Source organism: Camelus ferus, chromosome 3, assembly GCF_009834535.1.
Source record: "Camelus ferus isolate YT-003-E chromosome 3, BCGSAC_Cfer_1.0, whole genome shotgun sequence".
Taxonomy (NCBI): domain Eukaryota; kingdom Metazoa; phylum Chordata; class Mammalia; order Artiodactyla; family Camelidae; genus Camelus; species Camelus ferus.
The window spans coordinates 64932413-65076591 of record NC_045698.1 but is presented as its reverse complement, the minus strand read 5'-3'; the positions used below and the strand labels follow the sequence as shown (position 1 = coordinate 65076591).

Here is a 144179-nt window from a genome sequence, read left to right as displayed (position 1 = left end):
GGTGGGTTTTGTAAATTATCTTTTGATGACATTTTCAGTTTAAGATTTTTAACCAGCAGTCTCTTACATGTATATTTGTAAATAATATCATGTTTCTGTGAAAATGTATTATCAAATAAAATGGGAGGAAAATGCCTTCTCTAGCTAATAAAAAAAATACTGATCAACAGGAATCTCGTAAGTAATACTAACTTGAAACAATGGAAAAACAGGACTTTTCAAGCACAAAGCTGGTTTATTATGGCATGCTTCTAGAACCCTAAATACTGGGAAGCAGCTATAATTTTTAATTATTCTTTTGTGTTAAAAAAAAAAAAAAAAGGTCTGTCATGTCAGCTAATTTTCCATCATAAAATGTTTAGGAACTTCAGAGAGTATGCAGTGACACTGATAAAATTCTCTCCATTCACTCCATGATACTAGAGTTATTAGTGATTCTGCGTTGAACAATATCACTTGCTTTCCTGGTCTATATTGCATTATGCACATTCTAGATTTGCAATCATTTATAAAGAAACAGGAAAAAAATACCAGATCCTAACAAAACAGGAAATGAAATCTTAAGTCAATTAAAATTTAAATAAATTTTAAGTAGAAACTTCTGACTAATCTTAGAATCATCCAAGGTAACTACATTAAGTATCTCTCTTTCAAAAATAAAATGGGATACAAATATAGTAACAGTACAAGACTAGAGGACTGATCTATTTATAACCATTTTATCTTTTGAGATGTGCTACAAATCTGCTGCTTATTTTTATTAGCATTTATTCTTTTTTGCTTTCAGAGCCCTATCTAAAAAGAGAGAGAGAGAATATATCTAATTTCTGAGCAAGTATCAGCTTTTATTTGAGTCCAAAAAATCACATTATTTCTAACATGGGAGGCAATATATCATGGTGGTTAAAGCAACCAGACCTGGGTATAAATCCTAGTTTCAGTTGTCTGACTCCGCCAAATTAAACACTCTAGGCTTCAGCTTCTTCATATGTAAAATGGGGATAGTAATATCTTGCCCCCTGAGTCATTGTAATGGCAAATAAAGTTTTATACATATACATTTAAACACAAGTAACTATACAACACACCCACATAGCCATGTATACATAAAGTATTTCACATGTTCAAAAAATAGTAGATATCCTCCTAATTTAGAAATTGTCTTTACTCAAATTCATTACAGTTCTGTTCTAAGAAAATGTTTCTTGTTCAATATATTTTAAAACTAACATTTAAAAATGTCTATTTATGCTAATTATCACTGTGAAACATAAAACACAAAACTTTATTGTGTAGAAATTCTTGGGTTATAAGCAAAAGAAATGGACTAAAGTAGAAAATGAATTTCTGGAAAGGTGTGAGATACCCCTCAGAAGCCATGTGAAAGATCCAGAATCTGGCAGGTCTGGAGGTCTAGACAGCAGAAGCTAATGACTTTTCTTTTCTTCTTCAGGGCTGCTACAAAAATTTGGGCCAATAGTTTCAGTCATTTTGTCACTCAAGATTCAAATTCCAAGTGATAACATCTAAGAGGTCTAGATTGACTGAAGGAAAGTAGAACTCCCACAGTCCCACCTTTGCTTTGCCACCACAAAGCAGAGTCCAAGGGCTGTTACAGAGGAAGGACAAAGGGGTGACAATGAGAACAAATCATAATAAAATTTATATGGGAGCATCAAAGACCTAGAATTGCCAAAGCATTACTGAAGAGAAAGAAAGAGTCTGGAGGAATAACTCTCCAAGACTTCAGACAATACTATAGAGCTACAGTCATCAAGACAGCATGGTATTGGTATAAAAACAGACATATGGACCAATGGAACAGAATAGAGAGCCCAGAAATGGACCCACAAACTTTTGGTCAACTAATCTTCAACAAAGGAGGCAAGAATATACAATGGAATAAAGACAGTCTCTTCAGCAAATGGTGTTGGGAAAACTGGACAGCAGCATGTAAAGCAATGAAGCTAGAACACTCCCTTACATCATACACAAAAATAAACTCAAAATGGATCAAAGACTTAAACATAAGACAAGATACAATAAACCTCCTAGAAGAAAATATAGGCAAAACATTATCTGACATACATCTCAAAAATGTTCTCCTAAAACAGTCTACTCAAGCAATAGAAATAAAAGCAAGAATAAACAAATGGGACCTAATGAAACTTACAAGCTTCTGCACAGCAAAGGAAACCATAAGTAAAACAAAAAGACAACCTACGGAATGGGAGAAAATTTTTGCAAATGAAACCTACAAAGGCTTGATCTCCAGAATATATAAGCAGCTCAGACGACTTAATAAGAAACAACCAAACAACCCAATCCAAAAATGGGCAAAAGACCTAAACAAGCAATTCTCCAAGGAAGACATACAAATGATCAATAGGCACATGAAAAAATGCTCCATATCGCTAATTATCAGAGAAATGCAAATCAAAACTACAATGAGGTATCACCTCACACTAGTCAGAATGGCCATCATTCAAAAATCCACAAATGACAAATGCTGGAGAGGCTGTGGAGAAAGGGGAACCCTCCTACACTGCTGGTGGGAATGCAGTTTGGTGCAGTCACTGTGGAAAACAGTATGGCGATTCCTCAAACGACTAGGAATAGACTTACCGTATGACCCAGGAAACCCACTCCTGGGCATATATCCAAAAGGAGCCCTACTTCAGGATGACACCTGCATCCCAATGTTCATAGCAGCACTATTTACAATAGCCAAGACATGGAGACAGCCTAAATGTCCATCAATGGATGACTGGATAAAGAAGAGGTGGTATATTTATACAATGGAATACTACTCAGCCATAAAAACCGACAACATAACGCCATTTGCAGCAACATGGATGCTCCTGGAGAATGTCATTCTAAGTGAAGAAAGCCAGAAAGAGAAAGAAAAATACCATATGAGATTGCTCATATGTGGAATCTAAAAAAACAAAAACAAAAACAAACAAACAAAGCATAAAAAACAGAAACAGACTCATAGACATAGAATACAAACTTGTGGTTGCCAAGGGGGCGGAGGGTGGGAAGGGATAGACGGGATTTCCAAATTGTAGAATAGATAAACAAGATTATATATACCGTATGGTACAGGGAAATATACACAGATCTTATGGTAGCTCACAGAGAAAAAAATGTGACAATGAATATATATATGTTCATGTATAACTGAAAAATTGTGCTCTACACTGGAATTTGACATAACATTGTAAAATGATTATAAATCAATAAAAAATGTTAAAGAAAAAAAGGAAGAAAGGGGTGACAATGAGAAAACACATGCCCTATGTATACACAAGTATTGACTTACATTGTTTTTCAGAACTCATAAGCCCTTATAATTCACCATAATCACATGTATTGAACAGATAATAAGAGTCAGAAATTATGTTATTTCTTTAATGCCCAATGTACACAACACACTAACAATAATAGTGGAGAACCTGGGATTCTGAGTAACTGGGCCATATTCCCAAATAAGCTGATATCACCTGGAAGGGGTAATGATAAATTTCCATGTCCACGAGAACAACAGGAAAGCACTGGGAAAATCTACTGTCTGTCCCCACCCTCTTTTCTCCCCTTAACTGGTGCTTGCCACCTTGGTTTCTGAAAGTGGCAGGAGTGGTGGCAATATTTTCCAGTTCCAACTTTCAGTTTGGATGGGCTTGCAAGGCAGGGAATAATGGTAGGTCCCTGAAACTCCACAAGCACCCAGCCTCATTTGTTTACACTGGAAGTGTTCTAGTGATGCTGATCTCATACTTCTGATGGATGGCAAAACTGATGGAATATGAACACTATCCAATTTAGACTCTATTTAGCTTCTCAACTATAATAAAGCTGAAATGTTTCGTGACAGAGGGTAAGATAGGTTTCTTTCTTTAAAAAAAAATATCAGTAAGCTACTCAAGAAATACAGTAGCATACCTAACAAGTAGTCACTTACTTCAGGCTAATTTCTTTTAAGTTATCCTTAATTCTAACAAAACTGATTAGTACTTTCCAAAATTTGCAGCAGATTGAAAGCCATATATTAAGAGGTCAATGGGATTAGAAAGAAAATGTTGTCAAAAGCTCATTGATAATAGTAAATAGGTGACAGAGAAGAAAAATTGCCATAATTTTATGTAAAAATACACACACACAAAAACAAAAACATTACAGCAGATGCCCTACACACCTCAAAGTGTCCTGAACCACATCACATCACAGTATAATAATTGACATTTATAGTGATGGCTCTAGTCCTTGGGAAGTCTATAGCACACTACAGTATAATAATTTGCATTCATAATGATAGACCTAAGTCCCTAAGAACTCTATTTAAGGTAGAAAAGAATGTGATACTTTTTAGAAAGATAAGTCAGAAAAGTAATTCTTAAAAAGAGGCTGCATTTAAAGGGGATAAACTTTGAAGATTTTTAAATGTATAGTATCTTAGCCCTGAAGATTCTGGATAAAGATAATGAAAGTAAAAATAGCAGCCAACACTGATTGAGGATTTATCACTTGCCAGACACCGTGCTAAGTGTTTTAACTAGATAATTTCATTTAGTCCTCACGCTAACCACAAGGTGGGAACTATTACTATTCCTATCTTACAGATGAGAAAACTATCAGAGGTTAAGCGCTTACTCAAAGTCACTTTGTTAATAAGGATAGGTAGATGAGATTTGCAGCAGCAAAGATGTCCCTAGAGATTGTCATAATAAGTGAAGTAAGTCAGACAGAGAAAGACAAATATCACATGATAGCACTTATATGTGGAATCTAAAAAACAAACAAACAAAAATGACACAAATGAACATATTTACAAAACGTAGAGACACAGACATAGAAAACAAACTTATGGTTACCAAAAAGGAAAGGAGCAGAGAGGAGGGATAAATTAGGAGTTCAAGATTTGCAGATACTAACTACTATATGCAGAATAGATAAACAAGGCTTTGCTGGGTAACTGTAAGATTGCTTACTATGTCTGTAAGTCTGTTGCTGTTTTGTAGATGTGTTCATAGTGTCCTTTTTTTTCCCCTTTTTTTTTAGAATCGACATATGAGTCATACCATATGGTATTTTTCTTTCTCTTTCTGGCTTACTTCACTTAGAATGACAATCTCTAGGTCCAACCATGTTGCTGAACATGGCATTATTTTCTTCTATTTATGGTTGAGTAGTATTCCATTGTATAAATATACCATCCAGTCATCTGTCAATGGACATTTAGGTTTCTTCTGTGTCTTGGCTATTGGATATAGTGCTGCTATGAACATTGGGGTGCATATATCTTTTCGAATTAGAGTTCTCTCTGGATGTATACCCAGAAGTGGGATTGCTGGATCATTTGGCAGATTTATTTTTAGTTTCTGAGGAATCTCCATACTGTTTTCCCTAACAGCTGCACCAAACTACATTCCCACCAGCAATGTAGAAGGGTTCCCTTTTCTCTACACCCTCTCCAGCATTTATCACTCATGGACTTTTGAATGATGGCCATTCTGACTGGTGTAAGGTGATACTTCACTGTAGTTTTTGATTTGCATTTATCTGATAATTCATCATATTTCTCTGATAATTAGTGATACTATTTTTCATTCATGCTACCTATCCATGCAGGCTGGCGAGGCCTCTGCTCTTTGTAGTATGATGGAGCATCTGCTGTCTTAAATAAAGTTGGCTGCTATGCAGGGAGAAGAGAAAGATGGTGACTTACACCCTGACTCCTCCCTACAAGTCATGTGGTCATGACCTATTTCAAAGAGAAGTAGAAACCTACCATATGCCCAAAGGAGGAGACCAGAATATTAGTGAACAGAACTAATGACTGACAGGCACAAACACATAACTAGAAAGTACGGGAGCAGTATCCAAATTCTGACAGCCTAAAGAAATGAGTTTAGAGCAAGTACTAGAGAAGTCCCTTAAGTTTTGTGTACCTGCTGAGGAGAGTGATTAGGGAACACAGGAGTGGGCCATATCCTTTAGAGGGTTCCATTCTCTCCACAAAAGTTTTCTTTAACAGGTCTTGTTTAAATGCGATTATGTTGGGGGAATTACAGTTTCAAGGCAACCTTGCCCTTTGTACAAGTCATGAGGTTAGCAGTTATATCTAATACCATTGGGAGCAATGCAGAATAATCATTTTTATTTACTTTCTGGGGAGGAAATGTTCCTTTTACATTGTCTAGTGATAACACAAATGGAACCTCTTTAAGAAAAGAAATTGATTTTAGTGTTAATGAAGCATTCTATATTCCCGTATGCTTCGTATGCTTAACAGTAATTATCATTGACATCCCTGGCACATGTCTCTGCTTACTTAATCCAACCAAGTCTCTTTATCAAGCAATTTATGCTTGGAGGTAAACAAATGAGGTTTGATTTCTTTGTTCTTTTGCAGTCTGCATTGGATCGTACTGGTTCAGATCACAAAATAGTTTTTCTGTATACTTGCCTTGGTAGCCTATATAGAGAAAAGCTAAACATGCTCAATGTTATACTTTACAGATTTGCAAACGTGTGTTGGATGTTTACATATCGTCTGCATGACTCCAATGTAAGAAAATATTCCTTACAAAATTCTTGCAGAAGAAAAGAAAGATTAGCAATGGGATTAAGTACACAGATACCTACTTTTTCCACAGAGCAAAGTAAGGAATGCAACACAGTACAAGCAACAAAATTACCTGGAGCAAACTTAAATAAGCATCTCACCTTTTATACTGCCTGCAAGATTCTTCAAAACAAGATGTATGTGGTTTTGCTTTCTATATAAAATAAATATACCCAAATAAAATTTAATACAAATTTCTGTAAACTTAGGACAGTGAGACACATTCCACATTTTGTGGCTCATCTCACATCATCTATGATCCAACTAAGCAAATAAAATTAATGTTGTAATGTCTAATCAGAGTCAGGATTTTAAGCTCTAGTTGTTTGGTTTTTTTTTAGTCTTAATTCTATTATTATGATTGAAGTAAATGCTAAGAGGGCATCTACTATTTTTATATCTTGTTTTCTTAGTCTACGCAATAGCGACAGACATACAGATCTTTTTCTGGTACCCTGAAGCAAAGATTTATTGACTCATGATAATAACATCAAGTGCTATATAACCATCAATTGTTATTATTTTTAATATCAATCATATCTTTAAGAACTCTAAAAGAAATGTGACCATAGTACATAGACGTTAAACTGGAATTTACCACTGGAAATGGGCTGGCTAAGTTATAAGAAAGTCTGAGGGGAACCTCTTATTCTCTTAGCAAAGGATTTACTTCAAGCCTAATTGACAGGAGATGAGAAAATATTAAAGAAAGATCTTACTTAAGAAATAAAGTAGAAGTAGAAAAGAAGAAAAATAGAAAAGTGTTGTCTTTTAGGACCCATCACTTAATCAACTCTTAGGATCTGCTCTTTGATAACATTTTGACCTTGAAATTAGGACTCATCTATAGTAACGATCATGTTCCTCCCATTCCAACAGTATTCATTAGTGAACTGAAAACTTTTGAATTTTGCTTATCAATTTTTGTGAGAAGTCCAGCCCTGGAAGAACTGGAGCACAGGTTAAAACAGCTCAATCGAATCACCACCCAAAGCTCAGAGAATATCACCTCTTTCTCCCATTAAAGTTTTCCGTTACCTAGGGCAAACCCTAATAATTGATAAGACAGGGCACAGCTATATTCACTAAAGTTCTAAACTCCTTAAAGCTTGTAAGGTAATAATTAAAACAGAAAACTAAAGAAAAGCTAGAATAGGAACAATAACAACAGCCCCTAAATTTGAGAGTACAAAACTAAGAAGGCAAACGACATGGCTGTGTGCAGGCGTGACAGAAACCATTTTGACAACAGAGCTGTGCGTCTTGTGTGCATGATTTGCATATAGGAAGAAGAAGATAAGCAAAACCTTTATTCTACCTTCAAAATGCGTATCAAGCTAGAAGGTACAAATTTAAAAGCTAACAGTATGAGGTAGGGCATGACAAGTGTAATGAATGATTCAGATGCACAGCAGCACAAGCTCTGGACATGGGTTCAAATTCCTAATTCACTGTATACAAAGAATGAGCATAACATTCTGGTTAGTGCTTGAGCTTTGGATTTAGACAAACAAATCAGTCACAGTTCAACCAGAGAAAAAGAACCAGTAGGAAGTTTATATGAAGAGGTTTATTGCAAAGAATTGGGGCCTGGCTAGGGAAGTCTGAAATTCGTCAGGCAAGCCATCAGGAATGGTAGGTTGGAACCCTTAGGCAGATGAAGCTGCAGTCTGCAGGCAGAATTTCTTCTTCAGGAAAGCTTCAGCTCTGCTCTTAAGACCTTTCCATTGATTGAATCAGATCCACACAGATTATCTAGGCTCATTCTTACCCAAAGTCGCATGATTATGAACTTTAATCACATCGACAAAATGCCTTCATAGCAACGCCTAGACTAGTGTTTGAATGAATATCACTGTGGGTATTGTAGCCTAGCTAAATTGAAACACTAAACTGACCATGATAATAAACCTGGATTCCCAGCTAGAGGGCTTCGAGAAAGTTTCTAAATTTCTTTATAACCTTATTACCTGTAAAATGAGAAGAGTAAGAGTAACTATTGATAGAATTGTTATGAAGATTAAATAGGTCCTTATAAAGTCGGCCTAGCAATGCGCTTGGCATAGAGTAAATAAATATTCTGTAAATATTACCCGTCACCATAATCATCCTCACTACCTGAGCAAATCAACTCCTATCTCTGAACTTCAATTTTCTCATCTGTAAAATCAGAATATGAATGCCTTACCATTCACATAAGTGATGTGAATATTAAATGAATATATATTGGAGGTGATTTGTTTTCAACTGTGCCAAAGTTAAGTTAGCTATCTAGGAAACTATAGAAACTCACCTATACATTTTCCAAAACACATTTTAGAAAACTTATTTTCTAAAACTTCAACCAACAATTACAATCACAGAATTTTAAAAGTGAGTCCAGTTCATAGCAGTTTCTAATATACCTCAACATATCTTCAGTTTTATAAGTGGAAATCCCCCCAGAGTCCTATAGATATTGTAAAACAGCACCCAAACACACACACACACACACACATACACACACACACAAGCACATGCACATGACTTATGGATTACTTTTTCAAAGGTATTGCCAAAACAGGATATGTGAGAAAAAATATTTTAGGGTATTATAGTAATACTGGTTATTTATACCTTTATTTAGCTTAATCTAGAGTAAGTCTACGTAAGTTAGAAACCTAGCTCTACTGCTTTCTATCTGAGTGAACCCAAGCAAGTCACTCAGCTTTCTTACACAGAAATCTCCTTATCTTTAAGATGAGAGTAGTAACATTACCTCCTTCATAGGATATTGTGAGGATTTAAAGGGCTGATACCTGTAAAGTGCTGAGAACTTTCTGGTGTATAGGTGTCAGCTCTCTGAAAAGATCAATTCATGGCCTCCTAAAAGCTCAGAGGGATGCCTTCCTGGGTGAAATATTATACTCTTTCTTCAAGTTAAAGAAATAGGCTGTTAGATATTCACAATATCTCTTCCAAATTAAAATTCATTTGTTCTATAAAGGACAATTGGCAGTAACTATCAAAATTCCATATGCATACATCTTCTTTTTCCTGAGAATTTATCATACAGATACACTTGCATTGCAGTAAAAGAAAACAAACCAAGTGGCTGTCAAAAGAGGACTGCATTCTCTTTTATTACGGTATACAGTTATACCTTTTTAAATTGTGGTTCACAGGTAATGCCGTTTTTACAAATTGTAAGCCTGTGGCAACCCTGCTTAGAGCAAGTCTATCAGCATCATTTTTCCAACAGCCTTTGCTCACTTCATATCTCAGTGTCAACGTTTTGATAATTCTTGAAATATTTCAAACTTTTTCATTACTATTTTACTAGTTATGGTGATCAGTGACCAGTGAACTTTGATATTACTACTGTAATTGTTTTGGGGTGCCACAAGTCACACCCATGCAAGACAGTAAACTTAATAGAGAAATGTGTGTGTTCTGACTGCTCCACCGATAAGCCGGTCCCCCATCTTTCTCCCTCTCCTCTGGCCTCCCTATCCCCTAAGACACAATAATATTGAAATTAGGCCAATTAATAACCCTGCAATGGACTCTAACTGTTCAAGTGAAAGGAAGAGTTGCACATTAAATCAAAGCTATAGATGACAGGTCAAAAGCTGAGATAAGCTGAAAGCTAGGCCTCCTGTGCCAAACAGCCAAGCTGTGGAAGCAAAGGGAAATTTCTTAAAGGAAATGACAAGTGCTACTCCAATACATACACAAACGATAAGAGAACCAAACAGCCTTACTGCCGATATGGAGACAGTTTTAGTGGTCCGGATACAAGATCAAACCAACCACAACAGTCTCTTAGGCAAACCCTAATCCAGAGCAAGCTCCTAACTCTCAACTCTGTGAAAGCCAAGAGAGGTGAGGAAGCTGCTGGAGAAAAATTTCAAGCTAGCAGAGGTTGGTTCATGAGGTTTTAAAAAAGAAGCCATCTCCATAACAAGTGCAAGGTGAAGCAGCAAGTGCTGATGTAGAAGCTGCAGCAAATTGTCCAGAAAATCTAGTTAGGATCACTAGCTACACTAAACAATAGATTTTTCATGTGAACAAAATATCCTTCTATTGGAAGAAGATGCTATGCAGGACTTTGATAGCTAGAAAGAAGTCAATGCCTGGCTTCAAAGCTTCAAAGGACAGGCTGACTGTCTTGTTAGGGCTAATTCAGCTGGTGACCTGAAGATAAAAATGGTGCTCACTGACCATTCCAAAAATCCTAAGGCTCTTAAGAATTATGCTAAATCTACTCTACCTGTGCTCCATAAAATGGAAACAGCAAAGCCTGGATGAAAGCACATGTGCTGACAACATGGTTTACTGTATATTTAATGCCCAGTGTTGAGACCTACTACTCAGAAAAAAAAAAAAAAAAAAAAACAATTCCTTTCAAAGTATTACTGCTCATTGATATCTGGCCACCCCAGAGCTCTGATGTAGACAGATAAGGAGATTCATGTGGCTTTCAATATGTATTCTGCAGCCCAAGGATCAAGGAATAATTTTGACTTCCAAGTCTTATTGCTTAAGAAATACATCTCATAAGGCTATAGCTGGCATAGATACTGGTTCCTCTGATGGATCTGGGCAAAGTAAATTGAAAACCTTCAGAAAGGATTCACTATTCTAGATGCCATTAAGAACATTTGTAATTAATGGGAAAAGGTCAAAATATCAGCATTAATAGGAGTTTGGAAGAAGTTGACTCCAGGCCTCATGGATGACTGTGAGGGGTTTAAAATGTCACTGGAGGAAGTAACTGCAGATGTGATGAAAACTAGTAAGAAAACTAAAATCAGAAATGGAGCCTGAAAATGTGACAGAATTGCTGCAATCTCATTAAAAAACAAACAAACAAACAAAAAACACTTTAATGAGGAGTTGCTATGGATGAGCAAAGAAAGTGGCTTCTTGAGATGGATTCTACTCGTGGTAGAAGTAGATTCTGTGGTAAAAGTAGATCCTGGTAGAAAGATGCTGTGAAAATTGTTGAAATGACAACAAAGGATTTTGAATATGACATAAACTTAGTTGATAAAGCAGAGGCAGGGTTTGAGAGGACTGACTCCAATTTTGAAAAAAAATTCTACTCTAGGTAAAATGCTGTCACACAGGAATGCATTCTACAGAGAAATTTCTTATGAAATGGAGAGTCAATTGATGTGGCAAACTTCATTGTTGTCTTATTTTAAGAAACTGCCACAGCGACTCCCACCTTCAGCAAACACCACCGTGAAAGTCAGCAGTCATCAATATCTAGGTAAGACCTTCCACCAGCAAAAAGATTGTAAGTCGCTGAAGGCTCAGATGATGGTTAGTATTTTTTAGCAATAAAGTATTTTTAATTAAGGTATGCATGTTGTTTCTTAGACACGATGCTATTGCACACTTAACAAACTGAGTATAGTGTTAGCATAACTTTTACATGCACTGAAAAACCAAAAAATTTGTTATTTGCTTTATTGCAATAGTTGCTTTATTATAGTTGTCTGAAACCAAACTTACCGTATGTCTAAGGTATGCCTGTACAATGCAGTTGTAAAAAGGAATAAGGAAGCTTTCTATATACTGATGTGTAAATATACCCAAGATATATTAAATGAAAAAAGCAAAGCATAAAACAGTGTAAAAGGTGAGGATAGGGAACAAGATTATAAATTCATGTCTGTGTGTATTTACATAAACAAACTCCAGAAGGATGCAAAAGAAACAGATAAAATGTGCCTCGTGTGGTGGTAGGACATTGATGGGACCCAGGTGAATGTTTGCCCCAGGGTCTGGGGCAAACATTGCACTGTTCACCTTCCTATATTTTTACTTTTCAACCATATAAATATGTTTCATATACTAAAAGTACATTTTGATAGAAGTCAAGTAAATGGTCAATGGTGCCTGTTGTATGAGTTAGGAATCACAAAAATGCTGTGTCATAGACCATGCCAAGACCTAATAATTATTTATTCTTGAAGATCTACAGGTATCTGGGACTCAGCTGATCCAGACTAGGCTCAACTGAGAGGCTCTGTTTCAGGCTTCAGTGCCTGGGATAGCCTTGCTTCTTACTCATATCAGTAGGTCTGCCCCCCATGTCTCTCACCCTCCTTGAACCAGCAGAAATGGAAGCACCAGATGACTATCAAAATTATGCAAGGCCCTTAAATCCTAGGTTGAAAAGTGACACAGCTCCTGCCTACATGCCATTAGCCATAGCAAGTCAAGCATTGAGGAAGTATACTCTGCCCACAATGAAGCCATGGCAAGAGGGTGGATGCAGGGAAGGGCAAATGATTCAACATATCACCCTTGCTGGTAACTGCAGGCATCCTGAACATTCTAGAACTAGAACTGTGAATCACAGGTCTAAGGAGTAGCAAAGAGTGGCATAACTTTTCTGAAGCTTGAATTCTCTATGAAAGTCACATTATGTCTTGAAGATTGTCTCTTCACTGTCTATCTGGATCATAAATGAAATGGAATCAAATGGAAGGTAAACTTATGAACTCACAGGACTAGAAGGGACTTTGGACCATATTTTACCCAATACCTTTTACAGATAAGGTAATTGAGGCCAGGATACATTAAGTAAAACTAGGATCCACAAGAAACTGTAAGAAAAGTTAAGCAAAAACAGGACGCACTAAAAGACAGCTATAAGCCCTAAAGCATAAGTATTTATTTGGAGCCAAGAGCAGTATGAAAAGCTCAGGCGGTACAGCAAAGATGCATAATATAGGAGATTGATTAATTAAAATTTCCTTAAAGTCCACATGATTGGGTGACTGAAAGAAATAAAGAGGACAAACTGCCATGACATGAACTATAAACAGCGCTGACAGTCATAAATCAGGACAGATTTCATGCATACGAAGGAATTCTGATTTAGAGATAGATCTCAAAATCCATGAATAATAATGTATATTACATTTTTATTATGAAAAATTGTATTAGTTTTTTAAATTTAAAGGAGTTGAAGGGTATACAAAAAAGTAAGTTTCTCTTCTTTAGCGGACATCCACTCCACCCTCCCCCGACTCTAGCAGAGCAAAACACAGTAGCTTATGTATTACTCCATAAATGTCTATGCATTATAGGTTTATAGACATAAATACATAGGGCATTTGCATCTTATCCTAAGGATATATTTCTAAAGACCAGGCATAATGCAATACTCATTTTCCTAGGACTGTCAAAAAATAACAAATAATTTTTTTAATCAGCTACAGTGGCAACTGCATTGAAAACAATTTATAATTCACTAGGCCCACCAGCTTGAAAACCTATATAATTTTTACATAATTCATTTTAATTTGAGGAAGCTCACAATATTTCATTTATACTGAAATACAAAGGATATAGAATAGCCAACGATTTAGAAGAACAGAGTTGGCAGAGTTACACTGCCTGATTCTTGAGACGTACAATACAGCTGTGGTAACCAAGACAGAATGGTGCAGTGCGTTATGGGCACAAGGATCGGTGAACAGATAAATGGAACAGGATGCAACATATTCTTGGCAGTTTCATCATGTTAATTATTGTGATTGACCTGACTGTTTATTTCCCAAAGGCCCCACCTCCAAATACTATCACATTGGGTGGGGGTAAGGCTTCAACATATAAATTTTGAGGAACACACATTCAGAGTATAACAGCCAACAAAAGAGCCGTAACCAAGTTCAAAATTCAAAGGGATGACCAAGAGAATGAAGTTTATTTAGCCATATTCACAATAAAAACAGAATCAAAGATGGTCAATCCAGTCTTGCACCCAGAAATAGCATTACTCTTAAGGAAGCTTAATCTGCACATACAGTGAGAAAAATATTCTCTGTTCCACCTCTAAGATTTCCCACTTAGACCAGGAACAAGTATTAAAGTCAACAAATCAAGGGACAAGGCCTCAAAGGGTACTACTGAACTAAACTATATACCAAGCAACAAGAGATTACAGTTAATGGAAGCAAACTGGCCAATTAATTGAAGAATATGACATCAAAACCACCTTTTACAATCCACAGAATATCTGATAATTATGTAATTGAGAGAAACTGGAAGTACAAGATATAAAATGGGTGATGCCAAAAAAGAGAAGAAAATAACAGGCTATTATGCCAATTAGGGCTTTTAAAATGTTTTTAAAGCTTAGATATTTAGTTATTGCAGGACTGTCATTTTCAACTACTGGACCTACAGAGAGAAAACAAGGTATGAGAGGAGTTTCCTGCAATGTCTAGTTCTCAAAATATAAAAACGGATTTTAAAAGTATAGAAAGTAATAAGAAAATAAGTAAACCTGCCTTAACATTTGCTAGAGAGCCCAATCCAAGCACTGTATGTTCACCATGTTTTGCTTCAAAGTCAATCTCACCGTCCCGGAGTTTATGCTTTCAAGTTTAGTGACTGCTCTGATGACAGTAGCAATAAACACCACATAGCTTTGGTGCCCCAAGAAGTTATACTCCTGCTCCTGACATCAGAAGGCTTGACTTCTAAGCCCTAGTCTACCACTAGATCAGCAGATAAATCATTTAATTCCTATGAAACTGGTCTACCATTTAGCCAAACAGATGGAGAGGAACAGGGGAACAAAATGCTCAACAATATGTGATAGTGCCACATTTTGAAGATGTGGCCTAGCCACATATGCTCACTGACCACACACTATGCCATTCTATTACCTGTTTTACATGGCCTGGTCGTTCAGTGTTTTCTCTTTAAACCTAGGTGCTGAATTTTATGAAGACTTGTTTTATGAGGGTCTCTTTTCATTCACTGTGTAGGCCTCAGTGGGCCTTTTCAAACTGAAAACTCATGTTGTAGCATCTTACTCTGTTTTCTAACTTCTAAAATGGTGTTGAAATCTCTCACCTATTAATGACTCTATTTGCACATTTTATCAGAAGTCCTTTGAGGTAATATTTTAAATGTACAGTCAACTCAATTATTAACTCTAATGGCATGTATACTGACTTTGGAATATGGTCTAAAAATTTGTAATGTATAGCATTTCAAGGCAAATAATAAAACTACTTGAAGAAAAGCTTGAGTTGAAGTTTTCTCATCTGCTTCCACATGTAATTACCTACATAGGAGTGATAAAAATAAATTATGAAACATTTATATAACAGAACATCATGTTATTACTATTGTTGTTGTTGTAAGCCATTTGAGAACAAGTTGGAGACATCATGCCCTTTTCCACTAAATATTTCAGTATATATTTCCTAGGAACAAGTCACTCTATCATATAATGCTTCTAACTTTAAGACCAATAGATTGAAGGAAGAAGATATACTAACACTAAAATTAACCATATGCTTAGGAATTGTGCATATAATGTATCTACACTGGAAATAGTCCAAAGAGATTTAGTGATAACAATAAAAGCAGGGCCCTTTTGTAATGATTTCACTTCTTCTTTCTTCCTATGATGGAGGGCCCATGCCAAGCTCTAGAGTCTGGCAGCACAGCATGACCAGCCAACATCCAACATGTTTTCTAAAGCCAACATCAACTTACATTTTATTACTTGTTTTTGATATGCAAAGAATTCTAATGTGCTATATTTAAATGTTGGTTTCTTCTGTATGTATGCCACCCTTTCTTCTTACTCTATTTTAAAAGCTGGAGCTGTCCTAATTTATGAGTATGAAAAAAAAAAAAAGATTACTGTATTTGGACTTGCTATTTAAAATGCCTGAATATAATTCTTTCCTTCATATGTTTTTTGGAATTTTCCCCTATCAGAAAGTTTATCAGGGTCAAGATCTAAGAATTGAAAATGTCCTACACAAGGAAAATGGAGTTCACCTGAAGCTTGTAACTGTGGTCACTTAAAAACTATTTCCTAGTCTTTAGCAAAAATTTGAGACAAATTCTAGTCCAAAAAAATTTTTTTTAATTCTAGGTAAACAAACACCATCAACACATTTAAATGATCAACACGGAACTACTTTTTAAACGATCTCTCCCAACTGTACACTTGTGAAATAAACATAGGCTGTGCAAGCAATCACAATGAGAATATTTACAAAAACTTGATAAAATTCAAAAATTGATATTAAGAATTGACACTGAATGTTAATTCAGTGACAAGGTATTATATTACCATAAGGAAGATTAAGAGAGAATGAGTTTAAATAGATCTCTAGGATATTTGAGATGGTTTCAAAAAAAAATGTAGCAATATTATTAATAGCAGCTTTGCATTTTTGTGGCAAATGAAAGCCAGTGTTCCTTTCACTTACAAGTGCTTAATTAACACCTTAACAAATGTAGTGGACATCTGTTGTTTATGTCTGCCCGCCATCCACTAGGCACTTGCTCCTCTTTCACCCCATGTGGATCTGGAAAATTTGTCAGGCGGAAGGCCTTACTCAGCTCTGGCTTCATGAGCTGGGACAGTTCCTGGGCTAGTCAATCTTTATATCTTCTTCTACTGTTCACAGAGACTGGGGCAATGGGTGAGCATATGACTCAAGCAGGACCAATCAGAGTCCCCTGATGAGATCCAGTATATGGACCTCAAAGAGGCTCTCTCTCACTGATCTTGACTTACAAAGACCAGATCAGTCTGAGGTGCCGGTAGTCATCTTTAACTACCACACACATAGAATCTGAGAACAATGCCAATACCTGGAATAATGCTGAACTGAGTGACAGGGAGAGAGAGCCAGGAATTCTGCTGGGTCCCCGATACAGCTGTGTGTAAGTCAGCAGCACACCTGGACTTTTGGGTTAAAAGAGCCAATAAATTCTCTTTTTAAGAATTTGAGCTGAGCTTGCGTTAATTGGAGCTGGATTTCTGTCACTTGTAACAAAGCATCCTGACTACTAGACCAAGGCAAGGTGTTTCCAAAACACAATGTATAATTAAGGCATATATAAGTACACTTGAACAATGGTTGCTCCTAAATGGTACAAAAGCCGAATAAAGATTACAAAGTTAAATGAATGTAATGGCAGCTTAATTTTCTTATAACTTTGCAAATAGTTCCAACTATTCACATATAAGCAGCCCTAGACTGTCAGTTGTCAAGAAGAGAGAAGGAAGTGTGCGGACGTAAAGAGGAGCGATTCAGAGGGATCTCTGAGGGAACTCAAGACAAAGGAGCACAGACACCCTTGGTCTGAAAAGCTTTCGAAAGTCATAGCCTCAATGTCTGTACATTACATGAAAGAATATTAGGTTATTTAGGTTCAAGTCTGAAGGTGCTGTAGTTATAAAAGGAAATTCAGAAAATGTATTAGAGAATGTGACTCAGAATCTGAAAGACAGGTCTTGGGAATGGGGTCATGAAGTTGATTTCTACCAGATTCATATTCCTGCAATATATTAAAAACATACTTCTTAACCAAATGTTTCATCGTATAGGTTTGCTCTTTGGGAAAACTTAAAATATAAGATAATAGCCGTTATAAATTTCAGCAAAATAAAGAGAATTGGATAACCAGTATCTGCCAAGTTCTTTATATAGTCCCAAGTGTTGCATATCTTTCCCTTTTCGCTCTTGGGGAAATAAATATATCTTTTTCCCACAATATGAAAAAAAATCATTGTCCAAAGTTTGGTCACAGCTGTGTAGGCTGGAATTCCTGTCACACATCTCATGTGTGAATTCTCTCCTACAGGGCATGTTCTGTAAGCTGATCCTTGGGGTCATTTTCCTTTTTGCTTCACCCTCCCCAATTAACTCCTCAGTCAGAAGAGAGATGCATTTCTAGACCCAGGGAATCAAAGAACGACGCCAAATGTACAACATTATCTTTTAATGATTTGTATTCACATTCCTTCTAGAAAAGTATCTGGCAGCTTTGTCTTACCTTTGTTTGACAGTGCTCACCCTATCAATGCATGTACTCAATAAATGTTGACTGAATGAACAAATAGAACATTCTAAGGAAAAGACATTATACTGGAAGCAAAATTGAGGGTCTCAGATTTTAGATAATGGTCCAAAAACACAAAGCCATTAATAGTAGTCCCAAGTAGTCTCCTGATTCCTAATCTAATGGTCACCCACTAAGCCATTTTTAAATAATGTGTACATGAGAGACATGTTCTCGGTATAACCTGGGGTGTGGTCAATTCTAGACAACACTATAGCCCTCACTCTAAGTATATCAAGTGTTCTTTTTTTTATCATTAGCAAAAACCAGTATTTGAATTCTTTATTAAACACAAAATTTTTGAGATATGCCTTAAAACAGATGGTGACAAACTAGTGCGTTGAGATCAAACAAGCTGAAACAATTACACTAGACTAGCCTAAGATGTGCAGGGCTTTTCCCTGAGAATACCAAAGCCATCCACTTGATTTTACCTTACAGTCATTCTTCTTGAAGTCACAAGATCTTGAGTTGTTGTGTCCCTCTTTTATGCTCCTTGGTTAGAAACATATACCTCCCTAGATTGTACTTGAAGTTGGAAATTACATCATTCATCTTTGTATCACCAGAGCTTACCCCAAAGCCAAGATCTGACTCAACAGATGTCAGTTTGTAAGTGAGGACTATCAGATATTCACATGTAAGATGATGAACCTAGACCCCCACCTCAAACCATATACAAAAATTAACTCAAATGGATCAAAGACTTAAATGAAAGAGTTAAATAGAGAAAAATATAGGAGAAAATCTCTGAGGTATTAAATTAGGTAAAGATTTTTTTAGAAAGACACCAAAAACACATTCCATAAAGAAAAAGTTAAATTAGACCTCTTCAAACTTTAAAACTTCACACAACAAAAGACATGATTAAGAAAATAAAAAGATAAGCAACAGACTACGAGAAAATATTTGCAAACACATATCTGATGAGGGATTTACATCCAAAATATACAAATAACTCCTACAACTCAATAATAAAAAGACAAACGATGCAATTTAAAAATGGGCAAAATATATAAGCTGATTATTTCACTAAAGAAGATATGCAAATGGCTAATGGCTAATGGCTAATAAAGACATGAAAAGATGTTCAACATCTTTAGTCATTGAGGAAATGCAAATTAAAACAAGTATAAGATGTCATTTCTCTTCCACTAGAATGGTTATAATAAACAAGGCAGACGATAACACATGTTGGTGAGGTGTGGAGAAAGGGAACCCCTCATACATTGCTACTGGGAATACAAAATGGTGTAGGTACTCTGAAAAACATTTTAGCAGTTTCTTAAAAAGCTAAACATAAAACTACCAAAAGAACCCAGCAATTCCACTCCTAGATATCTACACAAGAGAAATAAAAACATATGTCTATACCAAGCCTGGCATAGAAATGTTCACAGCAGAATTATTTATAAGAGCCCTACACTGAAAACAACCTGAACGTCAAACAATGGGTGAACAGATATATTAAATGTGGTATACCCATATAATGGAATACTACTGGACAAGATAAAGGAAGGAACTACCAACACATGCTATATCACATACAAACTCAAAAACATCTGACAAAGAGAAAGCCAGATACAAGAGATCATATTGTATGCTTCTATTTATATAAAGTGTCCAGAAAAAGCAAATTTATAGACATAAAATAGATTAGTAGTTGCCTGGGAATGGGAATGGGGATAATTGTAAATGAGCATAAGGGATCTTGTTGGGAGGATGAACATGTTCAAGAACTGATTTATGGTGGATGGCTGCACCACTCAGTGAAGTTATTAATAATCACTGAATGGTACACTTGCAATGGATGAATTTTGTAATGTGTAAAATATATCTCACTATGTTGTTTTTCAAAAAGACAAGTGAATGAATCACAGCTTCACTTATATGCCTCGGAAAGATTATTCTCTTGTCATTTATATTCTTTTACATGGCTATACCACCCATTACCAGAAGCTCTCTACTCTCCTTAACCTTAAGATTCTCACCCTCCCCCAACCCCCACCAAAACTCTCTCAAAATTCTTTAGTATATTTTAGCCAACTGTCCTAGTCCTTCCATTAACAACAGGGAAACATGTGCCCTTTGACAATGGCTCACTCACATTTTTACAGAGTCTTTATTTAGTACAGGTACATGGCCCTCAGAATGCTGACAGTTTGACAGAAAAGATAGGATTCACAGAAAATAACTATGAGATAGAGGTTCTGAGGATGGCGAGATCCTACTGGCTGTGAATGGGAGAAAACTGAGAAAGTCTTTCTACACGAAGTGTCATCCAAACAAGACCCTGTATGACAGCGAGAATTCCCACACCTGGAAATGAGCAGTACCTCTATGACTAGGGCCATTGGGTGAGTACATCTATTCTGAGTGCTCTGAGCCATATAGATCTTTATTCTTGATCTTTCTCTTCTCATGTCAAACCATGTTCACCTTCTTTTGGTTCTGTTACAATGCCTAACTATTCAAAAAAACTCAGGCAGACAAAGAGCAAAAGCTGAAGAAATAATTGAGTTTTATTTGAGTTCTGTGATTGTTAAGTTATCCCCACATTCACAATACATAATTGTGTCTTAGAAGGTACTATTTCACAAATGTTGTTTTTCTCAAATTTAAGCTCCTGACACCCAGAGATAGTGTCACAGAGGGGAGGGCTAGAAAAGAAGTAGGAAGAGAAGTCCTGCCAGAACACAAGCCCTAAAGCTCTGGAAAAAGATACCTTCTTTAGTGATAAATTTGCCAGACATAGGTACAATTTTCCCTGATAAATGTGAATCAAAAATTACTATGTACTATCTTCTGTTCGACCATGCATGGAAAATGAACCCCGACTTTAGTGGGAAACCCACTGAACCAGAAGTTTGACCCTTAGAGAAGCTATTGAATCACTACATGGAAAAATATTGCCTAATTTGCTTCTTTGGTTCCAAAGCATTTTTATATTTTGAACAAAACATGTATAGGTAAAGTGTCACCGTTTTCAATATTTCTGTCCTTTACTATTTATCACACAATGAACTAATTCAATCATTAAGCCAATACTTACAGAGTACCTACCATGTGCCAGGCATTGGGCTAACATTGATGAATGAGATAAAACACAAAGTTCAAGTATAGTTCAATGTTTATAGAAGAATTTTAATAGGAAAAGAAAAACAAATCTGACTCCATAATAAATCTGTTCCTTTGGCTTTAACCCTGTGCTCTGTTTCCTAGACTTAGTCTTGCTGTTCTGCATCATTTGTAAAAGAATGCTGCCTATAGCCTGAAATATATAGGATAGCCCATTCTCAAGGCTCTGACCTTTAAGGGTATTAACACTTTTCCATTCATATAAAGACAAAAAGGTGCAGGATAGAAAATAACATTTGTTTTGTTGGAGGTGTACAGGGATACCATGACCTGACCCACATAGACAGCTGCAAGAACAAAGGATTCTGACATCAAGTTTGCAACAACTATACCTCCTTCCCTTTTTAATATAAAAGGAGCCTGAATTCTGATGTGGCAAAGATGGCTCTCTAAGATGTTAGTCTGCCATCTTCTCGGTCTGCCGGCTTTCTGAATAAAGTCGTTATTCCTTGCCCCAAAACCTCATCTCCCGATTTACTGGCATGTCATGAGGTGAGCAGAACAAATTTGGACTCAGTAACAGTATGGCCTACAATAGCCAAGATATGGGAGCAATCTAAATGTCCATCGACAGATGAATGAATAAAGAAGATGTGGTGTGTATATATATCTATGCAGGACTCAGATATGGGCAATGAGATTACTGGCCACAGTAGAAGCAGTATGGCAGAGTAGCTAAAAGCCTAGATTCTGGACTTAGACTCTGTGGGAGACATAAACATCATAGCAGCTCAAAATCTCTTGACTATTCACTCCATGTTTTGATAGTTCCTTCCGTTGTCAATTTCACCTTCCCAAGGTAGCATAAAAACAAAAACAAAAAGCTGCATTTCCCATTCTCCTCTGTAGTTAGTGTCTAGATATTAACTTAAATGATACAAATTTGCTGCACCAAGGAAGACCTTGATGTAGAAATGAGCTATGGAAGGAAACAGGCTGGTCACAAGGCATCATTCTACAGGCTCCAGAGTGGATGGCAGAAGCCAACACTTTTTAAGAATCAGCAGTGGTAACAACTTCTTGATTCATCCAGCTCTTGAGTATGATACCGAAAGAATCCTGACTAAGACAAAGCTTCAAAACTGGCTGCCCCAGCTAAAAGCCTGTGCTGTAACACCCAACACAGGTATTTCCTCTATGATACTTTTCCTAACTCTGGTAAATCAATCTCATCCTCCTTTCTGCCCTATTTTAACAGTGATAATTATTTTCAGGACATTGATAATTTTATAGTAGTTTCTTTGGAGACTGTTTATTCTGGAAGCTTATATGTAAAAATTGTCAGCACTGAGATAATTACACAAGGGGACTTTGGCACACAATTTCACTGAACCTAATGGAACTAACCTAATGAACTGAACCTAATGTTTGTGATGTGGTCCCTCTAGGACTCAGCACAGCAATTGATTCTCAGACCTTAGTATCCATAAAGATTATGTGTAGAGCTTGTTAAAATGTATATTCCTGGGCTTTACCCACAGAGATTCTGATTTATTTGGGCTGAGAGGGGGCCCAGGAATTGCAGGTTATGTAGATGGAGGTGTTCCATTGGCTATACTTTCTTTTTCAAATCAAAGTACAGTTGATTTACAACGTGTGTTAGTTTCAGATGTATAGCAATGTGATTCAGATATATATATTATATTCAGATTATATATATCTGTTCTTTTTCAGATTCCTTTTCATTATAGGTTATTACAAGCTACTGAATATAGTTCTCTGGGCTATACGGTAGGTCCTTGTTGATGATCTATTTTATATCTATTTTATATGTAGTAGTATGTATCTGCTAATACCAAACTCTTAATTTATCCCTCCCCTCACGTTTTCCCCTTTGGTAACCATAAGTTTGTTTTCCATGTCTATGAGTCTTTTTCTATTTTGTAAATAAATTCATTTGTATCTTTTTTTAGATTCCACATATAAGTGATATCATATGATATTTGTCTTTCTCTGTCTGACTTACTTCACTTAGTATAATAATCCCTAGGTCCATCTATGTTGCTGCAAATGGCAAATGATATTATTTCATTTTAATGGCTGAGTAATAGTCCATTTTATATATATTCTATATCCATAGAATATAGGAGGTTGTCTTAATATGTTCTGGTTTCTGTAACAAAAGTACTATAAACTGGATAGCTTATAAACAACAGAAATACTATTTTTCACAGTTCTGGATACTGAGACATCCAATATCAAGGCCCCAGAGATTTGGTGTCTAATGAGGGCCCACTTCTTGGTTCATAGACTGTATGTTTTCCCTGTGTCCTCACATGGCTGAGGGATCTGCCCTCATGAACTAATCATCTTTCAAAGTTGTTGCCTCCTAACACTATCACCTAGGGGACTAGGATTTCAACATATGAATTTTGGAAAGACATAAACATTCAGTCCATTGCAGAAGTGTTTGGAGTAGGAAGACATGAGCACTTCACAGAACATATTCTAACCCCAAAATGGACTTAATATAACTGTCTTTAAACCCCCTCTCCACTAATACCAAAGCAATCAGACCTAGCACAGTAAATGCGAAAGCAAAATTACTTCCATCTGCTAATGACCTAAGACCACAAGAAGTAACTGAATTTGTTGACCAACTGCTTCAGAAATTAATGATCCAATATTAAGTATGCCAAGGCCAAAATATTCATTTTCCACATACAAATTTCAGCAGCACTCAAATGGAAAATACTAAATAATTCAATAGGTCAACTAATGTAATTATCTGAGGTTATATCTTGAAGATAACTTGGCAGGCTTATCAGGCTGCAGACCAGGTCAAATTAAAACATTGCACATGATCCCTATTAAAGTTCCATACAAAAAGCTGGTAACTATTGATACTTACCAATGGAATACGTGTTCTTTGCTTGTGATATAAAATTTAGGAATTCAACAGAATGCTTGTCTAAACATTTAAGCACATAAAACACCCCGTGGGATAGATGTGTTCCACTGGGGTGGGTGTTCTATTTTCATAAAAATGTCATCATCTACAAGACTCATTTTTTAGATCATACCTCAGTCCTGCTCCATGAACTTCAACAGTTCCTCCTTTGTTCCTGAGCTCATATTAACTGTCTTGGTAAGGTTACTGACATCCAAAAAACTGCTCCAAGGGGTTTAACAATGGGAAACTATGTACTTTACTTTTGCTTCCAGAAAAAACATGGTTTCTTCATGGTCATTATAAGAGTCAACCTAAAAAAAAAAAAAAAGGAGTCAACCATATTAAGAATATTTCTGACTTTTTAAAGTCCTTTAGAAAATGTTGCCCAGTGTGGTGCTTAATGTTCCTATGTGAAAATTCTCACAGAAGACTACCCTCCTGCTTGTAAAAATGTGTAGTCTTCTGACAGGCAAATATTCTTCCATTTATGACATAATGAAAAGTATATAGCACATGCACTGTTCATTTTTATTTTATCTACCAGAAACCTTGAAGCCAAATTTAGTGCTCAATGACAATAATTATCTTTAGCTGTTTGGGGGTGATAATTAACTTTTTTCCTTTATTATTTGGTTCATAGTCTCTTAATAGTGTGTTATTAATTTCAAAGTCTCAAATTATTTTTTTCTACTGGTTAAATCTAACATAAAATTCACTCACTTTAAATGTACGGTTTGATGAGTTTTAATTGTACATAATCAACTGTGGATCATCACTACAGCCAAGTTATAGAATATTTCCAGTACCCTAAAAAATCTCCTCTTTGCAGTTGATCCCTTCCCTTGACACCGAGCCTCAGGCAACCACTGATCTACTTTCTGTCACTACAGTTTTACCTTTTTTAGAATTTCATGTGAATGAGATCATACAGAATATAATTTTGTGACTTCTTTCACTTAGCACAAGTATTTTGTTCCCTTTTTATTACCAAATAAAATTCCATTGTATGGTTATGCCACAAATTTATTCATTATTCAATTGATGGACAACTGGATTGTTTCATTTGAGGCTATTATGAATAATGCAGTTGTAAATTTTTCTATGGACATATGTTTTCATTTCTCTTGGGTCAATACCTAGGAAGCAGGACTGCTGGATCCTGTGGTAAGCATATGCTTACTGTATAAGGCAAAGCCAAGTTGTTTTCCAAAGTAGCTGAACCATTTTGCAATCCCACCATTAATGTATGAGCATTCCGACTTCTCCACATCTTTATCAACACTTTGTTGCCAGGCTTTTTAATTTTAGCCATTCTACTGAGTGTGCAGTGATTTTAATTTTCATTTCCCTGATGACTAGTGATATTGAGTATCTTTTCATGTGCTTATCGGCCATATGGCCTTATTTTTATATTCTTTTTTAAAGTATCTGTCCTTTATCTACTTTTATTAAGTTGTTTGTTTTCTTATTATTAACTATATGAGTTCTTTATATATGCTGAATCCAAGCCTTCTGTCACATATATGTTTTGCAAATACCTCCTCTTACTCTGAGATGCCTTTTCATTTTCTTAACTACATCATTCACAGAAAAATGTTTTAAATTTTCATAAGGTGATTTTATCAATTGATTCCTTTTATGATTCATGATTTTTATTATCTATTTGAGAAACCTTTGATTAACCCAGGCTTTTTCAACCTCTGTACTGTTGATAATTGGGATCAGATAATTCTTTGTTGTGGAGGCTATCCTGTGCATTGCAGAATGTTTATGAGCATGTCTTGTCTCTACTCATTAAACAGTATGCTCCCCACTGCAGTTGTGACAATCAAAAATTTTTTATTTTGGTTATCACAACTGACATTGCCAAATGTCCCTTGAAGGACAAATTACTCCTGGTTGGGAACCACTGGCCTAACTCAATGTCACAAAGATTTTTCTCTTAATTTTTTTAGACATTTTATAGCTTTAGCTTTTACATTTAGGTCTGCAGTCCATGCCAAGTTATTTCCTGTGCAAGGCTGATGTAAGAATCAAAGATCATTTTTTCCAGACAGATATTCAATTGTTCTAGCACCATTTGTTGAAAAGACTACCCTTTTCCTCATTGGACTACCTTGGCATGTTATTGGCAAATCATTTGATCTTATAAATTGGGATCTATTATTGAGTTCTCTATTCCATTCTGTTTCCATATGTCTATCCTTATGCCAATACCACACAGTCTTGATTATTGTAGCTTTAGAATAAGTCATGAAATTAGGTAGTCTATATATCTTATTCTTCTTTAGCAAAATTGTTTTGGCTAGTCTAGGTCCTTTGCTTTTCCATACATTTTAGAACAAGCTTTTCAATTTCTTTTTCTTTAATGAACTTTTTATTTTGTAGTAATTTTAGATTGGCAGAAAAGTTGCTGGGAAAATTGGATAGCTACAGATAAAACAATGATATTAGAATGTTTCCTCACACTATATACAAAAATAAACTCAAAATGGATTAAAGACCATGATGCATGAACTAAAACCATAAAACTCCTAGAAGAGAACATAGGCAGAACACTTTTTGGCATAAATCATAGCAATTTTTTCTTGGATCTTTCTTCTAAGGCAAAAAAAAATACAAGCAAAAATTTTTAAATGGGATCTAATTAAACTTAAAAGCTTTTGCACAGCAAAGGAAATCATCAACAAAACGAAAAGAACCTACAGAATGGGAGAAAATATTTGCAAATGATATAACCAACAAGGGGTTAATGTCCAAAACATATGAACAGCTCGTACAACTCAATGTTGAAAAAACAAACAACCCAGTCAAAAAAGGACCAGAAGACCTAAATAAGACATTTTTCCAAATAAGACATACAGATGGCTAATAGGCACATGAAAAGATACTCGACATTACTAATTATTAGAGAAAATGCAAATCAAAACAATGAGTTATCACCTCACACCTGTCATAATGGCTATTATTGAAAAGTCTACAAATAAATGTTGGAGAAGTGGAGAAAAGGGAACCCTTGTACATTGTTGGTGGGTATATAAACTGGCAGAGCCACTATGAAAAGCAGCATGGAGATTCCTCAAAAAACTAAAAATGGAACTAACATATGATCCAGCTATTTCACTCCTGGGTATATATCCAGAAAAAAAAAAACAAAAAAACTAATTTGAAAAGATATATGCACTCAGGGTTCATAGCAGCACTATTTACAATAGCCACAATACTGAAGCAACCCAAATGCCCAGCAACAGACAAATGAATAAAGAAGATGTGTGTGTGGGGGGTGTGTGTGTGTGTGTGTGTGTGTGTGTGTGTCTGTGTACACAGTGGAATATTACTCAGCCATATTAAAAGAATGAAAGCATGCCATGTGCAGCAATGTGGATAGAGCTAGAGAATATTTGGCTTAGAGAAATAAGTCAGACAGAAAGACAAATACTGTGATATCACTTACATGTGGAATCTAAAAAAATAAGACAAGTGAATGCATATGCAAAACAGAAATAGACACAGAGAACAAACTAGTAGTTACCAGTGGGGAGAGGGAAGGAGGTAGGAACAAATTAGGGGTATGGGATTAACAGATACAAACTATGTATAAACAGATAAGCAACAAAGATATATTGTATAGCATAGGGAATTATAGCCATTGTCTTGGAATAACATTTAATGGATCAAAACCTGCAAAAATACTGAATCAGTATGATGTACATCTGAAATTAATACAATACTGTAAATTAACTATACTTCAATAAAAATAAATAAAATGATTTTATGAAAAGCTTTCACTATTATAATATTAAGTATACATATATGCTGTATGAGTTCAACTCTAAGTTTTTTAAGTACAGAACAGAAGACTAGAAGCTACTATGCCATAATCTTAATGGTGGTTAGTGGGACTGTAGTTGTTTTCTTTTTCTTCTCCCTACTTGCTATTTTTTAACAGTGAGCCAAGAAAACAATAACATTTTTTATTTTTTATAAAAATATACCTTACTGTTGAATTTCTGACCTGGCAAAAAATTTAGAAAGTTAGTTCACTCTATGTACTTCATTGATAAGAAAATTTCCTTATCATAGGAGTCACAGAGAGTTTAAAAAATATTTATCTAAGTATACAAGGTGAGTTGATAGCCCTCTAAAAATTGACTGTCTCCTGACTCTTGATATATCACATTCTGATCATTTTCGTTGTGTTTCAGCTTTCATTTCTAGGGTTAAGGAAATGGCATGGTTCACATGAGCAATATTTAATTAAAACATTTTAAACTTTATTAAATAGAATACCTCAAACAAGCTTAATTTTAATATAAATGCTCTAGAACCTGAAAAATGGAAGGAAATTTAGAGTTGTTTTCCAATGAATATTTTAAATGTAAATAAAAGTGGAGTTTTATTCTAGAAAGCTTTCCAGTTTTGAGATTTAAGATGAGTAATAAAGAACCCTATAGTACATTTTATTTATTAAAAGCTCATTATTCCCTTGTTAGAGTTACTACTGTTTGTTTACAGTTGTCCAAACAGAAATGACAGAGTACAATGTGATCTTATAAATCAGGACTTTCTGTTATAAACTGTTCGACCTTTATGGTTCAACTCTCAGGATTTAAATGATATAGTACCAGAATTACTGATAATTATCTACATTGGACATAACAACCATTAACTTGGTTTCAAATATCCCAAACAATTTTTCCTGAAGTCTTTCTAAATATAAAAAAACATTTCTAGTTTAACATTTCATGGCACTGGAAGATAATCCAAAGAGAATGTTTAAGGTTAGTAGAGTGTTTATCTTATCCAAAGTCGTCTGGTCTCTTTGGGTTACTGTTTGGATTCTAGCTAATCAGGCCTATTTACTAGTTTAAGAACTTTCAGCAATTACCGTATTCAAACAGCACCAATCTGCTATGTTATTTCAGCTGGGAAAGCAGTTATATGAACCAATACAGCGTCCTTACTAAAAATAAATGATAGCACTTTCCACTCCCTAGGGAGTTAGTTTTTAAGTATGTCACACTGTCACACTGCATAACAAAATCAAAGAGTGTGAAACTTCTAAATAATACAAAACCCAAACGACATGCCATGTTTTCAGATTTAAAAAAAATAATAAAGTAACTGCCAACAAAAACATCACTGCAGGAAGACAAAACAAATATAAAGAGAATTTAAGAGGTAGGTTGTGGCCTCTTTTCCTTCATGAACCACTACCTTCCTTGTTTTTAAGACTGCTTGGCTATACTAGCAATTTTTAGCACACAGTAGCTCAAATCAACAATACATTTGCTCTTCAGACTTTGACACTTCCCCAGCTGCTAGGCCTGTGCTTAACCAAACAAGTACAGTAGTGCAAGTAGAACATTTATGTAACACAGAGACTATAAATGTTCTTTGAGAAACAAAGAGATCTACTCATTCTAGAAGATATGACAAAGGGATAAGAACATTACACTTTAAAACAGATTTAAAACTCCTATGAGGAATTATATGTATCTCATAAACTTGTAGCTAAAAGCATCACACCATTTGTTTACTGACAATAAATTATCCTTTCTTTTCTCTAAATAATTTTTAAAAATTCACTTAGCAGCTATCTGGTGTTAGATACTATACTAAGAACTTCACATGCATTCCTTCATTTAATCCTTGAAACAATCCTATGAGGTGTACTTTTATCTTCATTTTGTAAATGGAGAAACTAAGACATAAGGTCATTCAACTATTAAATACTGGACCATGGTTTGAACTCATGAGGTCTGACTTCAGAGCCTGTGTTCTTACCACTGTGGACAAATCAAAATGACACTAAAGAATTTTCAGAATAAAAGAGATATCAAAATACCTGAAATAAACATTACTGATAATAAAATCATAAAACACATCCTATCTATGGCCTTTCTTTTCCCACTGACAGATATTTAGTGACTTCCCTTACCAACACTAACTCTTCCCCCTTTCTGCCTTTTTCTCTTAATACACGTGCACGCACGCACGTACGCACACACACAGCCACACTAATAGTACCTGTCGTATTAAAAAATACAGCAGGAAAAATGTTCTACTTCAAAAAATGGACTAAATGCTAAGTGAACTTATGGGGTAGGGAGACGAAGAGAGATCCTTATTTAAACAATTGATTAGCTGTTCCCACTTGTGTGTTTACTGCTAGGTAAACTCATTTACAGGTACATAGGAACAAGTAAAAAAGTCTCCCCAGACGATCTGGTTCCTGGATTTCCTTCACTTCTCTGCTCAAGTCAGAAGGCCTGCTCTTTACCTGACAGAAACAAATGCAGTGGGTTTTCCAGAACAGAGTTAAAAATGAATTTTCTCTGAATAAACTTAGCTCTTACTGAAGCAGATCCTGTAGACTATCATTTTCCAGCCTACAGAACTTTCAGTGATGAAGGAAATGCTTAACATCTCTGCTGTCCAATACAGCAGCCACTAGCCACATGTGGCTACTGCGCACTTGGTATGTGGCTAGTGCAACTTAGAACAAACTTTTTAACTTATCTCATTTTAAACAATCACGTATAGGTAATGGCTATCATTTGGACAGAACAGCTATAGACTCATCTCAGTAACTATCCATACACTGAGTGTCTATTATGTGCTACAAAGCTACCTTTGAGGAAGGTACAATTTTGTCCCCACTTTACAGATAAAGAACTTGAGGCTAAAAAAGATTAAGTGACTTGCTCATGGCTTTACAACTAATAAGTGGTAAATTCTGGATTTTACACCCATGTCTGTCCCTCTCATGGCCTGAGACTTTCACTATCAGTGGTTCCCAACACTGGCTGCATATTAGCTGGTGTGCTTTTCAAAAATGCTCATCCTCAAGTCCCACGTCTCAGTAATTTTTATTTAATTGGTCAGGGACAGAGCTCAGGGACATGCATATCTCTGAAACTTCCACTGTGCAACACCACAGGTGTGACCAAGGCCTCCTGGCAGTGGATGACCATTTTCGAATGGGAGCTAAGATGAAGTTCTACTTCTACCTCTTCTCTTAAGCCTGGTTAACATTTTAAGGCTAAAAAAGGTCCCAGCCCTTCTTTTTGCAGATCAGAGTAAATATCTAAGAGAGTTATTCTGAGCTAGGGTGAGGTCACATAGCTGGTGTTTTGATAGAGAAGAGACCGGCCTTGGGCATGAATTTATACGTAAATGCTCCAGCTTTTGGTGTTGTGGGGACAGCAAACAAGCATAGGTCAGGAAAGCTGTTAAGGGACTAAAGCCCTATGCAGCAACTCAGAAGCCCAATGGCAGACAAAGTCTGGGAGTATGTAGCATTTGACTATTTCTGGAGGTGGGGATACTGGGCTCTCCCAGACTTAGTTTTATCTTCTGCATCCTCTCTTTCTATCGCTCCAGTGTCCTCAGGAGTGGTCTAAGGGCCTTTATTCAACTTTCTTCACTCTTCCAAGGTTACTTCTTTTTGTGTGTGTTAAGATATAGCTGACATATAACATTACATTAGTTTCAGGTGTACAGCATAGTAATTCATCACTTGTATGCCTTACAAAATGACCACCACAATAAGCTTGGTTAACATCAGCATCAAACATCATTACAAAAAAATTTTTTCCTTGTGATGTTATAAACTGTCAACATTAGTCTTTTTTGCTTGTTTGTTTTTCCCTTTAACAGAGGCACTGGGGATTGAATCCAGGACCTCATGCACACCAAGCACATGCTCTACCACTGAGCTATATACCCTGTACCCCTGTTGATGTTATTTTTAACAGAGATACCCTTACCTTTGCACTTAAGCGGTGATTAAAATTATGACTGTGAAATAAATGAAAGCAGATTTTGGGATTCAAGAGACTGAGATTCCTCACTTTCTGGATGAGTTCAGGTATCTGAATATGTATTTGGTAAATAACTTTGAAAAAATCAAAACAAAAAAGTTCCTTCAGAACCTTTGCACGTGACTCACAAAAGTAGGTAAAGAAGATGACATCAGTCTCTAGGGCAGGATTACAGGTTTACCTCCTTTTATTGTACTTTGTAGGTACTGTATTTTATATAAATTGGAGGTTTGTGGCAATCCTGTGTCAGGAAAGTCTATTGACATCATTTTTCCAATAGTATTTGCTCACTTCATGTCTCTGTGTCACATTTTGGTAATTCTCAAAATATTTCAGATTTTCCTTATTATAACAATTGTTTTGGTGATCTGTGTTCAGTGATATTTGATGTTACTACTGTAATTGTTTTGGGGTGTCATAAACTGCCCATATAAGATGGCAAACTTAATAAAGTTTGTGTGTGTTCTGACCTGCTGTTCCCCCATCTCTCTCCCTCTCCTTGGGTCTCCTTATTTCCTGAGACACAACAGTATTGAAATTAAGCCAATTAATAACCATGCAATGGCCTCTAAGTGATCAGTGAAAGGAAGATTCGAACTTCTTTCACTTTAAAACAAAAGATAGAAATGATTAAGCTTAGTGAGGGAGGCATGTTGAAAGCTGAGATAAGATAAACAAGTTCCTTCTATATAGCACGGGGAACTATGTTCAATATCCTGTAGTAATCTATAATGAAAAAATATGAAAACAGATATATGTATGTGTGTGCATGACTGAAACATTATGCTGTACACTAGAAACTGTTACATGGTAAACTGACTATACTTCAATAAGAAAGAAGAAAGCAAGCAAGCAAGCAAGCAGGCAGGCAGGCAAGCAAGCAAGCAAGCTGAGATTGGCTGAAAGATAGACCTCCTGCACAAAACATTTGGCCAAGTTGTAAAGTCTAAGGAAAAGTTCTTGAAGGAAATTAAAAATGCTACTCCAGTAAACACATGAATGATAACAAAGCAAAATAACATTATCGCTCATATGGAGATGTCTAGTTATAGTAGTCAGCATAGAAGATCAAAAACCAGCCACAAAGTTCCCTTAAACCAAGCCCTAACTCCCCTCAACTCTATGAAGGCCAAGAGAGGTGAGGAAGCTGCTGAAGAAAAATTTCAAGCTAGCAGAGGCTGGTTCATTAAAAAAGAAGCCATCTCCATAACATCAAAGTGCAAGGTGAAGCAGCAAGTGCTGATGTAGAAGCTGCAGCAAATTATCCAGAAGGTCTAGCTGAGATCTCTAGCTACACTAAACAGTAGGTTTTTCATGTAGACGAAACACCTTCCCAATTAGAAGAAGATGCCATGCAGCACTTTCATAGCCAGAGAGGAGAAGTCAATGCCTGGCTTTAAAATTTCAAAGGACTCACTTGTTAGGGGCTAAGGCAGCTGGTGACCTAAAGTTGAAGCTAATGTTCATTGACCATTCTAAAAATCCAAGGGCTCGTAAGAATTATGCTAAATCTACTCTACCTGTGCTCTATAAAATGGAAACAGAAAAGCCTGGATGAAAGCACATGTGCTGACAACATGGTTTACTGAATATTTAATACTCACTGTTGAGACCTACTACTCAGAAAAAAAGATTCCTTTCAAAGTATTACTGCTCATTATTATCTGGCCACCCAATAGCTCTAATAGAGATGTACAAGGAGATTCATGTTGCTTTCAATATCTATTCTGCAGCCCATGGATCAAGGAATAATTTTGACTTTCAAGTCTTACTACTTAAAAAAATACATTTCATAAAGCTATGGCTGCCATAGATACTGATTCCTCTGATGGATCTGGGCAAAGTAAATTGAAAACCTCCTGGAAAGGATTCACCATTCTGGATGCCATTATGAATACTGGTAATTAATGGGGAAAGGTCAAAATATCAACATTAACAGGCGTTTGGAAGAAGCTGATTCCAACCTCCATGAATGATTTTGAGACATTCAAGACTCAGTGGAGAAAGTAACTGCAGGTGTGGTGAAAACAGTAAGAAAACCAGAATCAGAAGTGGAGCCTGAAGATGTGACAGAATTGCTGCAACCTCATGAAAAAAACTTAAACTGATGGGGATTTGCTTCTTATGGATGAGCAAAGAAAGTGGTTTCTTGAGATGGATTCTACTCCTGGTAGAAGCAGATTCTGGGGTAGAAGTAGATTCTGGTAGAAAGAAGATAATGTGAAAATTGGTGAAATGACAACAAAGAATTTATAATATTACATAAACTTAGTTGATAAAGCAGAGGCAGGGTTTAAGAGGATTGACTCCAATTTTTAAAAAGTTCTACTGTAGGTAAAATGCTATATCAAACAGCATAGTATGCTACAGAGAATTCATTTGTGAAAGCAAGAGTCACAAGGAGTCACATCTTTGTGGCAAACTTCATTGTTGGCTTATTTTAAGACAGGCATCAACACTGAGGCAAGACCTTTCACCAGCAAAAAGATTACAACTGCCTAAAGGCTCAGATGATAGCATTTTTTAGCAATACAGTGTTTTTAAATTAAGGTATGTACCTTGTTTTTTAGTTCTATTGCACACTTAATAGACTACAGTATAGCGTAAACATAACTTTTATATGCCCTGGGGAAACCAAAAAATATGTGTGACTCACTTTATTGTGATATTTTCTTCACTGTGGTGATCTGGAACCAAACCTAGGATATCTCTAAAGGTATGCCTGTATGTTTTGTTTCAGGGACTGTAAAGGCTTAAAAGTGATAAACTAAGAAGAGAAAATGAGAATACTGGCAAAAAGTTAAACAGAGGAATTGATACTGTGCTCATACACACTCCAAGAGTCCTGGTAAGCACTGGAAACCTGCATTTATCCTTGTCTTGGGTTCGGAGACCTCTAAATCGAATTCTGGGGGTTGAAAAGAAAATCAACAATGCAAATGAAACTCGTAAAAATTTCAAATGCTGCTGTAAACGTTACCCTCTTAGACTAGCCAAGTATGTCTTTCTCTCCTACTATAACAGAGGAAAAATAAAAATAATTTGTGATTAAGATTCTCCTCAGGAATGGTGTGTGGCTATAAAATGCACTATGGAAATCATCTCTCAGTTCAGGAACTCAGCACAGCTGCTCCAATAAGAAGGTTGTCTATGTTCTGAAGCTCAATGAACTTGTATTCTAAGAATATGCCTTTAGAAGTAACAGCTCTGAAAGCCATGAGCAAAAAAATCTCAAGGATGATTGCAGCAAATGGCTTCAAATAAAAAAATCTAGTCTGTTGGCAAGTACCCTTTAGAAGGCAGGACTTGAATTCTCTTGAAACAAAATCACCAATCATTCTTATGGCCTGCTGCTTACGAAAGTAGGGAAAACAGGTTTTTGGAGCTACAGCTGCAGATTCAAAAATGAGTACCAGTAGATTTTGCTTTAGTAATGTAAAAAGTAAAACATTCCCAAAGGGAACAGAAAGAATTAGCTAAGGGTGTTTAGAGATGTGAAAGAAGATAATGGTAGAAAAAGCCACTTCAAATATCTCCAGACTTGAATTTCAAGCCAAGGTTTCTTTTGAATCTTATCTGTCACCCCAGGCCTTTTTTTCTTTCTTTCTTTCTTTCTTTCTTTTTTTTTTTTTTTTTTTCTTTTTTTTTTTCCTTTCTTAATAGTAATACATGCCCAGGGCTTAAAAATAACACAGAGGTGTGTAAAACTAAACTGTTAAAATCTTCTGACCTCTATCTACTCCCAATCCTGTTCCAAATCTCTAGAAATTTCTTTTTTTAAATCATTGCCTAGCTCTTAAGGTTAGGTTAAAGAAATACCTAGTCAGATATGCGTAAGTCTGTTTCTCTGATCTCGAATTTTCTATTAGGGGCCAGTTGTGTAAGCTAGAAGATAGGAGACAGAATCAAAAGATGGAAACTCTACTGCTCACTTCTTCCCAATCACTTTTGTGCCTTTGAGCAAAGAACTTCCTCCCTGGAATGCTTTTCAGATGGAAAGTAAGAGAAGTGAAAACACTGATTCCTGGTTCACTTTGAATTTAAATCTTCTGTACCAGTGCTATACAAGAGAAGCCTAAGTGAGCAACAAATGTGAGTAACATTAGTCACTTTAAGTTTTTTCATAACCATTAAAACTAAAAAGAAGCAGGTGAAGGTAATTTTAATAATTTTTTCATAAATATATTCAAAATAGTATCATGTCAACATGTAAACAACGTTAAACATTAAAATTTTAACAACATAAATAATAGTTTCCATTCTATTTTTCCAACTAAGTATTCAAAATCTAGTGTATTTGACAAAAGACATCTCAGTTCAGACTAGCTACATTTCAAGTGTTCAGGAGTGACATGTGGTTAACTGCTACTTTCTGAGTAGCACAGCTTTACATTAGGGCTGGACATTATTTCAGAAAAGCTCTCTTCCAGTGAATAGCTCACTTCTGCATCTCTATACTTGACTGCCTCTGCTGTCAACAAAACATTATTATTGATTATCATTTGTTGACAATATTTAATTATCAACCAGAAAGTGTTGAATCTACCTAGACTTCTCATAGAGATTCAGTTATCAGATCTTTGATTAATACCAGTGCTGTTTCCACATAATATATTTAGTCTTCAAGTGAATTTTTTCTTGTCTGGCTGTGTCATTCCTATTGAATTTTAGATCATTTACCCTGAGCTTCACAGAACAACTGGGACATAGTATTATTGTTAATTAACAATTTGAAAAGGAGCCTAAGCTTTTAAAAGCAGATTAAATCACTCACTTGTATCCTATCAATAATGTTCTCCACCTCTCAATTCTTTCACTAAAAACACACCTAATATTAAAAAGCATAAGCATTACCGAGCAATGGAAGTCTAGTAGGTAAAATAGCATTTAACCATTGTACTGCTCACTTATAAATTCAACAAACTCTTAAATACCTTCCAAAGGCCAGGACCTGTGCTTGATTTTGAGGATTCCTACCTTGGTGGTTTAATTTCAAAGATTCCATCAGAGTAGCCCATTAACAAAGGCTCTGGCATTTATGTATTGGGGTAAGGGGTAGATTTGTAATCTAGGGTATCTTCCTATAGACAAGCCTTCACCCCCACCCTCCTTTCAGACACATTTTTAAGTAGATCCCTTCCTTTCTCTCCAAGTCTATTCTGCCTATAAAACAAAATTCACTGACATATACTATATACCACATTTGGTGTGTGCTATAAATTTAAAAGTAATACATGTTCATTGTAAAAGAAAATATTCAAACAACTCAGAAGTATATAAAGTAAAAAGTTCTCCCCTCTCATAGTGCATTATTCTCAGGTGCACTCTTCAAAGGTGACCACTGTTAAGAATTTTACAAATATCATCCCAGAATTCTCCAAGTATATATAAACATGTGTATACATATGTATACACATATGTATTGAGAAAGTATTTTTAAAGTAACACATGATTATGAAGATAATTCAGTTAACACAGAAGCATATAAAAATGGAATGATCCATATTCACATAGAATATCTGAGGGAGTATTTTTAAACAAAGTACCACAATTATGGAGAAAATGCAAATTATGGTAAAATGCAAATTGTAAAATACAAAGTGAAATTTTCCTTATCTCACATCCCCACTACCCAGAGGTAATAAAAAATTCCCATAGCTCTTTTTGTGTGGCATCCTTTGTGAAATTTTCGATGAATACACAAGAATATATATACACACACATACATATATATGCCCAACATACATATGAATATATAGAGAATATATATATATTTAATGTAGTTATGAAATATAGTTTTTATTATGAAATCAATATATTCATAGGTAAGTGTACAAAACAAAGTACACCCCCTTGCAATCACCACCCACATTGCCAGCCCCTTAGAAGCCCTCTTCATGACTCCTAATCACTACCCCTCCCACCCACCTCTCAAAGGTTTCCACTATTCTGACTTTTAGAGTAATCAATTCCTTGTTTTTCTTTTTAATATTACCATCTAAGCATGCATCATTAAGGACTATAACTTTTCTAGCTTTTAGATTTTTAAATAAATTGAGTCATACCATATATATTCTTCTGTGTCTTGCTTCATTTATTTGTAATATTTATTTATTTTTAGCTTAATACATCTTGGGCATCTCAGTCAATATATAATTACCTCATTCTTTTAATTCCATGATATAAAATTGAACAAATGACCTGATAAATATCAAATTATTTTCACTCTTTTTGGTTATTATGATAATGTTATAAAGAACATCTTGGACATTCATTTTCATAAATCAATTATTTTAACTTAAAAAGTAATCTTGCTGCTAATGTAAAATGAAATGAGGTGGCAGGTTAATTATTTCAGAATTCTTGAACAAAGTTCAGTTCCAGTATAATAAAATTTTATCAGGGGATGACCCTTTTTTCTAAATTCTAGACCCCTTTTCAAAACTTACACTTTGCTTAGAGGCAAGGAGACATCTTTAGACCAAACTGGTGTGTTTTTCAAAGTATAGCACCTAGATTGCTGGCATCACAGTTACAGGAGGTTCTTATTAAAATGTGTATTTCCCAGCATTCAACATCTTTGGAAATGAGCCTGATAAATCAGTTAGGATACAGTCTAAACTGTTCTAACCAAGAGATTATAAAATATAGTGGCATCAACAAAATAGAAGCTTACTTTACTTCTTCTTACTTACTGGACTGTTAAGTCCAGTACAGTACAAGGTGGCCAACGTAGAGAAGGCAGCTCTACTCCATAAAGCTATCCACAGAATCAAACTAATGCTGTCTTGTTGCCTGCATAGTAAAAGCTGGTCCCCAACCATGTCTATGGGCTATCACATTCTCAGCAGAGGGAAGGGGAAAGCAAAGAAGTAGAGCGCAAGCAATTTGTCAGGAAGTGAAGAAGTTGTGCACATTCCATTGTCAGAAAAATATGTACAGCTAGTTACGAGGCAGGCTAGGAGCATGTGGTTTCTGGCTCTGTTGGCCATGTGCCCTTCTAACATTGGCAAGGAGCAGGGTTCAATTACTAAGAGGAAGAAGAGGATGGATATCAGGGGGCAATTAGTAGTCTCTGCAACACCTGGGAATCTACATTGTTAGGTGTTCCAAGTCCTCTGTCTTCAAGGTGTGACCGGTCACTGGGCTGGAGAAATGCTCTTTTATATTTGGTTTAACATCATTTCTCCCAAGTATCCCTGGAACTTCGTGAGCTAGCTATACTTATTGAGAAAACCAGGAACAGCCAAGACATGGAAGCAACCTAAATGTCCATCGACAGATGATTGGATAATGAAAATGTGGAGTGTATATATATATGCAATGGAGTACTTCTCAATCATAAAAAAAGAAATAATGCCATTTACAGCAACATGGATGGACCTAGAGATTACCATACTAAATGAAGTAAGTCAGAAAGAGAAAGAAAAATACCATATATAACTTATATGTGGAATCTAAAACAAACAAACAAAAAGACACAAATGAACTTATTTACAAAACAGAAATAGACTCATATAGAAAACAAACTTATGGGTAACAGGGGGAAAGCAGGGGAGGAGTAAATTAGGAGTTCAGGATTTGCAGATACTAACTACTATACATAAAATAGATAAACAACAGTCATATTGTATAGCATAGGGAATTATATTCAACATCTTGTAATAACTTATATTGAAAAGACTATGAATATATATGTATAACTGAATCACTATGCTGTACATCAGAAACTAACACATTGTAAACTGACAACACTTAAATTAAAAAATTTTTCAAAGATTCCCTATCCTTAAAAATCTATATATGTTCAACATAGAAGTTATTGAGATCAATAGTTTGGATATAAAGAAGCAAAATTTGGGGCAATTGTTGAAAGACAGCATCCAAGGCCAGCCCAGTCCTAACATTCATGATACTATTAATTGACACTGAGCATTTACACTCTGCAAGGCACTGTTCTATGTGCTTCACTCTTGCAAGGATCCTAAGTTAGGTCCTCTAATCAATCATCTTCAGTTTACAGATAAGGAAACTGGGGCATAGAGATGTTAAGTCACTTGACGGGTCACACAGCTGATAAGAGTAATGTGCTTAACCACTAGCCTATACCACTAACATACAAAGAGAAGCAGGCATAGTCTCTTGGAACTACTGATAATTATGAGTCATGTTTACCAAAGTTCTGATATATATTGCCTTTATACAGAGTATTTCTTAAGTAACAAGTTTTATTTTATGCGTGAGGTTGGAAGCTGTTTTATGCACAGATAAAGCAATTAGCAAGTCCTCTGAACACTATGATGACAAACATCTTACGTCATCATTATTAATTAATATTTACCAATTTCTATTCTGAGTCCTGGAGATCTACTGGGTGGATCTGGTTCTTATTTTCATCATGGATCCTTTAAGTAAAATGATGCCCCCAAATCTGCATTTGACTTCAGGCATGCAAGACACACTCCAAGATGAGTGGAGGGTTTACTAGGACAAGGAATGCTGTATTTCCCTCCAAAGGCCAGTGTTATTTTTGCCCCTTAAGCTTCATCTCATTTTATTGCTTCAGTGCACTTAGAACTGTTAAGCTCATGGTTTGCTGCATCCTAGAAACAATTCTGACTATAATAAAAGAATAGACATTATTATTATACAAATTATTGAGAATTTCCAATCTATTGTATACATCTTTGCAGGGCATGAATTAAAGGGGTAGCATGAAGAAGTTCCTTTGTGCTGAGAGAACAGTTTCATACATTGGTTGTGGTGAGAGGTACACAAATGTATCATGGAATGAAACTACATCCCATACAAACACACATACATGCACATAAATGTATGCAAGGAAAAAATAATGAAAATGGAATCAAGTCTGTAGTATAGTTAACATTATTGTACAATGTCAATTTCCTATTTTTGGTGTTATATTACAGCCTTTACATATAAGATGTCACCACTCAGAGTTGGGTGAAAGGTACATAGGAGACTGTGAACTAGTTTTTGCAACTTCTTGTGAGTCTACAATTATTTTCAAATAAAATGTTTTTATGGTGGGGCTGGGGGTGGCAGTGGAAGGGTGGTTCCCAGACCAGCTTTGGCATCAGCTGGGAACTTGGTAGAAATAAAGAAACTCAGGCACTACTCCAGACCTACTAAATTAGAATCCACATTTCAACAAGAACCACATATGATTCATATGTACATTAAAGTTTAGAAGCATTGCTATACAAGAAAAAAAAAGTGATATTCAAGTATTTCTCACTCCTCTTGAAAAGTTTCTTCATTTCAGTGTCAGAAGGTTATTTTAGAGGCCCAGGACTGCTTCATTGGAATGAAACCAGTTCAGCAACACAGCGTACTGGCTCAGAAGACCCTCCTCCTTCCATGAGATTTAATACTCTATCTTGAATTCTTAATAATTTTATCTTTATGGTTTCTAAGTGAAGTACTATGAGACCACAGCACACATACTAGGAGCTTGGAGTATCAGCCCACTTCCCTGCCTCGCTGGGATGGGTTTTTAGCTGCCCTGGAACTTAAGAACCCCTCAGCCTCCCCCTTCCAGGTCCTCACCCAGCCATTGCTACTGACAGCCATTGCATTGCTCCCTGAGATATCTCAGAGCAAGGCATGGTGGCAGCCATCCCCGTCCCAGATGGACAGCACCACAGGGTATTTATCAGTGACTGGTGGGCGGAAGAGAAACTTTCACCCACCTCCAATCCAGGTATCTAGCAAATTCCAGCATAGAAGTTGCACTACCCTCAGGGGTCCCTCATCCACCATAGGTTCCGATGGGCTATAAGCACAGGGGAAGAGATGTCTGACCCGACTTCTCTGCCCTCTGCCAGGACATGGGTCTGTCCAGCAGCTGGTGGAAGGAAGAACCCAGCAACATGGGTGGTTAGTCACAGAATCGGGCCTTATCAGAATCGGCATTTGCCAGGCAAGTGTCCCCAGGCCTGAGGATATGAAACATTAATTAAGAAATAAAAACATTACAGATTGGAAGGACTAGAAGGGGAAAGCTTTATATTTTAATTTTCTAGCTTTTTGAACAAGGGTCTCCACATTTTCATTCTGTACTAGGCCTAGCAAATTATGAAGTCAGTGTTTCAGAGGGTACGGGGAATCAAAAACTGAACTTTCAGCACCTGCATGGCAAGCACCTGGGCCCAATGGTGAACAAACTCTAATGGGTACCAAATGCAGCCTTCATTACAAGATAGCTCTGGGAATCCTTCAGCCACATAAGGTTTTCTTGTCCTTCTCTTCAAAGACTTTCCAAAATGGAGAATATCAGCCAGCACCAAGAATTGTAAGCACAGATCTCCCAACTCTTTGTGTTTATACCTACTAGTACCCAGGTGGGCTTCTATATTTTCTATATTAAAAAAAAAGAAAAGAAAATGTAATATAATCAACAGTAAATCTTCCACTTTTAAAATTCCTAAGTCACAGAATATAGGGAAGGGAAAAGAGATTTTTGAGTAAGTCTGGGGAGAGAGAGAGAGACAAAGAATTTATGGTTTTAGAGGCTATATTTATATTCCTATGTGTTTAGTTCTTCCTTAATTCATTCATAAAATACTCATTGAGCCACTCCTTAAAAGCTCACTAGTGAACCTTAAACTGTATTTTTTCCATAAATAAATTTAAATCCCTGACTTTTTCAACCCTTCCTCATAAATAATTTATTTACAAATAAAAAAGTGATATTCAGAAACAGCACCTATTATTTACTCTTCTGTCTTGTTTTTTTATTTTTCCTTTTACTTATATCCTTTATCTTGAACTTATTATTTAGCGTATCTCATGTATAACTGAGGAGAAAGCAAAAGTTCAAGTCATGTTGTCTTGCAAGGTGCTCTCAGTGAGTTTGTTTAATGTGATAAATGCAAAATTTTATCTGTAGTTACAACTTCTATTTTAATCTCATGAATATACATAATTGTGGCTGGGAGGAGCTAATAAAGTTCTTAGTAATGGTTGTTTTAGGGTACAGAATTACAGGTGATTTTAGTTTTCTTTCTAATTCTGTGTTTTCCCAGTTTGTCTGCAGTGAATATTATAGGGGACATTAGCAACATTAAATGATAAGGCCCTAATGCCTCTGATACTTATTATTCTTTGATATGAACTACTTGGATTTTTCTTTTTTTTTTTTTTCCATAAATGTACTTTGATCTTTTGGATACTGCCACCAGTTCACTAACAGGAGTGATGAAGCTAAGTGTGAACTTTCCACATTTAAGGAGTGTTAATGCATTCAATAGCCCAATTAAGTCACCACTTGATAACCCAATTCATTGCAGCGTATCAGACTCCAAACACCCAATTAATTTGCTTTTCTGCTCTACATGAGCAGACGTATCCTAACTTTGTTACTGAATCATGAAGTTTTTTTTTTAAACCAGTAATTTCCATATTATGTTGTAGGACAATGAGTTGAAGGAGCCTAAAAACTCCTTATTACATTTTCAGTTGAAAAATTTTTTGATTTAGAATCCAGGGGTACCTACCGTAATAACAGTATGGTATCTAGTATGTACATATTAAATAATTGTAACTGTTAACTTGTCCTACTTTTAACAGTTTTCAAATAACTTCTGTCTGTATTTTTCAGATAGAACTTAAACTGAAAGGACAGGAAGCATGAGCACATAAGCTGGTACCGCTGTTAGTGACTTTGAGAATAATCTAGTCCAGTGATTCTCAATCCTCATTGCATCTTAGAATTACCTAGAGTTTTTTAAATAAACAGATGCCTGAGCCCCACCCTAGATCAATTTAACCAGAATCTTAGGGTGGGGCTTGGGTATGGTAGTTATTTTGAATACTAGTTACCATTCTGAGTGCTTTTACCTAATCATTTTCTTCTGCACTTCATGACACAAGTACTATTATTCTCTCCATTTTACTTGTGAGGAACTGAGGCTCAGTGGGGTAAAGTGAGGTAAGTGGCAGATCCAGGATCATTCCAGGCTGCATCACAGCCTGCGTTATGCTATGCAGTTTCACACTATCTTTCCAGAGGCTGGAGCACTGCCATATAATTCTTAGCCAGAATATATATATTCAGCAGATAGAGTCAGAAGTGAATAAATTCAGAAAATGCAGATTGATTTTAGGGAGAATTAAAGGCACCACTGAAAACAGAGATGACAAGAGTCTTGTAAAAGACACCCTGAAATGATGACAATAAAAGAGCATGGGCGGGCTGGTAGTGATCAGGATCATGCTATCATTTACTGAGTTCCATTTTACAGAAAAGAAAACTAAGGCACAGAGAAGTTAAGTAACTTGCCCAGGGTCACACAACTAGTAAGTGGCAGGGCAAGGATCTGAATTGAGGAAATGTGGCAGCCAAATTCATGCAGCTGGAAAATAGGAATGAGAAAAATAAGCCATCTTAATGATCACACTCACAAATATTTATTTAGGCCAATTGTGCAAAATGAAGCCTTCTTCCTCAAGAAGCTGAAACTGATTATTAGCATAATTTCATGTTGATTAAAAATAGGAGCATATGAGTAAAATAGAAATTTCTTCCTCAAGAAGCTGAAGATTAAGTTGAAGAGCTACAGTAGAAGTAAGATTAGATTCAAAAATTAGGTAAGAGATGGGATTGGATATTCTTTAAAGTACCTTCCAACTCCGGAAGATTCTGTCCATCTCTTTGCCTTGTCAAACTTTTGCTTTGAAAAGTTAAGAAAAATTTCATGAGGTAGTACATAAACCACAGGCACAGGGCTTCCAAAGAGGGAGAAAGAACCTCTGGTTTGGATGTTCTAATTCAGCAAGCTGCAGAACTTTGAATTTGAACACCAAAGCAGCAAATCTGCTTCCCTCTGTTATGTACAGGAGAAAAAAAAAAAACAATTTACACAGTATCATATTCATTTGTGCAGTTGCTTTGAGTCCAGAAACTAGAAATTCTCCATCTTATCTAAATAACACTAAAGATAAGGGAAAATTCTACCCAAAATATATTTAAGTTGTTGGTACAGCAAATGGAAAGGATGCAATGCTAGGTCTACAGAATACCTGGTGGGGAATCTGGATTTTGATTGCTTGTGTTTGATGGGATTTTCAAATTAGTTTTAAAAGTAGGTCATAGGTGCCTGCCTGAATTAGAGGAGGGCTCTCCAGGGACCCCTGCTGTGTTTTAAGAAATCTTTGAAACACAGGCAGCCTTGTCCCCAGAAAGGATTACAGGCAGTTTCTATCTCGTCTCCAACATGACCAGAATGGAGTGGAGATACAGGATTCGACACCCTCTGGCTATTGTCTAGGGACCAATTACAATATTCACAGCTAACTTAATGGGATCCTGAGTAACACCATTAAGGGCACAGTAGGCAATAAATGATTATAAAAAACCTTGTGAAATTCCCTAGGTATCTATGCCTGGTCTACCTCCCTTATCTAATACCATCTGTGGATGTGCAGATGACCTAGAAATGGAAATTGGGTAACTAATAACTTCTAATTGAAAGAAATCTAACTTAAGCCTTTGTATACTGCTCATTGCATGTTATATCTTAGTTCACACCTAGGGAATCTAAACTAGTTATTGCTAACCTCTTTGGAACTCTGAAGCTCAATTATTAGGTTTCACAACACCTACTTGTACTAAGTGAAACAGTATTTTAAAAATTTAGTTGAGGAGCAACAATTTTTGTTAGGAGAACGCTGCAACTTCTTGAGAGGTGACTCAGGGTACCAAACACAGTGAGGCTGTTGTTAAAATGCAGATTCTTGACCACTACCCAAACCAGCTAAATCCAAACCTTTCAGGGCTGGAGCCTAGGGACCTAAATTTTAACAAGCTCCCCTGGGGATTCTTATGTACTTTAAAATTTGAGAACTTTTGCCCTAGGGTATCACCAAAACAAAGCTAAAAATCATTTGTTACTACCAAATGTTATAAAATGTTGAATTATAGCACAAGTTTAATTAGCTATAGGAAATCAGCACTCCTTAGTTTTAGAAATAATCTAAATTATTATTATTTAGAAATAATCCAGTCATAATCTGACTTTCTCATATTTAGGGGCATGATTCAGCATGTAGCAAAGATGCTATACAGCATCACTATAGAAATCTGGCCCATCCTGTAGGAGGCTGCACTGCTGTTAACAGTAACAGGCTCGTTCCCTACCACCTCCCCCCAGTACACACACACACATGACTGGTATGCCCCGAACTTAATCACTGTCTTTCTCCATCATCATGCTCTCTTGTTTTCTCTAAAGTAAGGATGACGTTAATGTGAGGTGACACATAAAAACCAGTATACTGTTTCCTTACCAATATTTAAAATTTTTTTCTTATATTGTACTTTTCAGTGTATTTACTGACTGACTGGCACAAAAAGTTGTCCCTAAGGTAGTAAACTTCTTTGACCTCCTAACAAATATTCTGCTTTTAAATGACATCATAAGTCTATCTGAACTAACAAGATGACCCCCAAAAATCCCAAACAAATAAACAAACAACAAACCAGGGATAAAACTGGCTTCAGCAGCCCAAGAGAAAGATCATATCCTCAAGATATATGAAGCTATCCCCCTAGGCACATGAGATTTATTTCACCAAATCCAAAATGTAACAAGTCATACCATGGGCAGAGAACTTTTTGTCTTTTGGAGAATATCAGAAACTTGAAAACTTGTTAAACTATTAAAGAATTGGTAAAGCAAGAACCTTTTTTTTTTTACAGATGTTTCCAAGCTTGCTTGTTTTTCAGGAGGAAATAACAGCTAGAACAAACACTTGGTGAAAACAACACTTATCCATCTAACCGAATTCACACAGAAACTGAAAACTGGAACATACCTGTTAAAAAATAAAAAGTTCAATTGCTGAGGCACTAGAAATCAAACCTCTTTCATAAAGAAAATTCTCCCAATCAGACACCATTCAGCCTGGCTCTGTTAGTGTCACTATTCAAAAGGCAGAAATCTTAAATGGTATGATCATGACAACTGGCTTCCACCAAATGCCACTCCACCAGACAGGAAGCTGGTTGTCAATGGGTGGTAAGATGTCATTACTGTCCAGGCAGCTCAGGCTGGGTGGTGGGGCCCATGAGACGAGGGGAAGCCCATCAAGGGAACTTTTGCAGGTATTAGCTTAGTAAGTGGTTCTTTAGCACATTTCTGAATTTGTAGAGAAAGCGCTAGTTAAATGTCATAGTTCACAAGGGTCTTTTCCTTCTAGCCAGGGAAGGGATATAAGAAGTATGGCTATAGCCCATTCTGAATTTATAATCAATATATACACTTCAATACAAATGAAGATAGAAGACACTTAAATTATTCAGAAATAATCCATCTGATTGGATAATAAGATTAAAAAAAGAATGCTACAGCGAACTTGTTTATTTCTAACCAAGATGTTTAAAATTAATTCTATAAAGCTACAATAACCATGACAATGTGTGGTATTGGCAAATGGAAAGAGATAGATCAATAAAGAACAGAGTCCAGAAATACACCCACATAAATAGTATGGCCAATTGATTTTTGACATGGGTTCAAAGGCAATTTAATGGAGAAAAACCCACCTTTTCAACAAATGGTGTAAATCTTTATGTAAAAAAAAAAAAAAGAAGAAGAACCTAGACATTTTTCTCACACTTTTTACAAAAATTAACTCAAAATGGGCCACAGACTTAAATGTAAATATAAAAAAACATTTAGAGAAAACAGACGGGAAAATTTTTGTGACTGAGCTAGGCAAAGAGTTCTTAGATATAACACCAAAAGCACTATCTTTAAAAAAATTGATAACTTGGACTTTATCAAAATTAAAAACTTTTTTTGCTCTACAAAAAGACAGTTTGCTGGGCAAAAGATACTTCAGAAGAATTTAAAAAAACAAGCCAGAGGTTGGGAGAAATTATTTGCAAATCACATATCTGACAAAAAACCTGTATTCAGATTTTATAAAGCATTTTCAAACCTCACCAACATGAAAACAAACAACCCAATTTTTAAAATTGACAGAAAATATAAAAAGATCCTTCAACAAGAAAATAAAAGAATGACAAACACAAGAAAAAATACCCTACATCATTAGTCACTAGGGAAATTCAAATTAAAACCACAATGAGATACTAATATGCATTCTCTAGAATGATTAAAATTAAAAATGAAAAACAAAAAGTTGACAATACAAAGTGTTGGTAAGTACAAACTGAAAACCTAACTCTCAAAAAAACAAAAAAAAAGGGAAAGCCACTTTGGAAAATAGTTTGGCAGTATATTATAAACTATTAATAGTTTGGAAAATAGTCAGTAAATACTCTGAAAAGAACAACATATACACTTAATATATGAATTTAATCCCACTCTTAAGTACTTGCCCAAGAAAGATAAAAACTTACATTCACATAAAAAACATTTGTGAATGTTTATAAAGCTTTATTCAGAATCACCAAAAATTAGATACCATACAAATGTCCTTCAGCTAATAATCAAACTATAGCACCCAATAATGAAATACTATTCAGCAATAAAAAGGGATAAACTACAGATACATTCAACAACATCAATAAATCTCAAATGTATTATGCTAAGTGGAATAAACCAGACCAAAGAGGCTACATGCTGTATGATTCTATTTATATGACATTCTGAAGAAGCAAGACTGTGCGAATAGAAAACTGACCATGGCTGCCAGGGTTAAGAGTCAAAGGAAGAGGGTCTGACTACAAACAAATGGGATGAGGGAGGTTTTTGGGGCAATAGAACTATTCTGTTTGTCAAATGTATAAAACAAAAAGAGTATATTTTACTTCATGTAAACTAAAAATAAATTTTAAAAAGTTTATTCTGAAGAGCTAACAGTTGAATATTTTACAGTAAACTTCCTGGAATAATTGCCATTCCAAAACAAACAAATAAAAAATGCCTTCAAATCTTCTATTTTTAAAGTAAATTTCCAATGCCACATTTCTTGGAAAATATTCAAAATATTTTTAAAATATTCACTTGATCTATTCAAGTGAATGCTTAGAGAGAATGTGTAAAAGATAGGTTAATTTTTAAACCACAAGATAGAAACTTTTCTTAAAAAGATTCAGGAAACTAAAAATGAAGCAAAGATACTGATCAAGTCAAAATCTATATAGGACAGACTTCTCCATGCAAAATACAAGATATATCAATATTTGACAATGCTAAATCATGCGGCTTGGCTTTCTATACTATTGAAGTCTAATACAATTTGCTGACTCCAGTACCATTTTTTCACCATAAGTCAGAGTTACAATAGATTGTTAACATTCTGGACCATTGTTGTTTTTAAGAAATGTGAATATCCCTATTAGAGGCTAATACTCTTTTTTTTTATGTTGAGATATAAATTATATATAATATTGTGTGAGTATAAAGTGTACAGCATACAGATTTTGATACATTTATTTGCAATTTGAAGCTAATAATCTTTCGCAGATAGATCAAATTATACCTTACAGTTTTAATATTTTTTATGTTGGCTCAATTGAGAAATAGTGAAGAGAATATCACAATTCAAATAACCAGAGTATTTAAATCACCTAAAACAATTTCACACATAAGAGAAGTGATTTATTCAAGGCAAAGATTAGAGGTACAGAATCATCAACAGAGAGCAGTTCTCCTTATTTTCAGTTAATGGCTCTGTTTCCAAGATCAAACACATTACAGATTATCAAACACATTCCTATTAATTAGTCATCGTTAAAATTAATTTGCTATAAAAATGTAAAGGAGGCATTACTGCTTTAAGTACTATAAAACAGCACCAACCCTTGGAGACAATTGTATTCCTTCTCTTTTCCAGTTGTATAATTTTCCCTAGAACTGAACTGAAATTTTAATCCACTCAGGATGGACAGTATTCAACATACAGCCGGGAACCATTATTCAGTAAATATGTGACTACTACCAGTAGCAACAATCTCTTACTTTTAAACGCCTTTTGCAAATTATCACTTCAGTTTTACACTGTTCATTATTTCCACTGAGAGTACCCTATTTCAAATTCCCATATGATATAGAGCCTCCTCTGATCATTGGTCTTCCTGCTTACTTTCTCCCCACAATCTCTTGTTCCTTGTTCATTTCAGTTCAAAGTGCCTTCAGGCTCCCCCCATTACCGCCTATAATACCTACTTTCTGTCATAACATACTCAATGGATGAGGTGTACAAGGCAACATACCTTCATGGTAGGCCCTGAATAAGTGCGATGCCCAAAGCGGCAGCTGTTAATTCCACCTCTTTTTTCTCTACTTCAAAACACATATTTGAATGGCAAGTGACTGAGAGTAATGTTACTCTTGGGAAAAACCTTAGAAAGATACACAAGGACACACACACACACCTTAGGCATAAGATACCCCTGTCAGTAGTGTGGCCCACCATTGGCATGATTCTAAATGAGAAGGGGGTGTACAGCCCTTACAATGGGCATGGTTTGGAAACACTCTTTCCTTTCTTATCCCTTTTCCTCATAACCTCTCTCACAAAACTTATCCAATTCCATGACTCCTACTATTATCTCGATGGGACTGACTCTGAGGCACATTTTTAAAACCCACACTTTCAAATGCTTGCCAAATATTTTCACACATATATCCTACCACTTCTAACTGAAACCAGCTTCTTCTCCTGATTTCCTTATTTCTTTTCCTATCAATGCCATCTTCTAGTAAACCAAACTTGATGCTAGTAGTTATTTTTGGTTTCTCATGCTCACTCACCTCTCTCACCCAAATAAACCTGTCAAACTGGTCAGCTCTACCCTCACAGAGCCCTTCATGGCCTCGTCCTCTTCTCTATTCCCATTATCAATTCCATTGCACAGCCTTATTATTTTTTGTCTCCTAATTCAGCTTCCTTTTTCCAGTATTCCCTCACTCCAATCCATTACTCAGACTGTTATCACCTCGATAGTCCTAATGTATTGATTTAATTATGCCACTTCCTGGTCAGAAGCCTCCAAAGGATTCCTATTGCTCACAGATTTTTATCCATACTCCTTAACCCAATATTAAAAGCTCTCTCTACAATCTGTCCCCAACCCATCTTTTTAGCTCCATCTGTCACAGGCACCTTCATGTGCCCTGTATGCCAGTTAAACCAGATTACTGTCTTTCCCCTAGACCACTTTGTGATAGCAAATCACTGCTTATGAGATTCCTAAACTTACAATGTTTCAATCCTCTCATTATCACAGCCACATACCTTTGATGTTCCAATGTTAACTTTTCCATGAAGCCTTTACCAACACCCTGAGCTGAATATGTTCCAGCACTCCAGAACTCTGATATCACTAAATTAGTGCCTGAATGGTGCTTCCAATCTAATATCCCTTATCCTCATATCTTACATCCCCTATTAGACTATACTGCCCTGTCTCTAATTCTGAACGTATTCTAAACTGTAAATTCACATTGGTTCTTAAATTTCCAAAATCCAAAGCAACAGCAAAAGCTCCCAAATAGTAGGCCATAACAGATCAAAAGATTAAATATGATAAGTATGATACCTGAATAAATGGCTGACTGAAAATAAAATGAGACCAGGGTGACTACAATTCTAATTCTCTAAGTAGAAACAGAAAAGTCTTCTGTGTTCATATGTGTGATATATATATTTTCTACTTTTTGCCATAATATGGTCTGGAAACCATGTTATAAAGTGAGTGGTATTTTCCTATGAGAACAAGTGGTATTAGCAGGGATTGTGCTTTTGACCAAAGGTTCATTATCAAATAAATCATAGCTATGAATAACATACAATAAAAGCAAAGCTATAACAACTGTAAATCCATATAACTTAAAATTATAAAATGAACACTTTCAAATGGGCACATATGCAAATACTTGTGATACCAAGGGCTCCAATATATCACAAATCTATGCCACACATAAAAAGAGAATTAACTTTTGTAAATCTCAATGAAGTCAATATGTTAGCCATAATAAACTAAAGCTAAAGGAATTATTTTATTTACCTCTTAACTGTTTAATACAATATTTAATGTTTGTGTAGAAGGAGTGATTCAAATGACTTAAGACTTGTTTTCAAGATCAACAACAAAACCAACCTCCAATCTGCCCCCAAAAGGAGAACCAACCATTTCCTTTTTACTACTTTTATTGTGACAATCTGACCCATTCTGTATAATTCTTCAGATCTTAGAGCCATGTTCAAAATAGAAGTGCTAGATTTGGAAAAGGAAATTTTAGGTTCTGACCAAGCTCTGTTACTTCCCAGTTGGGTAATACACTGCCTCTCTGAGACTCAGTTACCTTTAAAGGTAAACTGAATACAAAACAACTATCGCACAGAATAGAGAGAAAATTAAAAAAGATAATGTAACTTGTTTTTAAACTGCAAAGCCCCATCAGGAATAAGCTATTATTAATTAGCAATGTTTTTTGATGTTGATGGCATTTGGTTCACTATTAGCATGTTTAAAAGTGAAAAGCTGAAGAGGCATTCTGCCCCATCTAGTCTTCCTACCTCTTCATTTTACTCAGAAATACATATGCTCCTTTTTAGTATAAAATAGTATGGAAACAGGGTTGTGAGGTCATTCTTTACCACCCTTTCTTATTCTCAGATCTTATTTGACACCTTTCAGGGCACTTTGCACTATGCCAAATGCCTTAAAGACAATTATCATGTGGGAGAAAGGATCACTTTTGTCACAATATTGTACAATTCTGTGGACAGGACATTTTTCTCAAACAGTACAGAAGAGAGTTTTCTTGGTGTGCAAGAGCATTAAACTTGAGTCTTTCTGCTTTCAAAGGACATACAACTTCCTAGAGGCTGCTCTTAGGTAGAGAAAGGCAAGGAATAAAGAAGGAAAGATGCCCAAAAAGATGTTAGTCAAGACTGATATCTCTTAGGAAGCCAGAGTTGTATTTTCAATATATCTGAAAGAGTGAAAGATATTCCCGGCCACCTCACCTACAGAGCACCACCAAGAGTTAAAAAGGAACTTGAACTAGAGGGGAGGATGTGGAAGGGAGTGGGAGGTGGGGAGGGGGATACTTTCCTTACTCCTAGATCACAATTTTTGTAAAGAACCAGAGGGTCCTAGGAGGAGGAAAGGACTTTGGAGACTAAGAGAGTGTAGAGATAGTAGTCTAGAGCTAGGATAGCTACCCCCAAGATTGGGAAAGGGCAGAGGCTGCCAGTCCCAGGAAGGTCCACTGTCTTTTCAGCTCCCCAGGAAAGTGCACACCTGCAGAGGACAGTTGGGCATGGTACCGCAGCTCCCAGATGAGCTATACCTTTCAGGAAATCATGTAGACAATCATCATAAATGTTTCAGTGCCAAGCGGTGGCTAGGGAAATTTGCAGCCTCGCTTCTCATAATCCCTGTCAATGCCACCCTCAACCTCACGGCCAAATAAACACATAATCTAAGTAAAACCAGTATGTTTACTATGTAAACCCAGCTTTAATTCAGATCCCCTGGTTCCTTCATCTAGATCGCACCCAATCTCAAACACTTCCTTAAAGGGAAATTCTTGAGCTTCCAATGGATTATATCAGCAGTGATAGACATAGACCAGAGAAAGTCCACCCCATATTATTCTGGGTCCTTTGTAAAACCTATGGATTTATTGTTCTACCACACAGTGAGATGGGGGCTTAGAGCCAGATTTAGCAATAACTATGATAATGATAGTAATAACACCATGTGACATTTCTTACACTTGAATGGAATGGAGTTAAAAATAATCACACATGATACAACAATTGTTCAGCTTAAAATCTGTGTTTAAGCAACAAATACATATGTCCCTCCTGTTATTTCACTTTTATTCTGTATAAACATTTAGCAAAGTTCCTTTAAAACCATCAAGCTCCTACTTCAGTTGTGTCCAAGGAAAGGAGGAGATTTTTGCACAGGACTAGGCAAAGTCTTGAAAGAATAGTGTAATGGTGCAGGGTCAAACATAATGGGGACAAGGGGCTTCAGCGAGAGAGAATTCCAAGAGGAAAGAACTCCCACCTGGGAATTCTTCCAGAGAGCTTCTCTGCCATACTTATAAGGTTCTCTATCCTCTTTTCATAACAGAAGTCATTGCCTTGTATTAAGACATTAGTAGGAATTATTTTACAGGTGCTTTAAGAAATAACTCACAAAACTACTAAGACATGTATAAAATAGAATGGCCTTCTACACTGGAAATCGCTAAAGCAGAGATTGAAAACTAGAAAGCTGAGGGCTAACTGAGGCCCAAAGAATTTTTCAATGTCCACAAAATGTTTACTGAAATTTTTAGTTAGGTGCCAACAAACAAATATCAGAAAGCTCATGTAAAAATCTTTGATTTACAGCATTTCTTGAAAAATTAGAAGATTGCACAACACTGGGCCCCTGCAGGTTCAACTGACAACAATCAGCTGAACCAGGAAAACACCGAGCCCTTTTAACACCCTCAGCTCACTACAATCCAGCACCTTCAGCCCCTGTGACATAGTGTCTAGTCTGCTTTACTCATTTGGGGTACCTAATGGTCACTGAAGGCATCTGAATCGGTGACTTCAGCTCCAAAGGAGAAGTGAGAAATGGTCGTTAAATATGTGGTAACCAAGAATGAGCAGTGATCCAGCACTTGAAGGCCAGCGAAGGGCTTGATGTTCACACATCCTCTGTCTGCAATGCACACTAGACATCAGAGATGGAGCAGGCCCTGCATCAGGTTACTTCTTTTTTGTCTTTGTCCTGCATTGAATTATCATATAGGATGGATTTCTTCTTAGTTATTAAGTCCAAACAAAAGCTACTCAGTGTATATAGTGACTAGAAGGACTCTTAAAAGAGCTGACTCATATCCTGCCTCTCCCGGTTGTAAAAGGTTAGGCAGGTTGCTTTTAAATTAACGGTGTCTCAGTTTCCTCATTCATAAAATGAATGAATTCAGCCAGAATTATCATTAAGATCACTTTTAGTTGGCCTTTCCTCATGTATACAACCTCTACTTATCTAAAATCTATTCAGCCCTCAAGAAATGTTCAAGTTCCACGCCTCCACAAAACCTCTCTAGACTTCTCCTTTCTTTGAAGTTTTAAGCTCATCACCACCACCACCCAAATTAGCATTTACTAATTCTGTAATTTCTCTGCTTTGAATATCTTGGTTCATTCCCCATATTTAAACATAAAATCTCTTTAAATATGAGACTATGCTGTTTAATTTTCAAATCTTCCACAGCATTTTACATTTATTTAGCATTCAATAATTGTTTATCAATTATTTAAACTGAATAATGATACAGAAAATATCTAAAAAATGGCAAAATTCCCAAAGAGCAACTTTCATCAGCTCCCTCAGAACAAATTACCCTTATCAGCATCACAACTTGCCCATTTGATTCAGGTAGGCATAATGTGTACTATGCAATGAAGAGACACACTACTAGATTACCAAATTACTTTGTACACGGTCATTGCTTCCTTCCATAGTTGAAATGCTGAAAAGGGGGAAAATACAAACAATAACTCACCATAATAATATATTACCAAAAGATTAGGTTACTAACTAAAATAAGGCATGAGAAAAATTTTCCTACCACAATTAAGAAAAGAAAATCAATTACTCTTAAGGGTCTGCAGGTCAGACATTTGAAAACTACATTGAAAACCACCCTTGCTCTTCCCCAACCCCTTGGATGTCATCAGAAATTCTGAGTAAGAGGAGGCCAAGTTAAGATGCCATGTGGGTGGGGATTTACCCACCTTCAACGGAAGACAATGGGATACAGGTTTTACTCTTTCTGGTCAAATCCCCTCCACCTCATCCCTAAATAATTAAAGCTTTAGATATGTGGTCAGTCCTTCGCTATCAAAGTAAAGCAAACACAAGAAAAGAATGGTTCAAGTACAAAATTACTTTTCAAAATTTTTTTGTGACTGCCTTAATGTATTCAATGAACTTAAGATAATTAACACTCTAGTAAACTAAATTAACAAGTGTTAATCACGTCTTAATAGCTAGCTGAATCTAGTGGATTGAAATTAAGTCAATTTTTAAAATGCTCTCCTGTGATGTAACAACATTTAATACAGGCGTTTCCACTTAACCCATATTCTATGCAAGGAGAATTCATTCTGTAATTCATATTACACACATACAATGCTTGAGAGTCTGAATCAAAAGGTAGTGTATATGTAGGCTGGAGGATTTTTAATAAATTGGTGGGAGGTGAGTCATGACAAACTCTCACTTGGACCTTTCTAGAAAAGCATAGCCCTACCCTATTTAAAATGATGGGAAATATTGATTAAATGCCTATCAATTGTTCTGGGGAACCCCTGTAAAACTCAACATTGTTTAACAATCTGAGGGAAACAATCGCCTCAAATTAAAAAAAAAAGAAAGCAAACTTTAAAAAAACAGCCTTGCAACAGTTTCAACCATTTATTGGTTTGTTTTAATCTGGTGTTTCTCAGTTAATTCACCTTCTCTGACAGGAAGCCTTATCAGTCTATCCACACTGACACAGATACAGCCTGAAGAGGGCTCTTTAGGCTCCTTCCTTTAGCCACGCCTACACAGAGAGCATCGCGAGGAATGGAAGGTATGCCCAGCCTCCGCTCCCCCTCACACACCCACCGGTCTCCTCAACTTAGCATCAATAGTTTAAGCCCTAGCTAGGTTTTCCCACATCTCTGTCAAAGTCAAATAAAATGAACGAAACTCGAACGAGCCAGAGAATGAGAGGTGTCGATGTTTCTCTTAATTTAGGTCAAGGCCAGTTATACTCTTCTACCGCCCTTTGAAAGGAGATACCACCCCAACCCTAACTGCCTCTCCAAGTTCCATAAAAAGGCACAACCCTGCCCCTAGGACGAGCTCTCAAGGAACGGAATATGTTCCTCTGGTATCACAGCAGGGCATGACGTGGGAAAAACCTTTAAATTCCGTTTTCTATAGTACTATATCCACCACACCAAAGGGATTTAAGCCTCAGGCATGGTGTTGCACTTAAGACGCTCCACAATCTAACACAGCTCATAAAGCCCCCCTTGGCTTTCTATTTTAGGCTTTCAAATGTAGGGTTAAAAGAAGGGCGCCCTCTCCAATTTCCTCAGCTCAAGAATAGCAGTTAGTTTTGGGGAGAGACTCTCCAGTGACTCCGCCTACTGCGTCGTTCCTCACACTCACACACCAAACTATACCAGGTAACGCAGCCGTCGGGGGACGAATTCCTTACTTGGTCACACATTTAGGGGGGGCTACTCCTCTCCAAGGATCCTCAGCACAGGAAGAGACTCTCCCCTACCTTCCCGACTTTCCACATCTATCCCCCAAGGGGCGGGTCTCCGACTCCAGGTAACCAGACCAGGCAACCCGGACACCCAATTAGCGGGGGATCCCCCAAATCAGCTTGGCCAATCGCGGCCAGTGAGCCAAGACGACTAGACGTGACGTCAGATGTGATTAAGTTGGCGCGTCACCTCGACGTCAGCCTCTCACCTCTCGGACGTCCCGTCCCGGGAGCAAAACTCCGGCGACTTTGGGCTCCGCCCCCGTGAGAGTGAAAAGCGGCCAATGAGGGCGTCATGAGGGGGATCGGGCCAATGAGGCGAGCCCGGGGCGGGGCGCGAGGCCTGAGGGTGGGGCGGGTGGCGGCGGTGGCAGCCCGAGGTCTGGCTGCGCGCAGTATATGACAGTACGTCAGCAGCGGGATGGCCGTAGCTGTGGCGGCGGCTGCAGAAGCCCGAGCAGCCGCGGCCGCAGTGGAGGCTAGAGCCGGAGCGGCGTCGGCGGCGGCACCCCGGGGAGTTTAAGATGGCGGCGGGGGGGGCGGCGGGCCTGAGGGAGGAGCAGCGCTACGGGCTGTCGTGCGGGCGGCTGGGACAGGACAACATCACAGTACTGCATGTGAAGCTCACCGAGACGGCGATCCGCGCGCTCGAGACCTACCAGAGTCACAAGGTGAGCCTGGCGGCCGGCCGACCGACCGACCTCGGGGAAGAAGAGGGCGTACCTCGTCGCCCTGGCTTGCCTCCTCCTGGCCCCCGCACCTGGCTTGGGGCCGGCGGAGCGGTGGCTCGCTGCGGGTGGCGGCAGGGCTGGGCAGGGCTGGACCGGGTCGCTGACGCTGCCGACCCGGACTAGCCGGGAGCCCGGCCGTTGAGAGGCGGACGAGCGGGCGGCCCCTGGCGGCGGGGCCGAGGCAGCCGCATCCCTGGCTCGGCTGCGCAGCCGCTGCGGGACTTTCCGACGGCGCCCGCGGGTTTTCTGGTCTTTTCTGCCCGCAAAGAAGGAGAAAGGCTCTAGGGAGAAAAGTGAGATGGCTACGCTACCCACGGCGTGGGGGAGTGGGGTGGGGAGGGGGGCAGCGTCCGGGTAGCGAACCCGAGGGGACCGGTGGGCACAAGCCGTCGGCGTTTTGGGGGTAACGCCATGGACCCGCAGAGACCGGGAGGCAGGCTTTCCGCGTATGAAGGTGGGACGCACATTGTACTCACTGGGACTTGGGGACACAGGCGCTTCGCGTATGAAGGTGGGACACACATTGTACTCGCTGGGACTTGGGGACACAGGCGCTTCGCGTATGGGGCGGCGGGAGGCATACCGTGTACTCGCAGAGGCTGAGATACAGACGCTCCGCGGACGAGTCAGGAGGGGGACACACCTAACACTTGCAGAGACTCCGGCGCTTCGCCTTCCCCGAGACGCAACAACACGGCTTACCGGGAGTCACATACACCCAGCGCTCACCCGGGAGCAAAGAAATCAGTTACTGAGGAGAGAGATTTCTCCATGACTCCTCCTCATACCCTAAAGACGTGTCGCGTCTCAGGCGGATTCACAGAGACGTGGGCTCAGGCCGGGGGGGTTGGGTGGCGGAGAATACACCGCACCCCGGACAGACCGCAGCTCGTCCCGGAGAGACCTAGGGACACACACAACTCGAGCGCAGCGAAGGCTCACAGATTCAGCAGTTGGAGGACAAACCAAGAGAAGCGTTTTCACTTTAGAAAAAAAAAAAGTGAGAGGAAAGTGGAATGTATATAGCAAAGGGATGTCGCTACCGAAGTGCCTGGGGAAGCCGTTATGGACATGCAGCAGTACTGTGCATGGATGGGGGAGACAGGAGTAGACATCGCATAGGAGGAAAGATATCCATATGAAGGATGAGTAACATTCACTCTGAGAGGAGAGACAATCGGGAAGGAAGAGATAACCCACGGGGCATCCTGGCAAATAGCTAGGTCCATACCAAGGAAACACGCTCCGATTAAGTGATCTCATAAAACAGGCACAGAGGGACACCCATTTGCAGACTCATTCAGATAAAAGTGGAGAAAGGAATTAACATCTGTTGAGCTCCCACTAGTGCCAAGCACTTTAAATGCTTAGAAGGAAGGCAGAGTTGGAGGCAAAACCGCAGGATACATGTGAACCTGGGCCAAGGGAGACTTACCTTCAAAGAAGCCCCCTTTATAAGCGTGAACACAGTGGGAAATACATAATGGTGAATAGCTTGGGAAATACATGAACTCACATGACAGTGTACATGTAAACTGCAGGAAAGACTCCCGGAGATGAACATGCCCTCAGGATGGCACTCACAGAATTGAGTGGACACATGGATGTACATTCCAGGGCACATATGATACTGGAGAAGCATAGGTGAGAACACTCAGACAGGGGAATGGAGGGAGCATGCACAGGGAGAAAAATCCTTTTCCTACATGCCAGGAAATCCCAGAGAAAAGGAGTCTCATGTGTGGTTGGAAGGTCAGTGTACACTCAGCAATAGGAATGCAAGGAGATATAAGAAGTAAAAACTGCATATGTCAGTAGCTACTCCCAGACAGGTGCATCTGCAAGGAAGAGACCAGCACTAGCATGGAGTGGGAGGCCCATATGGGGGAAGCCAGATAGGCAGGCAGAGGGACACAGGCAGACACTGGAGAGAAACTCAGCCCTGCAAGATGGAGAGATAAGCTTGCCTGTTCCAAGGGGAGGGCATGGGTAGGAATGATAGTGGGAAGAAGGTAGGTGAGGGTATGTAAAGAGAAAAACACAGAGGCTAGAGAGAAAGCAACCAGCAGGAGGAGGCCAACCTCCAGTCAGAAACAGATCCAAGGAGCAGATAAAGACTGACACACAGGGGTAGGGAGAGGCATCTCTGAGGACAGCAGGTCAGCCAGCCACCTTGGAGGAACAACTGGTAGACAGCACACTTGATTACAGCAAGATTGACAGGCACTGTATATTTGGCAGGGAAGAGGTGGGTGAGAAGGCCCACACCCATGGGAAGGGATGGTACCCAGGGAGAATAAGGCGACAGAGAGGCCCCCAGTGCTCACTGATGTGCATGACTGTTGGCGCCCAGGGAGAGAGTGCTATTTGTTTTCTACCTTCATTTCTACCTCCTAAATATACACTTTAGTGTTGTTATGCTTAGAATTAAAGTTGGAGTGCTCTGACTCTTAAGAGCCCCACATTTATATACCAGTGTCTTCCAAGAGATGAGATCAAAAATTCTTTCTCTTCTAACCCAGCACTTAGTTCTTGATTTTTTTATTTTCCATTTTTAAACTTTTTTATAGTCAAAGGTACCAAAGTCTATGGGTTTCTTTGCTCCTGACTATTATTACCTAGCAATATCATTGCTATCTGTTCCCATCTCTGTGCATGCAAATTAATGGGTCTGGTCAATCTGTGTAGAGGCAAAGAAGGTAAAGGGAAAAGACTTTTCTAAGTCCTTCTACTTTTCTGAGTGTGGATACAGGTAGATTCAGGTAGTCCTAGAATTCCTTTTCTTCTGAAAAGCTGGTGGTAGCAGTAGTATGCAGAGAAAGAGGAAGAAATAAATAAGCTGACTTGGCCTTTGCAATTGGACACTGCCTTGTTTCTGACTTAACCAGTTTCTGTCCTCAGACCTCATTGTTAATAGTTTGCAAGGGGTTTGGAAAAGCAGGAATTGGGATGAGACTATTCATTTCAGATGGATAAAAAGTGGGAAGAGATTGAAGAAAAAGAAATGTACTGTTGGTACTTACTGCAGTATCCTCTGGCACGTTCAGCTAAGCTTCTCACGAATGTGTCTTCAGTGCCCCTCCTCCTGGCTGGGGCCAGTCCAGGGCTCCCCTATCAACAGAGTAAAGCTGTCAGCAGCAGGCATATGGCTGAGCTTTTATCCTCCAGTAGAAGGATACGTACTTGGTCTTTTACACTTTCTAGCCTGGAAGAAGGGCTCCTAACTTTAAATTGTAGCTACTGTTTGGAAGTATGTTGGCATGCATTGACTAATTGGGAAGAAGTTTCTGGTGGTCAAGCCTATTCTCTCCAGGTGGGGAAAATGGCTTTAACTTCTCTCCTAAAACTGCTCCCACCATTCCTTGTGCTTAGATAGGAAGGTGCTTGATGCTTGACAAGTGGCCTCCAAGTGGCTTTGGCCTGTGGAAGGTTATGACTATTATTCCTCTTCTTCTAATGACTTTCTAAGAGCCAGAAATTTCAACAGGTTAATTCCCTAAATTAAGTAACAGAGTTATTTTTATCGAGATTATTTTGTCCCTTGGATTTACTCTCCTAAACTTGACCTAAGGCTTTAAGGAGGTAAATTTAGGAATTTTAGGAAACTATGATTTAAGCTAATACGGAAGTTCTTCAGATATAATTGAGCAAGTATACAAAATTACTAGCATTTGTGGAAACAGAATCTTTAATTGGAAATAATTTCTCTCTGTTTCAAAAGACAAACATACCTAACTGACCTTCATTATTTAAGTTTTCTGTTTTTAGAGAAGAAATAAAGTATGCTAGCTTGAGAACTTTTTTAAACAGGGCCTGGGGTGGGGGACAGAGATGTTCTAAGTCCAGGAATAGGAGCGATAGTTGGAGCAAATATCTCCTAAAAGTTGTTTTTCACTCAGTCTGAATACAGAAATAGTTTCAAGTTGATTATATATAAAAAAGTATTAACTGGAAAGTTATTTTCATGGTTTGCAGATGAACTCAGACATGCTAATACAGATATTTAGTTTATAATGAAAAACTCCTTTTTTTCTCTGTAGGTTATTTTGAATGAACGTACAAGTTACTAAATAAATTCTCAGATTACAACTTTATAATCATTCTAAATTGATGTTTGTGATTGTGTGCTCTATATAAGCTCTACATATTTTAAATGAGCATATATTAGTATAATTACATATTTCTCCCAAATGTGTCCTAAAACTATACTTAAAATTAAATCCCAAAATTCTGGAATTGATTTTAGCTAATTTCTTCAGTAATGTATAGCTGGCTTTGACATCTGAGTAACTCATTTTGTAGTAACAAAAACCTGATGAAAATGTTTTCAGATTCTGTCATTGCTGACCCTATCATTTTTTTAAAAATGTTTACTTAAAGTTTCAAAGGTGATGCCTCAAATAATATTATCACGTTTATCTAACTATTACATAAAAAGTCTGCATAGACATGTTTGGAGGTAGGGGCCATTCACTCTCTATGCCTGAAAATGAGAAAGGAGATGTCTTTAAGAAGTATTGGGTTAACATTTTCTCTTGTCAACTCTAATTATTGGCTTTAAATGAATTTTCCTGCTTTGATTAGTGTCTTCTAGGAAAATGATAATGTTTTGAAAATGTGTACAAATATACTTAACATTTAATTTTGCATGGGGAACTCAGTCTCAGCATTTGATTCACTGTGGTTTAAGGCACAAAAAAAGAGTCATACTTTACTTTTTCCTATCTCCTCCATTTTGTGCCTGCCCTCAAACAACTTTTGAGTGTGTACATGTGTGTTCAATAATCTGCTTTATAAATGTGGAAGACCCTGTTCTCCTTAAGGCACCCCTCAAGCATCCAGAGCTACCACTGCTGCTGACATGTTTACAAAGTAAAATAATGAGGCTTGCCTTAGCAGATTCCTTTTGTTGCAGTTTTTAAATGTAGCAAGTTTTAATTTAAATAAATTAATCTTACTGACTTTTACCTTAGACTCATCTTTAGGCTTAACTTGATCTTAAAATGCTTTTTATCAAGTAAAGTCAAGTTTGTGCCCTGTTTTGCAACCAGTATTTGAAAAGCCTATTCAAATAATCAGGTGTTCAGTACCAAGAAGGGTGCTCCTCCTAGTGAAAAGCAATAGCCAGATTGCCTACAAAGATGAACAGGGAACCTTGGCACCAGAATTGAGAGGAGAAAGAAAGAACATATGTGAAGGATTGGAACATGTTCAAAAAAAGAATTTAAAAGGAAAGGGGCGTAGAATTCTTGGAATGATTTACAGGAAAGCTTATTGAGGACAATCACCAGATCTAGCCTTTCCATTTGCTCCATTTGCACTTGTAAAAACTATGGAAGCTGTGCTCATAGCGCTTGTTAGGTAATTTGTGCTAAAGCCAGCAGAATGAGGAAAATGAGAATTTCAGCAGAATTAATGCTGGGTCATTTTTAACAATTTGTGGTGACAACAGCTAGAGTCAAGAGCCTGGCACCACAGTTCAGTTCAATTATTCGCCAGTTTGGGTCAAATGTATTTGGAGTATTTGAGAAGATGTCCCTGAAATGTGAATTTTAATGTGAAATGGGCATTTCTCCATGTCAGATGAGCTAAATTTTAGAATAAAGAAAACAGCATGTTTATAACTCCACGTTTGACTCTCCTGCATACTCAACTCCATACGACATATCCCATGACTTAATGCAAAAATCTAGAAAAGCAGGTCTGGAGTAGAAGACAATAAATTAATGACTGTGTCTCTACAGCCAAATTCAAGCTGAAAAACATGGCATAATTCAGGTCAGGTTTACAGAGGAAGTTTGTTCTTTCTTTTCTTTCCCTCTCTCCCTTCCTTTCAATTAATCTACCTATCTATAATTTCTGTTGCGGCATTATAACTCTTGAGAGCCATGTTAAATCTTTAGGAAGAACTGGTTTAAGGGCCTCCAGTAACACTGCCAGCAAAGGCCAAACCTGGAACTTCTCTATAAATTGTACTTAAGACCATAATAGAGTGCAGGTAATATGAAAAGCAAACCAAAAGGTAATCATGAGTCCATAAAGCTTTTGTTATACATATATATTGTCATGGACACAATCTTATGGGTACTTGGTTCATGGTTCATATTTCATGGAGATATCCTTTGCCAGAAGACTCTAACAGTGAACAGCGAGCTTGTTCAACGGTGGAGCCAGGCTTGAACTTTCCATTAAAATTCTCTGAGATACTTTAAGATCTAAATATGCTTACCTGGGAACTTAAGTGTTAGCATATTTTTAAAAAACATTTACTCAATATCATGGCTTTTGGTTTCATTACTGGTTGTCAATAATGCCTCGTGATGCCTCAGAGAACCAGAAAACACATCCATGTAGTAAAAACTCAGTTGAGTGTCTTAAGATGGTTTTTCTTTAAAAAAAAAAGATGGGAGTCAGAATTAGAACTACCGCATATTCATTTAGCCAACATTTATTTATCTTCCAACATGTGCCAGGCATAGAAGTAGGCATTGGAGATAAAAAAAAAAAAAAACTGAGTAAGTCATGGATGGTCCCTGCCATCAAGAAAGTGTTCATGCTTTATTAGAAACAAGCATACATTAAAAAAAAAAATGCAGTAAAGTCTGTGATGAAGGGGACACCTAAAGAGGGAAGGATTATGTTTGAGAATGTGTCTGACAAGTAGTGTCTGCTTTTTCATCTCCCATCCATCCTCTGCTTTGCCCACTCCACTTAGGTTGTGTTCACCACACCCCTGAGATTGTACCTGGCTATGTCCCTTGTTGTCAAGTCTAGTGATCATCTCTCTGTTCCTATCTTACCTGACTGCAGGAGCATTCCATCTAGTTGACTACTCCTTCCTGTTAAAAACACTTTCCTGCTTTTCCTCCCACTTCCCTGCCCATTCTTTCTCAGTCTTCTCTGCTGACTATGCTCTGCCTAACTGGCCTCTGAATATTGGAGATCCCAACTCCCTTTTCTTTTCACTTCCCTAGGTGAGCTCATCTAGTCCTATGGATTTAAATGCCATCTATATGTTAATGACTTCCAAATATTTATCTCCAACTCTGACCTTCCTCCATTTCCAGGCACTAGTTTCCAACACCTCATCTTTTTATCAAAGTTTAATAGGTTATTTCAAATTTAACAGACCCAAACACAATTCTTCTTTTTTTTAATGGAGGTACCAGGGATTGAACCCAGAACCTTGTGCACGTTAAGCACACTCTCTACCACTGAGCTATATCCCTACCCCCATCAAACACAATTCTCAATTTTGTTCCTCAAACCTAAAACTACCTGAGTGTTCCCCATTTTAGTAAGTGGCAGCTTCACCAGTTGCTAGTAATTGACTAGTATTCCTTAATTAGTCTCCTCTTTTCTGGGCTTAGTTGATCCACCAGGGAGTTCTGTCAGTCTTCAAATATCTGAAATCTAGCCTTATCCGTTACCACCACTCCAGTCCGAGCCACCGTTCTCTCTCAAGGACCACTGCCACGAGCTTTCAGCTAGCCTCCAGGCTGCAACTCTTCCCCTAGTAATCCATTCTTCACACAGCAGCCAGAGTGATCTTTTTAAAACATTAAGTATGATCATGTAGTTTCCAAGTCTCAAGCCTTCTAATGGCCCTCTTTGTTTCAGATGCCTCATTATATAAATTTCCAATATATTAAAAATAATCTCCATCTTCCAACCCAAGTTTATTTTACTGCTTTTTTTTATACTTCACGAGAGACCATGATTCCAAAAAACAAATCTTCATTTGTATTTATAGTGAGATTTGGCGTGTAAGCTTATTATACAATTATAAAGTTCACATTAAGCTCTGTCTTTAAAAAAGTGACAGGATATTATACTTCAAGTATTGTTATAAAGGCTGGTTCGCAGTAACTAACTTGTTAGCTGCTTGTTCAGTTTGGATTTTTGCTTTCTATGTTCCTTTAAAGGGTTGTATGAAATAGTAAGATATAAGACAATAATTTTTTTTAAAAAATTTGGCCTGCATCAGCTACAGTTTTCCAGATGCTGTCTTTAAAAACAAGGATTGTGTTAAATACATTAGATTTTTGACTTCTTCTCACTAATGTTTTGATAATCCCCTTTATATTTCATTCTTTTCTGTGTTACAGTGGTTACAAAGAAATTATTTTTAAAATGTTTTTTGGATTTTTTTATTGAAGTATAATTTACAATGTTGTGCTAGTTCCAGGTGTACAACAAAGTGATTCAATTATATATATGTATTTTTTTTTCAGATTCTTTTCCATCATAGGTTATTATAAGATAAGATATTGACTGTGGTTCCCTGTGCTGTACAGTAGGTCCTTGTTTATTTTATATATAGTAGTATGTGTATGTTAATCTCAAACTCCTAATTTAAATCCCCCACTCCTAATTTAAATTCCCCCACTCCCTGCCCCCTTTATCCCCTTTGGTAACTATAAGCTTATTTTCTGTATCTGTGAGTATAAAGAAATTATTTATTCCATATGCTCTTTAATTTGGTTCTTCCAGATCTGCAGAGGAGTTTTCTCCTATGTGTAAGGCTGGATTCACTCACAAAGCAAAATAATAGATTTTGTGAAACTTAATGTCTCTCTTTTAAGGTAGCTTTGCATTACCCCTAAATTTCACATTCATGTTATTGTTCTAAACATATTACCAGCCTTTGACAAGAGCTGAGTGTATTTGAATACTTCAGGATCAGTTGTTTAATTTCCTGTGCTATTTTCTGCTTTAGCTCCATTTTTTTTAAACTGTTTTGTCCTGCCTGGATATATATTTTTTACAGTGGTTAAAATGTAATTATTGTATAGCCATTGGGTTCCCTATGAGTTGATGTTTTAAAGAGCAGAATAAAATGATTTCTTAAATAAAAGAATTATAACATGTTCTTAAAATGGTATAGTACCTCTTCAAAAAAAGAAATCTGTCTTAAACTGTATCCCAGAATAAGTTATACTGTTTACTGTTAATTTGCACAGGAAAACAAGTTCAAGGGCCTGATATTTTCTTTAAGCTGTAGTACAAAACTAAAAAGTGATTCCCCCAAAAGCTATCAATTCTTATAGTTCTTAATTCTCTAGCTTTCAGATGTTTCATATTTTATATAACTATTGTTAAGGAGGAGCAGGAGACGCTAGCTCTATACAGTGGTGGGCAAGAGCACAGTTCTTAAAATGAGACAGGCCAGGGTTTGAGTTCCAGATCACTTATTAACTATGTAACCTCAGGTGATTCACAGGATTTACTTGAAAAGTGGAAATAATAGTACCTGCCCCACCAGGGGTGTTGTGAGAATTCCCAGAGGTGATAGTAAAATGATTACATCAGCCTGACACATTTTAAGCAATCAATGAATAGTAACTAGGTAGCTATAATTGTTTCCTAAAACAATCCCACTTAAAGCTGTCACCTGACCCATCACCATTTATAGAAAGTTTTCTGGTTTTACAAATTTCCAAAATTATAGTTGACTTTGGAATTTTTTTTTAACACTATCTTTATCATGACTCATAATGCAGCTTAGGTAGCCAAATAAATCAAATGCCTGTTGATTGATTTTAAATAATTCAGGAGTTGACTTTGAGTTGAGTCAAAGCTCCATGATGGGTTCAGAAGGGAAGCTGAAAGTATTTCAAGTCCAACTCTAATATTAGGGAATAAAGTTAGAAAGATCTCTCTAATGTGTTTCTTAGAGAAATCACTTTTTTCTAGGCCCAGAATACTATTTCTTATGTTTGTATATTGACAAAACCATTAGTGGTTAATAGAATAAAAGTAACCATAAATTTAATTTATCTACATGGATAAACAGTGTGTAAATAATCAAGAGATGGGTATAACAACTTGTATAGAATAAGTACCTTTTATTCATCTCCAAAGATGAACTTTATTCCTTCTCTCCCACCCTAAAAGAATCATTTCAGAAACTAATATTACTCACTAGAATTAAGATTTCTTAGTAAAATTACTTAGTAAGTTACATATTACTTTTATAGTCCTGATACATTGTGAGGAATAGTCCCTGGAAATAAGTGTATGTAGATCTCTTTGGTCATAGACCAGTTTTTGTTGTAGTAGAATTGGCTTACATAGTGGCAGATGTCAAGAATATAATTAAACTTTGGAGCATTTTAGTATTATCTCCACTTTTATTCTAAGCTTAAGAATGCCCTAAATTCCCTAAGAGATATAGAGGGTTAATTAAAGCAACTCTAAAAACAATAAACCAACTAAGAGTTTAATAGAATCTTTTGACTACAAAGTATCACCTTTATCAACTGTTGAAGCATTTGTCAAAAGGGGTTTCCCTAGCTAGTTCCAGTCTGCATTGTGTGTCTGGGCTGGATATAGATACCAGATCACTATCTTACTTATAATTCAGCTACTATTCATTTAAAGCCAAAGTTACTTGATTTTCAAAAGAGCTACTTGGTGCACATATTTAATTAAAACTAAAAATCAAAAGTTGAAGTCCTATTGAAACTCATTTGTAATGGAAATGTACTTAGTAAGTTAAATATTATTCTGAAACATGCCATATCATATTTGGCCACCTATAATTATGTTATCTTTTAAAATTGAATTGCATTTAAGTTTACAATGAGTTGAGATTATGTTTGTGCAGCTAAACTTAGGCTACAAAAATTTAGATGAAAACATGATTCAGACATTTGTTTATAATGGTACTGACTTTTAGAACTTATACATTAGAACATATAATGGTAACTTTCCCATTAACACAGTGATCAGAAGAGTAGTAAGTGGTGTAGCGTTCTAGCTGTCTCCTCTTTTTGTAGTTTTTAAAATGTTTAAGAACTATAGCCTAGTGCCTAACATCTTGTCTAAAATTGGGATTAACATTAATAAAGGATTTGAGATTCTCTTCTATATTTTTCTCTTCTAGGTTGTCAGATATTTTAAAGGAGTTTTTCAGTAACAGTGATCCTAGCTTGTGCTGTTCTGTCCTGAACCCACAACTATTCCATAGATGAGGGGTTTATTTTTTTAATGAAAAGTGATAACACAAATATTTATATATGTTCCTTTGTTATGCATGGTCCTAATAGCAAAAAAAATTTTTTTTTATTTTTATTTAATCAGAAATTGAACTTTGGAAATTGTAATGATTTTATGAAATTTATTTTCCTTGGAAACAAAATGCCAAAAGAACTGAATGAGCATTTAAGTCCTTTTAAATGTTCAGCACTAGGAAGTAACTTGTTACAGAGGTAAGAGAAGGAAAGAGTATTTGAGATTCAGAAATATTTGAGATTCAGAAGGCTGGATTTGAGGTTCAGCTCTGGTAACCACTAGTTTGGTGATTCTGAGCAATAAAGTTTGTTGAAGACAGTTTTATCTCCCTCTGAAATGGGGGATAATGATGCCTTCTTATCATCAAAGGCTGGTTTTAGGAGGCTCACCTGAGACAAGGATATAAAAATGGTCTGTACGTTACAAAACTGTGTAAACATACAAAAAAAATTATCATTTTTGTTGAGGAATCAAGCAATACAGATAGCTAGAAGTATAAGTGTATCCAGAGGTTAGGTTCTAAATTCAGGTCATGAGGCAAAAGATTGGGTAATGTTAAAATTACTCTTGAAAATTCCCAAGTTGATGTAAAGCCTAGTTGTTTTGTTTCGTCTAAACACCCCGAATTATAATGTATATAGATGTATACCACATATATAAATGCCAAAATGATTTTATAATACTTTTTATTATTCTGTAATACTTTTTTTAGCATAATGTAGATAATTACTCGTAAGTCAAAAGTCAAATATGTGTTAAACTCTTCTGTATCTTAACTAAGATTAAGACAATCTATGAAAAAATACACCCCCAGTGTAGCGGCACCATAGACACATAGACACAGGCATCTGGAAAAACAGCAATTAATGGTAATTAACTCAAAGTGGGCATAGTTCAGAGTTTAGTGAAATGGTGGCAACTGTGTTTTGTTTGGCTAGAAAAAGGGTTTAACATTTTAAAATTTGAATCCTTTCTCAGTTGGGAATTCATTCTCCAGGTATTCACCACTCCTTGTTGCTTTACACCCAGTCTCTTTCACATTTCCCTGCGTTGGGTCCTTAAAGACCTTGAGTCTTTGATTCCTGATTCACCCAAAGAAAGGCCTAGCTGAGGAAATTAATCTTAAGCTTAAATGTTGAGTGATTAGTATGGATTGGCAAAATAGTGTTTGGGAAGGGATGCCAGGTTGAAGGAACAACTAGGATGTAGAAATAGAGAGGAAATTGTTTACAAAACCAACAAACTAAAAAAGATTAATACTGCTGCACCACAGTTGGAAGTAAGATGAAACTGATTGATCCTGTAGATGCACAGCCTGTTTTTTATGTGGAGGAGTTTGTTTTGCCTTGATAGAATCTAGTGAAGGCTGTGTGACACGCTGGTGGTATCTGAGAGAGCTTCTGCCAGCTATCCTAATGAGCAGCATTGGGAAGAAACTGAAGGAAAGGAGGAAGGCCTTTGTCTAGGTGCTTGATGATATGGGCCTGAAAATGCCTAGGAACTTTCAAAGTAGAGACTAAGCTTAATTTGAGGGAGTCTAGGGCTGACTGGCCACAAATAATTACTGAGAACCCTTAGCACCTTTGCTTCATTTTTCTTTAGTGCCTGATATTCAAGCTTTCAGCACATTTTATCATTCTTTCTTGGGAATATCTGCTTATTCCACCATCTCCTGTTTGCTCCACATGAAGTCTTACTTATTTAGGCCTTTATTACCAGAGTATTTCTAAATAAAATATCCCCTGGAGCTGATGTCTAATCCTTTTCCCTAGCCCCAATTCATCTCTCTCTTTCTTACACATTACTGAAAGAGCTGCTTTCCCTGAAACACTTCTTTCAGCAACTCATTTTCTTATTCCAAAAATCAGAAGAGCCTCCAATTGTTTATCATGTCAAAGGAAAGAAGACTTAAAGGTCATCTCTAAAGGGATAATGGAGGGGATTAGGGCAGGGTTATTTCACAGGGTGATAAACCTTTTGAAATTCTGAGGTCTGAAATTTAAATTACTGTCCTATTTATTCTGCAGTGGATAGAAGCTAAACTGAAGACAAATTTTGAGGTCAAGGAGAAATTAGGCAGGGATCACCAGTTCTCATCTTTTATGTTTCGTTTCACATGTGAAAAGAGGTCTGTACACATACAGAGACCTACCCTCTGCCCACACAGTACCCATTTCTGTCTCCTTGTTTTTTTGCTTAGGGCACTCCTTTCCCCTGGAGTTTATCTTTTCAAAATTACTACTCAAGATCCTTCTTTTCCATAAACACTTTTCTTTTCTAGTATCTCTTGTTACCCATTCTTGTCTCTCTCTCTCTCTCTTTTTTTTTTTTTTTCTTTTTGAGAATTCTTACTGTACCTCTCAGCAGTACTTAGCCTAGTATTTAATCATTCTCAAATGCTCCCCAACTAAAATATGAACTCTCTGGCATAAAGGAGCAGGCCCCAAAGCTCTTGGTTCTCCTGTAGCAGATGTGTGTGCAGCACAAGATAGTAGAAGAAAAACAGCATGGCAAAACAGGAAGATTGAGTCCTAGGTTCTGGTCCCACCTTAGTTAATGGGACACCTCACCCATAGTGGTTGGGCAGGGGAGGGGAGTGCTGGGCATCAACCGTATTATCTCTGGATTCAGAATTCTGTGTTTCTAGCAGTGCGTGATTACCTAGTAGAATATGGTGATACGGTGAAGGGAGAGAAAGAAGAGACTGTAAGTTAAATTTAAGGTTGTGAGCCTGCAGAACCAAAAATATAGAACACTTTTGCCAGAAAAGTAAGAAAGAGGTGCCAGTTTGGTTGGGGGAGGGAGGTAGTTTAGTGTGTGCCAATTTTGTTGTCACTGAGAGTTTCTAATGCAAAATATCATAGGCAGGGATAAGTTGCAGGTTGTGGAGAGATGGAGAATTGAAGAATAGGAAAAGAGATGGAGAGTCATCACCAAATAGGCAGGGTGAGCCTCCAGGAAGGAGTAGATCTAGAAAGAGGAAAGTGAAGGGCACTAGCTTTTGAAATGAAGGGCATGATCCAAGAGCTAGGAGGACTGGTATCCCCAAGTGTAAGGAAGCTGTGATGTCCAGTGGAGAAGGCAGCAATTTGAAAATTGAGAAAAGTGAGCATTTGTTTGACCAAGAATAGGTGAACTTGATAGAGAAGTTCAAATTCCAGTGGTGAGCTGAAGAAGTCAGACTCTGGGTTGCGAGGAGGCAGGGAGGAAAGTGTAACCAGCCTCCGAGGAGATGTTCAGTGTTTGTGGTTTGAAGAGAGAGCAGGAGACAGGGCTGATTGAAATACTGTAAAACCTACAACTTGGACCTGTGTTACTTAAATTGTAGGGCCACCTACTTCCACATGTAGGGGACCTCCCCAGGGCTTCTATAGGCAAGCTGCCATTGCTTCAGGAAGAGGTTTAGCTGTGGAAGGCAGATTTGGGTGAAGTTTTCTCCCTCTAAGGAAATTCAAGTTAGCATTAATCTATATTTTATATTTTCATAAAAGATCATGAATTAGGATAAATTGCTACCAAAAAAATGTTTTAAAATTTCAAGCATCACCTTTATATCTTTCCTTTTAAAAAAAAACTACTTCTCCCATACCAAGAAATGAATTTGTCACCCAGTAGTTCTTTGATTTCTGCTAAGTCTAAAGTTAAATGATCTTTTTATGGTGGTAGAACAATGATAATAGTATCTATTATGTTTTCTCCAAGAAGATGTCTATCCATGTTTATAAATAATAATAGAATGGTTAATGCTACCACTTGATTTTATATTTAGATGATCTATCTTTTAAAGAAGTACTTACCCTTTCCTTATTTCTCTTTATTATAGTCCTAATTAGTAAACTTTGAAATCTGCAGAGAAGTTTTGGGAAGTAGTAGTTAATGTGCAGTGGCTGAGGGAGGATCATATGGGTGCCTCTGTATCTTCACTTGAGGTAGAGATGAGACCAGAAACCACTGCTTTTGTTTTTGTGTATTAGATTTGGATATGAGGGTGTGAAGAATGGTTTACAGACTGATGCATCACTATTAAATGTTACCCAAATCTGATTTCCCATGAATTTCTGTTAGCATTTTGGGAAAGCGTTCTCATAGAAAAACAGACTGGTGACTTGGGACACAGGAAATCATGCCTGAGACTATGGGAGATATTTACAGTTATAGCTTTTCTTCTAAATAGACAGTTCTATGAGAAAATATTAAAATTATGAAGAGGACAGAGCTCATAGTAAAATAAAACATTGTTCTAGAAATTATATTCTCCTGGTGTGAGAATCTTGTGAGAAAATTGGTAACCTTCTGACCATCAACTAAAAACTAATCTCTGGTAAAATGGGAGAACATGGAAACCACAGTTCGTTCTCAAATATTTTAATTTTATATTTCTAGCATCCTGTTAGAGTTCTGCAAGGTTGGTTTATTTTTCCTTTACCTCTACTCCTTTTAAAAACATATCAAGTAACTAAGCAAGAATTTTTTTTTATGTAACATTGAATTGGTACACTAATCATTTTTTTGCCAAATCATGTCAGTCATTTTCAAGAACCCATTGAGCTACACTGCCAAAAGATAAGTTTCGGTTGTGTGATCCAGAGAAATGTCAACAGTGTGATATCATTAATTATGGCATCTTAATATAATGACATAGAAACCAAAGTATGTAATGAAAAGGTTTTCACAGACTATAGTACTGACCAAATGCATAGATTTATTTAAAGTTTAAACTTTTAGTTCTGTGTCACAGTAACCAAGGTTGACCTGTTTTTTTCTTAATGTTTCTTTTAATAGAATTTAATTCCTTTTCGACCTTCAATTCAGTTCCAGGGGCTCCAAGGGGTGAGTACTCTTATTGATTTAAAGAAAATCTAATCTTCTTACACACTATTATATTTAACTCTTAAAATTTGTTTTCACCTGTGCCTCTTAATATAATGTCACTCAAACTTTGTGAACTTTGTGACTATAGTTTAATTTTATTTGAAAAATAATTCAAATATAGTTATTCAGTAGTTTTTCCCCCAAATCATAGATAATTGATTTTTTAACTTTTTATGGAAGTGTAACATGTATCATAGTATTATGAGGTTATGTTTTGTTTACAACAATTAAGCAATCATAAAAAATTATTAATTTCAGGCCAGTTATGATTATGATTGTTGTTAATGTTAACGAAGTTTTGCTGTCTGTAGACTTAATTACTTCGATTGTACATACTAGGAAATGAGATGTATAAATAGAAAATTGACTTTTTCAAGTACATAGAATAAACAAAGTGTTCTGTCTGTTTTATTGCTGACTTTAAAAGTGTAATAGCGGGGACATTATAATTCAGTGGTAGAGTGCATGCTTAGCATGCACAAGGTCCTGGGTTCAATCTTCAGTACCTCTGTTAAAAAATAAATAAATAAATAAATAAATTTTATTTTAAAGTATAATAAATGATAAATCCTAATAAAATACACAAATGAATCTTATGTTTATAATAGATGATAAACTTTACAGGAGTAGTGTCTCTTTTATTTTTAATACTTTAATGTGTTAATATTATATTATTAAATATTATTAAAATATTGCTTACTATTTTTAATATTACTATTTAATATTAATAAAATAAATGGTAGACTCAGTTATTCCTTCACTTAATGTGCAGTTCTGAATTTGTCTCTATAAACTGGCAAGAGTATGGAGATCTGGAATATCTGTAAATGGATTTTAGAACTATAGAGGAAAGGCAACCTGGTGGGGAAGATCATATTCCTGCTTATTATAAATCTGCATACTTGTGAAGTTTTATTATGTCACAAAATATAAAAAATCAATGTAAATAAGTACAGGCTTTCTAAACTTTATAACTCAAAAACATTTCAAGAGTCAAGAGATATAACTGTATCATTCAGCACCAACTAAGAGTAATTCTAAATCTTGTGGAATGCTAACTTGAAGGAGATGTTTGTGTGTGGATGTCAGAACTTTGCTTCTACATGATAGCCTTACAATGAAGTCCTTTTTATTCTACCCCCAGTAACTGAGTGCTCATGAATGGGATCTTAAATGGAACAAGTATTCTTCTGAATTTTGTTTTATAGCTTTTTAGGTAGTCTTTATAAAACACATGATGATTCTATTTTTGAGGTATTAGTTTCAGTTGTTTACTTAAGGCTTCTTGAGTTTCCTTACAAATTTAAATGGCATCTGAAGGGTTGTTCCAGAGGCAGCCTGGGTTCATGAGCTCTGCAGGGCTACAGTAAAGGGTTATCTAGGCAGACAGGGCAGTACCTAGGGGAAGAGGGTAAGATTTGAGATGCTTTTCCCTCACTAGCAGCTGACACTTGGTTTGGTGTCTGCTACTTCCCTTAATTCTGTCATTCTCCTGGTCGGGACATGGAAGCCAGGGAAATGCAAGTGAAGGACATTATCTTAGGAGGCACCATGTTAGGCTGAATAATGAGGAACCAGTATGTGTAGGCTTCCAGACTCTTAATTCAGACTCATGCAGCATTTAGCAGTCTTAGAAGGAATATGGTTTTCTCTGGCATACCTGTTGCCCCCCAGGCCCTAGGCACCACTGCAAAGCAGGCAGTTTCTATTTGAAAACTTGGACCTCCTTTTCTGAAATCTCCTACCTCCTTCCCCCAAACTGTCCCATCTCCTGTGTCCAAGCTTCCCCAGTTTATCTTTGCAAGCTCCATTCTCTTACAGCTCCATTCTTTCCCTGAGTACAGTCCACTGATATAAGTAATTTAGATATAAATGACTGATAGGTTTAAATCTTAATGGGTATTTGAGTTGTAACAGATAAGTTTTTTAAGCAAATGAATGGTTATTGGATTTGGTAGAGTATCAGTGTCAGGGGAGAGTGGTGCAGAATGAGAGCTCTGGGATACTTGGCCCTACCTTGCTTATTCTGGGTTCTGTCTTCTCCATCCCCGCCACCCCCCACCGCAGTCCCCTTTTTATTATTCTAACTGAGAACAAAATATATGGACTCAGCATTGTTTCAGAGCCTGCAGCTGCATTCCATCTACCCCTCCCCCCTTCTCTTTGCAGAGCACTCACCAGCCCTTTGGGACTTAGTTAAAAACAAAGAGTCATTACAGGGGAGAGAGTGGGTTGGCACAGCCCACAGGGAATATGCAGGGCCACAAATGTGAGGGTCTTCTGTACAGTGTTCTTCTGTTTTTTCTTGAGACCCATGATAATTTAACATTGCCTATGCTGATTGCTTTAAAAACTGAAGAAGTACACTTAAGGGTTTTCCTGTGTGGAAAACGTTTAGGACTTTAAAATGGAAAGTTTAAATTTAGATTTCCCACAAAAGATAGTTTTTCTTAATGAGAAATTTTAGTTGTCTTTTAATACAGTGTTTCAGAAACTTAGAAAGTTTTCCTAGAAAGAATTTGGCAAATCCAACAAATTTACAGTCTTTACATCAAACATGATTGAAAATACACATTAACTCTTATGATAGTGTCCTATGTAGGCATATTTGAAATATAATTGAAGTATTGTTAACATATGATTTTAAAAGTGAACATTTATTAAGATTATTTTCTATTTCCCTGTTGCTAAGCACTGCATGGTTATGCTGTTCCTTGATACTAATTCTAGAATTTTTTCCCACTCAGTAATGTCTTTAGAAAGTCAGACTTTGGGTCTTGGCAGGTTGGCTTTTGTGCCTGAACATGTTCTTTTAAAGTTTTCTTCTTAAAAAAAATGCAGACTAGAACATGAAAAAAGTATAGCAATATGCTGTAAAAGAGTAAAAATTCTGAGAATCACTGATTACCTGGATTTTTATTATCACAGTTGGGCAACAGCTTTTATAGCATAGAAAAATGTAAATTTCACACTGCATCTCATCCCTTTCCCTTAGTGGAAGGGGTTACTCAGGAAATGCAATGGTCATTGAAGGCATTTTCTGGATTCAGAAAAGACAAGGAAATATCTATGGGAGCAGTTGCTTGTGTTTTCTAAGCTGATGAATATCAGGAGCTGAATATATCAGCCAAAAGTACCTTGTTGACTTTTAAGAGTATGGCTCAACAGATTATCCTCATAGTTCCAATCCATCCCGAGGATACTCATAACTAAAGGTTTAACTAGGGTTATACATTTCTATAACCATTCTAACTGAACAGGAAAGGTAGCTGGTAAGATTCACATGGCTGCAGTTTTGAGGTGTTCAAATTATAACATTCAGAGGGTGTATTGCACGTGGTTTCCAAAAGCTGCATCTTTTTTTGTCAAGTAAGCTTTATACAAGTCAGGTTAGTTATATTTTAATTGGATACTGAAAATGTGGCAGGTGAAAATTTTCCCGAAATGTACGTTCCAGTACAATTTTAAAAACTAACTACTCTGTATTTTTACGTTAGCTGAAAATTTCTTCTCTGAAGACACACAGCTGATGAGAGACAGAGCTGTAACTATAGTCTAGGTCTTCATACTGCCAGGGAAAGTTCTCCCCACTATACTGCACAGCTTTAAAAGGAGAGTGCTGGAAGCAGGTTAACTCAGTATTTTCAAATAATGGTGGTTGTTACTGATGCAATTATCTACTAACATAATTATTCAATAAACTATAAACAGGTGCTTAATCAATGGATGTGCCAATAGGTTTATTGTTCTTTTTGTGTCTTACTTACTGAACATTCTTTCAGCCCTTACTGGTGCCAAGTACTTTCTAAGTGCTTAGTGGGCAAAGATACAGGGATGGGTAAGTCATGGGCTCTGCCCTCAGGGAACTCAGAGTCTGACCAACATATATAGACTAATATTCAGGAAAGAATAATGTAGGACTTACTAGAATCTTCCTCTCAGAACTGCTATAGAAACAAGGGACTCTCAGGAACAATGGTATGAATTATGGTATGAATCTGCCCTTTTTTTTTCTTTTTTCTTTTATTCTTTTCGGGGTTTTTGTTTGTTTGCTTGGGTTTTTGGGGTTTTTTTTTGTTTTTTTTTTGGGTTTTTTTTTAATTTGACTTTTAAACAAATATTTCAGTAGATGCAAAATATTATATCCTGGACATAGGTATGTGAAATATCAGAAGGCCTACTAAAATCTGTGTACACACACATATAAAAAAGGTAGATCTGTGGTCTGTTTATAACTCAGATAAAATCTGAAATGGCAAGGTTTTCAACAGCAAATAATGGCCACATCAGTTGGCGTGTGGCAGCCTTGCAGAGTGGACTTGCTTGTGGCATCAGGGACTCATGTCCAGGGAATGATTGTCCCAGGGCAATGAGAAATAATGTTAACTTTGCCACAGTAAATAGGATTCCAGACCTCAGTATTAACTCAGTAGTTGTTATGAGAATGTTATTCCAAAATTCTAATTAAATTGCTTGCTTCAGACTCAGCAATCCAAAAGGCTTTAGAAAACAGAAGTTTGTTTTGCACATATAATTTAGAAATTAATCTTAAGATGAGGACTGAAAATAGAAAATATTTTCTGTAAGTACCATGTTGCATCTGCTATAAAATACTGAATCATATATCCTTTTTCGGGAATGAACAAGAAACAGCCAGCCAAACAGGTTTTAAATGTATGCCTTCCAAAGAGGCACAGTGACCTTCTGAAGATGAAATCAGCATTTCACTGCTAACTTTAAAGGCTTGAATAGTCTTATAAAATTTTTGCAGTAGAGCCATTAAATCTAAAGAACAAAGGGTTGGATTTTTCTCTTTTTTCCTTCAAATTTAGCAAAGCATTCAGAAATATTTTGTTAATTATTTATTTTCCTTTTTAGGGGCTGGGGAGAAGATTGGATTTGAAAAACTAAATTATACAGTATTTGAAATTAGTAGGCGATTTCAACCCACCTGCAAATGCTTCCCGCAGACTACCCTTCTCTAATCTACTTGATACCTGGGAAGCAAAGATAACTATCTGCTTGAAGCAGCAGCAGAGATAAAAATAAATCCCCAGCACTGGCATTCCTTCTTAGATGATATGCCTGCACTCTGCTTTCCCCTGCTGTTTTTGGTTTGGCTAGTCCACTGGTTTTGCCAACAGTTGTGTTTAGTCAGTCTGCTCAAAGGTTGCTGACTAACAGCTACCTTTATACATTCAGCTCTGAATGTAATTAATACTAGAGGATGTTAAAATTAAATTCTTTTGTAATGGCAGTTCTGTTTTAATTTTTTAGAATATTACAGGGGCTGACGTGTTGATAACACTTTAATATTTGCATCGAATTATAACCCTTTAACCACATGTTAATTTACTATGGTATTTATCAATAGTAAATTACCTAATTTGAAAGAAATACTTAACTTTGATATAGATCAAAGATTATATTATATAATTTTTGTATGATATATAGTATTTAGCATATACAATCATATATATATGTAAATGTCATATTTGGTCAGGGTATGGGCTGACATTCTGGAAATTTGAATCATACTTTGAAGCTATTATAAATTGATCAACTTCTCTATTCTATGTTGCCACATACCTCTGCTCTCCTTTTCTTTCTGGATAAGAACTACCTGCGAGATTTCTAAATAAGGAGAGCAGAGAGTTAAACTCACATTATGGCCAGATACCACTCCAGGCACCAGTGACATAAAGGAGACCAGCCCACCCCCTGCCCTGTAAGAGTGCAGAATGGTAAGGGTGAGAGGGTGACTTTGACTGTAAGTTTCTTCAGGCACCACAAACAATCTCAAAGGATGCCACACAGGCTCCAGTGTAGGCTATAGCAGGACAAGCCTTCCAAAGATCACAAAGAAGTTGAAGACAAAATCATCCTGCTCTGTCCTTCAAGCTGCAATCACTTTGGAAAGCAGCTATTGGAACTGTGATTGAACTCTGAACTTGCTACAAATATCATGAATTGCATTCTTAGTATTCAGTCAGGCTTACTGTATTCATTCAACAAGCGTTTATGAATATCTGCTATGTACCAGGTACCATGGTAGACTGTGTAGACTAAATTAGGTAAATAGGACCTTGAAACGCCAGCTCTTGTTCTCACCATTGATTTGTCAATAAAATCGGCCACTGATGGCTTTGCCTTTTTGTTCCCCAGCAAAAACTAAAACTTGTGAAATTGAGTTGTCTTTGTTACATTGTCACTTATTTAAGCTTGGAAAATAATCATCTTTAACCATTCTATAACACCTACGGTTCTTATACCCACCTCATCCCTAAATTTGAACCATGAGCATTATTTAAATATCTTTTGACCTCTTACTATATGCAAGGCCCTATCCTTATAAGAGCTTTTCTTTTAGAAGGGGGGAATTAGATTTGCTTATTTATTCATTCATTCATTTATTTAAATGGAGGTACTGGGGATTGAACCCATGACCTTGTGCATGCTGAGCATGCACTCTACCACTGAGCTATACCTGTACCCCCATAAGGGCTTTATTAAAGAGCTTATAAGCTTTATTAAAAAGAAAAGTCAAAATTTAAAGCAGGAAAAACAATTTAGCAGAATATGTCCAAGCTCTAGATCCTATTTCAAACAATATTTAACATGACAACAACAATTACTGTATGTCACTGATTTCAAGGCATGTTTTCTTTTTAACATTTAATGTCTTTGGAATTTGAATGTATCTCAAAAACAAGCAGCATCTTAGTATCGTGTCTTAGTTTGTCAGCATTTTATGTTATGCAGTGGTACGTAAAATCATGAATAGACTTACAGTTGCTGTCATCTTAGTCAATTAACTACAGCAATGCAGTGGAAGTATTTAGAGAGTTCCTGTGTTCTGCAGTAAGACTTTATTTAACTAGAATCTTTTCAAAAATTTTCTTTCCTGACCCACCCTTGACTAGTTTGCTTGTTAGCACCATATGTTAGATAATCTGGGGAGAATTTACAGGGAAGATATATTTTTATAACCATTCTTGAACTGTGATTTAAACTGGAAGGAACAAGAGTATGAAATTAAAATGTTCTCAAATTTGTTTTTAGACTAAAAACCTTTCCTTATAAAAGTAACTTGTTAAGAAATCAAGTTTAGAAGAAAAGAGTTTTACTGATTTAAAGACTTAAAAGCCAATAGACATGCTTTGAAGCTAATGAATTTGCTCCTATCAGGCTAGGAATTTTCAAATCTCTTAAACTAATCTTATAATTTGTACTATATTTAACATAAATGCACAGTTATCTGCTCTATTATTTTGTTTCTAAATTCCAATTATTTTTCAATAATTATAACTACAATTTATCAAATATTTATTCCATGTTAAGAATTCTATACTAAGCACTTTACATACATTGTTCTCATTTAATCCTCACAGGGATGCCATGAAGCAGATACTCCCATTCTGCTAGCATGTTCACTATGGCTCTAAAGTTAAACCACTTGTTGAAGCTCACACAATTAGTGAGGGAAGGAGGCACACAAATCTAGGCATCTGGTTCTAGAGCCTTTTCTTATCCTACACTGACTTACCTGCCTATAATAAATGTTCAGTGAGGTTTTTATTCTTGCATTCACATAAACATTTGTTGAGCACCTTCCAAACCAGCGAGAGGAAGAGGGACAGTCACGGAGGTCTCAGAGAAGTGGTAAGCACGTGTGGCAAATGTTCCACCTTCCTAAGGAGCTTCATTTTCTCCTTGGAGATCAGTACTTCTTATCTATAAAATCTCCCGGGGTGGGGTCTATGATGAGGTCTGAAAATCTGGACTTTTTAAGGCTTTTTCCCTCTGTTTCCTTACGATAGCCAGGTTCACTATGATTAAGAATACACACATTTATGTATGTATACATTCTCTTCTCAGGAGAAGGTTCATAACTTTCATCATTTTCTGAAGGGAACTGCTGACTTCCCCAGTCAGAGAAAACTACTGCAGTAGATGCTTTCAGACACATTTAGTAACAACTCACAGTAAGAAAACCCTGTACACATATAGGTGTACACATTCACAAAGCTGAAATAGTTCCACAGCATAGTATTTTACCCTTTATCAGTATACTGGTAATAATGGTAATTAAAATAGCAGTATACTGAATATTTCCTATTCTATTTCATTTTAAAAGAATCCTGGTCACAATCCACCAGTTGTAACCTTCCATTGGATCACAATCTATGGTTTATAAAAAACACTGTGGATTATCCACCACCACCCCCCCTTCTTTATTTTAAACATTTTAGTCTGGGAGTTATGTGATTAGATTTGCATTTTAACATGCTTATCCAGTAGTTATGTTGACTTAGTTATTCCTTATATATGGGAAGGAAGGAAAGGGAGGAGTCAAGGATGGCACCATATTTATGATGAGCATTTGGTTGGATGGTGAGGCCATTATTCAAGATTTAAAATAGATGAAAGAACAGATTGAGGCAGGAGTCATGGGATGTATGGTTTGGGACATGCTGTACATGAGATGTTCAGATATTACTCTGTACCTCGTTCTATGTGTTGAGATAGTACTCCGCACCTCATTCTATCAAGATGGAGCTATCCAGGAGTCATTGGCATTGGTGGATTTGGAACAAAAGAATTTTCAAGAAATAGCTCCAAAGGACATTTTGTAGGAAGTTCAGCAGTGAGAAGGGAAAAGGGTATATTTACAGGTGGAGTGTTGGTATAAAGCTATATTTAAGGGTTTTTTTTTTTTTTCAATCGTTAAGAATACTTGTTTAGTTGTGAATATTGAGCTCTGTGCAACATGGCAGTGAAAATTCTCAGTGGGCAAAAGTCTACATATGGTATAACACCATTTTTATAAAATTTAATAACAGGCAGAACCAAACAATATGTTGTATAGGTATACACATGTGATAAAAATTATTAAAAACAAAAAAGTAACAATAATCACAAAAGTTAGAATAGTTGTTATCTCTGGTAGAGAAAGATAGGCAGAAGAGGTAGGAAAGGAGCAGATGAGTAGATGTATAATTGGTATGTTCTCTTAAGTTGGGCAGTGAGTTCACAGGTATTCATTATGTCATCATAACTATCAAGCTGTATTTATTTTGTAGAAACAAATGTTATGTAAAGTTCTCAGTATTATTAACTTTAAATATAGTAATAGAAACATGTACACTTGTATATTTATAAATATAATCTGTCATCCTCATGGATTGAATGAGAAAAACCAGAACATACTTCAATAGATGCCAAAATGGCATTTTTAAAAATTCAATATTAAATCTGGATTTAAATTTAGGTAAGTAGAGAATAGAAAAAAGAATTCTTCCTTAACATGATGAAAACTATCTTTATCGATCTAATAATGAGTTACCATACTTGGTAATAAGACAGTAGAAATATCCTTACTAATGTTAGCAATAAAATACACATGTCCACTATCATCTTTATAATTTAATATTGTCCTGAGAATGTTCAGTAATGTAATGGGAAGGAGATTAACTAAAAGCTATGGGTAATAGATAAGTGGGGATAAATTTGCCAGTATCTGCAGTTAACCAGGTGGAAAACTAGAAAAACATACAGGGTTTCCTCCAGTAAGGTGGTCAATTCAGAAGTAACTGTTTAAAAAATCACTGGCTTAATAGTGGGAGGGTGGGGTAAAAAGTTTCTTTTAAAATAGGAGAAATAGCAAAACATTTGTAAACTGATGGGAGTCAACCAGTAGAAAGCAAAAATTGATGTAAGAGAGGAAGACTTGCTGGAGCAATGTCTTTGAGTAGGTTGGAGAGATGGGGCCTTGTTGCTCGGAGAAGAGACTGGCTTTAGATGGAAGTAAAGAAAGTTCTTGTATGGTAGCCAGTGGGAAGGTATGTATAATGGGTCAGATTTTGAAGTTCTTATTGTTAAACTATTTCTTTAGCTCAATCTCCAATCTAATGTCAAAACATATAGGCCAAAGTCTTTTATCATGTTAGAGCTTAGCAAAGTGTTTAATACATAGATAGTGCCCAATAAGTGATAAACATAGGTTTTAAAAAAAATCTTTGTCCTCCCTAAGCACTAACAATTAGGAATTTCAGTGTAAAAATGATCTCATTTATGTTAGCAACAAAAATTTATCAAATGCCAAAGGTTAAGCATACCCATGTTATTCTAAAGAGCTACAATACTTTCCTGCTAGGTATAATAGAATAAGTAATAAATGGCAAGACTTTCTATGTATTTTAAAGTTGTTGTTTCTTCTTTCTAATTAGTCAATATGTAATGACATCATATATACCATTATACCAACTGAAAAAATAAAGCACACAAACACAGATATAAACCTACAGAAATATGAAATGCTGTATACCAAAATGTCATTGCGTTACTGGTGGCATTATTGAGATAGATAGATTTGTTTGTCTGTATTTCCTAATTGTTCTGTAAACATAAAAGAAATGTTTTGAGATGACAAGTTTAAATATGTCAAGAATCCAGGAGAAATGTTGAATAGTCAAGGTTTAAAAAACAAGTTGACAAGAGAAATAGGGAAGGCAGTTCTCAAAGTTATCTATACCTAGACACCAGCTAAATATCTTTCTAGTCAGCTACTTAATGAGTTGCTTTGTCATCTATCAGTGGAGAAAGAAAGTTTTCTCCTTGTCTGTGATCTTTCTCCCCAGTGGAAGGAAGGTACAGGCAGAGTTGCTAGTATTATCAAGGACACGGGGAGGAGAGGCCACTTTCCTCTCTGAGTTAACAGTTGACATTTTGGAACAGTGGTATTGTGAAGTCTCCTGGGAATGGGTCCAGTTGAGAGAGGATAGATTATGGGAATGAAAAATGTAGTCAGCTGAATTTAAAAAGATATGATTCTTAGGTAGCTTCAGGCAATAAAACAGAATTCAACCGAGAACTGATGGAAGATAACTAAGTTGGGCCCACAGTATTAGAGGGCTGGTACTTAATTAGCAGCCATAGGGAAAGGGCAGTTTTTTATAATACCTAAAGAGTTTAGTGTTTCATAATCACTCAGTAAGTTATGTTGGGGATATGTTTCTAGAGTGAGAATGTAAGGCATACCCATATTTATAAATGTAGTAATACTCTACTAATCAATACTAAGAAATTCTTTCTTAAGACTAATCTGAGTGCTGTTTAGTTTTTTCTTAATCTGGTTGCTTTAGTAATTCATTAGAGTCACTTTTCACAGATTAGGAAAGAGGGACAGTACTTGAGGGTGTGCCACTTTAACTGACCAGTAAGATGATGCTGACATTATTTCCATAGCTGTTTAAAAGTTTTATATTGGCCTATAAAGAAAAACTCTACTAGGGACGCTTGGTGTTTTGTTTTTTTAAGGAAGATTGTGTTCTGTTCCTTCAAGAACTTGAAAAATAAGACAATTATGAATCTAGGATTAATTTTAGATAGTCTTAAATTTTGCAACTTCACATTCTGTAAAAAAAACTCTAACTTTTTTCAAAAAGATTTAAGGCTATTGAGTCATGAAGGGCAAACTGTGATAACTTAAAATCTAATTATTATCTTATTTTTTATTTTTTAACATTTTTTTATTGATTTATAATCATTTTACAATGTTGTGTCAAATTCCAGTGTTCAGCACAATTTTTCAGTCATTCATGGACATATACACACTCATTGTTACATTTTTTTCTCTGAGTTATTATAACATTTTGTGTATATTTCCCTGTGCTATACAGTGTAATCTTGTTTATCTATTCTACAATTTTGAAATCCCAGTCTATCCCTTCCCACCCTCCACCCTCCTGGCAACCACAAGTCTGATTCTCTGTGAGTCTATTTCTGTCCTGTATTTACGCTTTGTTTTTGTTTGTTTGTTTGTTTGTTCTTGTTTTTGTTTTTTAGATTCCAATTATTATCTTTTAAAGCAGTCTTTGTTTTTCCTGATTGAAAAACAAATGAATGCACATTTTTAAGTTGTATAAAGTATGTACAAGGATAAAAATGAATAAGTGTCCTTAACAGTGAAAACTAGTTAGAGTTGCTGAATTTCTTCTAGTTCTTTTTTCATATTCACCCATGAATTTTTTAAAATTGCAGTGTTTTTACTGCTTTTTTTATATTCTGCTTTTTCCTCTTACCATATCATGAGCATTTTCCTGTGTCATTAAACAGTAAAAGTTACTTATAGTTACCTAACCTTTCATTTTATACAGTAGGATTTCTTTAGCCATTCTATTATTTATATAGTTTCTATATAACAGTGATGGTTTAATGAACATTGTTGTGTGTAAATCTTTACTTCCATTTCTGTTTCCTCAGGGTAGGTTCCTAGATGGGGAATTACTAGGTCAGAAGGTATGAATGCTTTTAAAGTTTTGGGTAACTGTCCCCAAAATGTTCCCCTCACCCTCACCCCTAGCAAGCTGCTGCTGGTATTTCCACAGCTATTTGAAAGTGCCTGTCAAGAGGCATTTCCCCTGGCTAACATTGAATAAATGTCATTTAAATTTCAAAATTAACCATTTGATACTGTTTAAAAACTGTTTGACAGTATAATCTGCTTGATAATATCTGGCTCAGATAAAATAATGTAATATTTAAGACATCATGAGGTATCCTCAGATGTTTTACTGTCTCCATTTGATATTGGAAGGAGTAGTTGTGAGATTTGTATTTCTTTGTGTTATTTGTTTTTCCTAATATAGTGGAGAGAAGCTTTTATTTTAGTATTTCATGGACTTTCTTGAAATTATTACTCTTTAACTTTTATAAATAATTATTCTACTTCTCTTTTTATATATTTTACTGTTTTGCCATTTCTCTTTACCATTGTTTATGGTCTCAGTAATTTAGTGCTTTTGAGTTTCCACCCTCATCTTTAGATGGCTGTGTTCTTTTACACATTTCTCATGAAGCCTAGTGATATGGTTATCTTTTGTCAGGGGCAGTACAATCAATTATTGCCAAAGGGATACAATGTTTTGCTACCTTGTATAGTTTCATCATTCTAGAGGGACCTGTGGTGTTTGCCTTCTAGCAGAGTCTATAAATAACTATCCAGAAGATGATCAATCAAAAAATTTATATGAATTATTCAAATACAGCAATTATCTTAGTTGTCCATATGTAAATATTTTTGCCCTTTCTTTACCAACATAACTCTTTCTCTATTTGAAGGCACAGGTTTGATGGCTTTGCCAATAACCTAAGCATACCATCCTTTGCAATGAATCTCTTTAGTCCTGTATTTCTTGCAATCATAAATCAATTGATCTAAGAGACTCAACAGGTCCTCTTACTTGCATCAGACCTGCCAAGTCTCTTAGAAATCAGAACTGCAGTTTCTAATGTAGTTCTTGACGCACCGTGCATATCAATAGCTTTATACATATAAAATTAGAAATAGTTTTACTTCTTGAAAGCTTGAAGAAAATTAGCAAGTGAATTTGACTTAAGAGAACTGAACAGAAATAAATTTTATGAAATGAACCCTACCTTGGGAGTGTATTTTCAGAGTAGCTATTTGGAAAGAGATCTATAAAAATTAAAGTATTAGAGGTTTTGTTCATTTTTAAGGCTACCTATAGCTTTCTCACACACACACACACACACACACAAATACCACAAACTAAAATATTGTTTGCATTTATGAAGACTGAATGCTTCAAAGCCATCATGTTGTAGCTCTCATGAGAACCCTTAATTCTATTTTCTTTGTTTCATTGTTGTGCCATAGCTAGCATCTGGGGCTCTGAAGGCAGCATTTTTTTTTTTTTTAATGGGTAGGGCACTTGGGAAGCAGTGTTTGCTACCCTTCTAAAGTAGCTGCAGGCTTCTGTAATTTTTCAGCCTCCCTTGGACACCTGTTGTGGCTGATTCATTCGGGTACCTTATCTCTGTGTACTTTGAGTTTAGAACAATTACAAATATTGCTAGTCTTTTTGGCTGTTTGTTTTCCTAGATAGCTTGTTTGGCTTTAATTTAAGCTAACACTTAAGTTTTGACCTTGAGGGTTTCTAGCTCCATTTGTAAATAACAAGGATTTAGGATAAGTATTATCAATTTTTGATTATCCACTGAGTGCCTATTATCAGTCCATTACCATTTGAAAATTACTTTAAAAATCAAGCATATCATTATGCTGAGGAAGGCATGTATGCACTTGAATGTAACAGGCCAAAATCAGAGTGGGAACGCCCCGCTTTGGCATATTGGGCATATTCTCTGTGCCGGACATTGTGTCAAGTACTTTAGATGAGTTATCTCTTTAAACTCCAACAGTCATATGAGGTGAATAGTATCACTGTCCACATTTTACTGATGAGGAAACTAAGAATTAGTGAGGTTAAGCTCCATTCCCAAGGTAACAGGTGGTAGATTCCAAAGCCAGCATTGGAAACTGGTCAGGGTTGCTCCAGAGCCTGTAATCTGGCACACTAGATGTGGCCTGATAGGGCCCTGTTCCCTTGTCATCTGCATGTAAAAGAGAAGTTCTCACTTTTTGTTCTCAAACCATTGAGGGATATCCAATTTAGAGCTGGAAGTACAAAGGGGATCCAACAGTAAAGAAAGCATTTTAAAAAGGAAAGAGAACGAGACGGAAGGACACGATTTCCTATCTTTGGCGTCCTTCAAATATTTGGCACTAATGCCCATTAGGAAGTGGCACATAAGAATTCATATTTGTAAACACTCTTCCGTAATAGTCCTTTAAGATGGTACTAATTAATAAATAATTATCCCCTGTAATTAATAAAATAATATCCCCTGACTATTGTACATCTTGTTGCTGTTTCTCTTTCCTTAGCATAGAGCCATGGTTTAACGTCTTCTGTGCCCAGAGCCTGTGGCTCTATGATGTTCACAGCGGCTGCCTCAGCGGGCCCAGTCCCTCGTCGGCCCTTTCCTCAGCCAGAGCAGCTCTGACTCTTTGTAATACATGATGGGTTTCCCCATAAGATTTACTTTTTTAAAATGCATTCTGTAGCTTAAATTTGTTTTCAATATGTTAATGTTAAAAAACAGAAAATTAAGAGTTGAATATACTATATGGAAATATTCTTTAGACTGAAATACCATTTATGTTATTGAATTTATAAGTTTTCCTCGTAACATTGATTGGGTTAGAGTGAAACCATGTGTTTTGCAAAATCTAGGACGTGGGCCACTTTTTAGCAATTTATGTTAATCTTCAGTGTTCACATCTGTTAAGTACCAGTCTCCCCTCCCCCCTAGATTTACACAACTGTTGCTGACTGCCATACATGATTTCTGTTCCCAGCCAAGTTTCACCAGCAGTTCCTCCTGGCATATCACAAAAAGAGCTTTCCTCAAGACTCCAGGGGAACAAGGAGAGAAGATTAGCAATGAATTTGGAAATTGACATTTATATTTAAGTTTTTTTTCGTTGTAGAGTTTAGGTTTCGGCTTTGTTTCCAAGAAACAAACTTTTTCTAAACAAAATTCTGCTTCCTACTTAACCAGGAGAATTACTAAGTTTAGAATTATTTAGTGTGGTTTCCCTAAGTCCTTAAAAATGAAGAGTGGTTTTAAAGATGCTGGGTCATATTTTCAAATGGAATTTGGTAAGACCAGAGTATTCTGTGAGTATTTTAATAAAGATGAAGATACTTTTTTAAAAAGAAAAATGTGTAAGTTCTACAAACCCAGGCACCCACTTGGCCTAGGTGTAGGGGCTAAACGCAGCACAAGGAGGTAAGGAACTTTCTCATCCTGAATGTGTACCACATAGTGCCGGCTGTTTGGGCTGTTTGGGCTTCTTTTTCCTTTCTTTCATTATTTATTTACTTATTTACTTATTTAGCCTCTAAAGTGATCTTTTCCAGATATATCTCTAATTTTTTAGTATTCCTGATGTAAATCATCTTCTGAGTGAATTTAATCTAGTCCCATGTTTCTTCAGATGAATTCAAATATTTATTAGGTATCTACTGTGTTGCAAATATGTATAAAAGTAAGACCATGGTCCTTGCCCCCAGAGAACTCATGGTCTAGTGCAGAGAAAGACACATAAACAAGTACTTAGCATGCCTGTAAAGCATGTACACTGAGGGCAGGAGTACAGGTGAGCCCAAGGGGCTGGGGGGACAGAAAAGGGGTTTCTAAACACATTTTACTGAGGAAGGGAAGAGCTCTTGGGCTGAGTCTTAAATAAGGAATAAGTTAGCACAAGCCAGGACAAGAAGTGGGGACATCAAATGCAAGGTGGAGAGTGAGGCACAGGTCTATTGGGAAGGAACCACATTATGTCCTATTAAGGAGCTTAGATTCTATTGTGGATCAGTAGTAGGAAGTCATGAAGAAATGATGCTTGGGATTGACATGGTCAGGTTGGCATTTTAAGAAACTAGTTTTGGCAGCTGAATGATTAGAGGATGGGATCAAGAACAGACAATTTGAGACTAGATCACAAGATGTCCAAGCGAAAGGTGATATTGAGCCAAAACAGAGGACAGAGATGAGAAGATACATTTGAGAGATAATTTGGGAAGTAAAAGCAGTAAGACTTGTGATTAACTGGATGCTGAGGGGTGGGAGGTGGTGTGGGAGAGAGAAGAGTCAAGGTTAACTCCCCATGATGCCAATAATTGCAGTAAAATAGATGAATGAAAAAAAAATAAGATGATGTGGGAGGGTGGGCAGATTTAGGTATAGGATGAGAGTTCCTTTCTATATAAGCATTGCTGCCATGGAATGTATTTAAATTTCAAAAGGGACTGGTTAACAAAATGAAAGTGTAAAGCAGTTTCAGGATAAGAGTTAGGGAACTCAATGGGAAGTTTTAGTTTTTGCTGCCAAAGACAAACTTGTGGATTAGCCCAACCATGAAGTTTGAACAGACTTCTCAGTTTCTCTTGGTGGCTCTCTCACTTCTCTTCTAAAAGCATTTGGCATTTAGCTCAATTTTGCATTCTTTTTAAAATATACATTTTCTGTTCTCTCATGCTCCATAGTCTGTACACCTTTTCCCTGATCTCTGGTATCTGCTATTTGCATCTTTCCCCTGCCACTAACTGTCATCCCCCCTTTTCCTGGAAATACCCAGTTACCAGCCAACTACACCCAGCCACCTGGGCTCTTCTAAATAATTTTTTAGCCATGAAGCTACAAAATGAGTCATAACAAAACTCACTTTGAAGCCCCTTTTTAGCTGGTGAAACCAGCATTGGTCAGTTGTATTTTACTGCACCTAGCTGGTACGGATTCAGGTACGTAAGGTTCTCATCATATCCAGGAATATGTATGCATGTATATGTGTACACATGGACACACGCTCTCAAACAACTCCATTCTTCCGGGGGAAAATGACTTATTGTCATCCTTGATTTCTCTCTTTATTTCATTCCTCACATTCAGTGTGTCTAGGAATCCTGTTTCCTCTACCTACAAAATATATCCCGAATCCCTCCATTTCTCCCCATCTCCTGGTGGGAGCCCTCATCATCATCCTGAATTTCTGTACATATGTGCCACAGTGGCAGGGATATTTGTCAATTTTATTCATTAATATGTCATAGAAACATAGAAGACTGCCTGACACAGTAGGAACTCAGTTAATATTTGTGGAATAAATGAATTCAATGAACAAATCAATGTCATCTTACCAGATATACCAACATTTAAAAGAAGGCTGGTTCATAGTAAAGAGAAAACATATTAAGAGGACCAAATATTACTCAAGGCAATTTTTTCAGTTTCAGTTACACAGCAACTTGGGTGTATCTGACTTCTAAAAGTTAGCACTTTACTTCTGTAGATGTTATTGCTTACCTGTAACCATTTAAAATTAGTTTTGAAATGTTGCCATCAGTGACATTTTCCCCAAAACAGCTGTAAATATAGAAGAATACATTAGGTATGAGAATACAGTTCTCAGGAATGGTTTTTCTAATCAGACTCTATCCCATGGAAGTAACAGAACCAAGAAAGCTCTGTATTAGCCTACTGTACCCTTTAATGGAGAATTTTTAAAGTTCTGATACTAGATTTACAGAAGCTATATGAAGAATATTAGAAAAAGCTATCTACTTTTACTTTTTTCCTTAATATTATACATCTTGCTAAAGAGGAAGAATGCAAGGAAACAGATGGATTTATTTTGTCCTGGATTATTCATATTAATTGTTACATGGCCTGAATTTTTTGGATAACTGCAAATATTTCTTTTTGTGCAGATAAATTTAGCATTTTGCACGACTCTCAGTCAAGTCTCTATATGTGGATATTTCAGATGTCTACAGTACATGTGGGATCCTCCCCACCCCCTGCCATCCCTTGTCAGTAGGAATATTTATGTCCTACTGATTTCTCTAAAACTTAACTTTTTCTACTGCCAGTAAAAGATACCCTCCCCTGTATCCACCTCAGCATCAGTTTCCACATCTGGACTGGTCTGAAAGGCTTTTTTTCCCCCTTCCCTAAACCCATAATGTTAGGCCTAAAGTCATAACTGCAGCTCTGGTTTGAAAAATAGGACTTGTGGTTTTCAGGTTGAGGTTTCCATTTTCTGTTTTGATTCTAGGTTTATTCTGCCTTTAAACTCTGGAACCTGAACAGTACATGCAAATACACTTCTCTAGCTAAACTGAATTTTCTAGATTGTTAGGAAATCACAGAATCATTAAGAGTCAGGAAATTATTTGAGAACAACAGAGAATTCTAGTGTTTAAATGTCTGTAGGAATTTATATATTAAAATAATAGATATATTAGTCAAATAATATAAAGAGACAAGGTAGCTTCCTAAGATACTATAGAAATGCAGGAAAGTGGGCTCTTCCAAGGATTATATTCTAGTCAGGGGAGAAGACAATAAACATAATCTGTAAGTAGTACAGGTCATAAGTATTTTAGACAAACATGGAGCCAGGGCCACCGGGTCAGCTGGACAGGGATTATAATTTTAAGTAGAGTCATAACCTTGAGCAAGGCACTTAGCCTCTCCCTGTTTCTAATCTGTAAAGTGAAGAAATTGAACCAGATGATCTCAAAGGCCCTGCTAGCACCAGTTTGTTTTAAGGACCAAGAGTTGTCATATCAAACTGCTGGTTCTGAATATCTCATTGACCATTTGCAATCACCGTAGTAGAAAAGACTGGATATTAAAATGTATAGAATTGCTGTCAAATAAAAGCTTCTGTAAGTTTAAATCATTTGTAATACCCACAAAAGAACAAAGCGTTTATTTTAAATAAATGAAAAAAAAAAAAAACAAATCTTGATGGTCCTATTTTCATCCAATGTGTACATCAATCCAATAAAGAAATGTCTGCAGTAAAAGTACCAGAGGCTTTTAAGCAGATGTTAGCATGCCTGAATGAGAAACATGCAGCAGTGTGCACACTGCAATTCTGCCCTATATCCTTATGTAAATAGGAGGTCTATGACTTGATGTTGAAATGACCTTTCAGACAGTATTCCATTGCCACATGCCCAAACTTGTGTCTCAGAATAATTAGAAGCTTTGACTTACACATCTTGGTATACAGTGTTTATGTTAATTATAAATGTCTGAAAGTTTCCTGAAACTTTGTCTTCGTAGCTTTTTATCGAAGACAGACTGCAGTTTGGGAGGAGGGTTGTGGATTGTGGTCCTAAGCCTTTGATTTTCAGCCTCTCATATTTGGAATGAAAATTAAAATCTACTTTTCCAGTTGCCCAGAACATGGTAGCATATTTTTATATTTTTCAACATGAATAAGAAACTGTTTGGAATCATAGTATTTAATACTTTTAAAACAGTGTTTCATTCTTAAGGCATTTAGCAAAACATTTCAAGTAGTCCATGGGTCCTTAAATATAAAGGTATTCCCAATGTCATACAGGAAAAGCTCAAAATATTATAATTAAAATTGAGAAGTTCCTGTCATACAAAGGGATGATACTCTTCCAAAATTGTTTCTAAATCACACCTCAGAATTTCTTTTTCCCATAGTGGTCAAGCCCAGTCTACAGAAGCTGACTCTAACCCTGCAAATAACAGTCATTTCATTTTCATCTCCCCCTCTTTATATTATATAAATGCAAAGGCCAGTTTACAAGAAAATACCATAACCATTCTGGAAGAAAAGACTGACTCCCTATTTCACTGTGTAGACAAGCTGTGGAGTAGGTTCCTGTATATCAAAGAGAAGAGTGAAAATCTAGTCTCTGAAATGGCTCTAGATTAGACAAAGTCTTCAACCCCACCTCACCTGTGGCCCTCAACAGTCCCTGTGGTCCACTTGGAGGTCCCCATAGCCACCTTCCTCTCCACCCTGCCCCCACCTGCACTAACTGTTGTACACAACTTGCTCCTGCTTTACTGCCCGTGGGGCCAAACTGTTATGCCGATTTACCAACTATAAACATAACCTCTGGGGGAGGGTATAGCTCAAGTGGTAGAGCACATGCTTAACATGCATGAGGTCCTGGGTTCAGTCCCCAGTACCTCCTCCAACAATAAATAAATAAACCTAATTACCTCTCCCTCCAAAAAAAAAAAACAAAAAAACAAAAAACAAAAAACCTCTTTGTACATACATTTCATTCTTAAAAGTATATTTAGATGTTGATGCAAATAAAATTTGTAACTAATTTATACCATCTCCTTCAGGAAATTAGATCTACTAAATCTATAGACCGTGTAATTTAAGCTTTTGAAAATTTAAAGATATGAAATTGCTTGGTGACATCTTGTTCTCAGATCTTTTACAGGAAAAGCCTGATACTAGGTCAGGCTGCACCATCTGCATTGCTGTTCTGAAAACCACCGAGGAAAGGTGATGTGGAAACTCAGAACTCCATGTTCTCTCATCATTTCTTTAACCTCCGACTGCACACTGCCCCTTGCCACCCAGCTACTCAGCTGGAAAAAGTGATATGCACCATGATACGTATCAAGATTCACCTTTGGGTCTCAAAATGAACATGATTTGCCCTGATTCCTGCCCCGCCCCCATCTGCACACTGCTTGTGTACACATACCACAAAGTGGGACAGTGGGCAGGGGAAATTGTTGAGAAACCTGCTGTCGTTTTCCATGTTACTACCTTTCCTCCAAAGAATTGGGGACAAAACTTGCTTGTTGGTTAGCAGCAACATGTGTGCTGTGTGTAAGAATTCAGAGAAATGGTAGGGATTGTAAGCACTCTCCAGATAAGTGTTACTCTGTATCTTTTTTAACTGAAAAATATACTAGTCTTTTCTAATTGTTATTGCCAATTAAGTTTTGAGAACCTACCAGCAAACAGAATTCACAGAAACTGTCACTACAAAGATTCACTTTCTTTATCCTGAAATGATCCTTTCTCATTTTGAGAGTTTGTTCTTAGTAAATTAGTGTCTCTTCAAGGCCTCCTTTTAAAAAAATTAATGATTTATAAAGTAGGCATTCCAAAAGAAGGACTTTTTTTTATAACTTCTATTAAGCTATTTATTTGCTGGCTTTGTGATGTTTGGAAGTTGCAGAAATTAATGTGTAGTTAGTACTTAATCTTCACATTCTCTCTCTGGCTAAATATAATTTAAATATGGCTCAGATGTGGTTATCTACCTGCTACTGTCTTGTGATTGGAAGTTATAAAGCTGGAATAAGTGTTTCAAATAAGTTAAAATGACTCTTTTTATTTGATATGAGCACTTTTATTTCTTTAAGGATACTATTTCTCCCCTACTTCTTCGTTAATTTTCAGAAGTCAATGAAGTCAAAATTCTCTTACTTCTTTTATAAAGTACTGACCTACCTCTACCTCTAATCCAGTTTCTCAACCTCAGCCTTCCTGATATTTTAGACTGGGTAATTCTTCATTGTGGGGGCTGTCCTGTGCACTGGAGGATGTGGGACAATATCTCTTGTCTCCAGTAGACCCATAGTACTCTCCCACACCAAATGTTCCCTGGGGTAAAACTGCTTCTCATTAAAAACTGCTGTTCTAATCTATGTGAAATACATGCTTCCAAACACTTCACTGGGTACGTAGCTTGGGTCGTGTATTTTTGTTTGTTTTTTAATCTGATTCTTTCCTATTCTGTCGATAATTTTTAAATCACTATAGCTTTTTTTAAATTTAAGAATCTTTTAGAGAATAAGAATATGAAAGCCTTCTAGGCCCACCATCAGACCAGAGCTTTGAGTGGTGTGTATAGTTAATTCATACAGGATATTTTTGTTATTAAACCTTCTAGATTTACACAAAACACTCTGTTTTTAAAAATGAAAAATTGTACTGGAAGATAATTTTTTTAATCTTAAAATGTGTGAATCTTAAGAAGAATCATAGTGTAGATGATGAAAAAGGAAAATTCTGGATTTAAGTATTATAAAAGTTTGTTAAAAGCTTTCCTGAAATGTTCTGTTTGGTACATGTCTGAGCTTAAGGACTCCAGTAATTAAGTTAATTTTTTCAGTGAAAGAATACTGAACATTTGTAGAATTTGAAAACAAACTCTAGTCACTCCTGAAAGATAGAAAAAAACTATATGATTCTACTTTTTAAAAATACAATGTAGAATCTCCCAAAAGGGACAGTCTTCCATACTCTGATGTGAAAAGTGCCTCTGCATTCTCAGACATGAGCTGCACAGAAAGGAAGACCTTAGGTCTAAAATGAAGACAGAGCCTGGCTTGGAGATGAGTCTGCAACCACTATGAAAATCTTCCAACCAGGTTCTGCAGATCTGCATGGGGGTTGAGGGGAAAGGTGAATGGAAGTTAAGTGAGTCCTGACTGATGACGGGATATCATTCAAGTGTTCACAACTTCATTACCTGTCCAACCACCTCTTACACCTTAAGGAGGCTTGAAGCTACAGTGGACATCCCTTCTGTCAGCAGAGCCCTGCTATTATCAAGAAAAGCAAAGCAGCTCTCAGTAAGTGCTGTTATACCAGCCCATGGGCAGATACAGTGTTCCCTTGCATCTCACATGAGCATTTCTTTGGTTCCTGCTCTCCTCCACCTCTATAGGATTAAGAAGTGAAGTGTTCCATTTCATTTCACTGGTGTGTGTGTACTGGCCAGGTATTCAGTTTGCATGCCCAATAAGACAGCCTGATAAATACTCACAGACTAAGTTACAACTTGTTCATGAAGTTCCAGCATTTTAGAACTAAGGGAAATAAAAGAATAACTTCAGGCCCCCCAAAAGATACAATTTATAGAGCAGATAATAAATATAGAAGCTTATTATTCTGGCAGTTAGAACTAATTTAAAATAGGGAGTCAAAGATAGTTTAAATTTATGCTTAATGGAGACCCTTTGGAGTATTATCTAATATTCAACATCTTTGATAAAATTTAGTCTCAAGCTCTACATATATCTTCTGAATCTCCTTTGAAAAGATGTTTATCTTTGACTTCTTATTTCTTCTTGTTCATTCATCCCTTCAAACATTTTATCGCCTATCTACTATGTACCAAACACTGCAAACCGTCTCCCTTCTTACCTTTCTTTCTTTTAGGAGGATGAGTGTGGGCTGGAATTGGTGGCTTTAGATTATTTTCTGTAAGTAAAAGATTAGGAGTCCTATAGAGTGAGCAAGTCAGAGTTGCAGGATGTCCTGCAGGCTAGGCAGAAGTCATACCAGCTTATGTTTACTCGCACATTCATGAGTATGATATGTATATATTTCTGGCAGCCAGTTAGCTCTGAGTCTTAATCTTCCAGTGATGTAAAGGGCAGAGTTGAGGGAGAAGAAAGAGAATTAGAAAATACTTTCTCCCTCCTTACCTGTCTACTAAATTGCTAAGACTGTATATTTGGAGGCTTGAGAACAGGAAGTTTTGTTTTATATTCTTTGCAATGAATCATAGTCATAATTATCACCTAACACCATGGTGGCACCTGTAGACCCAAGAGAAGAAAGGTCTTGGAAGCTGGGAAGAGTGGAGCAGTTGAGAGACAGAAGTTTCCAGTTCACTTGTTCACAGATGTTTGTTAAGCTTCTACCATGTGCCAGGAAAATATGCCCAGTTCAGAGGCTCAGTAATCTAGAGCAACTCTGATCCTTCGCTTATGAGGCTTCCAATCTAGTAGAGAAACCAGACCTTGAGCAAGAGCATAGAAAACATCTGCCTGTTCCACAGTGTTGCCTAGGGCTCAGTCTTGGAGTGCCCTGCAGATCATCTCTATAGGCTGCTGACCCTGTTCTGTAAACATGAGGATAAGTAAGGGAATCATAGGGCAGGGAGAAACACCCGGCTGTGCTTGGTGTGAATGTAATTATGGTGCTTACCTTACGCTGCTAGTTATTCTTCAAAAATATTACTCAAAAGAAGCAAGAATTATCATGAAATGGGTATATAATAAGACAGCAAAAGGTAAGGATATGGACTTTATCTCAGAGATCATGTAAATAGCTAGAAGCTATTTAGTAGGGAATCATGTAGCCAAAGACAGAAACTGTGTATCTCAAAACAGGAGGTGCTTTTTAGCAAGTTTACTAATAACTCTTTATGTGAACTGTAACCATGTGCTAGTTTGAAAAGAGGGTTCCCCTTATAAACTAATTACTGACCAGATGTGGTTATTGATACTTTAGGGTAGAAAATGGAAATAAGAAATGGTAAGTTGTAGGCATGCTCATCAGATTCCTTGAACGATTTGATAATTTAAATGCTATAAATTTAAATGATTAAGAGGGATTGAGTTAAAAAGGAATGTCACTTGAAAAACAGTTAAGTCAGTCATCAGATCATTCTATGGCAAATTTATAATTTGAGGTGTTTCTTTCCCCCTCCTTTTAGCTTGTCAAAATTCCTAAAAACGATCCCCCCAATGAAGTGCATACCTTTAACTTCTATTTGTCAAATGTGGGTAAAGACAACCCCCAGGGCAGCTTTGACTGCATCCAGCAAACCTTCTCCAGGTAAGTGTGTTTTCAAGATATGCTGAAGTGAAAATCATTTTTCTTTGAGGGTTTTTTAAATTAATAAAATACATAGTAGTCATTCCATAAATATTTATTGAATTGAATTGCAGAACTCATTTATTTATTTGAGAAGTATTGACACCTACTATGTGCTAGAAATTATATTTGTCACTGTGGGATACAGTCACAGAAATTTTAAGATTCTTGCCCTTGAGGAATTTTTCAGATACTCATTTTGTACTTGTAAAACATGGTTTGTTTTGTTTGTTTCAATTAAAGACAAGTTTGAGGGCTTTTTTTAAATGTTTTTATTCATTGACTATAAATAAGAGTGCTTTATAGTATCCTCAAGGCTCACATTCACAGATAAAGGAGGAAAATGTATATATATCTTGCATATCCCCTTCCTCCCTCCCTGTGCAAGGCTTGTTTTAAGACAGATTTTTAAAAATCTTTATTCTGCAGGAAATGGAAACTAGAAATTAACCTCTGTATAGCAGACAGTTCCGATTTTAAGGGGAAAAAAAGGAGGGAGGAAGACAAAAATACACACCCACAGCCCAGGGAACCCATGGAACCCTTATCTACTTAGGTCCTCTGTAAACAATAACCTGCTTGTTTCACTCTTCTTTGCTGTGGTTGTTTCTGATTAAAGAATGGGCCTCTTGAGTAGGGGGAGTTTGTTCTGCCTGTGGATAAAGACAAGGCCTTAGAGCCCCCAACCTCCCAAGAAACACTGACATTGGCCCAGAGTTCCCTGGGGCAGCCTGTCCCTATCTCTCATCTGTGCAGAACTTGAAACTGTAAGCACTTGCTGTGCATGGGAGAAAGAGGAAGGGAAAGCTGTGTTTCAAGTGAGCACAGGAGGCGAAGATACAAATAAGACACGGAAAGAGTTCTGAATTTCTCCTCCCATTAAAGGCTACTGAATAACCTGTTTTATCTTAATTTGCCATTTTCCCTAAGTGTATGTTAATTTTATTTACTAAAAATTGACTGCCCCCAAACCTATATTTTTATATGAATTGCATATGTTATCGATTATATAGACTTTTCTGTAGTGTCTACTGTGACAGCCATTGGCCACATGTGGCTATTTACACTGCAATTGATAAAAATGAAATAAAATTAAACATTTAGTTCTTCACTCTTACTAACCACGTATTACAGGCTCAGTAGCCACATGGCTAGTGGCTATCACAGTGGACAGCACAGATACAAAACCCTGTCAGTTGCATAGAGCTCTGTGGGAGAGCACTGTAATAGACTACAAAACCACCAAGTAAAAGGGTCCTTGGTGACTGGGTATTTCCACCCCTTCATTTCACAGGTGACTTATCCAGTTACATAGCTGGCTAAGTAGTGACTGGGCTGAATGAGAACTGAGTTCTCCTAACTCCCAGTCCAGTGGTATTTAGAGAATTATTTTATTATAGTGAGAAGATTTTGACATCAAATTGAACTATGTTTCACTAGGAATTTTATTAAGGAATTTAATCCCCTCTTCAAAACCAGTCTCATCACCATAGGTAATATGGTTTCTCCCTTACATCATAAGTACCCTGTGAGTTTATTTCTACCTTGCTTGTTTGAAGAAGGATTTAGGATCACTTATAAAACTACATATGATGCACCAACAGAAAAACAGTTACTGTGAGAAAATTGGCACAAATGCATTAGTATGATCCAAGTGTGATATGGATAGAAATTGAAATTTGCAGCTATAAAAACTGAAGCACCTTCAGTTCCCAGCTTGGCAAGCAAAGCTTTTTATAATCTGGCTCTACCTTTTCTATTCAATTTGATTTTTATTTTCCATGGATCTTGTCTCTCCTGCAGTTGTGCCAGTCCCTCAAGGGTGGGGGCTCTGTTTTACGCCTTTTCAGTCTTCCAGTGCTGGCTGAGCTCCATAAGTAGATGTTCAAAAAATACATATTAACTAGTCTCCTTTCTTATCTTTCTTCTTAAATCCCCTTGGTCCTCACATTTTCTCATATGTAAAGTGGAGGAAATCCCACAGTCAAAATTACCTTTCAAAAATTCCTTAAATCTACGCATTCATAGGCCTAGTGAAAATACATAATTTGGGGCATACAGCTCTGTAAGTAATGGCACACTCAAGTATAGGAAACAGTGAGGTAGGCTAAAGAAATACTGTAGGAATGTTTATAAGCATATATCAAAGTATTTAAACTTATAAAGAACTCATTTGAAAAGGGATGAGTGGAGAAATTTGGAGAGTACCTTCTTGCCCACAGGGTTTATAGCTCCATTTTGTTTCCATATAAAGATCTGTTTCTTTGGATGGTGTAAACTGTAACATCATTATCTTTGGCAATAAGTTCAGCTCATTTTCACTCTAAATTACTTAGTAAATAATAAGGGGAGATGTTGAAATTCAAACTTTCTGCTACCAGACCTTCATTCTGCAGTCTTTACTGCAGTCTTTCCTTCCTCTCCTTCATCCTCCATCCCACTTTTCCCCAGAGGGTCAGACCTCCCTCCCTCCCCACTTCCTTCCCCTCCTTTCACTGGTTTTTCAGCATTCATACATGCTCAGGTCTGCCTCGTTTAATAAAAAAAAAAAAAAACCAAGCTTGCTTGCACTCACTTGTGGTCCCAAAGTCTGGTTTCAGTCCCCACCATCCCACTGAGACATGCTCCCCAAAGAGAGCCTTGACCTTCTTGCCCCTGAATCCAGTGGACGCTTATTGGTTTCTTATTTTTCTGGCCTTGTTGCCAGCATTTCACTGTGGCCAACTCTCTAATCCTTGAAGCATTCTATTCAGATGGCTTCCATGACACAGTGCTCTTGTGATTTCCCTCTATCTCTTTGTCTGTACCTTTTCAGTCTCCTGTGGTCTTCTTTTCATCTTCCTATTGATTATTTTAAATATTAGTGTTATTCACAGTCTGTTCCCTCCTGAAACTGTTCTTCACTTCTTCAGCGTCACCATGTCCAAAACTGAAATCCCTTTCTCTCTCCCAACCCTACCCTAGTGTCTTAATAAATGGCAGCTCCACACACCCAGTAACCTGGCACAGTCTTTAACTCTACCTCCAGCCCCTTATTGCTGACAAAATTCTGTCAATTCTGCCTCTTCACCATCTCTGGAATCTGTTTACTGTTCTACATTTACACTGCTCTTACCTGGTCTAAGCCATCACTTCTTGCCTGTAATCCTCAGTAGCCTTTTAACTGGTCTCCTGTTTTCAGAAGAGTGCCCCCTTCCTCCCAATCTGTTCTTCATCCAGATTGATCTTTCTACAATGTAAATGAGATATTTCCTCTCATTGTTTTCAGTCTCTTGGGATAAAGTCCAAAATCCAAAGCCCTGAGTGATGTACTTCTCATACCCTCTTTCCAGCCTCATCTCTGACTGTCCTTTCCAGGTCCCTTTGGCCAAACTGAAAACTTCCCCCCTTGCTCCCTCTGGGCCTGCACATGTTGATTATCCTTCTAGAACACTTCTGCCCTTCCCCTTGTCTAATCATCTGCTCAGGCATCACTTCCTCTAGGAAGCCTTTACCTTGCCCACAAGTCCAGGTAAAGTATCTTCCTGGGGTCCCCTGCCTCCTGGCATTTGTCACACTGCATCATAATTTCCAGTTTGCTCATCTTTGTCACCCATTAGACAGAGAGCTCCGTGAAGGAAGGACCACCCACATCTGTCAGTCCTTGTCATAGCCTGTGTACCTCACACATTGCCTGGCATGCAGTCTCTGCCCAATAAATATTTATAAGATGAAGGAACTGATTTTTAAAAAATTGTTTTTGTACTACTGACAGTTATTAGGAATTTACAAAAATTTTGTCAACCCTTATTTCTTAGCATCATAACAAAGCTACTTCTAATTAAGTTTAGAAATAGAATATCCAAGCTGTAGTGACATTTTCATTACTTCTATGTTCTAGTCTGTTTTAAGGCCATAGTCATTTCTTTTTAAAATACTAGTGTAACTGTTACGATGATCCCCTAATATTAGCATAATACTCTGAATACAAAACTGTCTTCCTGGCCAGTGTTAGTATTCATGATTGTTTAAATAAAAGGTTTTTTAAAAATATTTCTGCAAAAATCTATTGCCCAATATTTTTTCAATATTTGCTATATCAGCAGATCATCTTATATTTAACAAAATGGTAAATATAAAGTTATCAATGTTTAGGCTCTTTGGGCTAATAACAATAAATTAAACTATGATTGGTGGGTTTTTTATCCTTAAAATTAATATCCTATTAAAAATAAAAAGCATTATGGTGGGTCTATTCCATCTAGTCAGTTCTAAAGTATGCATATTATGGTTCCACTAAAAGTTAACTTCGAACATTTCTCACACCAATGGTAGACAGTTCTTTTCAAAATGAAAGTAGAACTACAGTGTCCATCAAGACTCTGGTCTTTGAAGACTCCAAATACTGATTTTTCAAAATTTTATGGATTTGGTCTCTGAGAGTTTATTTCACCCATTCTATCCAGAATAGGGAGGGGGGGTGTGATATGAGATGAAGAAGAGAAACTTAAAATTTTTTAAATACATTTTTAAATGACTAACGTGAGTTATCTTAAATTGCAAAGCTATTAAGGCTGCTGCTCTCGCTTGCCTTTATTGTACAAAATGAGGGACATCCCTAACAAGCCACCGTCTTACTTGACAGCTCTGGAGCCTCCCAGCTCAATTGCCTGGGATTTATACAAGATAAAATTACAGTGTGTGCAACAAATGACTCGTATCAGATGACACGAGAAAGAATGACCCAGGCAGAGGAGGAATCCCGCAACCGAAGCACAAAAGTTATCAAACCTGGTGGACCATATGTAGGTTTGTATAGATATCTTTTTCCTTCTCGCTGATTGATTGGAATAATTCAAGATCACTATAGGTAAATATTGGCAATATTAACTTAATGAAAACACAGAAATTAGTTTTCAGAACATTTTGAAAAACGTGGTCAAAAGTCGTTTGTTCTCTTCATACTGCTGGTAAATGGTACACATTGAAAAGTTTTGCTTTTTTCATAAATCCTGAATCCTCTGTTGACTATTTGTTATTACTTTATAATACTAGAATCTAGTCGAGTTACTTTACTATGTGAGATTGTAATGGTGGTATCCTTGTGTTTTCTTTGTCACTGGATGATGTAATTTCAGTGGTGGACAGTATGGTTCTTACTTTACACTTCTGTAGAGTTATTTTTATAGATAAAATCTGTTAGTAGAATTTAAGAGTTTTCAGTCAGTAGAATTTCAAAGGATCTTTGTACAACAAGGAATTTTTATTGCAAAAGTATAAAATGTGCCTATTGCAAAGCATTAGGGTGATGCTTCTTTGGTACCTCAATTGTGATGTCATTCCTCATCTATCCATTAATTAAGAGCCTGCCCCACCCCATCATCTTCATCATCAGCTCACTCAAATATCCATCAGATGGAAGGGAGGTAAGACCAGACCAGCAGGATGAGTCTGTCCTTTATGAGCAGTGACCCTGATGACTTTAGAGTTAATTCACAGTGACTATTAACAATAATATAGAGAACTATCAAGAGTGAGGATGAGCTCTTTGAGGCCTTGGTCAGTTGATAACACTGGTCACTGGATAGTAAGTGATGAAAGGATATTATTTTGAAAACGTAAATGCTCACAAAAACAGTCTCTTAAATTACCAGTCCCTTAATCAACATCTTTCCATGGTTTGGTATAATTCTACTTCTGTATTTTCCCATTGCTGATCCAGCTACAATACACTCAGCCTTGAGAAGCTCCACTAGTATCTTTAATAAGTATTTCTTTGGAACAGAGCCAGTGCCCCTGGGACTTGGTGCTTAGCTTAGATACATTTAGTTTGGTTTAACAACAATTCATAGTTTCCCCAGGTATCTATACCCACCGGGCCTAGTTCCCTGCCCAGTAAGTTAACCAGCAATGAGAGTTTTCATCTTCTCTTTCCTACTGAATGAGGTAACAACTTCCAACCTCCTTACTTCTTTCTTCTCACAAGTAACTTAGTTAACTTTAGTAGGCTAAATCTCAGATTGTTTTTAAAATGTGCAAGATCTGTGAACTTAAATTTAAGTTGAAGCTATGAATTTGCTGTCCCTGTTGCTTTGAGATTGTTTTTTTTTTAATCTGCCCAATATCATCAATTTATAAACACTGAGACAAATTGGTGTGTTTAACAAAGGATAGAAGACTCAAGCCATCAAAATGATGATTTCCTTCTCCCAGTATAACTAGCTGGAAACCACCACCTTGATTTATTCCAAAGCTTGAAAATCAGCAATGATCACTGTACTTTTCTATTGAAAGATCCTTGGATGTCCCCTACGTTCATGTGTTTTTGTTTGTTTTGATAAGTTCAGTACAGTTCATTCGCAGTTTACACAACAGACTTTTCACCACCCAGAATCACACAGGCCATACACACTAATTGAACAGGAATTTTAGAACTTGCAGAATTTCTTACAGGGACTACAAATAACTTACATACATTTTTGAGAGTGACCACATAAAATCTGAGGCTACCTAATTTTAAATCTGAACCAGATCACATCTACGCACATGTATGTTCCCCCCCCCCCCAGCCCTCCCTGCAGTGATCCCTGCCAGCCAGGTGCTCTGTTTAGCCTTCTCCTCGGTGCTATGTCCTCAGTGCCCTGGGCTATTCACCATCACAGCACAGTGTTCTTCTCTGGTCTTAAATCTTGTCATTAACCTCCTCAGCCTTTTATTCTCTAGGTCAAATAACCCCAGCTCCTTTCATCTTTTCTTAATATGGCCTGTATCCTAACCCTTTAATTACTTTTATTGCTCTCCTCTGGACTGCCTCCAGTTCTTCACCTGGGGATTCAAAACTGCACATGCTACTCTTAAGAAAAGTCTGATCAATTCTGAATACAGTAGAGCAAAAGACCGGTATCCTCATTGGCTTTTCTGGTGTTTGTTTCTCATTTTTTACTTTTCTTTGTTTACTCTCTTTGTTATTCTTCTTTGTTGGCAGGTTTTGATCTTCTTCTTTTAACTTCATCCACTTCCAGACCTTTACCATGTTTCTTTCCTTCCAGGCCATTCAGTTTTTACCCTCCAGCCTTTTTTAGTATCTCCAATACTAATATTATTCAGCACTTATTGAGTGCTTGCTATGCACAAGGCACTGGTTAGCACTTTACATGTAGTTACTCATCTAAATCTACCAATCGCCCTATGCGGTAGGTTACGATTACATCTCCATTTTGCCATGTCAAGTTATTGGTATTAGCCAATAGCAAACGATATGAGCTTGGTCTCATTAACAAGTTATGTTTTTTTCATAAGATAATAGGAGATACATCTTTAGTTCATAATGGAATATATCATACAAAATGATACCAAAAGCTCACTTCTGCCAGCTTAGAATCCCCTGTAGAACGAGATTTCTTTTAATAGTGTCAGCCCGGATGAAGGACAAATAAGAATAACGCTGGTCTCACTGCAGGGCTGTTGTGACATCATGACCGGCCTCTGACAGTTGAATTAGGGCACAAGCCCAGTTTAAGTGGAGGAAAATTGTACTCCTAGGGGTCAGCTGGCCCAGGCACCCAGGAATATGAGCTTCTGTGACTTTCTGGTGGGCTGGGGAAAAAAGCCTACTTTGCCTGGAGAAGAGTAGGAGAAGCTTTAACCTAGAACACATTGTTATTATTTCTTCAGTAATATTTCCACTTCCGGTCATGCCATTTGTATCAATGATGAGCACTGTTGAGTTGTTACAAGCTTTTCCCTTTGTTTAAAAAAAAAAAAAAAACTACTTACCACTTCTAGTTTACCAGTATCTGAGGTCTATTCACTGACTCCTATGTAAATTCTGGAAATTTACTGAATTGTAAATTTGTAAACATGCTAGTATTTATTTAGGTATATAAAATAACCCAACCAACCTAATTTCTAGGATCATTTTTCCAATATTCCCAACTTGTGCCCTTATCCTCCTTATTTTTGATGAGTTGGTACATGTTTGAGTGACCTTGGACAAATCACTTAACATCTGGAGACCTTAATTCTCTCAAATATTAAATAAGGGGTTTTTGAACGTAGATAACATCTAAGGTCCTTTGTAGTAACATTCGGTAACATTCTGTGACTGTTGTGTGTATATGTTTTGCTAGTAAACCTTTTGAAGAAATGATGACAAGCAAATGCTAAATAGTAGAGATGGATTCCATTGCAGTGGATTATATTAAACCCTGACAGAGTCACAGTATCATCAAGGTCTTGCCAGTGTTTTTCAGACCTCAGGTCAGTGTTGCCAGGGTTTCTGGTTAGGTTCCACAGAACAGAAAAACAGTTGCAGAAGACGGCTATGGTCCCCATTCACTTTCTGACAGTCTGTTTTAACACCTTCCTCTCAGATTGTTTGCTCAGTCATTAGACAGAGGGATAAGTACTTTTACCGTCTCATATTAAATGGAGAAGCTAGAAGTGGACTCCTTGTTATGAAACAATGGTTCAGATATGGTCCCAGATTACCCAAGCCTGTCGGACCCGCTGCTGCTGTTTATATAAGGAGCCCAGGGAATTGATTAGCAGTTGGGTCTGGGAAGAGAATTAAGTTCTCCCACAGGCTTTATTAAAAGAGCTTTTCTGAGGCAAATGTAAAAAATAAAAATAAAGCCTTTCTTCTGCCCACTTTGAACCTGAAATTTTGATGTGCTACGTTTTGTTTGTGTTTGTTTGGTTTTGGTTTTAGCACCTCAATCTGTAACTACTTATATAGCACTGATATTTTCTTCACTTACAGCCTTTCTTACCTTAAACCAGAGGACTCCTTCCTGGTTGAATAGGCACAAATTGATGGAGAGACAGGGAGAAAGCGACCTTTGTGTAAAACTCCGTGGCCCAGTGTGGCTGGATTGTTCTTTCATGATTTGAAAGAAATGGGTTACCCCATGACTGGCTGTTAAAAATGAGGTAAAGGTGAAGTGAGTGTTTTGAGGGTGGGAGATTTTATGGACTGATGACAGCCTAGCATCAGGCCTCAGATGAGACTCCAGTGCTGTCATGTCGTTGACCAGATTCTAATCTCTTGTCAAACACCACACTTTTTAGACCCCTCTTAAAGGCTAAGTGAACCTCCCTTATTTGTCTGCCCTATGTCTACTTCAGGGAAAGGTGAGGGTAAACTCTGGAGACCTTGAGGATCAGAGGTCAGTTAGATTACCGAAGAGGTAGGGTAGCCTGGAACACAGAGGTAGTACTGTTTTCATTTTTATTGCCTTCCTTGCTCATCTGAATTCATTCTAAGTGACCAGTCATGGTGTGTGAACTTAGCTAAGAAAATTCCCTGCCCATCCCCCTCCTCAGAGAAGGGTGTAGGGGAGGGCTCCACAGTCACCTTGGTTTGGGGAGTAGAAGTCAAACAGGTTTCAAAGGGGAGGGGACTGTGGAATTTATAGCATGTGCTAAACTTTTGTGACTCTAACCCTATTCTTTCCACAAATTCCTATTAAAATTTCAAGGAATAGTACTGCTTGCTAACACTATTGCAACTGAGAAGTGGTAGGTTGGAAGGTTTTCATTTGCCATGTTAAAAATTTCAATGTGTCTTCAGACTCTGGCAGGCTGGTGATAGGGGAAAATACAGGATAAGCCACCTTAATTCTGTTCCTCAGCTGTCTGCTTGTTCTTTTCCTGTCATTCACTTGCTAGTCATTTCACTTTGTGAGTCATCAAAATCTGATTTGAGGTCTGCTGATAGACAAAGCAGCCACAGCCCTGCCTACAGGAAGCTTGTAACTTAACATGAAGTGACGGCAGACATTAGGCATTTGTTCATAAAAACCTTTCCAACAAAGAAGTACAAGTAAGAAAACTTGGGTATTAATCACAGAATCTTCCAAAATGCTAAGTGAGTGCTTTGCCATTTGAGCTTAGCCCATTGAAAGCCTCAGTTTTCTCATCTGTGAAATGGGACCAATGCCTCCCTCATCAGGTTACTGTGAGACTTAACATGTGGAAAGCACTTGACATAGTGCCTCACATAATTGGTACATGACAAACAGTTCTCTGCCCATCTGACATTGATCTATCCATCGCTAAATGAAGAACATACAGAAACCAGGTCTAAAACAGCCTCCCAAACTCTAATTGTATCTTAAGTTAATAGGTTTTCTTGGCACCAGGCAGTGACCTTTGAATGTTGAGTTCCTTTGTTGTGCAGTATTTTGGTTTGATATTTACAATTGGTTATGTAAGCAGCCCCTCTGGCCAGGCCTTGGAGCCCAACGTGAACAAAACTACCATTCAGTAAAGCTGTTCCCCATTAAGCTGTTTTCACCCAAAACCGCAGCACCTAAGAGACTGCTCTTACTTATCCACTGTTTCCAGTTGCTAGTCTTGTCCCTAATGCAGTCGCTCCACATTGTGTATCATGACCAGTTCTTCCCCCTCTATAACCAGTGGTCATAGAGTTGGAGGCTTTGGTAGTGAGTTATGAAATTTCACCTCAGAAATTATAAAGTGAGGGTCTTAGACAGTTTCATTCTGTTTCTTCAGTAAGGAATGATTACCAGGTGTTGTCAGTGACAAGCCATGTCCTGATAGTGTCACACGTCCACATAGTATCCAGGTCACTACAGCCCACGGTATTTTCTACAAATAGCCACTTGCCAAACACTTGTCATTGTGAAGTTTAAGTGGAAAGTAGGTTAATTATATGAATGGCACTGGCCTGTGCAGGAATGGTGTGGAGACCTCCTTTTACCACTTTCCATTCCTCTTAACTCACCAGTGTAGTCTCAGCACCACAGAGGGGAGACCTGCTTGTGTAGCCCTCTGAGTCTGTGTTGCTGGTTGATTAGTTTTGTTTGTTTTACTTTTTGACTCCTAAAATTTGTTATGGTCTGTTAAAAAGGAGTATCACTTGTGGATGCCCTGGTGAACTGACCCCAAATTATGCCTGACTCCCCTGTTTGTGGCTTCTGAATCTGTGAAATTAAGATAATGCCTGAGCTCAGCCTGGAATGTGTCCTTAGTGAGATAGGTATTTCTCACATTTTACATGTTCCTTCATTCATGTCTGCCAAAGAAATGACATATAATATGTAGATTTAAGTTCTGCAAATAGCTCAGGTAAGCATGGAAATTACTTTATTTCTATTTAATGTCAAGTACCTACAACCTTCAAATTTCCAGTCTGTTATTATGGTATGGGTCACTCATTATTATCCATTTATAGCTAAGTGGCCAGAATATTTCTAAAATACATGTTTATTCCAATAAATGATTCCATCAAAAACTCCAAATCCATATTTTAGGTCATTTATTCAGAATGCTTTCTGTTTGCATATTTTTTCAAAGTAAAAACTGAAATATGAAGTCTTTACTCCCTCTAGAAATAAAGAGGTACCTAAATCAGAGTTGTGGAAATTGAGATGTATATTATTATATTATTACCCGCAAATGTGTAAGTGTCATTTCTACTGGACTTAGGGAAAAGAGTACAAATTCGGAAAGCACCTCAAGCTGTTTCAGATGCAGTGCCTGAAAGAAAAAGGTCAACCCCCATGAACCCTGCAAATACGATTCGAAAGATACACAACAGCAGCAGCGTTTCCCAGCGGCCATATCGGGACAGGGTAATCCACTTACTGGCGCTGAAGGCCTACAAGAAACCTGAGCTGCTGGCTCGACTGCAGAAAGATGGTGTCAATCAGAAAGACAAGAACTCCCTCGGAGCAATTCTGCAACAGGTGAGGACAGCTGGGGACAGCTCCTTCCACTCACCTTCTTGTTGGGAAGTTTATTTAAGAAGGCTTGTTGTTGTTTTCATCATTAGTGAGGTAGAGTAATTTCAGAATTATTTTGATCAATGGCATATGAAATATACCTCCTGATTATTAAATCTCTTGTCTTAAACATTTAATTAAACAATAACTGAAATGTGGGTATTTATGCCAGGTTTTATAAGTTAGAGGCTTCTTAATTATTAATTTAAAAAGCTTTGAGTCATTGTCTTCAAACAAATTTTGCCCTGAAATTCTATGAGAAGAATAAACAAGTCTTGAATCACCTAAACTATTGTCATAATTTTTATTGGTTTATGTAGATGAAGCTATACAATTTTTTTTTTTTAATCACCCTTTGGTTGGTGTTGGCTAGAATGTCTTTACCTACTGAATACCTACTGAATGTGTCTTGCCCTGCTTGCTCTTTTTGCCTGTAATACTCCGCCTTTGGGTATGCTGAAATCAATCACCTGTCTTCATTAAAGAATATGAAGGTGAAAACTATTAGCTCTGGTCAGTTACCTTATAATCACAAGCTTAAATATAAAGTTAAAGTCAACAGTTCACCAGACTGTGGCTTCCTATATTTTTCAGACTGACTTTGGGTCATAAATATTGATTAGCATTCAAATCCACCTGCTTTAGTCTACTTTGTCTATTTTTTTTCTAAAGCAGTAATATTTCCAAAGTTGTTCTTAAATTTCATCATTTAAAAAAAACCCTGCAGGTTTTCATCTATTATTCAAATAATAATACTTTTAAGTCTGTTTTTTCATTTATTTTCTCTTATATTCAAAACATGATACCAACTGTCATGAAAGAGTAAAAGTGTAATCTCCATTTCTGGGTTAGCCTATCCTCAAGATTATCTTGGGCGATCTCAAGGATGTTATTAATCATTCGAGCACTTTTTGAAAACACTTAATTTAAATCCATATGTTACATAACAGTTTTAAGAGCTCAAGAGACAGGATGAAAGAATGGATGAGGATGAGGGTGTGGGTGTGTGTGTTCAATTTTTTACTTAGGGAAAGGGGGCAGTTCAGGTCACTAAATATTTGGTGAATGAATCTTCAGAAAGGTTGTAAATTACCTCCTAGGTTAGAGGATAAGAAGGCAAAATGATGGCCGTACACACAGAGGCTACTACTGACATATGTCAGTGGTTACAGGAGTGAGTGTATGAATATAGACAGAATTTTAAAGTGTTAGGTATACTTAATTCCTGAGCAAGTAGGACATGAATGTCATTACTGTTGATTATTTGGTAGAATCTAGAGCATAGTCTCACCCTAGCTGCCTATTAGAATACCTTAGGGAGCTTTTTAAAAATGCCAGTTCCTGGTCTTCACTCTAGATCAAGTAAATGGAGCAACTGAATGGATATTGAGCCTTTGACTGATGGAGAGGGATGGAAAAGGGACAAGTATAAGGGGATGGGGGTGAGAATCAGGAATCCTGCCTTACATACATTCTGTTTGGAAAATGTCTATTAGACATATCCAAATGGAGATGGATATTCAGTAGGTAGTTACATATAAGAGTCTGGTGTTCAGAGGACATTTGGAGCTGGAATTGTAAATTAAGAGCTAGCAAAATACCAATTGGATATTGAAAACCTTAAAGCTGAGTGAAATACTCTTAGGAGGAAATGTGGATAATGAAGAAAACAAGGCAGAAGACAGGTCCTAAGCACTCCAGCATAGAAAGGAGTGAGCAGAGGAGACTTGAGAAAAAAGGCCCTGAGGGAGGAGGCGGAAACAAGAAGATTCCACTACAGAAGTCTAGAGAAGGGTTAGGATGTTGTCAGTATGTGTGGTGCTGGGGATAATAGGAAGTCTTGAAGATTGTATTTATTCCACTTTGAGAAATCCAGCTATATCTCATGTTAATTTATTTTCAAATTTGAATTTTAACATAAGCCTATCATTTTATACTTAAATCAACTTTAATGTTAGTATTCAGCTTAGCTATGAGAAAAGCATGAACTACTATAATATATTTGATAGTACTTTTAAAAGACACAGAAATAAGTGAAGTTATTTAAAAAAAAAAAAAAAGACCATTGCAGTGGGAAATGACCAGAAGAATATCTTTCTGCCAGACTCTTGGTCTGGCCCCTGAATCTGTACATTTGTGTTGTTAATGGAGCCTAGGTCTTCTAAAAGAATTATAGTTAAGGGATAAGAAAAGATTACACTTGGAAATAAACTGGCTGACTAATCATAGTAATTTGGGGGTTATTTTGGTTTATATTTATATTTATTGGTTTTGAGGCATTTTGAAGACTTTGAAAAAGTGGTTCTTCAGGAGAAAGACAGCTTTTAGGTGCAAACTTTAGCAAGTCAAGAAAATGACAGACAAGGTTATCAGAAATGACACTATTTATGGAGATAATTTCTGGAAATTACTGAAGGGAAAGTTTGTAAACTAACGTATGGGCACTATTTGGTTTCTGCTTAATGCAAGTGATCAAGGACTTGTACTGTGACTCAAAAGTAATGGAGTCAATTGCCAGAAATAAATAATGAAGTTGTTAACAAAACTATTTAGATTCCTTTAACTAGAAAAAAAGAATTGATTTAAAAAATCTTCCTCTACTTTTTACATAATGTAGGGTTACTCTTTGACAAATGCAGTGGCCATCCAGGGGGAAGATTTTTTTTTAACTATTTATATAAGGTTTTATTTAACTCCCCAAGTGAAGTCATATAAGCTTTTATTGAGATCTGGTATATGCAAAACTAGCGGTCCCTTTGGGACCAATTGGTATAGTTATTTTCAGTATAAATCCAAAAGGTTTCCTGTTTTAGGTTAGGAAATAGCAAAAAGATCTAATGCTTTGTTTTCACACTATTTACCAGGTAGCCAATCTGAATCCTAAGGACCTCTCATATACCTTAAAGGATTATGTTTTTAAAGAGCTTCAAAGAGACTGGCCTGGATACAATGAAATAGACAGACGGTCATTAGAATCAGTGCTCTCGAGGTAAGTTCTTTTTTTTTTTCCTTCAAAAAATTATGCAAATAATTTTTTAGTCACTGTTATTTTAGTGTTGAGATAGGAAAAAAGAAGCAAGGGTAAGCTTTCTATCATGAACGTTCGAAAATTGTCTCCCTAACTGGAATATGTGTGTCATTTACAGAAAACTAAATCCATCTCAGAATGCTGCCAGCACCAGCCGTTCAGAATCTCCTGTATGTTCTAGTAGAGACACTGCATCTTCTCCTCAGGTAGTTCATAAAATTATCTAAAGCATAATGGACTTAAGTGGCCACTTTGTTTAGATTGTCTGATTCATACAGGAGAGAAATGAGGCCCAGAAAAACTCCACAGCTTCCCTACCCAAAGTCACGTAGGTAGTTCATGACAGAGCTCACTCTAGAATACAGGCCCCAGCTCCCAGTCCAGAACTCTTTTCCACTACATAGCACTGCTTGTCAAAGTACTTCATGTCTACCTGGCTTTGCAATTCTTAAAGTTTACATTTTGTTGCAAGATTATCTACTTTTCCATTACACTAACTAGAAGATGTACCCAGTCCCATATCCAGTCTTAGATCATATAGAAAATTGAAGATACTTAAATTTATCTGAAGCACGTTCCAGAAAAATATTCTTAGGGAAAAATGTTTTTAAAATAAGCAAATAAAAAATTCTGCCATTTTCATGTATGCTTTCTTAAAGCACTTTTTGATTAGACCCAAGCAGAATATTCCAGTTAAACTCCATTCCAGCATAGAGTTCCCCCAAAGAGATTCCGTTTGAAAAAGGTGGAGAGATCCTGGGCAGTCTAAGAGTTCAAGCCCACCTGGTTCTCAGACAACCTTGACTTCTCTCAGGTCTTTGGGACTGGCAGGGAGGCAGATCTCTCTATCCCAGGACTGCCGACAGAGTGCTCCTCTCTCTGGACCCCCTCCCAAGGCTTAGGGAGATGGGACAGATGTGTGGAGAACAGTAAGCATGCCCTGGGCAAAAGGCTATTCACATGTCAGAAAATGTTAGAAACCTATTGTGAGGAACAGAGGAGGAACAAAATAAAAGCAGCTCTGTCCTTGCATGTATGTTGTCTGTAGAAGCCTCAAATGCCAACTACTATAAAGCTGCTTATACTCTGATCTAATTATATACTGGGTGTGAGATCAATGGTGCTGAATTGAACACAGAATAAATTAATGTGATGATTAACTATTAGTCTCTTCCAAGCTGAAGTTTAAGCCACAGTATTACATTGGATGTATGCTTTGTACTTTTCAACTATCTGAATTTACTTTTTAATTTAAATAGTTATTGTTGTTGCTGGATTGGGCCAATATTAGCATAGTTTTTAAAATTTTTTGAAATGGTAATTCCACATCATTTTTATGGACCAGTTATTAAGACTTATCTTCCAATCCAGCAAAGAGATATATTTAAGGAGGAAGAAATTGGATAGTATTTCAGCATTGATAGACATACATAGAGCAATTATTCCGAAGATGATGGTTGTTCTTATCTTAACACAGGTGACATAACAAATGACAGCCAAAATATTTGTAACTGGAGCGTCCTAAAACATTAGAAGACATCAAAGAAGTGTAGACTTATTGCCCTTTACCTACCCTTGTTGGTTCTGACAACCGACAATGGTAGAAACTGCTCCCTCATCTCACTGAATATAGCTAGGTCAGCTCTGGCCAGCAGAGGAAGGAGGCCACCTCTATTTAATACACTCCTGAGTAGTATAATCCACATAAATTGGGCTAGTCTCTCAAGTCTCTTAGGGTGGGGCTGTATTATCTGAAAGTGTTAAGTACTCCAAGAAACATATTGCCAGATTCTGCTTTTTCACCTTAGACAGGAAAACTTATTGTATATTGTTTGTGCTTAAGCTTAGAGAATGGTTAACACAACACTGATGATGAATTTAAATTGGTTATAAATTTAAGTATGAATAAAATTGTTCATATAGTAACGAGTAACACATATATTGAATTTTAGTGCAAACTGGCTCATTTTTTTTCCCTGTTTATTCCCCCACCAGAAACGGCTTTTAGATTCAGATTTCATTGATCCTTTAATGAATAAAAAAGCTCGAATATCTCACCTGACAAGTAGAGTGCCGCCAACATTAAATGGTCATTTGAATCCCACCAATGAAAAATCTGCTGCAGGCCTCCTGCCGCCCCCTGCAGCTGCTGCCATCCCTACCCCTCCGCCGCTGCCTTCAACCCACCTGCCTGTCTCCAATCCACCTCAGACTGTAAACTCTAACTCCAACTCCCCTAGCACTCCAGAAGGCCGGGGGACTCAAGACCTACCTGTTGACAGTTTTAGTCAAAACGGTAGTATCTATGAGGACCAGCAAGACAAATATACCTCTAGGACTTCTCTGGAAACCTTACCCCCTGGTTCAGTTCTACTAAAGTGTCCAAAGCCTATGGAAGAAAACCATTTGTCTCACAAAAAGTCCAAGAAGAAGTCTAAAAAACACAAGGAAAAGGACCAAATAAAAAAGCATGACACTGAGATGATTGAGGAAAAGGAGGAGGACCTTAAAAGAGAAGAGGAAATTGCCAAGCTGAACAACTCCAGTCCAGATTCCAATGAAGGTATTTTACATTTGTAAAAACCGACTACATGGATTAAATGAACAGGAAAGGGGGACTGTCATGAGTGTGAGATTATGCTGTTTATAATTAATAATGCTTCTTTATCAAATGACCATCCATTTAGTTATTAATCTTAGTATGGTGCTATTGAGCAGTTCTTTTTCTTGCAGTTTACAGCAGTTATTTTCTGTCTCTTTTTAGCCAACTATTAAACTTGATTTCTATATTTGTTAATAAAATGGTGACATTTGAAAATGACCCTGTCATCCTCCAGAGACCCCCTCTTAGAAGATGGACTTTGTTGCTCTTTTCAGAGCTGTCGCAGTATTGTGCAGCCTCAACATGACCTATTATATGCCATTCTTGAACTGATTTAACCAGACATACAACTAGCAATAAAAATATTCATTTCCTTCTATGCCAAAGAAACAGGGTCAGTCCTGCTTTAATTAATAATAGCACAGGGGAAATGTCAAATTCTTTACAAAACAAGGAAGGTAAAATTACATATGCATATCCAAAACATCATCTTCATTCAATGTGAAAGCAATTTGTCTTGTGCAAGGCTGTTGGTGATTAACTCGGTAGATCTTAGAAAATTTTTTTTTCCAATTTTGAGAACACCGTTTTGGTAAACATCAATTGTTTTTAATACATTTAACCATTTCAAGCTTTTGGAAGCTTTAAAAGTCAAATATCTGGAGACCAAAAGAACCACAAAATAATGCTTTACCTCTAAAGAAAAACTAAACAGTACAAGACTGCTTACTTGAAGTGTAGTGATCTTTAAAACCTAGTGACACAATTAGCTTTTTTTTAGATAGTCTTCTAAAACTTAATATCATGCATACCAGCATATAGAAGATCCTAGCCCATCATTTAGCATTGCTTCTAGTTTTAAACATAGCATAACTATGGCAGAATTCCCCAGGAAAACACAAATTTAGAAAAGGTACTTTAATGATTAGAGTTGAAGGAGTGTTATCTTTCTGTAATTTGCCCATAATACTGAAAGTCTGTAATCCTTAGATTTAACTGACCATTTTTGCCATAGGAGAGCAGCTTTGATTATTGAATAGTATAATGCAGTGCCTTTATTGACCTAGACTGAGTGTATTGTGTGTCAAAGCATATCTGTTAAAATATTTAGGTCAGTATGGTAGCATATAGTGGCCCAAGAGGTAGGTGTAAGCTTTTAACCACCAACACTAGCGTACTTGAATTTGCGAGATCAGAAAAAGGCAAGAGTTAATAAAACCTCATGTTCAGAGTGAGTAAGCCAGGTTCCTAGGTATGCCCCGCTCTCCACATTTCAAACCGTCAGATGGTAATCCTGAGTCAGAAGCTAGTTAGTGCTGGGAGGACTTCATCTCAAAATGCTGAGACCTATAGCACAGTTTGAGTTTTCTCAGAGTTAGAATCCTAGAGAAGCAGACCCAGTCTCTGAATCCTTCACTGAGGGTGTAGTACCTTTCTCAGCCAATTGAGAGTATCACAAACTGAGAATAGATTCAGACCCATATCTGCTGCGTCTGTTGGAATTTATCTGGTGTCTGTGGCAAAGGAGAAGCCAGGTGACATGCACTTGACCTGACATCTTTTCCTTTAAGACTCAGGCTACTGTAAAAACAAACTTTTACCGAAACCTGAATTAATGTCTGTTTCTTTCTTTCTTTCTTTCTTTCTTTCTTTCTTTCTTTCTTTCTTCCCTTCCCTTCCCTTCCCTCCCCCTCCCCTTCCCTTCCTTCTTACCCTTCCCTTCCCTTCCCTTCCCTTCCCTTCCCTTCCCTTCCCCTTCCCCTCCCCTTCCCTTTCCTTCCCCTTTCCTTTCTTTCTCTCTTTCTCTCTCTCTCTTTCTCTCTCTCTCTCTCTCTCTCACACACACACACACAGCCCGCAGAGTCTGCATAATTTGTTTAGTGTGCTTTGTCCTTTAAAATATTAAACCAAGAAATCGTTAAATGCTTACTCTTGTTTTATATTGAACATGTGTGTTTTGCCAGCAGGTAGAGTTAGGATTTGAATTATTAGTTTAATTCTACTTTGAATGAAAAAAAAAATTACCCTAATTAAAAAGTCTAACATACCCTCTGGAAATGGTATGTTCAAACAAATGGAATACTGAGGGATTTTACACACTTCCACAGTGTAGTCCTGAGTGACTGGTCCTTTATTTATTTATCTATTTATTCTGTCCCCTTAAAAACAAATCTGTATAGTATTATGAGGGTTAGAGATTAGAGTAGAAATTGGGGTCCACTAATATCTTATTTTAAATTACTTTAAACTAATGGGGAAACTTCCTGCTTAATCCACTGTCTGCATACGAAAAGAATAGCAGTAAAAATACAGTGATCGAAGCAGTCTGCTACCTGACTTCATTATCTCATCTGCCTTGTTTGAATCCTATGAAAAGTAGATGTTGATGTAAAATTTGTATCTCCCATTGTCTGGCTGCATCTGCCACCACAATCTTTGAATTGCTGGGCAGATGCCACAACTGTTGTTGAAAGAATAGAAGGTTGACCTTGGGTTAAGATGGAATTCCTTTATTGTGCAGACACTGCAGTAGCCAGGGTGCTTTCAATGCCTGGCGTCGGTTCTGCTGGCGCTGGTCATAGGGCCTCTATTGTTCGTGTTCAATTGTATTCCTTGCTCACTGTTGCTCATTGAGATGGAAGAATAGAATTTGAGGAAAAGTGTTCCAGATGTTTCTGATCCATTTTAGAATTATAGGCAGTTTATAACCATACTGTTTGGTGAACGCTTGAATTTTTTTTTCTTTGTAGGAGTTAAAGAGGGTTGCACTGCCTCCATGGAGCCTTCCTCAACAATTGAACTCCCAGATTATTTGATGTAAGTTCAGATGTCTGCTGATGGGAGAGAACTGTTTAATTTTAGAAAGTTTGCAAATTCTTTTCCCATAATTTGCAAATGAGAAAAGAAGTTGCAGAAACAGAGTCCTGGAGCCACCCCTGCAATTGAAAGGCTGCCATTAAGCCTGCTCGTCCCCAGTCCACCCTTGTCGGCTTGAGCAGGTTGTGCCTCCCCCTGCTCTGAGCTCTGCTCCGTAGCCTTTAAATATAGAGAAGCTTGTCCTTTGTTCCAGAGCCAAGCCAAGCTTTTGATTTTGGAAGATTTCAGGGATCTGACTCTTCAAAGCTGACAGTCTATCAATGCACAAGTCATTCACTTGAGCCCCCCAAAGGGACAGTTTATTACTGATAAAGTGCTTAAACCTCTTAGAGGTTTAAGTTAATTAGAGATAGATGGAGTTTTATTTACATAAAGCTTTGCCTTCAAATTAATTTTAAGAGGAGAGGACAGTAAAGTGTGATCATTTCATTTCAATACTGGTTATAATGGTCTTCTTGTTATGACAACAAGTTGCTAAATGCTGAGCTGGGGCCTTTTTTTAACTGGTTATCACAGAAATTATAACTTGGACACATAATTCTAGCTTTTTGATAGATTCAAAGGCTTCTATATGAAGAAAATAATTAAATTGCAAGAGCCTGGAAAAACGGAGAGTGAGAGAGCAGACAGATTTGACTGCAGATAGCTTTGAAAATGGACAAATGTGCACATAGCTTGAATGTAGACTGGAAAATGGAATCTGGACTGTATGAACATTTACTAATGAACATTTAGTAGCGCCTCATGGTGGACAAAGTTAAGCTATGCTGTTTAGTGTTCCATGTCCCATAAAATGTTCATTTCTAGAGTTGAGAACATTGTTGTTACTTTTGCTTAACAGTAGTGGTGAAAGCTTTACTTATTGGGGAATGATATAGCATGAAACCATAGTGCTGGTTATCATCTCTTAACTAAAAGGAACCCAAGAAACCATGCTGAGGACTCTCTCATCTGAGGTCATACATGGTTTTGGAGTTCTGTGGGGAAGCGTGAAAAGCTGCTACTACTGAGTTGGCCCAGGCGGGGACGGTTGGGGGATAGTGCCTGGCTGCACTGATGAGGGGGTTCACCTCTCCAAATGCATTTCCTTAAAACTCTTGTGAAAGTTGGCCCCCTCAAATAACAGCTGCAGTACTGTGCTCTCATTCTCTTGTGACTGATTTTGAATTCCTCTTTTTTGTAGTAATGCTGTATGCCTGTCACATAGGACAGCATCCTATAGGGAGACTGAAAAATAATTCTAACCTTTCCCCTGTGGATTCAGAGTGTTGCTGTGTTTTGTCAACTTAAGCAGTTAATTCTGTATTTAAAAACTTGTTTTTAACTAACTGATCTACGGATGGTTGGATGGTTGCTGCATCTGCCTCAGCTCATTTCTGTATATTTGTCATGTTCTCTTAAAAATCATGAAAGCACATAACCTATGTGATTGTTTGCTTAATTTATTTAAGCAAAAGCAATTTATTTTAACGAAAAGCTATCATTTAAATCTGCAGATTTTCTTAAAATGGTGAGAAAGCATGAATTTTCAGAAAAATCACCAAAAATACAGAACTTAGACTTGTTTCTTAAGAAAACCAAAAGGACATACTATAAATCTTTCATGATCAGCTTCTGAATAACTCATACTTAACCACAGAATTCCTATTTTTTATATAATAAGAATAATTCTGTTACTTGTGGTTATGAATTATCCAAAGTGTTTAACATTTTATTCCATTACCACATTGAGAGCCAACTATAGAACTGCTAACAATTTTTGTTAAAATAGTGAAATACTTTTCATTTCAGTGCCAGTGTAACTAAATAATTTTCTATAATAGCAACACAACTCTTGGCTAGTTTGGCATTTTCCCCTACGAGGACTATTAAATAAAATACAGAGGGTGTGGCCTTGGGTGTAATTTTGAGAAAGTGGGATAAACATTTTATATAACAAGTTGAACCTGAGTTTCACTGTTGCTTCAGCCGTTTTGCTTGCATATGCTTATCCCCAGGAACCTCTTTCTCCCCGGGGCCCTTCTCGGGTGTGCAGTCAGGTCAGCCTGTCTAGAGAGGACTGCTTCACTGCTGGCTGGTGCTGTTCCTTTTATAGCAAGGACACTAGCAGGGCAGCCTTAAATCAGCATAATACCACTGTCTCAGTTACACTTAGGAAATTAAACCCCCACACTGTCTAACTCAGCACAAATAAAAATATTAATGAGGACATTAAGGTTGCTAATTAAGGACTTTTCTCACATTTCCAACTAGGCATCTGTGCTATTTATTGCATTTTAATTAAAACTTGTAGGATTGTCTAAAACCATTTCAGAAAGGACTGAACTCCCAAGGTCTTCCCACCATGAAGAATATATGTGCACCCCCTGGGAGCAACCTGAAGCTCCTTCCACCTACCTGAAATTGCTTTGGAATCTCAATTTTTACCTCAAAAAGTCAAGGGAATTTTGCATTCCATGACAGGAGCACAGAGTGCAAAGACTCAGGCCCAGATCTACAAACAAATCATATTAACTTTAATATTAAAATGCTGTTTCAATGTACTTAACCACCACTGAATAAACTGACACTCTGGGAAGATGGCCTTCATTCACCAGGTCCCTAGAGGTATAATCACACCCTAAGGTAAAACATCTGTGGCATTTTTATTAAGAAAGTAAGTTAAATGAATAGTATAAAACTGCCTTTCTGTTATACATAATATGACACTTCACTGTTTGAGAAGAACTAGAGAAATATACCTTTTTTTCCTTTATTTTTCATGGTCTAACTCTCACTTTTTAAAAATGATAAAAACAATTCCTCTTTTGTATTTTATGTTTGCCCAGTCAGAAATGGGAGGAAAGGGAGAGAGGGAACAAGTCTGAGGCACCTTGCTGGCAGCAGGTGTGAAAGACTGAAAGACAGACTCTCTCTTATAAAGCAGTAGGTCTGGAGAGAGCTCTGACTTCAGCACTTAGTGACTGTGTGACATTCTCCTGGTTTCAATTACCCCCTAGGCCTTCTGTCTCCATGTGACTCGTAACAGATGGGCTGGCTGCTGCCACTAGCATGGTAGTAAATTACTTGGGGTGGAGAAAGGTTTAGGAAGCTACATCTGTGTAAGTGTTTTCTTCTGGTTGCACTTTAATTCCAGTCCCACCATGTTGTTTTACACTCTCCTTCACCGACATTCTTACGTTCTGTGGGATAATTTCACCTGAAACATCTTTGAAGGAGTGGCAAGGCAGCAGGCAGTGGCAGGGTGGCATTCAATGTCTGGTTTAAATCTCAGACTCAGGCATCATGTCTGTTCTGTACTACTCTCCATTTATCTTTCTTCATCTTAGAAAATACATTGCTATTGTCTCCTATGAGCAACGCCAGAATTACAAGGATGACTTCAACGCTGAGTATGATGAGTACAGGGCCTTGCATGCCAGGATGGAGACTGTGGCTAGAAGATTTATCAAACTGGATGCACAACGAAAGCGCCTTTCTCCGGGCTCAAAAGAGTATCAGGTAAACACATTTGTTCCTAGATGGACTGGCTTTCATATTTTACCTTCTTTCTTTCTCTGCCTTGCCCATCCCCAGGCATCCCACTGGTCTTCAGAGCAAGTCCTCTCACAGACCAGATGCTCTGCAGCTTTTGTCCTTCATTTAAAATTAGCTAGGAAAATCAATATTTGAAATAGTTCTTGAGAATAGGTAAACACCAGCTTCTGTTTCTGCCAGTGAAGGGAAAAAAATTTTTTATATAAACATAATATGTATAAAATGTATAATACATACTTAAATAAATAGCATAATGTGCATTGAGAAAAATGCAGACAACTAAATAGTGAGAAAAGGCTGGATTTGGGATTCATCAAAATATTTGACTGCATTACCAACTCAACTTAGACTATAGCTCTTAGATCTGGTGCTATTTCCCAATACTATGTTAAGGTTTGGGGCTTAAATGAAGAAAAACTTGGTGCTATTCCAGAGACTGACGTTTGTTACCAGGTATTAATCTGTTTTCACTTCCCTGGTTTAGGTGGTAATGTTATTGCAGCTGACAGAGAGCAGTAGAAGCCTGACCCGTCTACTGATTGTTCTTATGGTTCTTAGCCAAAGGCTTGATATAAATGGGTGTTTCCCTCCTTGTGTAGGACAGATAACTTTGTCACACTTCACAGCCGTCAGTGGTGCCTCCATCCTGGCCCACTGTTCTGATGGGAACTGACGAGAGAGACTGGGTGGGTTTTCCCGCATCGGGGAAAACAGCCTGAGAGCATCTGTGCCCCAGGGACTCATTATGTCTTCTATCCGTGGGCCTTACTCTTTTAAAATAGCTGCCTAGAGTTAGAGAAGACTTTGCCAGAGTTGAGTGGCTGGGGGTGCAAGAGGTCAGTAATATGGTGGTTCAGGTCTGTCTGTCTGTCTGTCTGTCTATCTGTTTATTTACTTACTTTCTTACTTACTAGTGCACCAGTGAGTATATTTAAACTGAAATGTAATTCTAAGGATTGCTCAGTGGTTAGGAGCAGGCCCTGAAGCCAGACTGCTTGGATTTGATTCTCAGCTCTACTCCACTTATGTGACCTTGGGGAAGTTACTTAACTTGCCTTAAGTTCTCAAAATCCCTATCCATAAAATGAGGTGATTATAGAGTTGTGCAGAAAAAATGTAAGCATTTGGAAACTGCTTAGATCCATGGTGCATCAGGTTATATGGCACACCAGATGTGAGCTATTTTCCCCTGCTACCCGATTCTCCTCCCTAGAGACAGTTACTGGCTTCCAGAGTATTCTTTCAGAGGTCTGTGTGTACATAAGATGTATATACACAAACAAATTTGCAAATATACCCTATTTAATTGAATTTAAGATGTCATCAATTATAAGATGCACCATTGTCTTATATTCCAGTAAGTTATGATTCATTATGATTTATCTGATTTCATTGAAATGAGAAGAAATGTGCATCTTAGAAGTAATGAAATTCTTACAATATCTCTATTTCTCCCTTACAAAAATGATATCAAACTGTATAAATTGTTTTGTACTTTGCTTTTTTTCACTAAACAATATATATCTTAGAGAATTTCTTTATGTAAACCCATAAAGCACTTCTTTAATGGCCTCTTAGTATTCTTTGTATGGATTAATGGACATTTAGATTTTGTTTACTTTCTTTTGCTTTACAAACAGTGCTGCACCAGGTAACCCTGTGAATGTGTCGTTTCACTCAGGCACCAGTACATCAGAAAGAAAAGCTCAAGTGCTGAGTCAGTTTTATATTAGCTATTTTGATAGCAGTTGCCAAATTGCCCTCCTTAAATAAGACTGTATTCATCATCAATATTTCCCACAGCCTTGTCAAGTGTGTTAACTGTTTATATTGCAAAAAAAGTTGTTCTTTTCTGATATCTGAATATTAATTTTGTAGAATGTTCATGAAGAAGTCTTACAAGAATATCAGAAGATAAAGCAGGTAGGTAGCATCACTGTTGGCTTTCTGACCTGTAGTTGGGAAGTGTTACAAACTCCATGGTCTAATTCCTCACTTCTTTTCATCTGCAGTCAAGTCCCAATTACCATGAAGAGAAATACAGATGCGAGTATCTTCATAACAAGCTGGCTCACATCAAAAGACTAATAGGTGAATTTGACCAACAGCAAGCAGAGTCATGGCACTAGAGCTCTGCTTGGACCAGAAGATGTGAATAAACTTAAGCTTATTTATTTAAAATTCCAAATGAGTTGCTCTCAAATTCTAAAAAAATGAAACTTTGCCTGTTGAAAGTTTCAGTATTAGTAAACTTGAGTTACCTTTTTTCCCCCCATTTTACTTTTTGCTTCCTTGCATTTTTGAAGCTGCTTTTTTGGTCCTTTTTTCCCCCTCAAGACTTGTGTTTGTCAATAGAAATAATTTTTTTTTAGATATTGGGGATCCAGTGTCTAAACTTCAAATCAATTTTTTTCCTTAAAAAGCTGTGTTTGTCATTAGACATGATTTTTTTTTAAGATATTGGGGATCCAGTGTCCACACTTCAAAGTTATGTGTGTTTAAAAAAAAAACAAACAGTAACGTTCAAGGTGAAATGCTTTTGGATAAACATAGGCCTATTTTCTGATCTTTCTTAATGCGAACTCTTTGCCTTAAATGGTAGACTATTTAGAAATTTGCACAAAATACAAAAAAAATTAAAACATTGTTTTGGAGGGTTAAGAAATAGAAAGGTGTATGAGTATGTGTATGTGTGTAAGTCTGTATACACATATGTATATACAGGCTGAGTTAATCTAGAACAGTAAATCCGCCCTGCAAGTTAACCCCCCATTGCAATGGTTGCCTTAAGGTGTTTGCTAGTTGTGTACCTAGTGTGGTTAATCATTAGCTACACTGCTTCCCACTTGAGTAGAGTAGTGGGAAGCACACTGTGGCCTACCAGCGTCTGAAAGTGTGTGCTCGACCTGTATGTGTGCAGAGGTGATGTGGATGTGAGCGTGCATGGAGGAAAAAAAGCTGCTACTCGCAGTAGGCCAAACGCTCAGGTGAAACAACTGACGAGTGTTACTGTAGGTTTTTTCTTCCTGTCAAATTACTACTTCTATCGTGGAAGACAAAAGCATTTCCATTTCAACAGTTTGTCAGCTTTATTAATGTTGGGCAAAATTGATATGTTATGAAAATGAAACAGATCTATAGTTTTGGGGCAAAATTATAAAATTAAACGTGTAGGTAACCTATTTATATACTGCTATAAAGTATTTTTTGAAGAGAGATATGCAAAGAAGCTATTACCTACATGAAATGTATATTTAAAGTTTTTTTTCATCCTGGGTACCAGGAATATAAAAAAGAGTGGATATATTTAACCATAACATACTGTGATTCATCAAACAGCACAAACTTTCATTTCATGGAGTTTATCTGTTGACGTTGATTTAAACTATCACTTATTTTTCATGTGGGAACATAAGTTATGTGGTCAAAAATACAAGGATTTTGAACTAATGTTGATTCAAGTTGTGTTGTCTTATCGTATTGTTTTTCCAAGTGCTGCCAGTTTAAAAGGGAAGCATTATGTTTACAAATATGTTTTGAAATGTTTGCCAAAATTTTGGTGGTATCTTTAATAAAGATGTTTGTCTCCAGCATCCAAAAAAATAAATAAGTAACTTTGTTGTGTATCGCTGTAAACCAGAAAATGTTGGGATCTAGAAAACCTGAGATAGCATGTAGAGGAAATTTTCTCTTTGGAGTTCTTCTAAAACTTTAACTGGAAAGAGTAGATCATAGAGGAAAAATATACAATACAAAAGCTGAAACAAGACCCTGTGCACTATCATTATCACAATGACCACAGAAATTTGATTTCTATGTAGTGTGGAACCCCTAGGGAATTCGATTTCTTTTAGCATTGCAATCCCTGGTGCTCTTCCTTTTACCTCAGAATTGGTACAATCATTATTAAATGTTCATTGATTTCAAACTTTCAGTTGAAATTTTAAAAAAATAGGAAAGGAAACTTGGGTAAATTTGGTCCTCATATCATTATGGTGGAGTCTCCTGAGAGATTTGTCTGGTGTCATTTCTTGGACATCTTGACTTTTTAATCAAAGATGAGTGGTGTCTGTCAAAAGCAAGGTGCTTGGACCACTTGCATCACCCAAATTAGAATCTCTGGAGATGGAGCCTAGGTATCCACTTTTTCCTCAGTAACCTCCAAGTGGCGTTTGCAAGCTGAAGTGTGAGAACCATTGGCTTGAAAGTAACGCTAAACTTTTAGGCCTCTAAATCTCAAAGTCTTGAACTGAAGTTCAACTGTTGGCTTTTTTTTTTTTTTTTTTAAACCCATCCCTGTCAGCAAGGTGCAAATCACTTTCCTCTCTACATCATTTGAGGCACCCTCTCAATTGTTTCACTGCCAACTTATCTCAGAACTTGTTTACAAACACACCTTCGAGTTGGTTAATTGTTAGCCTTTGGAGCTCCTACCCACCTACGTCAGCACATCTTCTGGTTTACAAATTGGGTAATAATGGAAGCTGGAGATGCTTTATGAAAATCCAGCATTGCACACCCATAGACTTGACCACCTACCTATATAAGCCTTAATTTAGATGTTTGTTGTGTACATTGGGCAGATCCTTGCAAAATATTTATCTGTCTATCAGTTGCAAATTTGAGAATTGTAAATCTCTGAATCTGCTATTACCCGAGGGTGCATCTCTTTTGAAGATGGGCATGAGCCTATTAAAATATTTATAGTCATTCTTCATCTCTGACTGCAAGATTTTTAGATTCTCTCAAATAATTGCTGCAGGAATGGGTGGCCACTTAGTATCAGTTACTCTGGTAGAATTTAGTTTTTGGGTATTTTTTTTTTCTTTTTAAGAGAGATAGTAAGTGTAAAACAGCATTGTCAAGATGAGAGAATGAGATGTGTTGTTTTTCATCACATTTCATCCAAAATAGTTTGAAGCACTCTTGAAGATTTTTACCAACACCCATAGATTAATGAGCCACTGATTTAATACAAACCAAAAATAACATTAACTTGATGTGGTTTTGTTTTATGTAGGGATTTCATTTCCTATCTCGTTGGTTATTTATTTCCCTTGGAATACTTTCAGTTCTAAGTAGTGATAGATGTTCAGCACTTGCTCTTACAAAAGAAACTGGTGTGGTCAGTTTATATCATTGCTCCACTTGCTGATTTTTTTAAATCCAGTATTAATTTTCCTTCAGCTCTGATTGATCTTTCAACCTTTATAAGAGTTTTCTTTTCCCTTAAAATATTTCACTTTATTATGTAAAACAAATGCATATTTTCACGTTGGAAGCAAGATGTTGAAACAAGGTTTAGGCACAATGGTCCATCTGTTCCGACACTCCGCCTGGCTCCCTCACCCCTTCCATCAGCGCGCTCTTTGCTTCTGGAGCTTGGCAGGAACTCTTCAGCCAGTTCATTGTCTTTCAGGCAGTGTGAGTGTTGAGTCACGTATGTGTGGTTTTTGCCTTTACTACTTTTGAAGTTCTTACAGTTTATTACTTGCCTAAGTGTTACTAAATCCTTTTCTTGTGTACCAGAGGGGGGAAATTATAGCCAGTGCTTTGAGAGGAACCTTTTGGGAAAGGATATTAACCGAAAACTACTAAATGAAGGCAACAGAAGATGTTAATGTCCTTTGTGACCTAAAAACTGAACAAGGCTGTCAGGCTCATTTCAAAATATTTTGAAGTGTTAAAAAAGTATATATACGTATATATCTGCGCTGTTTCTCAGTTGTTCCACCCAAACCATGTTAGGACTCTCGAAGGCAAAATGTCACAGGGACTTGTCAGTTGTTAACTGAGCTCAGCAGCTGTGGTAGCCCCTGTTGTTCTACACCAATTTCAGTTCAATAAAAATGTTAACTTTGCAATTCTGGTACTTGTTTTTCCTTTGTCTCATGTCAAGTCTCTTCACTTTTCTCTTAAAAAAAAACAAAAAACAAAAAACAAAAAACCTCTATAAATATCTTCCTGGGACAGAGAAATTACTTGTTGGTGACTCTAGGAAGTGGGCACACAGGGCATTTGCTCCAGGACCCTGCCTGTTTATAGAGGAACAATAATCATAGTTAGCTTTACTGAGGATTCCTGTGTATTTGTATGCATTGTCTGATTGCTCCTCAGCACAATCGCATTATCCCCACTTCATAGGCGAGTAAACTGAGGCTTAGAGAAGATAAGACACTTGTCCATCACAAGGCCGGGAAGCCTAACTCAAGTATCTGTTCTTAACCACCTCGCCATACTGCCCCTCACATGTTGGTACCTGTTTAGGTTTAGGGTAAACTTCACAGAGTGACCATTCCAGTAACACCACACAGGCTACACTGTGGATTCAAAGGAGACTAGAACATGGGTGTTGGGGTAATAGCTAATGGAATATTCTCTGAGTTAATTTTGTCCAAAATGAAGAGCTTGAAGGAAGGCCAAAATACTTTTTCTATTTCCTTCCTAATGTGTGCTGCCTTAACTGTGGCTATATGACAGGGATTGGGGCAATGCAGGTAGAGAGACGAAGCAGGGTTACAGTCTTGGAATCACATCATTTTCTCTGCATGTTAACAAACTGTCTCAGTAACAGACTCCAGCTCTGGGGGTATGCAGTGTAAATTAGACGTAAGAAGATTCTGGTTGGGTTCTTAGCACCCAGTTCCTACAAATTTTCTGAAGGAATAATGGAGGAGGAAAGGAAGCAGGCCTCAGTTAAGCATTAGTATTAAAAACACAGAGTGGTCAGTGCCAGCCGTGATTCTGGTTGGGTTTTGACAAGCCACAGGGATGAATGAGGTTCCTGGTGTCATAATTCTGTCAGCAGCCCTCCTTCCCCCATTGGACATTTGACACTGGACTTGTCTTTTAACACAGCTTCTTTCCTCACCTGTCGAGTGAAAATATGCCTTCTTACTAAGGTAGGGAAGAGACTCAATTGTTTGTAAAGCACTAGGCAGTTCTGAAAAACAGCAATCTGCTAAAGGTAGTGGGGAGAGTTTGTTGGAGCATTCCTTTTTTAGGTGAGAATGAGCCCGATTTGATTGACTGCAAAGAGATCAAAGGTTGAGCGAGGCTTGAGGTTTCAAGGTGGAGTGTTTGGGGTTTGTTTTATTGAATGCTAGACCTACACGTACCTGCCCCACTGGTTTCACCTTCCTGAGGTTGGGGCGGGAGGCTGGCAATGGTAGTAATGCCAGCTCTGATGTTTCATGATTGCTTTAATGTTCAAGTGGGGGTCAGGTGAGTCTGCTGTGTGACGGTGATGTGTCATTTACACCTCCTGCCTGTTTAGTTCAACAGGGCAGCCAGGCTGGTTTGACTTACTGTGATTAGATACTTGGTACAATTTGGGCATCTGTAGATGGATGATACGAATTCATTTGGTCTATGAAATAGAGGAGAGTGCTTCCTAAAGATGAGCCCACATAATCAACTGCCATGTTTGACTTCTAAAGCTGGGGCTTCTAAGAAATGGCTGACTGCCTTTCTGTACTTCACAGATTCCAGTGGGCTTACAGAACTCTGCTGGTGTAGACAGGCAGTAGGATCTACCTTGCTGGTCTCATCTCCTGCTACTCCCGCTGCACCCCAGTCATACAGGCCTGCCTCCCAGTTCTCCAGTCGCCCCTGCTCCTCCCATCCCAAGGCCTTACTTAGTACGTGCGGTCCCTTCTGCACCACCATTTCCACCCTCCACCCCTTCTCCTCACTTAGCTAAGTCCTCCTCACCCTTAAGATCCCCTCTTAAACATCACTTACTCCAGGAAGCATTCTCTAACCTTTCAGGCTAACTCGAGTCACGCAGGTGTATGTTCTTTTTCGTATTATACTTCTCCTTTGTGGCATTTATCACAATTATAATTAAATACTAATCATATTATTTATCAAGTAAGTTCCCTGAGAGTAGAGACTGCCTACTATTTGTTCACTAGTGTGTCCAGTGTCAAGCCTCGTGCCTGGCATATAGAAGGGGCTCAATAATTCACTGAAAGAATGAATGAGGCAGGCTATTCACATATGTCATTTAAAATTCAGGTGGCCAGAGGGCTTAGATTATTACAAGGGTCTGCTATATCATTCAGGTTTGTGTGCCTTACCACTTGATCTTCCCAAAGTCATGATGTAGGAATGAATTACTAATGGCAGACTGACTTTACTTTGGGAATCCCTTTGCCATGATTAACTAACTGGACATCTTCAAAGGGTGCATCTCTTTCCAACACTGGCATTCATACCTCTAGTATCTCTGGAATCTGGTCATCTAAACGGTTGATAATGGTTTGGACTATAAAATGGAATGGCTTAAAAAGTTACTTTTATTGTTTCTCATAACTGACAGGTTCTGGTTTCATTTCCTAATATATTTTTTCAAAAGCCTTTCTCCCACTTCTCAGGGACATGGTAGACGACAGCAGTCTAATCACCTCTAGCCTGATGTTTCTTTAAATTTGACATGTGCTTTTATTGACTTTTTTTTACACCTAGAGCTTCCATAACCTTCCAGACAGTAGATATTTGAGGATAAACACAGGACTTTGGGACCCCTATAACGATGGAGCTAGCAGAGCCCATCAACAGCATCCAAAACAACCAACCGTCTTCACATCATATATGAAATGAAGATGTTCAAATGGCAGCCACCAGAGCAGGACGAGACCCAGAAGCTAACACTCTTCCTAGGATGGAGCTCAGAGCAGCCTGGCACCACTACTGGAAAATAATAGGAGGACAGGGAGGCAGAGGAAGGGGCCAAACGAGAGATGCCGCACCCCCAGCGGTTCGGGGCACAGTCAGGCTGCAGAGCGCGGGCGAGTTTATAAAGCCTCTGCCTCAGCGTCCCACCCATATGCGGGGTAGCACCTGCCTCACAGGGTTGTTGTCATAATGTTTACGCAGAGTGGTGCGTGGCACCCAGGAAGTTTTCTCTGCGTATTTTTTGGTTTATTTTCTAATTACTTCTTTCCATCTTTTATTTCGACTTGGAGAGTTCTGCAGCAATATACCTGACAAACAAGCAGCCAGCCCGAACTGAAAACCCTATTGGGTTCATCTCAATTTTTGCATAAATTGGTTGAGTCCCTCTGGTAGGTAAACACAACCCAGAACATTTCAAAGTCTCGGCTCCTGATTGCTCTGTGAAATACATTTTCTCTGTGAACTTTTCCAAGTACCACATTAGCTTCTCCTAACATCACGACCACCAGTAACTTAGATATCGTGCTGGTGCACTTGTTCCAAATAAGTTACCAGAGGGCCTTGAAACGGTTCATTTCTGGTACAATGCTTTGGGGAAAAGTCTCCTGTGAAAATGACTCCCTCTCACGCCTGTAAGCTTTGCCTTCTCCTCCCAAGGAACAGAGTTCATTTAAGTCAGCCTTGTCAAAGGGGTACCAAGAGGGTCTCCAGGGCTCTCGTGGCCACCTGAGCTGTAGACGCTGCAGCTGAGAGCAGCTGTGAGGGGGCACTGGGGACTGTTGGCAAAGCACCTCCCACTACCCCCATGCTCCCTTCCCTCTCCACCCTGTTGACAAGCCTTTATTGCTGCGGTAGCCAATTATCACCACCCCACCTGCTCTTCCCTCCTCTTAACTCACTGTTCTCTCCTGAATGACCTACTGCGCTCCTCCCTTCTGTCAACCTGCCTCACGTCTTATCATTTCTCCTCTGATCTTTGGTTAAAGATGTCTTGCTTATAGATAGTGAGAAGGCCAGTTCAGAACCAGGGACCTACAAGCAAGACATGCAGAGTCTGGGAAGTAAAGCTGAAAATGCTTTGTGGTGTAGAGAGCAAAGAATGGAACCTGGAGTCCTACACCCTGGGTGGAGTCCTGGTTCTAAGATTTACCAGCCTGTGACCCAGGGCAACCTGCCCAGACTGAATTGCCCTTCCATCATCCCTGATAAATTAGGATAATATCTACGGACAACGGCTATGTAAGGATGAAACAGAGACCGTTGCATCCAACTCAAGGGACTGGATGGGGCAATTTCACACCTGCCCCTGCAAACCCACTTTGGTGGCTGTTTATCCCCAGAGATGAACTCTCTGGCAGTTCTCATAATTCCTACAGGACAGCTACTCTTAGATGATGAATCCTGTGGTCACTTTTAGCATAGGTTTCATTTCAGTAACTAATAAGGCCAAAACTCTGAAATGCATTTAAAATTAAAGCTTCTGCCCTCTTCCAGCCTAAGTCTGTTTTAAGCTGGAAGTCAAGTCCCTCCCACCTCTCGGTATCCCCTAGGGTTGCAGGAGCAGAGAGCAGGGAGATGTCAGGGGAAGGAGAGGGCCTATTTGACAGCGCCTCTGAAATCTGGCCTTGGCTTTCGCTGGACATCGTCAGAGCCTGTTCCGGGTGCCTCAGAGAGCGCACTGCCGAGCTCTCCGGCCTCTCAGGGTGTTAGCAGAGCATCTCCTTTGGCCAGCCCTCCAACTGCACACCCCACACCTCGTCAGGCAGGGAGCCAGCAACTTAGAACCGCACCAATATGCCAACTAGAGGTATTATATCTGGTTTCTCATCACCCTCCCACCCCAGCCACGAACAAAAATATGCACTTTTGGCTGGCTACCTAGTGACTTCCAAATGCATCGTCCACTCTGGGGTTTTTTTCAGATATGAATCAGATACCAGCCCCTTCTAAGCTGCATTCCCTAAGCTTGTGGAGTCACAAATCAAATTTTCTTTTCTCTCTCTCTTTTTTTTTTTTTTTTTTTGGCTCTCTTGAAGTACTAGTTACATGTAAAAAGTTGTACATATTTAATATATATAACTCAATGAGTTTGAGGATAAGTGTACACACATGACACCATCAAGGCCACAAACATATCCATCACTTTCCAAAGTTTCCTCTTGCCCCCTTTAGTATTTGTGTGTGTGTATGCACATGTGATAACATAAGATCTATCCTTTAAGCAAATTTTAAATATACAGTATACTGTTGTTACTAGAGGCACTATGCTATACGGTAGACCTCCAGAACTTATTTATCTTGCATAACTAACACTTTGTTCCCTATAACCATCATCTCCCCATTCCCCCCGCAACTCCAGCCCCTGGTAATCACCATTCTACTCTGCTTCTGTCAGTTTGACTATTTTAGATTCCACACATAAGTGAGAAAACACAGTATCTGTCTTTTTCTGTCTGGCTTATTTCATTTAGCACAGTGTCCTGCTGGTCTACTCATGTTCTCACAAATGGAAAGATTTCCTTTTTTAAGGCTGCATAATATTCCATGATATGTATACATCACATTTTCTTTATCCATTCATTCATCTCTGAATATTTAAGTGGTTTCTGTACCTCAGCTACTGTGACTAGTGTTGCAATGAACAAGGGAGTGCAGGTATCTCTTTGAGAACTAAATTTCAGTTCCTTTGGATAAACATCCAGAAGTGGGATTGCTGGATCATATGATAGTTCCACTTTTAATTTTTTAGGAATTCCTATACTGTTTTCCAGGGCAGCTGCACCAGTTTACATTCCTACCCACAGTGCACCAGGTTCCCTTTTCTTCACATCCTTACCAATATCTAAATGGTTCTCAATTGATCCTCCCTTTAAAGCCTTTATAGCCTGAGGTGGGATTTCCCACCAAGATCAAGCTAGAGAGTCACGTGCTATCAGCACTAGGACAAGAATACAAATCTGGTCCCCCTACTGCTCCCCACTTACTGTCAGTGTGCCTCCAGAGCTGGCCCTCCTGGACTTGGCGCTGATCCCCAATATTTACCTGGTGATGAAGGGGACCCAGCAAGGTCTCCTCACAGCCCACTCACGTCCTGCCTCCTTGAAAGTCAGTATTCCTCTAAGAGTATTAAACCCCTTTTTACAGGAAGTAAAATATCCATTCTTCTGGCTGTGCTCTGGACCAGGTATTCCTCATTGCCTGGGCTCCTTCATCCAAGTGAACACCTCAATCTGCTCTGAAAATGCCTTCTTCACTGCTAACACCACCTTTGAGTTTAGGCATCATGGAAGACCTCCCAGTAACCATCCCTCCTCCTGAGCTCTGCCCGAGACAAGGGTGCGCTCCATCAGAGCCACACAAACCTTCCACCTGGGAGTGGGAACAGACTCTTAAAGGACACTCCTAAGTAAATCAGTTTCCCCAGATTAGCTCTCTAACTCACTGACACTGTTATGGTCATTCAATAAACAAAGTTTGTCCCTTGTCTTTCCTTTTGTTTAAAAAAAAAGTCATTTCTACTCTTGCAAAAATTTCAGATAGTACAAAGTAAATAAATAAAAGTAGAAAACTGTTCTCTCTCACCTCCAGGGAGAGCCACTAAGGGTACATATTCATGCATGTTCTTTTCTTTTGTTCAAATAGAATATCAAACTGTAGGTCTGTAACTTAATTTTTTACTTAACAACATTGCTTGAACACCATTTCATGTTAGTCCATGTTGATTTGTTTCATTCTTTTTAATAGCTGCATGGTATTCCACAATTTATGTCATAATTTTATTTTATTTTAATTTTGTTTATGAGGGGGCAATTAGGTTTATTTTATTTGTTTTGTTTGTTTAACGGTACTGGGGATAGAACCCAGGACCTCGTGCATGCTAAGCACATACTCTACCACTGAGCTATACCCTCCTCCTCCCACAATTTTATAATTTAATCACTCCAGACTGAGATTCAGATTATTCCTAATAGTGAAAAACTGAAATCATCACTAACACCAGCCAGATAAATTCTCTTTTTCAACTGAATGGCTTAACATTTTAATCACTATCCTTGCTGACAATCTCTACATAGCTTGCCTTCCTCACTAAATCCTCTTAAAGCATGAGAAAACCAGAAAATATAAAAACTGTTTACAGGATGTTCAGGAATCATTTACAAATGGAAAAATTGTTTATTTTGTGTATCAATTTCTAAAAGTGATCCAGCATATTTTGCTTCTTGAATTCTGCAAACTTTGATGCTATGAACGAGGAGAGAAGAAAAAATGCTGATTTCCCTATTGACAATTTTGGTCTATTACATCATGTTATATGTTATATTGTATGTTTATTTTATACGATTATATGTTTAGGATTTACAATGGTTCCATTCTGTTCTCTAACTATAATTTTGCATTCGGTTTAGTTCTATATTTAAATGGATTCAAGGCTCTACCTTGGTCCTTTGACACAAAGCCTTCCCTTGTCCTCAGACTTAATTTTGATTCATCTTGTGATTACATTTTGTTGTCCGCTTTTTTCTCGACTTGAATATCTCTGTTGTGAAATCTGAGGCCAGCCTGCTCTTTCCCCCTTTACAGGAAATTTGCTTTTTCTGCCTAGATGTTCAGGAATTCTTACACTGTCCTTAAATTTCAGTAACTTGACTTACTGTGTCTTTGTGTTGATTATTCTGTTCTTAGTTTTTTCCCCTGAAATACCTTAATCTGCAGAGTCAGATCATACTTTGTATCAGTGGAGTTTTCTTTAAATTTTATTTTTGACATTTTTATTTCCAGCTGCATTTGTTCTGTTCTTTACTACAAGGACACCATTATCCTATATGCTGACTGGCTGTTGGCTGTCTTTAATAGCTGTCATCTTCTTTCTACTTAATTTCATTTGTTTGGAGTTTTTTTATCTTGTAAATGCTATTTTATTCTCTCTAGTCTGACCTCTTCATCACAGAATATGTTTTCAACAACATCTGTTCTAACTTGATTTTCATTTCAAGGATGGTTTATTATCTTCAGTTTCTTTCATAATTCTCAGCTTACTGTATCTTCTTTTGCCTTTTCTTCTTTGATCTCATTATTTCATTTTTAAATTAGTTCAAAAAGTTTTTTTTTAATTTTCTTTGGGAGTAGAAATAAATAAGCATCTGAGATTCTTTAGTTTGCTGGAATAATTCTTAATAGTATTAGTCTTCATCTGCATTTTGAGTGTTGAGTTTCTTTCCCCCTTCTTTTGTTTTTATTTGCTTTTGATTTTATCAGCATCCCTAAGTCTACATGAAAACATGGACTCTGCTCTGTAGGCAATACAGTTGTCTCCTGACCTGGAGAGGAGAGTAATTGTGGAGAGGAGTTAGTGAGTAAAGCCAGACAGCTGTGGGCTTCAAACTGGGTCTGATTCCTCACAGTAGTTTTTAGCCATATTTGTCATGTTCTGTAACGTCTTGAGTGAGTGGATTCCCCAAGCAAGATGTCAGTGAGGATTATGGAGGATACTCCAGCTCTCGAATCTTTCGTTTGGTTATTTATGTTTATTTGTAGCTCCTTGTTTGAATCTGATCAACCATCGCAAAGCACGTTGCCGTTACTACTTTTCCATCCTCTCTGCCTCGCCTCCTCAATTGGAATTCTGTTTGGGGGAAAATAAACATGTCTTGCCCAATAACTTCCCTTCCATCTGTCTGACCATACTCTCTTCTCTACAGTGTAGAACGAGCTCCCCAGAGGGTGCATTTCTCTTGTGTCCCATCCACACCTTCAGTCCTTGCTCTGAGTGAAAAAGCAGCACCTGTTACTTTGACAGAAATCTCAGTCCTAAGTGGAACCTGGAAGGTGTGTGTCAGCTCTCTAGAGCCTCCCTTGACTCCATCCTGATTCACCAGATTTGGCAGATAATGTGATTTTCTAGTTTCATTGCAGATGGACTTTTTCTATTAAAATTTCATCCTTTTAAATTTCGCCCCTTCTGTAGGTTTCATGGAAGGGGGTAAAAACATATAACTTTACGTTACCATCCTATGGCTAGAATATTTTTTTTTCAAATTCTCTAGTTAATAGGCTCCCTGGATTATGAGTATTTTGCTTCACTTAATTTCAACTGAAACATTTTTATTGCATAGATATTAGATGCAGAACAGTATGTAAGAAGCTACGTAAGATTTAAAAATGAGTAAGACTCCAGACCCACTTTCAAAGAACATGTAGTATAATGGGGGTAAGGCGAGCAATCTATAAGCAACAAGCGTAAGATAACATTAAATGGGGTCAGGGAATGATCGCCATTATTATGACGGTGATGGTAAGGAACAGCGCTACTGAGAGCGTGATCACATTCAGTTGAAGGGATGATAAAAGTTAAAAGGAAAGAGAAGAAATGATGGGCAACGTTCATCCGAAATAACCTGAGGTAGGGCAGTGTGATGGCAAGACAGTGGGCTCGCCTCTCAGATCCTATGATTACTTTACACCCTCAGTGATGCCACTCCTCTCTGACCATCAGTTTTGTCTTCGGTAAAACACTTAATACTTCCAATCTGTTTTAAGAATCAAGTGGAATAATTCATGTCAAGGTCACTACACAATGCCTGTCTCATAGTAGGTGTTTCATAAATGTTTATTTTCTTTCAGAATTAACTCTGTTTACCATGATTCATCCCTTAATTGCCACAGCTGTCATGGTAACTGTTTAACACAGAGGAGGATATTTTTTAAAAAGAAGAGTGTTCTTATTACATGTTATATAATTGTATAACTCAACTCCATCATTGCTCTATTAACCTCATCTCTAAAAAATCAAATGAGACCATTGTGAAAGTGCTCCGCAAACTGTCAAATAATAACCGGTGTAAGGAAATGGTATTAACATAATGTACATCTTATCTTATATTCTGTCTTTTAAAAAGAAATCTCAGCCCTTCCTTTGGATGGGAGACGCCTGTACAGCTGTGAAGTGGGTTACCCTGGTGTGTATCTAGACAATTTCTCTACTGGCTCAAGGCCATCTCTCTGGGAATATTTAGCATCTGCTTGAGGCTGGTTTAGGACCTTGTCGGTGTTTTCCACAGAGCTGCAATATTATACACATAAAAAGAAAATAGGTCAGAACCTCCTGTGGTTGTGATGCCTGGTTCCTCAGCTAAAGGTCATACTTAATCCTCCTGCTGCTCCCAGAACGCTGTGTTCAGTGGGTTTTTACATGTTCCAGGAAGGAAATGGCTTCTATAAAGAAAAGCAGAGAACAAAGGTTTCTTAGGAGCAAAGGGCCTCCCCAATGTTTCACAATTTCATTTGAAACACTGCAAAGATGAGTTCTAGGGAAACTTCATGGTGGTATTTTTCCTATAATTAAATTTCGAGACTACATCCTTGGATAGAACCATGGCTGGGACTTTGACCATTATCCTTCAGTGAAAAGGAATGGAAAATGAGAGGATTCCACAGGCCAGTGTCACCACACACGAGTGCAGAAAACGGCATTAGCGTGGCTGGAGACTTTCCGCTAAACCCAGTGACAACGGAGCTGGACTAAAGTGAGACTACACCACTTCTCAGAATCAGGAAACCACAGGAAGTCTGGAAATGCCACGGGCATGCTCAGACCGCATCAAACAAAGGGCACAGATAACAGCAAGACTAACCTGGAGAGCTTTGCCCCCTTAGCATCCCCACTGCTCATGGGGAGCACCAGCTGCTCCCAGATATCCACCTTCAGCCACCAAGTCCATCTCCCAGAGACACTGGCAGTTCCTCCATCACCCGGAGTTCTGTCCCCTAGCTCGACAACATGTTATTCAGAATCGCAGTTATTTTCAGAAGTAAATTTGCTGTTCTCTGAATATGATCTCATTTCCACATTTCCTAAACCTACCATACAACTTGAATTCCTTTTTTTCTATTCATAGCAGTTCCCTCATCCAGTTTTGACTCAACCTTTATCAAAGCATGTGTCGCGCCCTCAGACATTTGGAAACACTGGGTGTGTGACTCAGGAACAAATAAGTAAGTAAACATGAGCACATGGGTGTCATCCCTTTGATTTACTATCCTTCAGTTTCTAAAAGTGATGCTTCTTTACCCAGGTTTTAGGTAATAACATGTACGAAACAAAACTATACATCTCTACATACATATATAATAGATATTTTACATACATACATACTTATATACATGCTTATATAAATTTTATATCCATACATAAGCATGTATGGATATAAAATTTGGCTAATGCCAGTATAATTTACTGCAAAAGTTGTACACATTAAAAGAAAAACACTGTAGCAACAAACCCTAAAAAATGATGTCAACATTTAAAACTATATCACTGAAAGGTTACAGCATTCTTCTAAGATCTATTACATCATTTTGCTTCCTTGAGCACACATTCTGTACCAACATTGCCTAATTGTGGACATCAGGACATTCTCTGTTTCCTTTAAGCTCCTAAAATAAAACAAGTTCCCCCAAACCAAAACGGTAGGTTTTGAATTGACTATACTTCAATTAAAAAAAAAAGTAGATTTTGTTTTGGTTTCTACTGGCATGGTATCTCAGTTCCTGCTGGGGGAGTGATTGCAAATGTGTTCACTGTGAAATTGGTATAAACACCTTGTTGGGCCCACACTCTGTGGCTGCCCAAGGCCTGGAGCTTGGGGAGGCAGTTGTACAAAACTCTGCCCAGCCTGCCCTTATCTCAGCACCTGAACCCAAACATTCCTTACCTTCTCCAGTTCCCACTCTCAAGTCGTATCTTAATGTGGGCCTGAGCTTACTTTTGTCTCCCTGGTAGCCCACATTTATATTAGCCTGCTCAGCTTCCCTAAGGGCCCTGGAAAGCCCCACATAAAGTCAAGATGACTCTCAAAGTTTATTTTGGCAAGTACTCAAAAACCTTGGCCACCTGTTGTAGGGATATCTGGTCACCTGAGGAAAAGTACAACACAAGTACACATTGACTCTAGTTCCCAAATGAAGTCTACCTTTACTTCTCACCATTAAATAGAAGTATGCCAGGTGGAGAGGAGCTGTGAAAGTCAGGTTTTGTAAGTAAGTCCACCAAGAAGATACAAGTAATGCTGTTCTTCTCAGTCCATGTGGCTGTCCTTTGGGCCAGAAACAAAGAAGCCACTTTGGTAGCAGGGCTTACCCTAGGTCCAAAGACACCCAAGGAGTTCTTGGATGGAATTTCAGGGATGGAGATTATATACATACACACACACACATATACATACATATATATGTGTGTGTATATATATATATACACATATTTGGATAGGGGAAAGACTCATTCATTTATATTCACCAACTTGTAACTGAAATTCAGCATTTCTTTCAACTATGAAGATAGGTAACAAACCACAATAGTTACCTGTGACTTTATCACCAACCATCCTTGTCAATACCTTAAAATATCATTAACATTCAGCACTACTTGGAAGGTACAATACTTACTAAATCCACCAGTAGATCTTATTTAATGTATTAACTAAGAAGCATCTATGTTACTTTATCACTTACTTTTAAAATGTGTTTGAAAACACATTCTTCAATATAGTTTCCTTAATAACCTATGTGTCTTGTTTCATACTTTTAAGAACATCATTCTGTCTTCAGCAAATGGTATTGGGAAAACTGGACCACTGCATGTAAATCAATGAAGTTAGATACTCCCTTACACCACACACAAAAATAAACTCAAAATGGCTTAAATGCTTAAACATAAGACAAGACACTATAAACCTCTTAGAAGAAAACATAGGCAAAATATTATCCAACATAAATCTCAGCGATGTTCTCCTAGGGCAGTCCACCCAAGCAATAGAAATAAAAGCAAAAATAAACAAATGGGACCTAATTAAACTTATAAGCTTTTGCACAGCAAAGGAAACCATAAGCAAAAGAAAAAGACAACCTATGAAATGGGAGACAGTATTTGCAAAAGATATGACTGACAAGAGATTAATCTCTAGAAAATATAAACAGCTCATACAACTTAATAAGAAAAAAACAAACAACCCAATCCAAAAATGGGCAGAAGCCCTAAACAAGCAATTCTCCAATGAAGACATACAAATGGCCAACAGGCACATGAAAAAATTACTCAATATCATTAATTATCAGAGAAATGTACATCAAAACTACAATAAGGTATCACCTCACACCAGTCAAAATGGCCATCATTCAAAAGTCCACAAACAATAAATGCCAGAGAGGCTGTGCAGAAAAGGGAACCCTCCTACCCTCTTGGTAGGAATGTAGTTTGGTGCAGCCATTATGGAAAACAGTATGGAGATTCCTCAGAAAACTAAAAATAGAATTACCATATGATCCAGCAATACCATTCCTGAGCATATATCCAGAAGGAACCCTAATTCAAAAAGACACATGCACCCCAATGTTCATAGCAGCACTATTTACAATAGCCAAGATATGGAAACAACCTAAATGTCCATCAACAGATGACTGGACAAAGAAGCTGTAGTATATTTACACAATGGAACACTACTCAGCCATAAAAAATAATAAAATAATGCCATTTGCAGCAACATCAAAGGACCTGGAAAATGTCATTCTAAATGAAGTAAGCCAGAAAGAAAAAGAAAAATACCATATGATATCACTTATATGTGGAATCTAAAAATAAAAGACAAACAAACTTATTTACAAAACAGAAATAGGCTCACAGACATAGAAAACAAACGTATGGTTACCTGGGTGGGGGAAGGGGGTGGGAAGGGATAAATTGGGAGTTCAAGGTTTGCAGATACTAATATGTAAAAAATAGATAAACAACAAGTTTATACTATATAGCACAAGGGAACTATATTCAATATCTTGTAGTAACTTATGATGAAAGAGAATATGAAAACAAATATATGTATGTTCCTATATGACTGAAGCATCGTGCTGTACACCAGAAATTGACTCAACATTGTAAACTGACTATACTTCAGTTAAAAATAATATATAAAATTACCATAAATAACAAAAAATTTTAAAAAAGAACATCATTCTGAGAAGTGGTCCATAGGCCCTACCAGACTTCCAAAGGGGGCTATGGCTTAAAATCAAAGACTGAGACTCTCTGCACTAGGGTTGCACAGATGAACTGGAATTGCTGGTTTATAAATACATCAATTACAACTGAAACATAGTGGATGATAATGACCAATGCTTAAGGAATCTGATTTAGGCATGGGCTTCTAACAGGTGTTCAAGTCTCCTAGATCAAGAAACTTCAATGAAAGGGTGGAGAGAAAGAGAACCTATTGTCAGCAAGCTTTTGGAACTGCAAGGCAAGCCATTGCATAACCATAGGCTTGATTCACTGGTTGACCTTCTTTATTCAGCTTGCTGAGATTGTGATATTCCTTTCTTCAAGGATGATTACAGGTTACTAGGTCTGCAGGTTCAAAATTGCCCTCTGCAGCTATTTGTAAATTCCTCTGACTCTTTATTCACTGCCTATTGAGTTCCCTGGTTCTTTGCCCTAGAAGTTCTAGCTTATTATTCTGACTTATGGTTTCACTTAGAACTTTACAACAAAAGACAGTTTTCTGTCTTCAACAGAAGTTAACTCCATGGTGTCAGGTCCTACTGGACGTAAGACAAGCCCTGCCTTAATTTCAGCTGATTCATATTCTCAACGGCTGACTCAGAGTCATGATTCAATAATGACGACATCATCATTTTAAACTTATGAAATTTGAAGAGAACCATGGACAGAAATAGGAATGGAAAACATGTAAAATGAGTGACATGAATAAAAGAAATACCCAAATGAGTGACTACCAGGGTTCCTTTGTCCTGGAAAAAAATAGAAGGCTTACTAATAATAACACATAATTTGCATCTGAGTCGTGACTTTATAGTCATTATTTTGTTCAATTTCTGTAACAACTCTGCAAATGGTTACAAAAGCTGAATCTCTGAGAACCTAAAGGACCAGCCGTAGGTCCTAGACTAGAAAGTGGGGCACCAGCCAGGGCAGGGGCTAAGCCTTCTGCCCTTGGGGCAGGGGCTTCTCCTCAGAACACAAAGTCAGAGGAACCCAGAGCCCTTGAGGGTGCTGCTTGAGGAAAACTAAGTCAATGAAACAAATAAGAATTGTGTGCTGATTGAAACCTAAATGAGACTGGGGTTGTGGGGGTGGCAAAATTGTAAACACAGGCACAAATCCCAGGTTGTTCTGAGAGAGAAAGTTCCCACTGTTTGTAACACTCACTGGAGGTAGGAAAAGGACAGAGAATCATTATTGGCCATTCTAAACTAAAGAAAGAAATGATAATATACACAGAAGATAGGATCCAGCAAAAGAAACTAGAAGTCAAAAAACAACTGAGAATCTACTTCAAGTTATATTTCAATTTTTAACATGTTTATTGCTGATGTAGTCGTGGGTTTGGTTTATTTCAATATATATATTTAAACACTATCTTGCATTACCCACTAGGCGGTATGATCTATCATGTAAATATCAAAGTCTTAAATGACTTTTTAATATATTTCCTATATAGTTTTCTGAATGATATCTGACCCAAAAAAGTGTGTTATTCTTTGATGTTATTCAAAAACAAGTAAATAACTTCAGCTTTTGGTTATTTTTGTTTTGTTT

General features: G+C 37.3%; 1 protein-coding gene across 1 annotated transcript; it reads left to right on the top strand.

The window, feature by feature from the left end:
* The first annotated feature begins 58013 nt into the window (after positions 1-58013).
* ELL2 (elongation factor for RNA polymerase II 2) lies at positions 58014-128760 on the top strand. Its single transcript, XM_032476401.1, has 12 exons — positions 58014-58328; positions 74187-74234; positions 98966-99087; positions 103751-103914; positions 110557-110816; positions 113717-113841; positions 113999-114086; positions 115876-116443; positions 119233-119299; positions 122689-122860; positions 124775-124819; positions 124909-128760. Exons 1-12 carry the CDS (start codon positions 58182-58184, stop codon positions 125023-125025), a joined length of 1923 nt encoding a protein of 640 aa, XP_032332292.1. The 5' UTR covers positions 58014-58181; the 3' UTR covers positions 125026-128760.
* The last annotated feature ends 15419 nt before the right edge of the window (positions 128761-144179 follow it).

Coding starts and splice junctions, on each gene's coding strand:
- ELL2 (XM_032476401.1), top strand. CDS start 58,182: ATGGCGGCGGGGGGGGCGGCGGGCCTGAGGGAGGAGCAGCGCTACGGG. Junction 110,817..113,716: donor TCGGAGCAATTCTGCAACAG/GTGAGGACAGCT, acceptor ACTATTTACCAG/GTAGCCAATCTGAATCCTAA. Junction 119,300..122,688: donor GAACTCCCAGATTATTTGAT/GTAAGTTCAGAT, acceptor TCTTCATCTTAG/AAAATACATTGCTATTGTCT.